This window comes from Orcinus orca, chromosome 16 (assembly GCF_937001465.1).
Source record: "Orcinus orca chromosome 16, mOrcOrc1.1, whole genome shotgun sequence".
Lineage (NCBI taxonomy): Eukaryota > Metazoa > Chordata > Mammalia > Artiodactyla > Delphinidae > Orcinus > Orcinus orca.
The window spans coordinates 22,907,211-23,014,801 of record NC_064574.1 but is presented as its reverse complement, the minus strand read 5'-3'; the positions used below and the strand labels follow the sequence as shown (position 1 = coordinate 23,014,801).

General features: G+C 44.1%; 2 protein-coding genes across 10 annotated transcripts; one reads left to right on the top strand and one right to left on the bottom strand.

The window, feature by feature from the left end:
- Window positions 1–28,762: 28,762 nt before the first annotated feature.
- RPN2 (ribophorin II) lies at window positions 28,763–83,082 on the top strand. Of its 9 annotated transcripts, XM_049699338.1 has the most exons (19): window positions 28,867–29,069; window positions 32,881–33,074; window positions 43,459–43,554; window positions 44,347–44,522; window positions 48,784–48,859; window positions 49,878–50,012; window positions 52,109–52,285; window positions 53,801–53,919; window positions 55,326–55,431; window positions 67,062–67,153; window positions 69,157–69,271; window positions 71,587–71,781; window positions 73,039–73,125; window positions 74,639–74,734; window positions 76,532–76,607; window positions 78,169–78,298; window positions 79,818–79,865; window positions 82,247–82,519; window positions 82,764–83,082. In XM_049699338.1, exons 1-18 carry the CDS (start codon window positions 29,057–29,059, stop codon window positions 82,269–82,271), a joined length of 1,956 nt encoding a protein of 651 aa, XP_049555295.1. In that variant the 5' UTR covers window positions 28,867–29,056; the 3' UTR covers window positions 82,272–82,519; window positions 82,764–83,082. The 9 variants fall into 9 exon arrangements, with proteins under 9 accessions (XP_004272869.2, XP_049555295.1, XP_033289583.2 ...); XM_033433692.2 differs by lacking the exon at window positions 82,247–82,519 and having other exon boundaries at window positions 28,868–29,069; XM_049699335.1 differs by lacking the exon at window positions 28,867–29,069 and having other exon boundaries at window positions 29,098–33,074.
- Window positions 83,083–91,343: 8,261 nt separating this feature from the next.
- Window positions 91,344–96,154, bottom strand: GHRH (growth hormone releasing hormone). The gene is made up of 4 exons (XM_033433906.2): window positions 96,074–96,154; window positions 95,672–95,776; window positions 93,534–93,653; window positions 91,344–91,559 (listed from the first exon to the last, which is right to left on the bottom strand). Exons 1-4 carry the CDS (start codon window positions 96,151–96,153, stop codon window positions 91,544–91,546), a joined length of 321 nt encoding a protein of 106 aa, XP_033289797.1. The 5' UTR covers window position 96,154; the 3' UTR covers window positions 91,344–91,543.
- Between the last annotated feature and the right edge of the window lie 11,437 nt (window positions 96,155–107,591).

Sequence of the window (107,591 nt, the reverse complement as noted above, 5' to 3'; positions counted from 1 at the left end):
ACTGTTGTGTATGGGATGCTTGCAGGCAGTTTAAAAGGAGGCTGTTGGATCCTGGAACGTAGCCCCTCTCTCCTGGGCAATTTCCCAGTCTTCTACATTCTCCACACGTGGGGAGGGGTGGGACTTGGGAACCAGTGGCAAGCTGGGTCTCAAATGAGTAAAAACTCAAACTCCCCCTAAAAATTCAGACGCAAACTGAACCGCCCATGTGGAACTTCCAACTCTGCTTTCTTCTAGCTGACTTCAGGGCCATCTCATTATTATTTTCTGAAAGGGATGTTGGCACATAGTGTCCGTACAGAGACTTACCTCCCATGAGATTTTACTTAGAGGTTATGGGCCGTTAAGGGGAGGTCTATCTCCAGTGCCAAGGGTTCTGTAACAGGGCTTATCATCCCTCCTCCTAACTTCCTTTCCTGTCAGCAAAGAAATGTCAGGATTAGTGGAGGTGAAATGGATGAAGGTCTTCCTGTACTGGCTCATTTGTTTTCTAATTAACCTACTGTGCTTCTTTAAGAGAGAGCTCCAGGAGTGGAGACAGCCTAGACATGAAGATTTGGGAATTTTCAGGCAGTACCTGAAGCTAAGGGAGCAGGTTCATATCACTCAGGGAATGTGTTGGCATGAGAAGAGACTCAGGGGTAGAACCTCTAGGAACACCAACATTTCAGGGATGGGCAAAACTTTAGGAGTGAATGAAAAAAAAAAAAAACTGTCCAGAGAGGTATAAAAACAAGGAGAAGTAATTCAGAGGCCAGGAAAGAATTACTCCATAGAGTACTACCAACACGACAGAGAACTCAGATAGGATGAGGACTTCAAAGAAGATACCTCATGTATTATCTTTCATATGTTTTCAGTGACCTTTACCAGAGACAGCTGCCTTTAGCACAGTGGGAGTGGAAGCCAGATTAATGTGATTGAGGGGCTAATGGGAGGAAGGTCAGAAAGTTGAAGTAGGAAGTAAAAACTTCTCTTTAAGTAGTCTGGTGGAGGAGAGCCAAATGGAAGGGTATTTTCTAGGACTGGGAAACGCAAGCATGCGAGTAATCAGAGACAGGCAGCAGGCAGAGATTGAAAATAAAAAAAGATCATCAATATAGTCAGGCTCCGGAGAAAGTGGCCAAGCCGGGGATCCAGAGCTGCCCTTCCTCTTCACAGCTCTTGTCTGGAAGGGGGTCACCTCACATCTAGATTAAGCACAACGGCTAGGTGCTCTGGTGAGAGCAAAATAGCAACATACAGTCGGGTGTTGAGAGTGGGAAAGGTTTGGAACAACTTGAGAAATATCACTGGCTCTGTCAAATGCAGACATCATGGTTGGAATTTTTTGAGGAAAAATGCAGTAAAAGTAAGTCTACCCCATGAGATCCTGGGTTTCGTAGCTAGTCCTGGACAAGATCACAAGAGCTGAGAAGCCTCAAGTTTTTTGCCTTTGCCATAACTAATCAATCTCTTTTTTATCCAGATCTGAACTTCAGAGGGTCATTCTGGCCTTGAAAAGAAACCAAGATAAAAGGAAACAGCTCTCAGGAATTATAAATCAAATAGAACCTGAGACTCATTGCCCCGTTTTTCATCCCTTTAGTAAGTAGTTGGGCTTTCAGTGAGTTGCAGTATACGTACTATAGCCCATTTCTTCTTTGCAGCTGGATTTGATTCTCCTGATTCTTGTCCCACTTCATGCATACTAAGTCCTGAAAGCCCTTCATTTCTTCATTCCAAAAATGTTTACTGAATGCCTGCCATGTGCAAGATACTGATTCTTCCTTTGTTGTGACTTTCAGGTCATCCAGACTTGAACTGAGGGGCATTGCTGGCTTGAAAATGATCCAAGAACAAAAGAAACACCTCTCAAAGGTCATCCACCAAACAAACAAAAACTGAGAAACACTCTCTGTTGTTTTCTCCTCAGGAGTGAATCTGGGCTCTAACTTCGGATTTTCAGTAAGTCATATCTTATCTATGTAAAGCCTTCCATTTTCCCCTCCTATGTTTTGATTCATCTGATCCGTAACCCTTTACATCCAATTAACCACTCATGTCTATGACTTTTCCGTTTGCCATGTTGTAATTCTCAGACTGTCCTGAATTGAATTATTAGGAAGTGCAGGCCTTGGAAATGAGGCCACGATAAAAGGAAAATACTCTTGAGTTCCCTTATTTCCCTTATGAAATAAAGCAAATTTAAGCAGTACTCTTTTTTTTTTTTCCTCTTTTGGATTGTAACTAAACTATATCATTGTTTTGTTTTGTTTTTTTACATCTTCATTGTAGCATAATTGCTTTACAATGTTTTGTTAGCTTCTGCTGTGTAACAAAATAAATCAGCTATATGTATACATATATCTGCAAATCCCCTCCCTCTGGGGCCTCCCTCCCACCTCCCTATCCCACCCCTCTAGGTGGACACAAAGCACTGAGCTGATCTCCCTGTGCTATGCAGCCTCTTCTCACTAGCTATCTATTTTACATTTGGTAGTGTATATAAGTCATTGCCACTCCCTCACTTCGTCCCAGCTTACCCTTCCACCTCCCCATGTCCTCAAGTCCATTCTCTATGTCTGCGTCTTTATCCCTGTGCTGCCCCTAGGTTCATCAGAACCATTTTTTTTTTTTAGATTCCATATATGTGTGTGTTTGTGTGTGTGTGTGTATTTGTTTTTCTCTTTCTGACTTACTTCACTCTGTATGACAGACTCTAGGTCCATCCACCTCACTACAAATAACGCAATTTCGTTTCTTTTTATGGCTGAGTAATATTCCATTGTATATATGTGCCACATCTTCTTTATGCATTCATCTGTCGATGGACACTTAGGTTGCTTCCAAGTCCTGGCTACTGTAAATAGTGCTGCAGTGAACATTGTGATACATGTCTCTTTTTGAATTATGGTTTTCTCAGGGTATATGCCCAGTAGTGGGATTGCTGGGTCATACGGTAGTTCTATTGTTAGTTTTTTAAGAAGCCTCCATACTGTTCTCCATAGTGGCTGTATCAATTTACATTCCCACCAACAGTGCAAGAGGGTTCCCTTTTCTCCACACCCTCTCCAGCATTTGTTGTTTGTAGATTTTTTGATGATGGCCATTCTGACTAGTGTGAGATGATACCTCATTGTGGTTTTGATTTGCATTTCTCTAATGATTAGTGATGTTGAGCATCCTTTCACGTGTTTGTTGGCAATCTGTATATCTTCTTTGGAGAAATGTCTGTTTAGGTCTTCTGGCCATTTTTGGATTCGGTTGTTTGTTTTTTTGATATTGAGCTGCATGAGCTGCTTGTATATTTTGGAGATTAATCCTTTGTCAGTTGCTTCGTTTGCAAATATTTTTTCCCATTCTGAGGGTTGTCTTTTTGTCTTGTTTATGGTTTCCTTTGCTGTGCAAAAGCTTTTAAGTTTCATTAGGTCCCATTTGTTTATTTTTGTTTTTATTTCTATTTCTCTAGGAGGTGGGTCAAAAAGGATCTTGCTGTGATGTATGTCATAGAGTGTTCTGCCTATGTTTCCCTCTAAGAGTTTTATAGTGCCTGGCCTTACATTTAGGTCTTTAATACATTTTGAGTTTATTTTTGTGTATGGTGTTAGGAAGTGTTCTAATACCATTCGTTTACATGTAGCTGTCCAGTTTTCTCAGCACCACTTATTGAAGAGGCTGTCTTTTCTCCATTGTATATTCTTGCCTCCTTTGTCAAAGGTAAGGTGACCATATGTGCATGGGTTTATCTCTGGACTTTCTACCCTGTTCCATTCATCTGTATGTCTCTTTTTGTGCCAGTACCATACCATCTTTTTTTCTTTTTTTTTTGCGGTACGCGGGCCTCTCACTGTTGTGGCGTCTCCTGTTGCGGAGCACAGGCTCCGGACGCGCAGGCTCAGCGGCCATGGCTCACAGGCCCAGCCGCTCCGCGGCATGTGGGATCTTCCCGGACCAGGGCACAAACCCGTGTCCCCTGCATCGGCAGGCGGACTCTCAACCACTGCTCCACCAGGGAAGCCCAATACCCTGGGCTTGATTACTATGGCTTTGTAGCATAGTCTGAAGTCAGGGAGCCTGATTCCTCCAGCTCCATTTATCTTTCTCCAGATTGCTTTGGCTATTTGGGGTCTTTTGTGTTTCCATATGAATTGTAAAACTTTTTGTTCTAGTTCTGTGAAAAATGCCATTGGTAGTTTGATAGGGATTGCACTGAATCTGTAGATTGCTTTGGGTAGTATACTCATTTTCACAATATTGATTCTTCCAATCCAAGAACATGGTGTATCTCTCCATCTGTTTCTATCGTCTTTGATTTCTTTCATCAGTGTCTTATAGTTTTCTGTGTACAGGTCTTTTTTCTCCTTAGGTAGGTTTATTCCTAGGTATTTTATTCTTTTTGTTGCATTGGTAAATGGGAGTGTTTCCCTAATTTCTCTTTCAGATTTTTCGTTGTTAGTGTATAGGAATGCAAGAGATTTCTGTGCATTAATTTTGTATACTGCTACTTTACCAAATTCATTGATTGGGTCTAGTAGTTTTCTGGTAGCATCTTTAGGATTCTCTATGTATAGTATCATGTCATCTGCAGTGACAGTTTTACTCCTTTTCCGATTTGTATTCCTTTTATTTCTTTTTCTTCTCTGCCATGACTAAAACTTCCAAAACTATGTTGAATAATAGTGGTGAGAGTGGGCACCTTTGTCCTGTTCCTGATCTTAGGGGAAACGGTTTCAGTTTTTCACCATTGAGAATGATGTTGGTTGTGGGTTCGTCACATATGGCCTTTATTATGTTGAGGTAGCTTCCCTCTGTGCCCACTTTCTGGAGAGTTTTTATCATAAATGGGTGTTGAATTTTGTCAAAAGCTTTTTCTGCATCTATTGAGATGATCATATGGTTTTTATCCTTCAGTTTGTTAATGTGGTGTATCACATTGATTGATTTGCATATATTGAAGAATCCTTGCATTCCTGGGATAAACCCCACTTGATCATGGTGTATGATCCTTTTAATGTGCTGTTGGATTCTGTTTGCTAGTATTTTGTTGAGGATTTTTGCATCTATGTTCATCAGTGATATTGGCCTATAGTTTTCTTTTTTTGTGACATCTTTGGTTTTGGTATCAGGGTGATGGTGGCCTTGTAGAGTGAGTTTGGGAGTGTTCTTCCCTCCGCTATTGTATCATTGGTTTTTAGTAAACAGTACTGCCAAAATCACCAAAAAGAAAACCCATCCCATGCTGTCTTCTTTGTTATCACTGACTCCCCTGCTCCTTCATCCTCTATACCTAATTACTAAGTCTTGTGGATTCCTCCTCCACCAGATTTCTAGCTGTCTTTCAACATGTTATATTTTCTCTTACAATCCATCTTATGTTTACTTACTAGTCTAGTCTTTCTCAAGCAGCATTTGTAACATGTCTCTTTCTCAGGACTCTTCAGGGCTCCCCTATTACCAGTTGAATCAATTTAGGCAGCTAAGCATTGAAGCACATCTGTCAGGTCCAGCCTCACCTGCATGCTTTTTTTTTTTTTTTTTTTCTTTTGTCGATATGCTCTCCCTACTTTTTCTCAGGGTACATGTTGGGTTTTATTTTTCATTATTATCCAATGGCCTGCCGTGTTAACACTCAACTGAGCTTTTTTGAATAGAAAATGAAGTATGGGTGGTTAGATAGATTTACTCTGCCCTTCATTTCTGATCCAGATACATCATGAAGGTTGTTTCTATTTTGATCCCACTGTGCCTCTATGATTAGCCTCCCAGTTGTGGTTTAGTATTTCATAGTTCCCCAGAGCATGTGTCGAGAGCCTGATGAAGACCTTTAGAGGCTCCAAGACTAAAAAGATGATAGTATACAGCCTTCCAAATGTAATTCAAAATATAAACAATTCCAAACCCCAAAATAAGGGTAAGAAAGTACAACAAAGTTCTGATTATTTTTCCCAGCATGAATATTTCATTTTGAAATTCTTTATTAAAATAAAAAATTTTTTTTTTCCCCATCTTTGTTCTGCCCTAAGCAACTACTTAGTCTGCACATGCCCCTCTTAGGAAAAACTACTCACCAGCTAACCTTCTAACTGTCAAAAAAAGCAGTTAATAGGGGAGGGGCAAGACCAGCCCTCATCATTCTTCTGGTTCTTGTTCCTCAAAGGAAAAACTAACGTGGTGGTCCTTAAGCTGAGTCCCTACAGAGAAAGTAGTGCCAGCCCTACTCGAAAGGATAGTTAACGATTTTTCTACCTCGCTTAGACTTTAGATAAAGAAATTAAAAACCAAAAAGCCCAATTTAACCTAATGTTAATTCTAAGGCATTTATCCATCAAAATCTATGTCCAGGGCACTCAATTTAGTCACAAGAAGATATTTCAGAATAGCGTTTTCTTTGAAGTTTTCCTCTAAGAGACTGTCCTGATACTTCATTCTACCTAGAACCAAAACTTAGGATCACTTTTTTTTTTTTTTTTTTTTTGCTTTTTTTTTGTTTTTTTTTGCTTTTTTGCTTTTTTTTGTTTTTTTTTGCTGTACGTGGGTAGGATCACTTTTGTTTCCTGAATGTATAATGTTAATCCTGCTCTGCTGTATTCCCAGAGAAGTTGGAAAAATGAACACTGGTTTAACCTACCCCCTACCGCCCCCCAGAGATAGCCTTTTAATCAGAAGGTCTTGGTGGAAAAGTCATTCATATGAGAGGGATATATGTAACACCCAAAGATAGCAACAGCAGGAACAGTCTTGGCGAGATTATCCCTGTTGCTTTTTTCCTCATTTCGATTTCCTCATTCAGTTTAGAGAAATTGGTATTTTCCTTTTCTTCTTTGAAACAACTAAAGCTATTACCTAGGGAGCTACTGAAGAAGGTACAGACAATTGGAATCATCAAGAAATTTGAGTCGGGCTTCCCTGGTGGCGCAGTGGTTGAGAGTCCGCCTGCCGATGCAGGGGACGTGGGTTCGTGCCCCGGTCCGGGAAGATCCCACATGCCGCGGAGCGGCTGGGCCCGTGAGCCATGGCCGCTGAGCCTGCACGTCCCAAGCCTGTGCTCCGCAAGGGAGAGGCCACAAGAGTGAGAGGCCCACGTACCGCAAAAAAAAAGAAAAAAAAAGAAATAGGAGGCAGATGAGGATGAGGCCAGATGGCTTAGCAACTTACAAAACGTTGTAAGGATTTTGGATTTTACTGTGTGTGAGATGGGAAGCCATTGGAGGGTTTTGAGCAGACAAAGGACACAAGTGACCTACATTTATTCAATAAATATTAAATTGAACATCTACTGAGTGGCAGATTCTGTGCTGGAATAAGTCAGGGGTGTAGAGAGGCAGGAAGAGCTAGATCACACAAGACCTTGTATTCTAAGAACAGATGGAAATCATTGGATCAAAAGAGTGACATGGGTTTTAAGAAGATAACTCTTATGGCTACATGTAGAGAAAAAATTGGAAGGAACTGAGTGGAAGACCCCATCCCAACATACTCATGCAGAAAAAAGTACTCAGAAGGAATAAATAAAAATGTTAACAGGGGCTATCTCCAGATGACAAGATAGTTTCTCTTCCTTCTAGTTTTAAAATTTTTAACTTTCTATACTGAGCCTATTTATATTCATAATATTAAAAAATCTCAAACCTTATTGAGACAGAAAAGGTTATTGGAGAATTATGTTTTTAGTCTGACCACTAAGTAGCTCTTTAGTGTTCTCTTTTTCAATTCTTTATCGTTTTAGGTTTATTTGAGAATATAAAAAGAGTAGGTGACCCAGAGAATATACATTTGTCAAAACTATATACTTGGGGCTTCCCTGGTGGCGCAGTGGTTGAGAGTCCGCCTGCCGATGCAGGAGACACGTGTTTGTGCCCCGGTCCGGGAAGATCCCACATGTCGCAGAGCGGCTGGGCCCGTGAGCCATGGCCGCTGAGCCTGCGCGTCCGGAGCCTGTGCTCCGCAAAAAACTATACACTTACATTAGGTGGATTTCATTGTACATAAATTTTAATATATAAATTATAACTCAATAAAGTCGATTTAAGAAAAACTATGGACCTTCCTCGGACTGCACCACACAAAATTCTGCATACAACTTTCTAGATGTTCACAGACCCCAATGGCACCTAAGTTAAGCACCCTTACATTAGCAATTCTCCCCAGGAAGAAAATGTTAAGGAAGATCTGCAGGGCCTAGAGAGAGATTATGTATAGGAAAGAGTCTTTTGAAACTCTTGTCTTTAATCTGCAGCCAAAATTAGAGGTTGAGGAAGAAGGAGGCATTGTTGTTAACAATAGAGTAGTCAGTGAGGACAGAATAAGGTAGTCAGTGATAGCCACAAGTCACTTGCTATCACTGACTAAACAGAGAAAAAGGGAAGTAGCATAGTTTGAGGGACTGAGCTTCAATAGGAGGTGGAAAGTTTGGATATGCTTTCAATGGGAGAAATAAGAAAGTTAGTGGAATGCTGTCCTTTTAAACATGACTGTTAGAATATTTATATCAAGGGCAAATTCTCTAAGGAATTCTGGCATAAAGACCTAGTATTCCTACCCCCCAACTTCTCTTCCAGTTCCTGGGCCTTATTATGCAGATTGGAGAAATGATGGATAGAGAACAGAAGAGGCTCCAGTGCCTAGAAGATCTGCTGGGGAAAGAAGAAAGAGATTTGCGGATGAAAAAAGGAACAGATTAGGAGGGAGGATCCTAGTTTTGGGGAATTCTTTTTGGGAGTTATGGGAGAAGATTCAGAATAAGTGAGAAGTGAGAGAGTGAAAGAGGGAAATGAGGGGATTTAAAGAGAGGTACAATAGAACCATTTTCTTTGAGGTGCTGGGAGATATTTATTTATTTATTTTAACATCTTTATTGGAGTATAATTGCTTTACAATTGTGTGTTAGTTTCTGCTTTATAACAAAGTGAATCAGCTATACGTATACATATATCTGCATATCTCCTCCCTCTTGCGTCTCCCTCCCACCCTCCCTATCCCACCCCTCCAGGTGGTCACAAAGCACTGAGCTGATCTGATGCTGGGAGATATTTAAATTGATTCACACACTTATATTTGCCTGCTGGACTTTACTACTTCAAATATAACAATGCACAGAGGGCTTCCCTGGTGGCACAGTGGTTAAGAATCCACCTGCCAATGCAGGGGACACGGGTTCAAGCCCTGGTCCGGGAAGATCCCACGTGCCGGGGAGCAACTAAGCCCGCGAGCTGCAACTACTGAGCCCACGTGCCACAACTACTGAAGCCCACGCACCTAGAGCCCATGCTCTGCAACAAGAGAAGCCACCGCAGTGAGAAGCTGTACACCTCAACGAAGAGTAGCCCCTGCTCGCCTCAACTAGAGAAAGACTGTGTACAGCAACGAGGACCCCATGCAGCCAAAAATAAATAAATAAAATAGATATATAAAAAAAAAAAAAAGCAATGCACAGAGACTAGGCCACTGAAGGCGCTCAAATATTTTCAGGTTACATTTATTTACGCATTCATATGAAAACGTATACTCTGTTGTTATGTACCAGCTCTTGTGCATCCCCATGAAGATGCAAGATTAATACACAGTAGCTGGCCTCAAGCTGTTCAGTTATGGGAGAGGAGCAGATATGTGAATAATGCTAAGGGCTATTATGTAAGCACCAAGAAGTCACCAGTTTGGGGAGTCATAAACAGGAGGGGAAATAGGCAGTAAAAGGATGGCTCTGGATCCTTCATCCTCAACTAAAGGGCTGCTTACCTTCAGGCTGAGATTTCTGGATAAACACTTCAGAACTTGAGCCATGCTGGCTGTGGCCTGTTCCTGCTCATGGTCTTTGACTGACTGTAACCAGGGGTCCATGTGCTGCGAAAAATAAAGGGAGCCTGAATGGTTTATCAGGATGATCTGGGATAACACCTATATTCTTTTGGAAGAAAGTGTGGAGGGAGAAGTCCCACATGTCACTACTATGTCTGAAAATATCTTCCTAAATGATAAACCAGTTTTGTTTGCAAATGAAAGTAGTGGGATGACAAACAAGGCACAAAGATCTAGGGCATCAGGTGGTCAGGCTTCTACAGGGGCTTATTGTCTAGACTTATTTTCCCTTCATCCACCTTTCTTCAATTATTTATTCTATTCTTCTGTATGTTTTTAGCCTTCTGAAATCTACTTTGGAAAGAAATAAAATTAATGATGTGCTATAAAGGAACTCTGAGGATGGGAAATTGCATCTGCCTGAAACAGGGAAGGATTCATGGAGGAAATAATATTCATGAGCGGGAGCTTCATAAAGAGGGTGGCATTTCAGGTAGAAGAAACGGCTTGTATTAGGCCGCCAAGACAGGAAAGTACAAGACACAAGCAGATGAAGGAGAGAAACCCAATCTGGCTGGAGTGTTGATATATAAATAGAAGAGGAATGAGAAATAACGTTAAGGTTGGTGTGGCAAAGACAAATGTCCACCTGTATAAAGGCACAAATTATTAATAATAGTTTAAAGGGTTATCCCTTTCTGGAATATTTGCATCTTAAAAAGGGCAAAGTGAGCAAGATGCTTGAACTGCAGTGAATGCACTCCAATGAATAAATCTCTATTGGTGGAATGGCAGCTACTGGAACAGGTACAGGTGAGGGCAGGTGGTTATTAACAACCTTTGAATCTCGCATGGTAGGCAGCTGCCTATTTACTCACTCACGAGGCTGACTCTGTTCTCCTGGTCACTGATTGAAACCCTTCTATAATAATAAGCAATAATAATTTAAGGAATAATTATAGCAACCACTTAAATCATTTATTGAAGGCCATTTATTCAACACTCATAGTAACTGTAATCTCCATTTAAAGGTGAAAAGACTGAGAGATTAAATTCCTTGCGAATGTATAGCCGATGAATGGCAGGGAGTCAGAATTTGAGCCCAAGTCTGACTCAAAATGGACAGCTGATACTCAACTATTACGCTGTCTCCTAAAACTTAATCCTTCCATATTTTCTTCTTCCACTTTCACCAGTTAGTAGCAATAGTTTCCTGTTCTCTCCTGATATCCTGTTTACCTTAAAAATGATGTCAAGATTTTTCAAATGTGGGTCTTTTATCACCAAACTCTGGAGCCATCTCAGAGAACGCCTGAAACGTCTGCCTGTAGAGACACTGCAAAGGCACAGGGTTAGTGAGGACCGCCCCCCACCCTGTGAAGTTCCCCAACACTGTACACTTGTAAGGCTCTCTTTGTTATCTTCGACTTTACTCAGAGGTGAAGGACTTTTGAGTACAGTACTAGCAGGCAGTGTGTGACCTGAGATGAAACAATAAATCTTCATTTCAAATGGATACCTCAGCCTTACTGGGAACACAGTTAACTGACTGTCACTACATTTGAGAAATTACTTATGGGTCATCAAAACACTTTCAAAGTTTGACTTGTGAGTCTTTCTGACACCTTGAAACCTAGGGGAACAGTCTCCTTGGGCAGTTGCTTCACCTTCCAGTTTACCAGCTGCAGAAGGAAATCCAGGCCTTTGCACTTCTTTCCTCTTCTCTCTGCCTAAAATCTTCTCTTCCAGAGATATTCACGCCCTCTCTCTGCAGCTGTCATCTCATCAGGAAGGCTTTCTCTGGCCACCTTATGTAAAAAAAAAAGCCCCTGGGCTTCCCTGGTAGTGCAGTGGTTGAGAGTCCGCCTGCCGATGCAGGAGACAAGGGTTCATGCCCCAGTCCGGGAAGATCCCACATGCCGCGGAGCGGCTGGGTCCGTGAGCCATGGCCACTGAGCCTGCACGTCCCAAGCCTATGCTCCGCAATGGGAGAGGCCACAACAGTGAGAGGCCCGCGTACCGCAAAAAAAAAAAAAAAGCCCCTGTGCCTCCCAAACACAGTACTATGTATCCTCCTCTTTCCCTGTTTTATTTTTTCATAGTATTTCTTACCACCGAATATTATATTTATTTATTAGTAGTTTGTATCTCTGCACTAGGAGGTAAGCTCCCTGATGAGACAGCGTACTGCTGTATTTCTGCTGCCTGTCATGATGCTTGGTATCAGTACATGATAACCCTATATATCTGCTAAGCATATGAACACTCCCACCTTATTTTAAATATTTATTTTTTTGGCTGCTCCGGGTCTTAGTTGCGGCATGTGGGATCTTTTAGTTGCGGCATGCAGGATCTTTAGTTGCGGCATGCGAACTCTTAGTAGTGGCATGTGGGATCTAGTTCCCTGACCAGGGATCGAACCTGGGCCCCCTGCGTTGGGAGCACGGAGTCTTAGCCACTGAACCACCTTATTATAAGTCCTTCCTACCTTATTTTAAAGCCAAAAGCAGGGAAAGAAGGAATGAAGGGAAGAAGAAAGAAGAATAAAATAAAGTGGAATAAAAAAGCTATTTAATTTAACCACTTATTTTATTCACCAGACTTGGCTTAAATGGTTTTTTGGCTAGTTCCAAAAAATCAAATGCACTTTCAAAAGGTCAGCATCAGCTGACCTTGTGGATGGCAAGTTACTAAAGCAAGGTGTGAGCTACCTCAGAGTTTTAGGACCCACCTGGCATGATTTCCTGCAGCTGGGTAAGAGTCTTTACAGAGGGCAATTACACTTTTGATGACAAGACTGAACAGGTCAGCTCGCTCTTCAGAGCCAAACAGCAAATAGACATCTTGGTAACTAAGAAAAGACAGATTGGGAATAGCAAGCTGGAGGAGTTTGGTTTGAAGTTGATAAGCAGGAATCCAAGTAACCCAAAAGGGAAGGAGAGACTGAATGGTGTATCATCCTGATGGAGGAGATAAACGGCATGTTTGTCATTCTGTATAAACCAATCTTGCAAAAGGTTAGAGGAAGAGTTTCAGGCTCAGAGCCTCCACCCTTGTCCCCTTTCCCCCACCATCCACAAGACGTCACCAGAGTGACATCTTTCAGGCTTTCCTCCAATTCAAGCACAGAGGGAAGCTGCTACAATCTGGTATAGTCAACCATGATCTTCCAAAGTGTGTTCTGCTGAATGCTTGTTAGTTTGGGTGGGCTGACCCAAGTCTCAAAACCTTTTAACTATAGGACTTCTTGGGACCTTTAGTCAGTTAATGTGCAGTACTAATCTCTAAGAGAGGTAAACAGCAGGCAGCCCTTCCAAATTTCTCAGGCCATGGGCCTCTACTGTTAGGATGCGTATATGCGAATAACTTTCCACTGAATATACTCTGGACAAAACTGAACTCCACAGAGGTTCCAGTGGGTCTTTGAGATATAGATGGTAGAACAAATGAAATCCAAGTTCTTACATAAATACATGGATTTGGCTTCCCCTACCTTATCTAAATAGTTTTCAGAAGTTAAAAATATGAAACACATCTGTTGGCTCTGGTATTGACCCTGAACGAGAAACCAGGATGCACGTGTAGGGGGCATACGGGCATTACCTGAAGTTAGTGATAGTGACAAAGATCTCCTAGTGCACAGGGCTGAAGAGAGAATGCAGGGGATCCTTCTCCACCAGCGTCTGCAATGAGAGGGAAAGAACTTTAGAGAGTCGGAAATGGGCCAAGCCATTAGGCCAGATGACAGGAGACATGGATGGCCTGCAAGAACAATGGCAGGTCCTTCGGCAGGCCCTGCTCCTGGGCTTCACAGGACTGGCAGCAGGACCGTGGCCAGGCTAGTTTAGTTCCTGGGGCCTGGCTCTGCCTCTTACTAGCTGTTTGAGCTGATACAAGTTATGTAACCTCCTTGTACCTCAGTTTCCTTACCTGTAAAACGAGATAACAGTACTACTTACCTTCATGGGTTGGTTGTGAGAACTAAATGAGCTAATTCATAATACCCAGTGGCCCACAGTAACTGTGATAGTGTCTGTTAGTCATTATTTTCATTACTAGTGATTATTCCAGTTTAGGAATCCTAACTCCTCTTTCTACTACACCAGCCATTTCTCCTCTAGTGCCTAATATTATTCTAAGTTAGTTGTCCTAGAAAAGGAACAACGTTCCAAATTCCAAACTGGCAGAGAAAAAGTAGCTTTGCATGGCTGAATAAACCTGCAGAGTGATAGGAAAAACAGAGGCTTTGGAGCTGGACACACTTGGGTTTGAGCACTGGCTCTGCCTCTCACTCTGTGTGACCCTGTGTGTAGTATTTAACTTCTCTGTGCCTGAGTTTCCTTATCTGTATGGAGGAGATGAGCTACATCTCAGGAGTTGATGTGAAGAGCAAATGTAAATGGTTGTAGTGGCCGCCTTACTGGATTGTCTACCCAGCCTCTCTGGAAACTGCCCTTGGCCATCAGGAATGGGCATCTCACAGCCACATTTCTGCTAAGTCATTGTGTCCCACTAACCACAACTCATCTGTCTAGGAGTACACACCAAGGTCCACTAGATTCTGTCTCTCAGGAATCTGGAACTGAGACAAGGAGCCTCAATCTCAGTTTGGCTGGTCTATTAAAAGGAGACAACTTAAAATTTGGGAACACTGCCCTATGGACAGGGGAACTGAGAGAACAAATTTTGGCAACAGAGAGAGAGAGAGAGAGAGAGAGAGGAAAGGAGAGAGGGAAAGGGGAGAAAGAGAGGAAAGGGGAGAAGGAGGGGAAGGGAGGGAGGGAGAGGGAGGGAGTTGGAAATGCATGCAAAGGAGCAAAGATAAGAGATGGAAAGTTCTCAATGAGCAGAAATTTTTTTTCTGGTTTCATTCCCTTCCTGGAGCAGGCTGCTCTTCCTATCACAGGATTCTAGGGAATACTCAGTTAACCTAAGAACAAATCTCCCCTTTTGTGTTTCAGCTGCCTCTAGTAGATTTCTCTTACCTGCCACCAAAAAGACCTCATTTGGAACTTAGGATGGTGCCCAGGAGGCAGTGCTCAGCAAACATTACTGGGTTTTCTTCTGAGCCCCTTTCTGAGTTTTCTCTTTCTCTCCTCACTTTCCAATTCTGGTCAGACCTTGCAGGTGGCCTGCTTGCTTTTCTTCCTTATTTCCTCATGGAGCTTACTTATTTTTATGGTTTTATAGTCTGGAAGGGATAAAGCATAAGACTCTGCCTTCAGCCTGACAGGCCTCTACTCACCCAAATTTAGTCATCTCAAGGGCATCGCCACTAAGATCACAGCTACAACCTGGCATTTTGCTGTTAAAAGGTGAGCTCATTATTGTCCCAGTCCAAAGGACATATATTCTCTGCCTTCAATTGCTGTTGATGGTGCCCTTTCCCGGGGCTCATAAGATAGATGATTTATGACTCCTTTATTTATTCCCCACATCCAATCAATCACAGTGATAGTTCCTCCCTGCTCTGCACAGATTCTGATTCTCCATTCCCGTAGCCATACTCCTCACATGTGGATGAAGGCGGTACATCTTAGCTAAACCACCAGGCCTGCAATTCTTTCTGACTTCAATCTACTTGACCACTTCTGTCAGAATAATCTTTCGTTTTCTTTTTAATTTTTATTGGAGTGTAGTTGATTTACAATGTTGTGTTAGTTTCAGGTATACAGCAAAATGAATCAGTTATACATGTACATATATCTCCTCTTTTTTAGATTCTTTTCCCATATAGGTCATTACAGAGTATTGAGTAGAGTTCCCTGTGCTATATAGTAGGTCCTTATTAGTTACCTATTTTATATATAGTAGTGTGTATATGTCAATCCCAATCTCCCAGTTTATCCCTGCCCCCCACCCCCTGGTAACCATAAGTTTGTTTTTTATATCTGTGATTCTACTTCTGTTTTGTAAATAAGTTCATTTGTACCCTTTTTTTAGATTCCACATGTAAGCGATATCATATATTTGTCTTTCTCTGACTTACTTCACTCAGTATGCCTTTTGTTTTCTTTTTTTAATCAGTTAGGTATGAATGGCTTATTAGATATTCACAATTATGCTAACTACTGTGGGGAATCAGAAGTTGAGAGGCTATTTTTTGATTGTAAAGTATTTGTGTAGCAGGGACCTCCTGGGAGGTGACTCTCCAGATCATAGCAATCAATCACCCCTTCTCTGGGAACTGCCTCTAATACACAGGGAGGGATGCCCAGAAGTCATGTCATCACTATACAGTGCTGCCCTCAGACGCGCTTGATTGATGCAGGAGTGGAGAAGAGACCCAGTCTGGGCCAATCAGACTCTCTCTCCCAGAATTTGGAATTACAGAGTGACAGACACAGACTGGGAGCTGCCAGAGGTTAGGGTCATAGTGATGGCAGATCAGCCCCTGCCTTTGAAATTCCTGGAGGTGTCCTGGAACAGACTCCTTTAGAGGCTTAATTGTTAAACATCTTCCTTAGACTCTAAGGTAGATATCCCAGCATCCTTTTGTTTCTAACTCAAGTGAGCCAGAGTTGATTTTTGTTGCTTGCCTCAAGAAGAATCTTTACCAATCAACAAAATGAGACATTTGTCTCAAAGTTCTTAATGAAAGCCATACAGATATTACTATCTCCATTTTCCGGGTGGAGCTAGAGGTTCAGAGAAGCAAAGTGATTTGTCTAAGATCACACAGGTTGTGCTTGACAGAACTAGAACTAGAAATTGTGTCTTTTGATTCCTATAGCTCCCTTTCTTCTCCATCCTTCTGCTTCAGGGAGCTCAAACTCCTTCTGCTTTAGGCCAACTGGACAGATTATTTTCATATCAGTTCAGTCCACTGTAAACTGTCTGTCCTCTGAACTCCTTCAGCATTTATTATTCGTATCACTGAAGAGTCTTCCTGAAACATCATTCTCATCCATTTCCTGCCTCAGTGCTCGAGTAACACAGTGACTCTTCAATGCTGAGTGCACCATTTAACTATTTACCAAACAACAGCATAGTGGTAGGGTTTGGTGGAGGACCTCAATGCAGAATTAGGGTGGAGCCCCAAGCTGGCAGAGGAGAATTAAGAGGCACTAAGGACAAGTCTGGCTACATTAAAATTCTGTAACAATAGTACCGGTGCCTGTGTCTGCTGTTAGCTAACAACAGCACCTAAAAACCACAGCCCCGGCCATTCTGCCATATTTCAGGATGTACAACCCTGGCCTTGCATAACCAGGTATTAATTTACCAATCAAAGCCCCTACTCACTGATTCCTTCTCTCAACCCTATTCATCACATCCTTTGAGGCTTAGATCAGAAGATCTATCTGGATTAATTTCACTCAAATCTTGTCATTACTTTATATCCCAGTTGTCATTGTAGTTCTTCTCTCTTCTGTTAAAGTTCTCAAAATACTGTTTGCATCTTTTCTGATTTTGAGGTAACAGACATATAATAAACTGTACATATTTAAAGTGTATACTTTGATGATTTTGGACATAAGTATGCACACATGAAATCATCACCACAATCAAGATATGGATCACTCCCCAAAGTTCTCTTGTGTTACCTTGTAAATTCTCCCTCCTGCCTGAACCACTCTACTCCTACCTTCAGGAAACCACTGATGTGATGTCACTATAAGCCTAAGTTTTCTAGACTTTTATATAAATGGAATCACAAAGTATATCCTCTTCTATCTGGCTTCTTTCACTCAGTATAATTATTTTGAGATTCATCCAAGTTGTACAATGTATTGATAGTTCATTCCCTTTCATTGCTGAGTAGTATTCCATTATATGGATATACCAAAATTTGTTTATCCTCTCATCTGTTCATGGACCTTTGGGCTGTTTCCAGTGTTTAGTTATTCCAAATAGAATGGCTATGAAACACTGGTGTACAGGTCTTTGCATGGACATATGCTTCATTTTACCTAGGAATGGAATTGCTGGGTCATATGGTAAGTATATATTTAACTTTGTAAGAAACTGCCAAACTATTTTCCAAAATGGTTGTGCCATTTAAATTCCTATCAGCAGTGTATGGGAGTTTTAGTTGTGCCATATCCTCCTCACCAACATTTACCTTTCTTTTTATTTTAGCCATTCTAGTGGGTGTATAGTTGAATCTCATTGTGGTTTTAATTTGCTTTTCCCTAATCATGATGATGGAGCATGTTTTCATGTGCTTATTTATATATTTATTTAGGCTGCTCCAGGTCTTAGTTGAAGCACGTGGGATCTTTGTTGAGGCATGAGGGATCTTTAGTTGTGGCATGCGAACTCTTAGTTGCGGCATGCATGCGGGATCTAGTTCCCTGACCAGGGATTGAACCCGGGCCCCCTGCGTTGGGAGCGTGGAGTCTTTCCCACTGGACCACCAGGGAAGTTCCTTCATGCGCGTATTTATAAATCTCCTTTGGTGAAGTGCTGTAACAGATTTTTCTCCCTTCCTTTCCACATTCTGTTCTCAGCTCTTTTAATGTGGATATTGAAGAGCCATGCACTGGGATGGGTCATGAGAAGACTGGCAAATGCCTTAAAATTCTTCTCTCTTTATGATGGCCCTGGCTGTCTCCTCAGCAGAACTGCCTCTCCTCTTGGTTCTTGGGAGCAGCACTCATTTAGCCCCTGCACACGGTCTTGCAGGGATGCTACAGACTTGAACAATCATGCAATGATCCATGCAATTTTCTCATGGACACCAACTATCTTTAATTCTTCTAGGCTGAACCCCTTGCCAGACCAAACTTTGGTTGATACCTGACGGTGGGTATTTTACCCGCTGGAGAGGTCCAGGTGCAGAGCATGGGGAAATTCAGTGTGCTTTCGTTGTCTGAGACTTCCTTGTGGATCTTCTGAGCTGGTTGGTTGAACCATGTGGCAACCCACTGCTGCCAATTCTTGTGGAAGTGGGACTTTGGAGTCATGCCATTTTGGCTGAGTTGTATGACTGCGTAGAATCCTCTTTCCATGGAGTAGAGCCAAGCAGAAATCTGCACTCATTCTCTAATCTGCATTATATCGTTCTGTTCTCCTTGATGTATTCTTGGAATCATTCTCAACCTATTTATCTGGTGTAGTCACTTCCAAACTAATTGTAAACTCTTGGAGGGCAAGGAATTACACTTCCAGGAAATTTGTATCCTTTTCAAAGCACCACAGTGTTCTGTGTACGGAAGGTCTTTGATACAGTCTATTGCTTAACAAACCTGTTAGCTGGTTAACCTTCAATTCTGAAAACTAATCATCAGCGTAATCAGCCTTACAGATCTGTGGGTTGAAAGTGAGCTGCTCATTTTTCTGAAGTGTATAAGAAATCTCAGATTCAGAATTTTACAGCTCTAGAGAAACTGAAGGGAACATTACACAGAAAAGAAAACCAAAGCATCAAAAAGTTAAGTGCAGGACTTCCCCGGTGGTCCAGTGGTAAAGAATCCGCCTTCCAATGCAGGGGACGCAGGTCCAATCCCTGTTCGGGGAACTAAGATCCCACATGCTGCGGGGCAACTAAGCCAGTGCACCACAACTACTGAGCCTGTGTGCCTTAACTACAGAGCCCACGCACTCTGGAGCCCGTGCGCCACAACTAGAGAGAGAAAACTCACACTCCACAATTAGAGAAGCCCGTGTGCCTCAGTGAAAGATCCCACATGCCTCAATGAAGATCCCGCGTGCTGCAACTAAGACCTGACACAGCTAATAAATAAACAAACAAATAAATAATTTAAAAAAACGATTAAAAAAAAAAAGTTAAGTGCTTGCCGAAGTGCATCACCTCATTTCTAAAGGCCTTCTGGATCCTTTGACATGGAAGTGACCACTCACATACCTATTCCTCTGTGCCCTTACTATACCTATTTAAACTTTTGTTACAGTCCCTGTGACAATTGATTGGCTGCAGGAACAGGGATTATGTCTTTGTCGCCCCAATTCCCAGGACACTGCCTGGAACTGTCAAGTGCTTAATAAGGCAATGAATGAATGAGTTAGTGGTAGAGTGTGGCTGGAGTTAAGTGCAAATAGGACAAAATACAATAATAAAAAAGATACAATCATGTTACTCAAATGCAAAATATGTGTTAGGTACCGTGTTATGTGGCTTACATTTATTTATATAATGCTCTCAACAGCTCTGTGAAGTAGATACAGCTATTCTCATTTTATAGTTGAGGAAACTGAGGCACTGAGGAGTTAAGTAATTTCCCAAATTCACACAGCTAGAAAGAGGCAGAACCGCACTTGAACCTAGGCATTTGATTAGAGTCTGCCTCAAAAGTACTGCTTGATTATGCAGCATTGTCCTTACTGAGAAATTTTTTTTTTTTTTTTTGCGGTACGCGGGCCTCTCACTGTTGTGGCCTCTCCCGTTGCGGAGCACAGGCTCTGGACGCGCAGGCTCAGCGGCCATGGCTCATGGGCCTAGCCGCTCCGCGGCATGTGGGATCTTCCCGGACTGGGGCATGAACCCGCGTCCCCTGCATCGGCAGGCGGACTCTCAACGACTGCGCCACCAGGGAAGCCCCTTACTGAGAAATTTAAATGCTGTTGCTCGCCTTTCTGCTCCTCTTTCAATTGGTTTTCAAGGGTGACTATATTTGTGGAGTACCCTGAGTATTTCTCCTCTATGCAGAGATACTGATATGAGAAGAGGTTGAGGGAATTGATAATATAGGTAAAGCCACTAAAATTTGTTAGCCAAGTCACTGAATTTGCATGGTCCCGATAATTTGTGATAAGGTCACAATACTTACATTTAGCATATGCACAATGTCTACTATGTGGCTGAGAATGAATGACTCTGTGGTTTCATCATAAGGTAAAGTTCGGCTGAGAGAAGACAAAGATCTTAGGAATGTCAGCTTCTCAGGTTCACTCTGAGTTTGTAGAAAAATGATAAAAACACAGTTATGCATTATAATCTCATTTTATAGTTGTAAAGGCTTTTGAAAAGTTTCTTGGAATGTTTTAAACAACTGACATCTCATTCAATCCAAGATTAGTTTTTTATTATAAGGAACGAATAAGTTACAGAGGATAAAATTCCTTGTCCACTGGTCGTGCCTGGGTTTGGGACCTCATTTTCCCTCTCAGCTAGATTTTACCAAGCACTCCATGATGGCTCTCCCCATCTTTAGTCTTTGCTTCCCCACCTACCCACCCTGTGTACTGCTGTCTGATTAAGGTCCTAAAGGTGACCTCTGATGCTATTACTTCCAGTTCTCCTGATGTCATTAAAGTCATTATTTTGAGTTTTTGTTTCCTATTAAAATGCAAGTCCTGATTTGAACAATAAAATCTTTTGTATTATTCTCTTTTTCTGATTATAAACACAGTATCTGTCGTAGAAACTTTGAAAAAATAAAGTATAAAGAAGAAAATAAAAGACACCAATAATTCTACATATCTTGAGAAAATTTCTTCCAGTCTTTTCTCCCCTGCATGTAGATGGTATAAACTGATAAGCTCTCTGGATAGTAAGCAGCAAATATAGCAAGAAGCTGACTTTAATGGCCTGACTCTCACCTGGATTAGTATAGCAAGCCAACATTGGGTTACACTGCTCCAGTTCTGCCCCCTTCCAATCTATTTGTCCAGCTATCATCAGTTTCATATTTATAAAATGCAAATTTGATCAGGTAACTCCCTACTGAAACTCTTTTCAACAGCACTCATGGAGGTCAAGGCCCTTCTCAATGTGATGGCAGCCAACCTCTTCAAATTCATCTTTTGCCTTGCCTGGTAGCATTCTGAGCTTTAGCCCAGTTAAGTTTCATGCTTCCCTTTCTTGCTTCTGGGCCTTTTCACCTTCTGAATTCTCTACACTTTTTGTTTACTGACTGAAATCTATATATGCTTCAAGACTTGGATCATGCATTTTCTCCTGAAGCTGGGTCAGGTATCCTTCTAAGTGTATCCATAAACCACATGTGCATATTGCTAACATGGATTTGTGATACTCTGATAAAATTACCTTCTTATTCATCTATTTCCCTGACTGGCTGTGGATTTAGGTCAAGGCACAGAATGGACTTTTTTTTTAAATTCACTGCAGCAATCCATCCCCTTTATTAATTACAAAGAAATCCTTTATAAAGCCCTGCTGACATGAAGTATAAAGAATAGTCCAAGTCAAAAATGAAGACCAACATTCTGGCTTTAAGTCTTTTTAAAAAAATTTTATTGGCATTACACATAGAGAAGATGTAAAGCTTGTTGAATTTTCACAAACCAAAAACATCTGTATATATACACTCAAGGGAAATGAAATCTGGATAAAGAGGTATCTGCACTCCCATGTTCACTGCAGCATTATTCACAGTAAATATGGAAACAACCTAAGTATCTGTTGACAAATGACAGACACCGTTGACACTGTGATTAAGATGTACCAGGCTTCTCTGAGCTCATCAGACATGCTCTGCTCCTTTCTGCCACAAGGTTGTTAAACATTTCATTTCCTATTTCTGGAACACTCCCTCCAATTCTAACTTCCCCTAGTTTCTCCTATTCATTCCTTAGATTTGAGCTCCTCAAGGGTTACTTCCTCAGAAATGCATTCCCTTATCCCTAGGTCAAGATAAATTCTTCTGTTATGTGCTCCCATAGAATGAACGAGTGTTTTACTTAAACAAGGAATGCTGTATTAAGTAGGATAATACAGATCTATAGTTACTGACCTAGAAAAATTTTTTCCTCCCACCATCTCTGACGTGTGTTTTTCTATAATTACATGCATTTGTATGCACAGAAGAAAGTCTGAAAATATATATACCAAAATGTTAACAGGAGTTATCGTAGGAGAGGGGTATTAGGGAAGATTAACCTGTAACTTTTATTACAGTTTTCTTTGTTTTTATAGGAAATTTATAATTTTTATAAACATAAGTATAAACATAATTTATAAGAATATGTAAATATATTTATTATAAATATAAAAATAAATATAAAAGTACTGTGGACAAAGAATGTCACCTGCCATTTCAGTAAACAAAGGATGCTGAAGCCATCAGCTGTCCCACATCTTCCCCTATGTAGAAAAGCACTAAAATCATAAACTTGAGATGTCTGTTTTTGAGATTAGCAGTCATCTTTTGATGTTTCACTACATGTTTGTTTGTTTTTTCCAGCAAAAACTCCTTCTTATCCTGGCTCCTCCCTTACTTCTTTGGAAGAGTCCCTCAGAGCTGTCAGAGACACTGTCATCCCAGGCTCTAGTCCTCAGTAAGGCCTCCGAAAAAACGTAACTCTTAACTTGTAGGCTGTGCATTTCTTTTTCAGTTGACAGTATAAATATAAATAAATTTTACAAATTTTTTTATAAATAACTTCTACACTATAAATTATTTATATAATAAATGTTTAAAATATGTGTTGGAACAGAAGAATAATTTGGATGACTCAGAGAATTGCTGTGCATACATTTAGTTCACCATTAAAAAACTCCAGGATGGATTGAATCAGCCTCTCAACAATTACCTCATCGAGGGGGCCCTGGTGGGTCAGGTGTCTGAAGGTGTCTGTGAGGGATTCCCAAGGGAGTCCAGGGATATCCGAGATGTCTTAGTCTGTAACACCGGAAGAAAGACATTGGATGACGCCTCTGTACTGTGTGAAGTCGTATGGTTTAGTGGGGAGAACCACTGTACATCAGGATAGACAGGTCCTGTTCTCACCTTTACTATTTCCTCTGCAACCTTGGACAAGTCCCTTCCCCTCTTGAGTCTCAGTTTTCTCAATTACAAATTCAATGTACTCTGAGGGCCTCCTAAGCTACAAAAACCTTTAAGACTGAGCAGTAGGGCTTCCCTGGTGGCGCAATGGTTGAGAGTCTGCCTGCCGATGCAGGGGACACGGGTTCGTGCCCCGGTCTGGGAAGATCCCACATGTCGCGGAGCGGCTGGGCCCGTGAGCCATGGCTGCTGAGCCTGCGCGTCTGGAGCCTGTGCTCCGCAACGGGAGAGGCCACAACAGTGAGAGGCCTGCATACCACCAAAAAAAAAAAAAAAAAAAAAGACTGAGCAGTAGCAGGCTGGTTAAGAGCATGGACTTCTCTCAGTTTGAGACTAATTTGAATCCTGGCTCTACCACTTACTAGTTATGTGACATTTATTAAATTAGTTTGCCTCTTGAAACCTTAGATTCCTCACCAATAAAACAGGGTTATTGGAAGGATTAAGTGAGATAATTAAGTGAGATAATACATACCAATAAAACAGGGTTATTGGAAGGATTAAGTGAGATAAGTGGGAAAAGACTTATCCCAATCTGTGGTCCATAGTAAGCACTTAAATTGTAGATATTATTATTCAAATTCAAGTCTTTGACCCTGTGGTGACTAGAGCTTAAACTATAGCAGCCCTTGGTGCTGATCTCTTCCCACCGGAGCAGGCTGCAGAGTAAGTGTTTGAGGTACCTCCTTCCCAACCTGGAATATACTTTGGGCACAGGCTCCAGAGTCTGCCTTGGCTCGGATCCGTGTTCTGCCTCTTTCTAGCATTCTGACCTTGTGCGACCTTACTTTCTCTGGGCCTATTTCTACATTTCCAAAATGGGGATGATAACAAAACTTTCTTCATTTGGCTGATACAGAGCCGGCTCCAGCGAAGTGTTGGCGGATATTATTCTTTTGCTCACTTAGTGACAGTGATTATGGTGGCTCTTCATGTAGCTTTACATCCTTGCCTCCTCCATTTTCTAATACCAAATTCCTTATTCCTATTGTGCCAACAGTCTTCCTAGTTTCTCCCTAACACACCTATCGTCTGAGGGTTTCTACCACTCTACTTTTGTACTCTTCTTGGTTTCCTGAATAGCCTCTTCTGCAAATTCCTCCTACTCTCTGCCACATGCCTCTCGTCCACTAGAAGCCATGTTCTCGTTCACCTCTGATCTTTGCACAGGAATTCCTTCTGCCTGCATGTTTCTTCTTCCTGTCCCCCACCTTCCCTTACCTCTCTTTGCCTAGCTAACCCCTACTTATCCATCAGAGCTCGGCTCCAGGATGCCTTTCCTGAATCCCCTCTTTGCCCATATTAGCTAAGTATCCTTCTAGCTGCTAATAAACCTTTCTCTGTCTGCTCCCTACTCCCTCCCCAACCCTTAATCATGCACATTATATTGAGTTCCAATCATTTGTTCGTAAGTACACTGTGTCTATTCTGCAGCTAGATCAGTGTTAAGATCACAGTAGGGCTTCAATAAATATTTGTTGAATGAATGTACAAGTGAATGAATGTAGTTCCTTAGACACACTGTAGTCTTTGCTGTCTCATGCACATGCTGTTCTACCCACGTGAAATGCTCTTCCCTCTACTTCTCACCTGGGTTGGGCTTTCATGGCCTTGAGGCCTCCTTTAGCTTTAAACGGCACCATCTCAGACAGGTGTTCTCTGACAACCATGGTTTAAAGTAGGTTCCCATCGCCCTTATTTTTTGTCTCACCCCTTGTTCAATTTTTTCATAGTATTTACTGTAAACTTGTAATTACTTTATTTATTGTCTGTTTACTTTTTTTGGTCCTTTTCAGCACTATAATTCTGTGAGGGCGGAGACCATGTCGGTCTTGTTCACTGTCGTATGCCCAGCAACTGGTTCTCAGTAAATGTTTGTAGAAAAAATGAAAGTTATTCTGTAGTCTCATCCAGCTTCCATCCACACCTACCATTCCCTTTTCAGAATCCTCCTAGCACTTAGACTCTGTCCAAGTCTTCAGTTATCACCTGTCTTAGGACCAAGTTTAGATTACTATATGTCTAGAATAATGCATCTTATCTCATTTTGCCAATCATATTCCAAGGTCTTAAAGTCAGGGACCAAATTCATTGTCAAAGTATAGTCAAAAACAAAAATCAAAAAAAAAAAAAAAGTATAGTCAAGAGCTAGACTTGAAAAGATTCCCTTTGCCCTGCCCCCTCCCCCTTTCTAATATTTCCCCTTTTCACCTGTAAGTTCAAGCCTACTTGGGCCTTTTTTAATATCCTCTAAGTTGCTCAGCTGCAAATCCACACTTCCTGAATCATTGTCAGAAGCACAAGGGACCACTACTTCTTCCCGACTACAGGTCCTACGGATGAAGAGGGGATTAGAAAAATTAGTTTTTCAGGACTGCTTCTGTCTCATCACTCAAGTGCAAGCTTAAATGTCTCCTTCTCAGAGAGGCATTTATTGATCACCAATTTAGATTAAGTAAGCTTCTTCCCACCCCAGCCCCACATTTATTTTTTTCATAGTATTTAACCATTACCGACAATCACCAAGTTCATTTGTGTTTGTTTACTGTAAAAATTTATTTCATTTTCTTGTTTGTATGTTTGGCTGTTTTGTTCATGAATGTATTCTAAGAGACTAGAATAGTGCCTGGCACATGGCAATGCTCAATAAATATTGATTCAGTGAATGACTGGATAGATCTATATTTGCTGAATGTCTACTATATTAGTGAATGAAAAAGCAAGTTGCCAATCTGTTTTCCAAAATGCCTGTTGCATTTTACATTTCATTTTTAAAAAATTTATTTATTTCATTTGTTTATTTTTGGCTGCGTTGGGTCTTCATTGCTGCATGTGGGCTTTCTCTAGTTGCTGCGAGTGGGGGCTACTCTTCATTGCGGTGCACGGGCTTCTCACTGCGGTGGCTTCTCTTGTTGCAGAGCACGGGCTCTAGGCGTGTGGGCTTCAGTAGTTATGGCTCTCGGGCTCTAGAGCACAGACTCAGTAGTTGTGGCGCACGGGCTTAGTTGCTCCATAGCATGTGGGATCTTCCCAGACCAGGCCTCAAACCCGTGTCTCCTATATTGGCAGGCAGATTCTTAACCACTGCGCCACCAGGGAAGCCCACGCTTTACATTTCTATCAGCAGTATATGAGAGTTTCTGTTGCTCCACATAATTGCCAATATTTGGTATTGTTGGTCGTTTTATTATCAACCGTTCCAGTGGATGTGTAGCAATATTTCACTGTGGTTTAATATGCAGTGCTGTTGGTCATCTTTTCACGTGCTTATTTGCTATTTGTATATCTTTGATGAAGTGTCTACTCAAATCTTTTGCCCATGTTTTGTTTTGTTTTTTTTTTGCGGTACACGGTCCTCTCACTGTTGTGGCCTCTCCCATTGTGGAGCACAGGCTCCGGATGCGCAGGCTCAGCGGCCATGGCTCATGGGCCTAGCCGCTCCACGGCATGTGGGATCTTCCTGGACCGGGGCACGAACCTGTGTCCCCTGCATCGGCAGGTGGACTCTCAACCACTGCGCCACCAGGGAAGCCCCCATGTTTTTTATTGGATTGCTTGCAAAAGTATGTTGGTAAATGTTTAAAAAAGACTCTCGCAGTGTAGTTCTGAAGTTTGATATTTTCATTTATATTAACGAGTAAGATGTAACTGAAACTTCAGAAGTGACTTCTTTTCTGAATGGGATAATAGTTTTCAAACAGGAGAAGAATATTTCCTCAAGTTTTTGTGCTATTGACAATGTGAAATTGATTGATGCAATATACTTTTAAGTTTAATCTCTATTAACATTTTCTCCAACATTAAGTTTACACAGTAAAAAAGCAATAAGTCAAGCTCTGGTCTGTAGCATGTGCTGACTGTATGGGGTAAATATTCTTATTGTAGCCAAAATTCAGCTATTAATGTTACTGGGAAGAGATTTGTAGTAGCACACCATGATATAAGATTTTTACTATTCAGATATTATAGATATAAGCTACCACAAAAACACAGATGATGGTAAAATACAGCAAAATAATTAGGAAATGATGACTTTGGTTTTCAATATACTTTATTTCATTGTAAGTGCATATAGTTTAACTTTTCTAAATAGCTGTATTTAACAACCAATTTGCAAAATTCCTTTTATTTATATATATGTTTATTGAAGTATAGTTAATTTACAATGTTGTGTTAGTTTCTGGTGTACAGCGAACTGATTCAGTTATACATATATACTCTTTTTCATATTCCTTTCCATTTTGTTTTATTACAGGATATTGAATACTGTTCCTTGTGCTATACAATAGGACCTTGTTGTTTATCAAAATTCCTGATAAATTTAACAGTAGACTCTCCAAGCCAGTATGAGGCTTCAGCACACCATTGGTTGTCTTATTACTGAGTTGGAAGAGTTCTTTATATATTCTAGATCAGTGCTGTCCAATAGAATTTTCTGTGGTAATGGAAATGTTCTATAGTTCTTCACGGTCCAACATGATCTCCACCAGCCACATGTGGCTACTGAGTGCTTGAGATGTGGTAAGTACAACTGACAAACTGAATTTTTAATTTTAATTAATTTAAATTCAAATTAAAATATCCACATATTTAATGGCTAGTATACCATACCCGACAGCACAGTACCAGACATAGAAAGAACTGACTCTCCCTTATTTAGGATAATAATTTCCGGGACACTAATTATAGTAAGAGTTATCGCATAGTGAATACTTTATATGTTCATAATAGTTAAAAGCACAGATTATGGAGTCAGACTGTCCGGGTTCAAATATTTCAGTTTCCTTCTCTATAAAATGGGAATACAAATAGTGCATATTTCACAGAATGGTGATGAGGAGTAAATGAAATAGTGTACATGGAGTGCTACACTGTCGGGCTATCCCGTAAACTCCCAATAATCGGAGTTAGCTATTATTGAGTTCTTAGATAAGTCACTTCCTTTTTTGAGCCTATTACTTCGTCTGTAAAATTGGGCTAATATTCTCCTGATACAAATGCTGTGCAAATCAGTTAAAAAATCACTCGTAGGTCAGTTATTAAGAACCGAAACAATCTTTGGAGAAAGTTGCCATAATTTTTAATTTTCTAACAAAACCCGAAACCCCTCGAACATTGCTGGCCCTTCCCCACCGGACCCTTCCTATTCCTTTAAAATCGGCCGGGCTGCAGAGAGACGACTGAGTGACAGCGCAATAGGCCAATCACAGGAGGACGCGTATAAGGCCCACCCCCCCCCAAGGCCTCGTCCAACCGCGTGCCGGCAGCGCCCGGAATGGGATGGTTGCGAGGCGGTCGGTTCCAAGTGGGCCAGGGTGCGGGGGGGAAGCGGGCCTGTACGCGAGGACTGCAGCGCACTCTGCGCGCGAGGACTGGAATTCCGGCCGCAGCTGCTGGGAGTGACCCGGCCCAGCGGGACGGCGGGGGACTGACCTGTGCCTAGAGCCCATCCTAGCACGCGGGGTCTGCCGCGAATCCCTGGCGTCCCCTCCGGCGCAGTCTTGGAGCCACTTTCCCGAGCGGAAGTCCGCCTGTGTCTCGGGCCCTGGTGGGACCTGCTAGGAGGAATGGCTCCGCCGGGTGAGGCGTTGCGCATGGCTCGACAACGGGGTCCCGCGGCCCGCAGGCCTTGGCGAGTGGGCCCTCGCCCGCAGGAGACTAGTGCTCGCCACGCAGGAGCTGGCTAGGCGGGATCCCCTTCCCCTGCGGGGCAGGGGCATGGGCATGGACATGGGCTCGGGCTCGGGCTTTTGGGGTCGAGGGTCTGACGAAGGGCTGGCCAGCGGGTGGGACTGCCGCGGAGGAGGGGTTGGGTACGGGTGCGGCGCGGAGCTGCGGGTCCCCCCGAGGCCCAGCCAGGGACCGCGGCCGCGGATAACGCTCGGGCTGACTTAACTCATTCATTTGACTTGCGCGGGCTTCTGGGCCAGGAGGCGTAAGAGTGAGCTTTTGGCCAAATCGTCCTGTTTTTAAAAAAATATTTATTTACTAATTTATTTGGTTGCACAAGGTCTTGGTTGCGTTAGGCAGGGTCCTCAGTTATGGCATGCGAACTCTTAGTTGTGGCATGCATGTGGGATCTAGTTCTCTGACCAGGGAGCGAACCCGGGCCCCCTGCTTTGGGAGCACAGAGTCTTAACCACTGCGCACCAGGGAAGTCCCTCGTCCTGTTTTTGGACCATGGTTTCCTTTTTAATGAAAGGGGCAAGACAGTCAGTCACCTCTCTTTGGGAGCTTAGAGCATGAGTCCTAAAGTTAGAGTCTCCGGTACAGACTTGGAGTCTGCCACGTATTCGTTAATGTGACCCTGTGCAAGTTACTTAATTTCTCTGCCGCTCAGTTTCTCATCTGTAAAATAGGTTAGTAAAGTTATCTACCTCATGAATTACAGTGAGTGTTAAATCAGATAATCTCCTTGCGTAGCATGGAACAGTGCGGCACTAAGTAAGCGCTCAGTAAGCTTAACTATATTGCTAGGTATTGAGTGGGCACTGTGCAGGATGGAACCTCATGTAGTCTCACAACAACTTGGGAAATGTGTACTGTTATTATTTCCATTTGACAGACGGAATATCAGAGAAGGGAAGTAACTTGCCCCAGGTAAAAGTGAATAAGTCAGTGAGCTCACTGCTCCATTATTTGAGAGGTTGAGGATAATAGAGCTCCTGCAGTTTGGTTCTCACCTAGTTACGTGTCTTAGGGCAGGTAACTATTTCTGAGACTCAATTTCATGGTCTGTAAACTGCACTCACTTGGATGTTGAGAGGATTTAATGACTAAATGGATGCAAACTACTTAGCATAGTGTGGGCATTACCGTACACATGTTATGTGCTCAAATTTTAGACCCCGCAGTTGCTATGATTAATATGAGGTGGGAATATCAGGATTCTGGCACAGATGCTGTGTTAGGGGAACTTACAGTCGACCTGGCAAAAGCTAGTCATAGTTACTCACTAGATCTTAAGGTATTGAGTGCGTGCATAGGGGCCTCTCACTGTTGTGGCTTCTCCCGTTGCGGAGCACAGGCTCTGGACGCGCAGGCCCAGCGGCCATGGCTCACGGGCCTAGCCGCTCCGCGGCATGTGGGATCTTCCCGGACCGGGGCACGAACCACGTCCCTTGCGTCGGCAGGCAGACTCTCAACCACTGCGCCACCAGGGAAGCCCAGCATAAGTATCTTGATTCCTCTTTTACATCTTTCAATCCATTATCAATTCTGGCTTTAACTTTGAATTCTAGCCAGACTTCAACCACTTCTCAGTACCTCCATTGCTGTCACCCTGGGTTCGACCACCAGCATCTTTTTTCCTGGGTTATGGCAGTAGTCTTCTATCCTTACTTCTCTATAATCTCAACACAGTATTGTTTATTCTTAACACAAAGTTCCTGTTAAAATGTATGTCGAGTCACTCCTCTGCTCAAGATTTTCCCGTGGCTCCCATCTCACTTTATAAAAGCCAAAGTCCCTATAATGCCCTCTGGATTTGGCCTCTGCTACGTCTGTTACCTTGTCCCTACTTCTCAACCCTTGCTTAATCCTGTCCAGCCATATTGTTCTCTTTGCTAATGTGAAAAACACCATCTGCACTCCTGATTCAGGGTATTTGCCCTTGCTTTTCTTGGGATAGTTTCCCTCCAAATTTCTTTATGACTTGCTCCTTTTCCTTCAGGTTTACACACAATATCTTTATTTCTTAGGGCTTCACAGGCTACCATATTTAAAATTACAGCTCTTCCTGATATTCCTTCTGTGCTTTATTTTTCTCCATAGCACTTTTCACCTTCTAAGATGATAAATAATGTTTCATAATTATTTTGTGTAACGTCTTTCTTTTCCAACTAGAATGTAAGCTCCATGAGGTTAGGGGTTTTTGTTCTGTTTCCTGTTGTATTTTTAATACCAAAAATAGTGCTTGGTACATAGTAGTTACTTAATAAATATTTGATGAATGATGATCCACATTATAGATCTCTTTCTAGTTTTTTTCAAGAGCTTTTGCATTCTTTAGGTTATTTAACACACACGAGGACTTAAATAACACTAACACTCATGCCCCTAGTGTAGGCATCCCTTCTACAACATTCTCTAAAAAATAGTGGAGTGAGAACTCCATAGATAGACCTGGGTTTGAGTCCAAGATTGGCTGTCTCCAAGCTGTTCTGGTCCTCGGTTTTCTTATTTGTAAAATACCTTTTTTAAGGTATTTAAGGTATTTCTAGTTCAAACTGAATTTGACGCTATAGGCAAAGGAGCAGTAATCATTAATGTTAACCTTGTGATTACTGTTACTTGGAAGGCAGACTGTTCATGAAGCTGCCCATCTGAATGTGTTTTTTTCCAAATGAAAAGTAGAAATGTTCCACTTCTGTGATTTCTCTCTGTCCCCTGGGGCATAATGGATGAGGATTGATTTTTCTTTCCATTCAGCAAATATTAATTCAGTACTGCTATGTGCCAAGGAATGTGCAAGATCTGGAATTACTGGGATGAATAAAAGCAACGGTCTCTGTCCTCATGAAGCTTACAGTCTAGCAGAGGAATAAGACATTACACTACTAATTTTAGTTGTGAAAAATTCTGCATAGAAGTGCAGGTTGCTGTGAGCAGATATAGGAACAACAACAACAATAATGTAATAGAAGGAGTAGCTAACATTTATATAGCACTTACCTATATATGTGCCAGTCACTAACATTTTCTGTATTAACGCATGTAATCCTAACAACCCTGAGGTAGATACTGTTATTATCCCACTTTACACTTGAGAAAACTGAGACACAGCTGGTCACATTGTAACTGCCATGGCCACCTTGCTAAGAAGTGACGGAGCTAGGATTTAAACCTGGCCCCAGAAACCTCGTTGTTTGCTACTTTATAGTACTGGGACCTCATCCAAAGGAGGGCTGTTGGGAGGCTTCTTAAGGAAGAGATACTTGACATCTGAAAGTTGAAATTAAGCAGGAGAAGGCATGCAAAAGAGCTGGGTGGGAAAGAACACGACTACTTAGAGGAGCAGAGAGGAGGGCAGAGAGCAACAGATGAAAGAGTGGGGGAGGAGATCTGGTTGGGACGGGCAAGGCCACGGGGAAGGACTCAGGATCGGGTTTGTCCTACGAGGCATACGAGTTACAAATGTACTCGAGGTGGGAATGGCATGATGAGTCCCTTGCTTTAGAGGCACCGAAGCTGCTGGGAGGACTGTCGTTCAGAGAGTTGAAGACCATGCCCACCACTTCCCCAAGGCGTGTCTCCAGGTTGAACCTCCCAGTTCCCTCACCTTCCTCACATGATTTGGTTCCCAGACCTTGGTGTGCCTCATCATTGGAACTTTGTGTAGAACTTTGGAATAGTGTGGAGTGTATTTATTTAATAGTCGTTTCCCCCCAAGGTTCAAGCACTGTCTTCCTGTTGGCCCTGACAATCATAGCCAGCGCCCATGCTCTGACGCCCACTCACTACCTCACTAGGCATGATGTGGAGAGACTGAAAGCCTCGCTGGATCGCCCTTTCACAAGTTTGGAATCTGCTTTCTACTCCATCGTGGGACTCAGCAGCCTTGGTGCCCAGGTGCCAGATGTAAAGGTAAAGACCACTTTTGTCTTGGTGGCCTCATGCCTTCACTGGGTTCCTTTTGTGTACTTCAAAACTAACCCTTGCTCATTTGAGGATAACCAAGGCAGACCCAATATAATAACTATTTATATCAGTCTGACAGATCCTTTTTTTTTGTTGTTTTTTGAATGCCCAATATACGTTAGGACCATGCCAGGTGTTTTAGTAGAATATAAAGGAGAGCAAGTCATAGATTCTTTAGAAACTTTTTTTTTTTTTTTTTTGTGGTACGCGGGCCTCTCACTGTTGTGGCCTCTCCCGCTGCGGAGCACAGGCTCCAGGCGCGCAGGCTCAGTAATTGTGGCTCACGGGCCCAGTCGCTCCGCAGCATGTGGGATCCTCCCAGACCAGGGCTCGAACCCGCGTCCCCTGCATTGGCAGGCGGACTCTCAACCACTGCGCCACCAGGCAAGCCCCTCATGCTGTTTTTGAACATATTTCCTTATCTCTTTAATTCCTATAAACTGATAGTTAGCTCTTGAGGCTTAATTATAATCAGGGTCAGTTTTCTTGGCAGAAATAGTTCATAGGCAGTGCTGTGTGCTTCCTATCAGTGGATGCATAATATCTGATTGTTTCATTTTTAGTTATGATAAAGTTGAATCAGTGGATTCAGGTGTTGTCATACTAATCTATCTCCTGTACACAGTATATAGTAGGGACTTGTTTTTTATCCATTCTGGCAATCTCTGTCTTTTAATTGGAGATTTAGTTCATTTATATTTTTTTGTAACTATACTGTTGGGTTTAAGTTTACCATCTTGTTTTCTATTTATCCATTTTTTTCCTCGTCCTTTCCTGTCTTAGATTGAATCTTTTTTTTTTTAATATTCCAGTTTATCTCTTATATTGGCTTTTTAGCTTATTTTTTTAGAGGTTGCGCTAGAGATTGTAATATGCATCTTAACTTATCACAGTATACTTTGAATTATTATTTTGCCACATCACGAATAAGGAAGGAACCTTATAACAATATATTTCTCTTTAAACTCCCATCATTTGTACTATTGTCATACTGCTTACATTCTTTCAAGGGTCATGGCCTTGTCCTGTCTGTTGTCCAGCATCTCAGCTTCATCTATTTTGTTCAGTTTTACAGTTATTTATGACAGGCTGGTAAATTCAGTACGTTTATTTCTGTCCTGGTCAGAACTGGTAGTCTCTGTTGATGTCTTGCAATCCATTGCAATTGTTATTGTTTTTGATGCTCAAAATGTCCCGTTTTTGCCAGTGGGCCAGAATGTCTCTCTATGTGTGTTTTGTTTGTTTCTATGTAATCCAGTAGTCTTTGAGAGTTTCTGATGTCCTTGGCTTAAATATTTTCTGGCCGAGACTAGAATCAGTAATTGTTATTATTTATTTATTTATTTATTTTATTTTATTGCGGTACGTGGGCCTTTCACTGCCACAGCCCCTCCCGTTGCGGAGCACAGGCTCCAGACCCGCAGGCCCAGCAGTCATGGCCCACAGGCCTAGCCGCTCTGCGGCATGTGGGATCCTCCCGGACCGGGGCACGAACCCGTGTCCCCTGCATCGGCAGGTGGACTCTCAACCACTGTGCCACCAGGGAAGCCCCTGTTATTATTTATTGAATGTCTCATGTGCCAGGTACCCTGGATATGTTATCTTGAGTTGTCTTCATTCTATATGGTCAGAAATATTATCCTGTATTAGAGGAGGAAACGCAAGCTCAGAAAGGTTAAGAAAATTGTCCAGTGTCTGCCAACCATCATCTGCATAATGGCCCCCAGGGTCAAATCCAGCTTGAAGCCTGTTTTTGTAAATAAAAGTTTACTGGAACACGGCCACGCCCCTCACTCACATATTGCTATGGCTGCTTTTGCACTTTAACAGTAGAGTTCAGTAATTACGGAAGAGACTTATCTGGCCCCCAAAGCCTAATATTTACTCTCTGGCCCTTTACAGAAAGTTTGCTAATCCCTGCTATGTGAGAGCTGTGCTTATTCAGATTTCTTCCTGACAGCTATCTCTTGTTGCTGCCCAATATTTCCTTCCTGTGTGTGACTGTTAATGAAACAGACTTCCCTCATGTTGTTTTAAACCCTCCAGGTCAATATACCTCCTAATAAAATTAGTTTTGTTCAAGAGAAAAGAGTACAGGCAGCAGAGTCGCTAGTCCAAGTTTTTAATTCTGGCTCCATCTCTCTGTAAAATGGGAGTTGTGATGCCTTCCTCATGGGATCATTGTAAAGATAAAGTGAAATCATATTATGCCTAGTAAGTGACTGGCCCACGAAAGGCCCTTTGAATGGTAGCTATTATTATAATTATATAATATTATATTATAATTATTTAATAATTGTTATATTATAATTTTAAAAGTTTTGCTTCTATTTATAATTTATTCAGGTGAGTTCAGACAATGCTGGTGCAGATACTGTATGGAAGGCCCACAGTGTCTGTAAAGGGCTTGGGAAAGAGAGAGAACAGACAATTGGGAGACATAGGGTGGAGCAGTCTTGACCAGTAGAGGTTTTGTATCGTAAGGTGTAGGAGAGAAAATTGGAATATTAGGCTAATGTTAAATTTTGGCGGATCTGAATGCAGGATGAGAGTTTTCTGCTGGTCTGTTTGAAAATTCTGTGGGACCATAGGATTCCGTCTAGGGGCCTCCTGGAGGAGTGAGGAGTGAGGCGCTCTCACTCTAACTGAAATGATACTTTTTAAAATTAATTTATCAATCAATTAATTAATTAATTTTTGGCTGCGCTGGGTCTTCGTTGCTGCATGCGGGCTTTCTCTAGTTGCGGCGAGCGGGGGCTACTCTCTGTTGCGGTGCATGGGCTTCTCATTGCAGTGGCTTCTCTTGTTGCAGAGCATGGGCTCTAGGCGCATGGGCTTCAGTAGTTGTGGTACTCGGGCTCAGTAGTTGCGGCTCGCTGGCTCTAGAGCACAGGCTCAGTAGTTGTGGTGCACGGGCTTAGTTGCTTCGCAGTGTGTGGGATCTTCCCGGACCAGGGCTTAAACCCGTGTCCCCTGCATTGGCAGGCTGATTCTTAATCACTGTGCCACCAGGGAAGCCTCAAATGATGCATTTTTATCTGTCTCATGATTTAGAGCTGCACGTGGATTTAGGTTGAACTCATGCCCCTATAGGTTTTCTCTGCTGATGTAATGGGTTTGAGGGCACGTTGGTCAGGGCTGAAGACATAGGCTGAAGCCATCCAGACAGCTGCAGTGCAGTGTGATTTGGGGGTAATTGCATGATTAGCTGTGGGCTTTTTATTCATAATACAGACTGTAAAGTCACATTGGTTGGCTTCAAGATCTTGACTTCACAACTACACCACTGAGTAACCTGTGCAGCTTACCGAACCTTTCAGAATCTTTATTTTTCATCTGCAAGATGGAGATGGTTTTAGTACTCAGCTCACAAGTGATGGATGTAGGTTGGTTGGCATGGTGATGGCATGTAGTAATGGGTGTAATCAGTATTAGCTCTTAGTAGTACTATTACATGGTAGTAGCGGTAAATGTATGTTGATTGACATTTTATTTTTTCTCCTACTGTCATCCCCATTGCTTAATGCCTAATGAAGAAGGTGTTCCACAAATATTTGTTGAATTGTAAACTTTAGCTTAATAGAAATGAAAGCTCTCTAAATGTGCCTCTTAATTGGAAAATAAATGGGTTAATCACATACTTCATTTTAATCACTTATGAAATGTGCTGTGGTGATGGTGTGATGTGTACATTGTAAGCAGTGGAAGGAAGGGAGTTGTATGGATATTTTGGAGTTGGTGAATTTCCTTATTAGAGGTGTACACTAAAGAAATCCATTGAGAGAGAGTCTCTGTTACTGTCACTTCCATGTAGTGGGATGTGTCCTGCTCAGCTGTTGTTGCTTTCAGCTGAGTAGAGAGAACTCCCTCAGTTCTGCTAGATGCACTGAGTTGGTTGTTCTCACAGATAGATCATTAGGGGAGATTTTGGTTATTTTGTCGAAAGAGATTCAGCAGCAGAACTGAGAGGAATGGGGTTTAATAAGAATATGAGAGTAGAGCGCAGCTCTGGGAACAGTGGAGTGTGGAATGAGAGTTGATTTTAGGTGTTATGAAGACTGAACATCTTTCATTTTGGTATCAAGTACTGTGTATGTATATTTTAAAAACATAAGCACATGAGAACGGCGATTTTATAGATTTTTTTTAAAAAATAAATTTATTTTATTTATTTATTATTTGGCTGTGTTGGGTCTTTGCTGCTGCATGCGGGCCCTCTCTAGCTGCTGTGAGTGGGGGCCACTCTTCGTTGCGGTGTGCTGGCCTCTCATTGCGGCGGCCTCCGCTGTTGTGCAGCATGGCCTCCAGGCACACGGCTTCAGCAGCTGTGGCACATAGGCCCAGCAGTTGTGGCTCTCGGGCTCTAGAGTGCAGGCTCAGTAGGTGTGGTGCACGGGCTTAGTTGCTCCGTGGCATGTGGGATCTTCCCAGACCAGGGATCAAACCTATGTTACCTTGTGGGGTTAAGAATCCCCACACGCCGGGCTTCCCTGGTGGCGCAGTGGTTGAGAGTCCTCCTGCCGATGCAGGGGACGCGGGTTCGTGTCCCGGTCTGGGAGGATCCCACATGCCGCGGAGCGGCTGCGCCTGTGGGCCATGGCCGCTGAGCCTACGCGTCCGGAGCCTGTTGCTCTGCAACGGGAGAGGCCGGGAGAGGCCACAGCGTACTTCAAAAAAGAACAAAAAAACACAAAAACAAACAAACCAAAAAGAATCCCCACAGGTGGATCCTTAACCACTGTGCCACCAGGGAAGTCCCTATAGATATTATTGCTTAGCTTTTTATAAGACTTAGGAACATTGAGGGTTATTTTGTATTCGTTTTAATGAAAATATTAAGTAAATGGGAGACATACTATGCAAAAATTGTGATGGTAGATTAGATTCTAATGACTGAAATCAGGACACATTAGACAGTGTTCACAGGTTGTCAGTCAATCAGGCACTTTCCTGATCTGTGAAAGGGGATAAGAATATCTACCTTATAGAGTTGTTGTGAGAATTAAATGTGATAATAAGTGTAAAGTGCTTAGCTCAGTATCTGGCACATGGTGAGTACAAGGTAAGTATATCTGTATCCATTCAGCAAGTACTGAGTGCTTTTTGAGGGCCAGGCACTCAGCCAGTTACTGGGAATAGCAGAGAAGCAGGCACTCCTTCAGGCAGTAATCATTTTATGGAGCATCTGCTATGTGCAAGGTATTATGCTAAGTGCAGAGGAGCTCATTAACTCGTGAGAGACAGGAATCGTAACAGAGAGAGCAGGTGTGAGTACAGAGACACATGTAACATGTAGTGCATGGAAAGTGCCAGGGGAGTCCAGAAGAGGGAGCTGCTCACTCACCCGGTCTTCTGAGAACACTTACTCTTAGTTCCAACCTTGTACAGGGGGAGTTACCATCTGTGCTGGCTGCTACACGATTCCTTTAGTCATTCATCAGATGTCTAGTGAGTTTCTGCTGTGTGCTGAGCATGATGCTGGGCACCGGGGATTCAGTATTGAACAAAAAAGAGAGCGTCTGCCTTTTGGAATGTATACTCTAATAGTGGAGACAAGCATTAGTCGTGTAATAAATATATACATGAATATTTATAACAATGGTAAGTTTTATGAAGGTGAGATGTATGGTGTTATGGGTGTGAAATAGGGGACTTTGACCTGGTCAGGGAAGGCACTTCTAAAGAAATCTCTGAACTTAAATCTCACTCTATATACCCCTAAATTACAACTCCTTGAGGGCAGGAACTTTGTTGATTTTATTTGTTGTGTATTTCCAGTATCTAGAGAGCACCTGGCAGGTGGTAGTACTCAATAGCTGTTTATTAAATGAAGGAAGGTATGATGGGTCTGAATTCTAAAAGGAAAGTAGGATTTAACCAGGAGATGGGAGGGAAGAGACTTCAGCCAGAGGAAGTAGCACGTGCAAAGGACCTGTGCAGTTAGGGAGCAGATTACATTTGAGAGACTGCAAGGAGGCTGTGTAAGAACAGAGAATGCGAGAAAGCTAGAGAGGAAGGCTGGGGCTAAGCCTCCGTGCCTTGGTAGTCAGAGGGAAGATTTTGCTTTTTCTCTAAAGAGAAGTTGATTTTAAGCAGCAAGTATCAGGATCTAGTTTTCATTTTGGAAAGGTTTCTGTCCTGCCTTGTGGAGGACAGACTTTCGCAGGGGAATATGGCACAAGATTGAATGCTGGTGGGGTACAAAAGATAACACCTGGACTTCTGACTTTTGCCACATGGATGGATGGTTGGGATTCCTTAGGATAGGAATACAGGAAGAGAATTAGGTTTGTGCAGGAAAGATCATAAATTCGGTCTTAAAGATGTTGAGCTTAAAATGCCTTTGAATCATGTAAGTGGCCTTTGAGAGAAGTCTGGGCTGGGGGTACAAATCTGAGAATTATCTGCATAGCGGTTCTGGATGAAGCCATGGGCATGATTGAGATCGCCTAGGAAGAGAGGGGATGGATGAGAAGTGGGCCTAGGATTTGAAAAACTCCAGTGTTAAATGGTCAGGCAGAAGAGGATGAAACTTGAGGAGCAGCTGAGAAGGAGGAAGAGAGCCAGGGGAGGGCAGGGGAATCCCGGAAGCGAAGGGAAGGGAATGTTTTAGAACAAGGAAGGTTCTATCCAGTGTTAAGGGCATGAGCATTGGAAAATGTCCTTTGGCTTCCATAATTTGGAGGTCATTGGTGGGAAGAGAGAGAAGGTAGCAGCCGGAGGGGAGAGAAGGATCAAGGTAAGTTTTACTTTCAAATCAGTCTTAAGTTTTGTTGATACATTAGGAGTTACCAGTCGAGAGGGAGAAGCTGAACTGACGAGATGGATGGGCTTCCTGATGGAGAGAACAGCCCGTACTAAGCCTAGAGGCTTAGAAGTGCTTGTTGTGTTGTGGGGGCCGTGAGTTGGCTGGAGCAGAGGGGTGGTCAGAGAGCATGTGGAAAAAGCCGGCCCAGCTACCAAGACCTGGTGTGGATGGAGGCTGTCGCCAGCGTGTGCCGCAGTAGCCTGACACAGAGTCTGGCAAGATTACAAAGCCTAGGCTGAGAGGAGACGGGAGTTGGGGGCTGCTGCTGGAGAGGAAAGGGCAGATGAGAGAGAGATTTACTGTCTTCTTGGTTGCTGATTCAGGCTGGGGAGTTGTAGGGAAGAATGGACTGAGAAAAGCACTCATGTCCTTCACTCAGGAGGATATTTAGGTAGCTGGGCAAAGAAAGTTGGAGGGGAACAGACAGGGGATGGATGTTTAGGAGGCCATTTTCAGCCTTCACTTGTGAGGGTGAGTGTGGAACTAGGGCAGCAGGAGTTGGAGTTACAGATCCCCTGCAAGCGGCCAGCTGAAGCCTCAGATCTGGGTGGGCTTCCTGAGGGTCCAGAGTATGTTTTGTGAGGTCCCTCATTTTTGCCACTATTAAAACTAAGCTGTCAACATTTTGAGCTTTGAAGCCACAGACCCTTGGTACTGTTTACCTAGATCTGTCTGTGCAAACGAGTAGGCATGATGCTGGTTTTATTCAGGAACAGGTCGTTTTTAATAGTCCCTTGAGAGAGAGAGACAGGTTGTATAGCTCAGACTCTGGAGCCAGGCTGCCTGGGTCTGAATTCCAGCTCCTCCATTAAGAGCTGAGTGACCTTGGGCAAGTCAGTTTCCTCTCTAATGCCCCAGTTTTCTTGTCTGTAAACTTAAGGTAATAGGAGGACGTAATGCATAGATCCCCCTATTAAATGAGAAATGCGTATACAGCACTTGTCAACAGTGCTTGACACATTTTAAGTGCTCAAAAATTGATAACAATGACCGTAATCATTGTTTGGGGCCTTGGGTGTTGTTCTATTGCTAAAGCACCAGATGGCGACAAAGCACACGTCTTAAGCTTGCCCACATTCTGCTGAAAGGATTCCTTGAATAGGTTGTTTTCTTCAGATCCCTAATTTGTGCAGTATGAAGTATTTTGTTTCTTTTCTTTTTCTTTTTGGATTCTTTCAGACTTCTGGTTGAAACTCATTTGTTTGAGACTCTTATTTAAGTGTTATTCATAAAATTTAAAACAAAAGTTTTTTGGTTGAAGTAGCGTATGCATACAGTAAAATACCAGATAATACAGAACAGCTATTAGTGAAAAGCAACCATCCATCCTGTGGCCCACCTTGTCCTACTCCTGGGAAGCATCCACTTTTAACTGTGTTTATTACCATTTAATTTTGAATAGCTGAATTTTGTATTACCTCAACCAAAGTATTTAGTGCTATAACTAGCTATTAAATGTTATTTCTTAATATAGTAGGAATAGCATGGGTTTTCTTATGTGCCTACTCTGTGCCAGGCACTGTGGTGGGAATTTTTCAAAGTCTCTGCTCTCAAGTAACTAGTCCCTGGGGGGGAGGCAGTTAGTACAGTGTGGTAAGTGCTTTGGGGGAGTGCTCGGGAGGGAAGGCACCTGGCCTGTCCTGGCTGATTGTCAGGGAAGGTTCTCTGGAAAAGGTGACATCTGAGCAGAGGTGAAGATGGGACCTGGTTTGGCAGGCAAGAAGGACAAGGGAAAGGTGCTCCTGGCACGGGGTGGGGGGTAGCAGGGTCAGGAACATAAATGGTGAGAGCATGTTATGTCTGGGAAGCTGCCGTGGGGTGGAGGGTAAGATTTTGGAGTTGGAGGTGGGGCTGTGGTGAGGAAGCTGGCACAGAGAGTGAGGGTCAGTCATGAGGGCATTTTTAAAAATATATATATATTTATTTATTTATTTTTGGCTGTGTTGGGTCTTCGCTGCTGCATGCGGGCTTTTCTCTAGTTGCGGCGAGCAGGGGCTGCTCTTCATTGTGGTGCACGGGCTTCTCATTGCAGTGACTTCTCTTGTTGCAGAGCATGGGCTCTAGGCATGCGGGCTTCAGCAGTTGTGGTGTGCAGGCTCAGTAGTTGTGGTGCCTGGGCTTAGTTGCTCTGTGTCACGTGGGATCTTCCTGAACCAGGGCTCGAACCTGTGTCCCCTGCATTGGCCAGCGGATTCTCAACCACTGTGCCACCAGGAAAGTCCCAGTCATGAGGGCATTTTATGCCAGATCAGAAACTTTGAGTCTTGTTCTGAGAAGGATAAGGAACCACCCAAGGGTTTTAATAGCAGAGTAAGGTGGATACACTTGTCACCAAGACAAAGCTTGTGCTGCTGGCCGCATGACAGGCCAATAACCGAGAGATGAGGTATTGGGGCAAGGAATAAAGACTGTTCAGAAAGCCAGCAGACCGAGAAGATGGGCTCATGCCCCAAAGATCCATCTTGCCTGAGTTAGAATTCAGGCTCCTTTTATAGTAAAAAGGGTGGGACTAAAGTCAAACACTTCCCGGTTCCCATCAGCCTCCAGAGGGGTTGTGTTAATTTCTTCCTCCCTGCAGTCATTCACAGGTGGGCCTGGTCGGGATGTTTCCTGTGAGCTAAACAAAGATATTTTAGCTTAATGCTCATAACCTGGGAGGTCATTCCCAGAGTTGCGTCATCATGTATAATTTAAGCTTATAGTCAGCATCCCTTTAGTGATTAACTTGTAATAGGATACAAAAGGTTCTTCCCTATTACACTTTGGCACCTTGTAAAGATCACTCCTGAAGCAGTATGCAGAATGGATTGCATGACTTGAGACCAGTTAGGAGATGAGTGTAACAGTCTCCATGAGAAATGGCAGGGGCGTGACATAAGGCAAGAAGGGAAGCCAGAGAGTGGGGATCGGGTTTGAGAGACTCGATAGGCTTGGAGGGTGAGGGAAAAGTCGAGAATGAGTCCTAGGTTTCTGATTTAGGTAGTAGGTGCATGGTGATGCCCGTACATGAGCCAGAACGTCCAGATGAAGAAGTAGAAGGTTTCTAGCTTATGTTAGATGTGTTGAACCTGACTTAGCTTTGGAGACATCGAAGTGGAGACACTGCCATTTATTAGCTTTGTCACCTTCATTACATTACTTACCAACTCCAAGCATCAGTTTCTTATTCTGTTAAATGGGGATGATAGTATCTGCCACAGGGTCCTTATGTTCATTAAAAGGAAGAGCATCATAAACACCCCACACAGGTTATGGCCAGAGCAGGTGATCAGTGGAAGTGGTTCCTTTCTAGGTTCAGAAGGACGAGAGTGCCTTCAGGTTTGCTCTTTCTATGAAGTTAGCATTTTGGGATAATACAGTGTTCTGTGGAAAATATCTGCTTGAAAAATGAAATCTTGTGTAGCTCTCATACTTTAAGCCATCATGGATTGTTGAGAATTATATTTGTCATCCAAAAAACACATACAGTTTTCCTAATCACTGTGTATTTCACCACTTATCATTGACTTTCCCCCCGTTTAGCAAGCATGCACCTTCATTAAATCAAACCTTGATCCAAGCAACGTGGATTCCCTTTTCTATGCTGCCCAGTCCAGCCAGGCCCTCTCAGGGTGTGAGGTGAGTCCAGCTTCTTACATTTACATTTACTTTAAACTGTAAAGTGTATTTTTTTTTTTTTTTTTTTTTTTTTTGCGGTACGCGGGCCTCTCACTGTTGTGGCCTCTCCCGTTGTGGAGCACAGGCTCAGGACGCGCAGGCTCAGCGGCCATGGCTCACGGGCCCAGCCGCTCCGCGGCATGTGGGATCTTCCCGGACCGGGGCACGAACCCGTGTCCCCTGCATCGGCAGGCGGACTCTCAACCACTGCGCCACCAGGGAAGCCCTGTAAAGTGTATTTTTAAAAAGGGAAAGTCATGTCAGAATATTTTTTTTTTTAGCAGTGAGACCCCATTGTGGGTGGGAATTCCATTCTTGTGATTTTTTTTTTCTTAAAGAAATAGACTTTTTATTTTTCCCAAGTTTTCACTTTTCATGAATTTTAAATAACTTTTTCCTATAGTTGCCTCTCTTCTGGGAAGTCTTATTTTTTTTCTTTCAGTCTCCCTTTAACATTTAAAAATGTTTAAAGCAAAAGAAGAATGCCCCCACGCCAGATTTCTAGAAATCCATTTTTTTGAACACAGGAGAAGAGCCATATCAGTAGACAAGTGACTTGCCAGAATCTTTTCAGAAGTGTTATGCTGAGGTTTTACAGATATTTAATTCTGGCATCTGAGATGTCGAAGAGGGGTGATCACAGCCCAGGCGGGTGGTGTGACCTCGGCAGTTGCTCTGCCTGCCATCTTTGGTGTGCCTACCACAGGCTGGCAGCACCTGTTCTAAACTCTGTGTCTACCCATCCTTTCTTAGATCTCTATTTCAAATGAGACCAAAGATCTGCTTCTGGCAGCTGTCAGTGAAGACTCCTCCGTGGCCCAGATCTACCACGCAGTTGCAGCCCTAAGTGGCTTTGGCCTTCCTCTGGCTTCCCAAGAAGTGCTCGGTGCCCTTACCTCTCGCCTCAGCAAGGAGGAGACCGTGCTCGCGTAAGTCACCATCTTGAGCGCTTCTCAGGCCACTATCCTGAGAGGCTTCATCCACTGGTTCCACAACTATTGTCTGGGCACCTGCTATGTGCCAGGTGCTCTGCTGGCACTGCAGATGTCGTATTGTGCTAAGGCAGGTAAGGTCCGTGTCCTCGTGCAGCTCACCAAGACACAGTCTCCCTCAAGCTGCTCCAGCAGAGGCAGATACTGAGTCCGAGCATAAACACACTGCCACAGAGACACGACTGCCTTTGAGGTTAGGGGCTGAAGCAAGGGTAGGGGTGACCGAGGGAGAGTGGGGCCAGAGAGCCATGTGCATCTCTTACTGCAGCTTGGCCAGGCCATGGTGAGATGTTGGCATTGGAGGCTCCGCCCTGGAGGAGGGCTCACGGGGTCCCTTGGAGAGGTGGGGGAAGTAGGGCCTCAGAGGGGGGAGTATTCTAGGGATCGGACCCTGCTCCTCTGCAAAAGGCTCAGGCGAAGGAGAAACACCTTATAGGAAGGAACTATACGTTTAAATGTTGCAACTGACTCAAGGATGTTTACTAAAGTTAAAAGTAATAGTATACGTAGTTTTTTTTTCCCCTTCGACACTGAAACTCCTCATTTAACACAGTATATGTATTTTTCGTTTTCTATGTGTCCCCCATTTAATTGCAACCCTGAGACAGATTGGAGCACCTGGACTCCTATTCATTGTTCAGCAAGATGTTAGTGACACCAGTTCCCTACTGCAGAATAGTCCAGTTGTTTCCCAGGGTTTTTTTTTTTTTTTTTTTGCTGAGAACCAAAATGTTTCTAAACTTGAAGCTTTGTTAAGGGCAGGGCTCACAGTCAGTTGACGTTCTCCCTGTCACTCTCACGCCCTATTCATATTCACGTGGTCAGTAATCAGTGACTTTGGGGCTGGTACGTTTCTCAGGAATGACATTTTCCGCACCCTTTGCCCAATGCTTGGCCCTTGTGGTCCTCCTGTTTCAGGTTACATTACTTTGATCTCGTCCCATAATCCCTTGTGGAATGCCTCTGCAATCACCACCATATCTCCTGTCATGAGATAACTGTCAGTGCCTTACTCTGATGCCACCTTCTACAGAAAAATCTTTCCCTTTCCCTCTGAGCAAAAAGGAAAATCTCCCTCCTCTAAACCCCAGAACAGAAAGAAGTACAAAGAAAGTACATCCATTTTGGAGTCAGTTAGACTTGGGTTTGAACACCAGCTTTGTTTCTTCCTTGCTGTGTGACTTTGGGCAAGTTAGTAACCTCTCTGAGCCTCATCTGTAAAATATTACCAATAATCCTTACATCATAGAACAAATGTCAAGATTAAGTAAGATAATACATGTGATGAGCCTAGTGCAGTGCCTGGTCTTAATGGGCATGGGACAAATGGAGTTTGTGCTCTCTAGAGCATTTCCTTCTTAGGTCCCTTTCTTAGGGAGCTGGTTACTTCCTTGGTTGTATTGTTTTTTCTGTATTAGATTTTAAGCTTCTTTACTTATAGTGCTCAGAGAGCCTGGCACATGGCAGATGCCCAAGAAAGAGTTAATAAAGGCTGAAACTATACTTTTGTGTTTCTATTCTATCCTCTTGCAAAAAGCTTCAGGTAGAAAGACCACACACTTGGGGTGAGAGAGAACTGTGTCCAGACTCTTCTACTTAATACCTCTGTGGCCATGAGCAGGGTGTTTAACCTCCCTAAACCTCAGTGTTTCCATATGTAAAACAGGGAGAATGATATCTGTCTCATAGGGTTATTGTGAAGATCAAACTGGCAGCATGCCTTATATAATATTACTACTAATTTACCCTATTTAAGCAAATCTGATATAGATTAGGACTCTTCTAAATGGGCCTTCTACATTTAACTGGACTTATTCTAGGAAACGAATGTTCATAAACTTGTCTAGAATGGTAAAAAACATTAGTAACTTTGAATGAACAATTTGAAAAGATGCTATTGTGGTCTCTCATAACCCAATTTCTTTGAATCATCTGCTGTTTATTAGCAAGACAGGATCTGCTTTCTTAGCGTTTGAATATAGTGCTCCAGAGGGAGAGAAATTGCTGGAGTATAAGTAATTAAAGCCAATGACAAAACTTTTCAAAAGCTAAGTGGATTAATTTCATTCTAAAAACTTCTGAGGTTGTTACCAGCATGACGCTTATTCGTTCCAAAGAAGAGAAAAATGATATCTTAATTGAAAAGTTCTTTCTAGGCTCTCCTAGCAGCCTTTTCTGGGCTCAGCATTTATCACGGGCAGATGTGGGATTTTTATCTTGTTTGGAAATTCAGGTTTCATTTTCTCAAGTCTGTTCTAACAACAAGCATCCCAGAGGGGTCATTGAACACTCTGGGGCTTCCCTCTCTGTGAATTGTGACTCCTCTGTTTTCCAGCTTACCATCTTAATGGAATTCGTTTTCCATGGAGGGAATCTAAATTGTTACGATTGTGATGAAAGCGGACAGATTCTCGCTCTACATTCCCCAACACGCTGACTTGATAAATGGTGGTTTTACACAAAGGCCCGGTCATCCCTTGGGAATTTGGGAACCTTTCTGGGGTGGACCAGCAGTTGGCTTAACCACCAGGGGTCCTCAGATTTCTCTTTTCCACCCCGAGAAGCACCATTTGTATTTTTCAAGTTATCCACATTAAGATAATAGAACGTAATAAAAAATCTTACGTGGACATACTTACTACATTCTGCCTTAAAAAGTTTATCTTACAGAAATACACTCATAAGTGGATAAAAATATATGAATACACCATAAAAAAGAATGAGGTACTGATACATGTTACAGAATGGCGAGCCTTGAAAATGTTACGCTAAGTGAAAGAAGCTAGACACAAAGGGTCACATTTGTATGATTCCATTTATATGAAATGTCCAGAGTAGGTAAATCCAGAGAGACAGAACACAGGTTGCCAGGGGCTGGCGGGGAGGGGACAGGGCAGGGGATGGGAAATGGAGTGAAGCTGTTTAATGGGTATGGGGTTTTATTTTGGACTGATGGAAATGCTTTAGGGCTAGATAGAGGTGGTGATTGCACAGCGTTGTGAAATATACTAAACGCCACTGAACTGTTCACTTTCAAATGGCTAACTTTATGTGAATTCACTTCAATAAATTAAAAGGTGTATATACACATACAGCCATGAATAAGGGTTCACAGTTACAGCATTGAACAGTTACAGTTCATCTAAGCAATGCAATGCTATGTCGTTGTTAATAAGGATGAAATATATTTATATGTCCTCACGGAAAGATCTGTACAATCTAAATAAATTGCAGGACAGTTATCTTTTAGGGGTAGGCATTACAGGAATTTTAACTTTCTCCTTTAGTAATGTATTTGAAGTTTTGACAAATAGGTACTTTTATAATCAGGAGTAAATAGTAGGAAAAGAAAAAAAGAATAGACGCTGGTTTGAGAACCAGATCTTCTATTTCTTTCATCTTATTTAATGCCTAAAGGACGGGTGGCTTTCAGGTCTCCGAGCAGGATGGTGACAGCACAAGCGTTAGCTGAGTGTTTACCGAATGCTTCCTGTTTATATTGCATTAATCTGGTTTCAGAAAAGTTGCTCCAAATTCTACCCAACAACCTACATATGTAGATTCCACAGTGCTTCTTTGGTTTTCGAGTAGGAAAAGTAGAAAAGAGGCAGCCAACCTCTGCCCAGCACAGTTCCTCTTACAACATGGGGATGTCAAATATACCTTCATTCGATGAATTGGCTCCTCTTCTCCCTCTAAGTATATCTCTTCTAAATCTGATTAAGTCTTAGTCTGGTGTTCTATATGTGATGCCATTAGGAGCCAAACAGATTTTCAGAGGGCGGTGACCTGGTGCACCCTCTCTTCTCTCTGCCCTCAGTACTTATGTGGATCCTGCTGCCCAGATTGCCTTCTCTCTAGCTGTAGTGAACTTTGTAATGTAATGGTCTTTTTTTTGGTGGGGAGTGGGGTGGGCGCTGCATCACGTGGCTTATAAAATGTTAGCTGCCCGACCAGGGATCGAACCTGGGGCCCTGGCAATGAGAGTGCAGAGTCCTAACCACTGGACCACCAGGGAATTCCCTGTAATGTAATGATCTTTGTTACATCTTTCCCTAGACTGTAAACAAGCTCCTTTGGGGCCGAGGCTGTCTTATAGTTCTAAAGAACAAGAGCAGGATATATGTGTAGGTATACCAATACAGGAAGGGGAAATGGAGACTTGCCATTCATTGGGGTTCTATTCTCTACCTTTCAGAACAGTCCAGGCTCTACAGACGGCATCCTACCTGTCCCAGCAGGCTGACCTGAGAAGCATCGTGGAGGAGATTGAGGTACAAATTTATTTTGGCAAGTGAATTTCCCAGCTTCTGTCTTTGAAACCCTTTAGAAGAGTCTTGCAGATAGACATGAATGATTTGTTGTGGCCAGTTACCTTTCTTTTCATATCCGTGGCACACTTTTGTTCTTTGTATCAGAGCAATATTTCCTAGGGAATATTTGTTAGGCTCGTATAGTTACACCATCAGTTAGCAACAAACTACTTCAGTGTTTTGTAGGTACAGTCTCATAGTCTACAGATTTTAGAGCCTAACAAACCTGAACTTCAGATTTTTTTCTACTTCTTATTACTTTGTAATCTCAGGCAAATTATTAATGTCTGAGCCTCAGTTTCCTTACGTGGTGGTGGTTAGGAACAAGCGAAGTTCTAAAGTGCCTAGTACAGAATTGGTGCTCAGCAAGTGGTCACTGTGGTTTTTGTTATTCCACTACCCTTTCCACTGCCCACGACCTCCTGCTGCTCAGAGACTGCTTCCACGGACCGCAGAGCCAGGGATGACGGGCACTCTGACAGTGTCATCGCTGGATGCCCCACAGGCACATTAGCTGCCTCGTCACGTTGCCCAGGAGAGCAGTATGTCTCTCTTCATCCTTTAGAGCATTGAATAAGAAAGAGAAATGCTCTGCTCTGGAGGTTGTTTCCAAATGGATGGCCATCGAATCCATCTGTGTCACGATGCTTCCAGGGTGAACTGTGGCTGGGCCCACTGGCCTTCTGCCCAGAGCAGTTGGTGCCTTCAGTGCCATGACTCCTGGGCTTGGGCTTGAGTCGAAGGGGTCAGGGAAGGAGCACTCCGAGAGCTGCAGAAGATACTGTTCTCTTCAAATGCCTATATGATATACGTTACTCTCTGCCTAAGCACCTTTTTTGAGAAAGCACTAAGTGACTGAGGTGGTCTGCAGACTTAGAGTGAGATTTCTCAAAACCGTCTGCACTGGGGTAACAGTGGTTTGTACGTCTCATCTCTGTTATCACTTGACTTCCATTCTGCCTCTGTTTTGTTGTGACAGGACCTTGTTGCTCGCCTGGATGAACTGGGAGGTGTGTATCTTCAGTTTGAAGAGGGACTGGAAACAACGGCATTGTTTTTGGCTGCCACCTACAAGCTCATGGACCACGTGGGCACCGAGCCATCCATTAAGGAGGTGCCTGTCTATATAACAGTTCTTGGGCGTGAAAACCAAAGGCGTTGTTGGCTTTATCTGCTAAGGGAAGCTTTTTTCAGAGAGGACAATTCAGTTAGCTTTGGGGTGTCTTGGGTTAGGCATTGAGAATGAGAAACAGAAAAATGTAAAGCCTGTTCCTGAGAAACTGGTTGTCAGTGGGATAGACATGTAAAGAAATTGTTATACTTGCTTTAAATGGCGTACGGACACATCATGAGGTAGAGACAAGAAGGCCAAGTGTATTACTCTCAATCCACCTCCCATTCCTTCCTGATGCTCCTTACTGCTTGTCTCATGAATGCTTTCCATGCTGGTGGCCTGTGCAAATCCTCTTTCTCTTGAGAAGTGCCCTGTACTTCAAAATTGCCTGTTCTGCTGTCTCCCCACTGACCCTCAGCAGTGCCTAAGTCTGAGCTAATCTGTGCTGATTGACATAGTTCACTGAGAGGCATGTGTGTCTACCAGACATCCACCAAGAGTTAATTCTTTTCTTTCTTTCAAGAGGAACTTGTTAACCTGAAAGAACCTTTAGTTGGAATGTGTGTGGGAAGTCTTGTGAGTAGGACCCTCTTTGTACCACTTGTTTGTAAGGTTACCAACCCTTGATCTAAAGGACTTAAAATACAAGCTGCTGCTGTTTTAATTTTAGGAGGAAAGATTTGGGTTCCAAGTCAGAACTTCCACTTCTTTTGTGAATTATGAATGCATTGTGAGTTCTGTGCTGAGTTTCAAGTAAACAGCAAATAATTACCTGTCTTGAGTAATTTGAATTAATTTTGTATTTTCTCTGGAGGATATGATCTAATAATTTATTCATGTATTGGCCTTTTTATGTTGTCTTTTCCTTCATCCTAAGTTTAGGAGACCTAGAGATACCACACTCTATTTAAATTTCTGTTACGGGTGAAAGTGCAAGAATGTGGGTCTTATAGTACAAATCATTTCGGAATTCTCCTATACACAGTACAGTACATGAATTGGCGATATTCTACATAAAACAACTTAAACTTTTTCTTGCTTTATTCCCAAACTGCTACTAACCAGGTATTTGGCTGGGATAATTTTGCTGTCACTGCTTTTGACATAACAATTCTGGTGAACACTCCCCCATTTTAACATGTCAACAGCTTACTGATGGAAAATGTAATTGGTACAATTAAAGAAAATTATTTCATGTCGACTGTGAATAACACTTTCGGGAACAGGGAACTCTTTTGTTAGACGGTAGATTTTAAAAAACGAAACTGATTGAAGTGGAAAATGTTTCCTCTTAAGCAAACAACCTCTAGAATTTTAATAATGCCTTTTAGGTTCTACTTTTTTAAAAAATTGCTTTCCGTTTTCCCCTCTAAGCAGCCCATTAGTTCTTAATGGAGAGTTATTTTAGTTTCTTTCTAATGTTCACTTTGGCTGTGAAGTTTGGTCTTGTAAACACCAACTTAGCCCCAGCATACTGCTTAGAGGTGGGTTGGCAAGGAAGGGAGCTTGGGTGGGAGGGTGAGGAAAATCAAGAAAGGACATATTTTATTGTGGAAGGACTTTGGAGACAAACAGACCTACATGTGAATTTGGGTCCTGCTTTTTTTCTTTCCATCGTAACTTGTAGGAGTAACTTAACTTCCTTTAGCCTCAGTTTCCTTATTTGGAAAGGATTGATATCAGTCTTTTCAGGATTTTTGTCAAGATTTGAGTTAATGCTTGTAAAGCACCTGTCACAGTGCCTGGCACATATAGGTATGGAACAAATGGGTACTGCTATAGGTGTTTTATAATATAGTTTCATATCTCAGTAGTTACCTAGAAGTACCTTGCATTTGTATAGTAAGCATCCATAAATGGTTGACAAATAAATGCATTAATTTCAGTCTGTACTAGAAGATGGAAAAAAACAACCAAATTCAAGTTTTACGCTTAAATGCAGAATATGTGCTTCCCCCACCCCTACCAATTTGGGTTACTGGCTAAAAGACCTTCCAAGTGAACGCCTAGAAAAAGATAAGGAATGACTTGAGCCAGGTGGGGAGGGAGGGGTGGCTGGCCACCTGTCTGACTGCTGCATTTCCCTTTTCTTTCAGGATCAGGTCATCCAGCTAATGAATGCCATCTTCAGCAAGAAGAACTTTGAGTCACTCTCAGAAGCCTTCAGTGTGGCCTCTGCTGCCGCTGCACTCTCCCAGAATCGCTTCCATGTACCTGTTGTGGTTGTGCCTGAGGGCTCTCCTTCCTACACTCAGGAACAGGCTGTCCTACGGGTATGACTTCCATGCCCCACATGCGCTGCTCCGATTGCTGTTTCCAGTGTAAGCCTTCCAGAAATCCAAAGACTGGTACACAGCTGATTGTAACCCCCGTGAGGACAGACCCCTTAAATGAAGAGCAAATGGGGATGGCCACTGGGTGAACTAGTCACAGAATCCTTCAAGCAAAAGTGTGGAGTTCTAACCTCCGGACGGCCAGGGAATTACCGTCAGAGTGTTTTAAATAGTATAGCTTTCACTAAACTAAGTGCTAGAAAATTGCATTTCTGGATTTGTAAGTCCAGATGTATAGAGAAGTCTTACTTCTAAAATGTATTTTCCAGTACCCAGACTTTCTAAATATATTATTTTAAGACAGCGTTTTAAATTCCCAGGTAATTCTGGTACTTATAGTTGTTAAAATCAATATCAGGTCTCTTCTTCCTTGGAGCCGACAGTGTATCTTTCTGCCTCTTCAGAACATAGCCATCCCTCTCACTCAGCAGTAAGCACGGACTGTTTTGGTGTGTTAACTCTCTGAATAGAGCAAAATGCACACGTTTAGAGTTTTCCATTCGTCATAATGAGGCATTTGTTGCTATTGTTTGGAAACCAGGAATAAGCTAAAATCTTTATAAAAAATTAGCATTTTATTTATGTCTAAACACACGGGTTCCACATAGGACAGTTCCATAAGTTCTTCTGCTTCAGAGGACCCTACAGATACTCTCCTGAAGAAGTGCCCCGTATTCCAAAGTTGCCTCTTCTCTCCCTACCTACAAGTCACATCCCCTCAGCAAAGACTGGGGTGAGAACTAACCTGATTAACATAGTTCACCATGAGTTAGGGGGAGCTAAGAGAGCAAAGTAGAAAAAAATACTGGCTTTTGAAGCTAGGTAGGCTGGGGTTTGAGTCCTTAGCCATGTGGCCTTTGGCAGTCTTGTAACCTCTTTGTGGCCTCAGTTTCTTCATCTGTAAAATAAAGATAGATTCTGCTATGTCTCAGATGATCGGTGGGAGGATATATATAAGAGCCTAGCCTGGTATCTGGCAAATAGTCGACTTTCAACAAATGAGTGTTATTACTGTGTTATCCATATTACTTCAGTTTTCCCATTGCCCATACCTTCCTATTTTTCTTGCTAATAATTTTGTTTTTTAAAGATACTGTAGTAGTGAAGTAGAGTGGGTAGATCAGGGGATCATTAACTGTGTGATCTGGAGCCAGTCCTTATGTTTCCCTGGGCTCTGGTTTCCTCATCTGAGAAATGAGATCATTGGGTAAGATCATCTTTAAGATCTTCCCCCACCTCTAACATTCTGTAATCTGTCCCATTCCCAAACTAATTGTGTTTTCCTGTATTTGATTTCCCATAGATAGTAGACCAAAGGTCAGTGATGGTTTTCTAAAACAAGATGGTTCTTTCCTGGCAGAGCTTGCTCCCTGTGGATGAAGCACCCACCCTAGAAGCAAAATCTGTACTCCCTCAGCTTTTGTTGCTACAGACAATTTTAAAATTTATTTCCAGTTGCAGGTCACCAATGTTCTGTCCCAGCCTCTGACTCAGGCCACTGTTAAACTAGAACACGCTAAATCCGTTGCCTCCAGAGCCACAGTCCTCCAGAAGACATCGTTCACCCCTGTGGGGTAAGAACTGAGCACATCTCTGTAGGGTGCCAATATACTTGTTTTGGAAAGTTAGCCTGCAGCCAGTATAACCCAGATTTATGTGGTTATTACCAAGATCATAAAACCAAATTTACCTAAATTTAGGATTATGCTTTATTTATAATACTATGTCATGAACATTTCCCCCATAGGATTAATATTCTTCTATAGTCTTATCTTCAGTGGCTGTGTTATTGTTATGTAAATTTTTTAAAAAATTAAGGGTCAATTTTTTTTTTTTTTTTTTTTGCGATACGCGGGCCTGTCACTGCTGCGGCCTCTCCCGTTGCGGAGCACAGTCTCCGGACGCGCAGGCTTAGCGGCCATGGCCCACGGGCCCAGCCGCTCCGCGGCACGTGGGATCCTCCCAGACTGGGGCACGAACCCGTGTCCCCTGCATTGGCAGGCGGACCCCCAACCACTGCGCCACCAGGGAAGCCCAGGGTCAGTTTTTATATGAAACTTCGTTAAGTATTAAATTAGTAAGTTAATCAGATTGGGAACTGAGTTTTAGAGAGAAAATGCATTTCTTACACAGTTGTAAAGATACATAGGCAATATGTGAAATTAAAAAGCAAAATCATTTTTTTTAAACATCTTTATTGGGGTATAATTGGTTTACAATGGTGTGTTAGTTTCTGCTTTATAACAAAGTGAATCAGTTATACATATACATATGTTCCCATATCTCTTCCCTCTTGCGTCTCCCTCCCTCCCACCCTCCCTATCCCACCCCTCCAGGCGGTCACAAAGCACTGAGCTGATATCCCTGTGCTATGCGGCTGAAAAGCAAAATCATTTTTACGAATGATCAGTAGAATGGTAAATGACATTGAGGATTTTGCCATGTAGTTAGAGTTAAGAATTCTCTACCTTTTTTTCCCCTTTAAAATAAAAATTAATATTTTAAAATTAAATTAAAAATAAGATGTATCCTTTTTAGGAAATTCACAAAGCACAGGAAAGTAGAAATAATGCAGAAAGTTACCTACAATTATACTACCCTACACCAACCTCTTTGAACATTTCTACTTTTTTTTGTTTTTTTTAACGTAATTGGTATCCTATTGTAGACTTAGCTGTTTTGCATTTAGTTGTGGAAGACTTACCCGAAGGAGGTGGGATTTTTAGGAGCTGAGAGGGGGAAAAATGAAAAGAAGACTTTCGAGACTTGAAAAAGGAGGTCATTTTAGATCGTTTTGAAGTTTGCCCCTCATTATAATCTGTAACTGAGCAGGAGGTGGCCCAGGCGGGTGGGAAGTTGAAAAGTGAAGAAGTGGTGCAGCCCTGGACCATCTCAAGGAATGCCTCACTTTGTAGGCCGTTTGTTATATTTGTGACTTTCCTATGTGAGTTCTTGCTAACCCCACTGTCATTCTTAACAGGGATGTTTTTGAGCTAAACTTTGTGAATGTCAAATTTTCCAGTGGCTATTATGACTTCTCTGTCAAAGTTGAAGGTGACAACCGTTATATTGCAAATACTGTAGAGGTAAGTGCTTTTCTTGTTGTCCCCATCTCCATGTTAATATACATAAGGAAATGACCAAACAGGCACATAGCATTAACCATCTGGTATATTGACTTCACTTATGACCAAGTTAACGTGAATATGTTGAGAGGGATAGGTTTGAACTGTGCTGTTTGACAGACTTAGCCAAGAACTTGATCATAGCAAGTTTTCTTTTATTTGTAAATTGTTCATTTTCCATTATAATTTAGCATTACTATCTTACATAAAATTTAGGAAATAGAAAAAATTAAAATCACCCATAATTCCACTGAGGTATAAATATTCTTGAGATGTTTTCTGTGGTTGGCCTTGATAGATTTATTTATTTATTTTTAATTAAAAAATTTTTTTTTGTTTTATTCCCCATGATAGATTTAGAAAAGTGCTTGATGCTAATTAGGGGATCAAAAGCATCAAGTGACCTGTAGCACCATAGTGAGTCTGTCTGGGTAAAGTACAAAAGAAAATTGGTAATCCTTCATAATGAACTATGTTTCAGATGTTTAGCTGACTCTAGTTTTGTTGAAGATCCACGTGGTTTTTTAAATTTTATTTATTTTATTTATTTATTTTTGGCTGTGTTGGGTCTTCGCTGCTGCGCGTGGGCTTTTTCTAGTTGTGGTGAGCGAGGGCTACTCTTAGTTGCAGTGTGCGGCCTTCTCATTGCAGTGGCTTCTCTCGTTGCAGAGCACGGGCTCTAGGCGCGTGGCCTTCAGTAGTTGCGGCACGTGGGCTCAGTAGTTTTGACTCACGGGATCTAGAGCACAGGCTCAGTAGTTGTGGCGTACGGGCTTAGTTGCTCCACGGCATGTGGGATCTTCCCGGACCAGGGCTCGAACCCGTGTCCCCTGCATTGGCAGGCAGATTCTCAACCACTGCGCCACCAGGGAAGCCCCAATCCACGTGGCTTTAAGGATGGAAAGCTATGCCTCACTTATCTGATGCTTTGTGGGAATGTGGTATTTCACATTAGTGGTTTTCCTAGCTAATTGAAGTTTGCCCCTTCAGGCACTGTAGCTTTCATTTTAACCTTTTTGGGTAGAAGTTTATTTAAGATGAATTACATATTTTCCTACTTTTTAAACTATGGGATATGGTTTAACCTCTTCTTATTCTGGCTTAGGATCATAAGTATGAACCCTTCATTGAAAGCCTGTGACACGAACAGTACAGTTCTATGTGCTTTTGCTTATTTTATTCTTACAACAATCCTAGCAGATGCGTGGAGTCCTCTTCATTTCACAGACGAGACCCAGAGGGGTAGAGTAACTTGTCCAAAACCTCCAGCTTGTCTGTGCTTGGGTGGATCCCCTGCACAGTACTGGTTTAGTCACTGTGCCCTAGTGAATATTGAGCTAGCTTAGAGGCTGCAGAGCTGTGTGCAGCTCCAGCTGCTGGCCTATTTATAATATTACTTTGTCCTTACTGCTGTCATTTCTTAATGTTTCTGCCACCGTGTCTTTGTTGCACCTACTTGACCACATTGTCATGCATTCTGTTGGGTCAGGGGAACTTGAAGTAGTACAGTGCCTTTCCCGAATAGTTAAATATATGCTGTTTGTGACAGCTATTTTCTTCACTATTCAAATGTCATTTTCCACTCACTTTTCTTTTTTAATGAAACTTTTTCATTTTGAAACAATTTCAATCTTAAGTTGTAAAAATAATATGAAGAATTCCTGTATACCCTTTACCCAGCTTCCCCAAATGTTAACATCTTATGTAACTGTAATATTATTGTCAATACAAGGAAATTAATAATGATATAATACTATTAATCTATATAGTCTTCATTCAAATTCCACTAGGTATCTTACTGATGTCCCTTTTCTGGTCCCAGATTCAACCTGGGATCACATATTCCTTTAGTTGTCATGCCCTTTTACTCTCCTCCAATTTAGGATAGTTTGTCTTTTGTGACCTTGACACTTTTGAAGAGTACTGGCCAGTTACTTTGTAGAATGTCCCTCACTTTGGGTTTGTCTGATGTTTCCTCATAATTAAATTCAGGTCATGCATTTTTGGCACGAATACACCAAAAGTGATGCTCCTTCTCAGTGTATCCTATGAGGCAGTATATGCTGTTGATATGTCTCATTGCTGGTGATGGTAACCTTGATCACTTGGTTAAGGTGGTGTCTGCTAGGTTTCTCCATTGTAAAGTTGCTGTTTTTCTGCTTTATAATTAAGTGTCTGGTGGAGTGATATTTTGAGATTCTGCAAATATCCTGATGATCTTGCCTGTAAGAGTTATTAATGTGGTGTTTGCCAAGAGGTGATTTTCTCTTTCATTCTTTCTACATTTATTAATTGGAATTCTACTGTAAGAAAAAGCTGTCCCCCTTTCCCTGCATTTAGTTATTCAGTTACGTATAATACTTTGGATTCATGGATACTTATTTTACTCTGTAGGTTATAATCCATTACTGTCATCTTTTATTTTTTTTGCTCATATTATCCCAAATTTGGCCTTTGGAGAGCTCCTCAGGTTGGCCCCTGTGTCACTTTCTTTTACTGAAAGGGCAAGGCAGCTAGAAAGTTTGACCTTTTCAAAAGTGGGGCATTACTTAACATAGTTAGATTAAACATTTATATTAAAAGTTTGGCAGAAAGGATATTTTCTGGAACTCTAGTCTCTCTGCCTTTTCTCTACCTCATGTCTGACCTTTTTGGGCAGGAGACATCTGATCCTACTCCATTCACTAACACAAGATTTGGATAGAAATTATTGTAGTGTGTACCTTGAACCTTGAAAATCCAGATTCTTTCAATTTTAGTTTCCTGCGTTAAGGGGCCTTATTTGCAACTGAGCACATTGAAAGGCAAACTTTTTTTTTTTTTTTTTTGGCCTGAAACCTCCTTCCTTCTACCTATACAATCTTGATAACAACATATCCAATATAAGTGCCATACCCATACATCACAGCCATTCTTAACCCTTCCTTTCTTTCCACTTCTGGTCAGTCGCCATGTCGATTCCACCTTTAAGTGTCTTTTGCATGATTCCTTTGTTCTTCAGCCCCAGTTTTCCTACTTGGGTAGATCCCAAGTAGGTAGATATGTAGTTTCCAGCCAGTTTCACTGTCTTCAGTCTCTGCCCCTTCCATTTAATAAGCACCGTAAACACCACTAGAATTATAAAATCACAGTGTTCCCCTAGTTAAACATTTCTTTGGTTCTCTATTGCCTGTGAATAAGGTCTAGACTCCTCATTGTGGCTTTAGAAGGTCCTCCACAGAGCACATGTGCATCCTTCATTGTGGCTGCATCCCCATCCCCTCAGCTCTAGCTGCTCTTGACCACATACTCATCCTCATATACATTTTATGTGCCCAATACACGTAAAGCCTTTGGACTTCTCTTGTTTCTTCCATGGGGAATGTTCTTCCCCTCCCTTGCTGAACTACTCATTCTGTAAGGTCTAGTTCAAATATTGCTCCTTCATCTGTGCTCCCATAGGATTTTAATTTAATTTAATTTTTTATTTTGGACTATTTAAAAGATACAGAAAAGAACAAAGAATAATATAATGATTGTCATATACCTACTGGCCACTCATCTCCCTCAAGCCCTAACATTTTGCTATGTTTTTCTCCTTTGTTTTATTTTGGTAAGAAATAAAGCCCTATAGATTGAATTTAAGCTCTCTGTGTATTCCTCACTTTTTCTTCCTCTTTCCCCAGATTTGAGGTGTATGTTCCAATGCCAGTTTTTATATTTCTGCTACATATGTATTTTTAAGCAATTTATTGCATTGATTTCCATCTTACCAGAATATATATGCTTCATTATACTATATGTATCCTCTCGCAATTTGCTTGTTTTCACTCAATATTAAAGACAACTAGCCATATTTATGCACGTAGAACTAGAGCTATATGGATAAATATGAATAATTTTCATAAAATTGTCTTCCTTTTATGAATGCATCAGATTTATTAATTCATTTTCTGTTGGACATTTAGACTTTCACTGTTAACAGACAATGCTGCTGTGAATATCCTAGTACGTTTGCTTATGCACATTTTGTTTATCTAGAATGAAGTTGTGGGATCGTAGGGTATGTTCATCTTCCAGCTTTATTAGGTTTTGCCAAATTGCTCTTTTCTTCATATTTGTACCAGTATTTGCTATTATGAGTTTGGATAATCTGATGGATAGGAAATGGTTATCTTGTTGTTTCAATGTTTTTCTTTGGTTTCTAGTGAGATAGAGCATCTTTTCTTGTGTCTATGGGCCATTTAGGTTTCTTCTTCTGTGAATTGTCGTGTATCTTTTGTCTTTTTCTTTTGGTTTGTTAGTCTTTTAATTATTGATTTTTAGGAGCTACATATATTCTGGAGCTATATATATTAGTAAACCCCTAGTTATAAGCATCAGACATTGTCCCTCAGTGTTGCTTTATGGCATCTTTCGATGCACTGAAGTTCATTTCAATGAAGCCTAATTTAAAAGTCTTTTTTTCCCTAGATTTTACTTTTTGTGTCTTTAAAAAATTCTACGCTGCTCCAAGATAAAAAAGATAGTCTCTAATATTGTCTTCTAACAGTTTTAACGTTTTTTTCCCCGTATATTTAGGGCTTGTCTACTTGGTTTATTTTTGTTGCTGTAGTATTTTACACCCTGTCCATAATTGTTCTTGCTGCATTGTATTACTATTGTTTGCTTATAAGTGTTGCTCTTTCACTGGGCTGGGTGCTCCCTATGGGCAGAGACCAAATCTTATTTTTTCAGTGCTTAGCTTCCATCTCAGACCACTTAAAAGAAGAAAAGGATGGAGTGGTCTAAACATTAAAGATGTTTCCCCACATTCCAAGGCCCTTAGAACTATGGTAATTCATCTTCTAGGGGTGAGCCTTTTACCCTACACAAAGTAGCTTCCTTTTTTCTTTCAAATAACAGCTTTACTGAGGATATATGTAATTCACATACCATAAAATTACCCAGTAAAAGTATATAATTCAACATATTTAGTATATTTAGATGAGAGTTGTGCAACCACTACCACCATCTAATTCCAGAGCATTTTTACCACCGCCAAAAAGCAACCCTGTGTCTATTTGTAGACACTCCTTATGCTATAGGAATATATCCTCCTCCCAGTCCTGGCAACTACTAACCTACTTTTTGTCTCTATGGTTTGCCTATTTGGGACATTTCATGTAACTGGAATAATAAAATATGTAGCCTTTTGTGTTTTTAACTTAGCATAATATTTTTAAGGTTCATTCATGCTGTAGCATTTATCAGTACTTTATTCCTTTTTATGGCTAAATAATTTAGTATTCCATTGTGTGGATATACCTCATTTTGTTTATTCATTCATCACTTGATGGACATTTGGGATATTTCCATGTTTTGGGTATTATAAATAATGCTGTTATTTACATTCATGTACAGGTTTTTGTTTGAACACCTGTTTTCAGTTCTTTCAGGTTTATGCCTAGGAGTGGAATTGCTGAGTCATATGATAACTCTATGTTTAACTTTCTGAGGAACTGGCAAACTCTTTCTCAAAGAAGCTGCACCATTTTACATCCCCACCAGCAATGTGTGAGGGTTCCAATTTCTCTATATCCTTACCAACTCTTGTTATTTATTATCTGTCTGTTTCATTTTGGCCATCCTAGATGGGTGTGAAATGGTATCTCATTGTGATTTGATTTGCATTTCTCTGATGGCTAATGATATTGAGCATCTTTTTATGTGCTATTTGGTCATTTATATATCTTTTTTGGAGAAATATCTATTTAGGTCTTTTCCCCATTAAAAATATTTTATTTTTTCTCTTTATTTCTTCCTTCCTAATCTATATACTTCTTTTTTCCTTTTCTTATTGCATTGTTTGTCTTTTTATGTTCTTGAGTTATAAGAGTTCTGTATATATTCTTTTTTTTTGTATATATTCTTAATACAAGTTCTTTATCAGATATATGATTCACAGATATTTTCTGACCGTCTGTAGCTTGTCTTTTCCCTTTCTTGATGTTGTCTTCTGACGCACAAAAGGTTTTAATTTTGATGAAGTCCAATATCTTTATTATTCTTTCATTAATTGTGATTTAAGTGCCGTATCTAATAAACCGTTGCCTAATCTGAGAGCATGAAGATTTACTCTTATGTTTTCTTATAAGAATTTTGTAATTTTAGCTCTTACATTTAGGTTTCTGATCAATTTTAAGTTAATTTTTGTATGTGGTGTGAGGTAGGGGTTCATCTTCTTCCTTTTACATGTGGATGTGCAGTTGTCCCAGCACCATTTGTCAAAAAGACTGTTCTTTCCCTATTGACTTGTTTTGGCACCCCAGGTACTGTCTGACAGCTCCCCATTTGCTCTATTTCCTGAAGAGAATAGGGCAGAGTCCCCACATTCCAGCCCTTTCCCCCCGATCCCTTTCCCTTTCCGGGGCTCCCCCAATAAACTATTTTCGTGCCAGCTACCAAAAAAAAAAAAAAATCATCAGTGTGACCATAAATGGTTGCAGTTATATTCCATTAATCTATATTTTTATCCTTATACCAGTACTATGTTGTCTTGATTATTGTTACAGCTTGGCTTTTTGTTACATCAAATCTGGTGTTTGCACAAGTGTTTCTATGGTCGTTGGAAAAATTAAATAAGTACAAAGTAACAGAAATGGCTAATAGCTGTTACTCATGCAATGATAGTAAGCTCCCATAGAGGCCATTGCTGTCCTTTTCCTTCCCAGTGATGGAGTAAGCGTTAAAGATCTCTCCTCATTATGTTAAGCTTTATGTGTGTGTGTGCATGTGTTTGTGTGTGTGTGCCTGCCTATGTGCACGTGCATGCTCTGACCTCTGTCACATATGCAACTTTACTTTGTAATTTCAGTAATAGTCATGCTTAGAGCCTCAGAGAGGGTCAGCAGGTCCTGTTTACTCTCCTGGGAGATGCTTGACATTGGTCAGAGTGCATTAATGGTGGTTTGGTGTGGAGGGCCTGTAATAGCACTCATTGACATTGGACTTGCTGTCAGGGGAAGCATGGGTTTTAGAAGCTGTCATTAGCATTAATTGCCCCTAATGCACCATCATTTTTGACAGTAATGAGCTAAACAGGGAGGTTATTACTCTCAGCAGAAAGACTGCATTTCCTGGCGTTAAAACATTTTTTGAGATGTCTGTGGCGTGCAGTACAGGCAAAAGAAGGACTAGTTGATTCACTGTAAAGCAGGCTTAGCTGCATTTAAAGTGGCTAAACAAGTCCCTTTCTTATTATAAAAACTAATCCTGCAGTGTTAGTTTAAAGGAAGAAGCAGCTAACCAACAGGGATCCTACTCTGAACTCTTTACAACAGGGTTTTGAAAAAACCTCAATTTAAGAGAGTAGCATAAAAATACTTTTCTTTTCAGTGTTTCCAGAGACCCATTTGTGATAAGATTTTAGGAGTGGAAGGACTTGTTTTAAATGGTTACTTATTTAAGAACAGCCCTACGGTGTTTCTGTGCAACACAGAAAGCTGTAACTTAGGAGGCCTTTTAAAATTAGGGCTGAGAGCAAACCCAAAATGACTTGAGTTCACTGCAGTTTGCCCTTTCATTATTCCATGTGTCTGTACTGTGAATGCTTATAATGTCTTCAGAACAAACATACAGTTGAATCTTGATTAGCAGACTTTAGTGACCGTGTTATTATTGTAAGTTTATAGTCAGGATTCTAAGTAAAAACCCACAAGTTGATGGCTTCCTTATCACTATAATTAGGATACACTGAGGAGCCTTACACAAGCCTTTTAACATGTTTGTGTTTATTCATCTGTTGAAAGGGAGAGTGATTGTCTTTTAAATCATATTTATTGGGTGGTACTTTTTTTTTTTTTGGCCGTACTGCATGGCATGTGGGATCTTAGTTCCCTCACCGGGGATCGAACCTGTGTCCCCAGCATTGGAAGCCTAGAGTCTCAACCGCTGGACCACAAGGGAAGTCCCTGAGTGGTACTTTTTAATACAGAATCGTTTATAAAGAAGAAAGTATTTGTCACACAATGCCAATGCTCAGATAATCCCTATTTTATTTTTTTTTATTTATTTATTATTATTTTTTGGCTGTGTTGGGTCTTCACTGCTGTGCACAGGCTTTCTCTAGTTGCGGCAAGCAGGGGCTACTCTTTGTTGCAGTGTGCGGGCTTCTCATTGCAGTGGCTTCTCTTGTTGTGGAGCATGGGCTCTAGGCGCTCGGGCTTCAGTAGTTTTGACACACGGACTCTAGAGTACAGGCTCAGTAGTTGTGGCGCATGGGCTTAGTTGCTCCGTGGCATGTGGGATCTTCCCGGACCAGGGCTTGAACCTGTGTCCCCTGCATTGGCAGGCAGATTCTTAACCACTGTGCCACCTGGGAAGTCCCAATCCCTATTTAAAAAAAAATAGGAGTAAAATATGCATGTAGTTAAAAAAATTCAAACTACAAAAAGGTATATAATGAAACATTAGAGCCTTCTCTCATCCCTTCAGTCCAGTCCCTCTCCTTTGAGCAGGGGTCCCCAGCCGCCAGTACCACTCCACGGCCTGTTAGGAGCCAGGCCGCACAGCAGGAGGTGAGCGGCTGACCAGCAAGCAAGCCAGGCTTCATCTGCCGCTCCCCATCGTTCACATTACTGCCTGAGCCACGCCATCCACCCGCCCACTCCCCCACCCCCACCCCCACCCCCATCCGTGGAAAAATTGTCTTCCATGAAACTGGTCCCTGGTGCCAAATGGTTGGGGACCCGCTGCCTTAGAGGAATCCATTAGTAACAGTTAACTGTATATACTTTGAAAAAGAAGGATGCCCATATCATTGAATGTATGCATATCCTTTCTTATTTACACAAAAGTAATCATTCTATGAACAGTTGTATTCTTTGCTTTTGTTACAAAGTAGAGGTTCCCAGCTTTCCCCTTGGGGTCTATTCAACTTGATGGCCTCCCCCCACCCCTCACCCCCCCACTCCCCTGCCATAATTCACCCAGTTGCCTGGACTCAGTGACAGGCGATGTTAAATATAATTCTGCGAATAGATGGCTGTGTATTCAAAAGTAGGAGGTGGTCTCCATAGACACCTACGTTGTTCTTTTTAATTGCTCCATAGCAGTTCAAAGTGTATGTGTGTATATCATTATTTCTCTAACTAGTCTCCTCTTTATGGACATTTAGGTGGGATGATGATTTTAAAATCACACTTACAAATTAAATGAGTGAGTCCTTAAGAGAATGAGTCGCAGAAGTGAAGAGGGAATTACCTAGTTAATGGTGATGAAGATTGCAGAGTAATTACCCGTGAAAACAGATTATTTTTATAGCATGGAGTATTGCTAAACTCATGCTTCTCCTGAAACCGGAGGACTGCCTAAGCCCTCCTGCTACACATTTCCCACTCCCCAAACAAGGGCTGCCTGAGGCCGACTTGGGTCACAGTTCCTTCTGCTGTGCTTCCATAGCACTTTGTCCATCCCTGCATTAAAGCAGCAGCCTGGTCTGTTATAATTTAGCTTTGCCTTTATGCTTCCCTTTAGGACAGGAAGTGCATCTTGCCATCTCTGTCTGTCCCTGCACCTAGGTGTTCCAGATGCTCTAGGGGGATATAGGGAAGTGGTCTCAGTGGGGTGTCTTGCTAAAAATCAAAGCTCTTTGGCTACTTCTTTGCTTGAGCCTTCCATTCCAGTTTTTCTTCAAATGGAAGTGCTGTTAGTGCCTCTCTGGGTTGAGCTTTATAACAGCAAAGTTGGCTCTGGTTCCAAGCCCTGTATGAGTTGTGAAGCTCTTTGTTCAGCAGAGCGCCCAAGAGCCAAAGTGGAGGATACCAGCTCTCTCCTTGGTGGTTTATTCAACTTGAAGGCCATTTGTTCCCCCTCCCTCCCCCACCCCCCACCGTAGTTCACCCAGTTGCCTAGATTCAGTGACAAGCTATGATGCTAAATATAATTCTGCCAATAGGCAGCTGTGTATTCAAAAGTAGGAGGTAATAATATGCTTATAGCCTTTGGTAATCTTTTACATTTAGGGTTTTTGTTTTTTTTTTTTAAGCAAAACAGAACACCCCTATTCAACCTGATAATTGAGGTTGTTGTCACAAAATAGTTATTATGGAGGCTGTTAAAAGGAATTACTTGATCGCTATCTTTATCTCTTTTAAATTTTTCTTCTTTGCCCTTGATTTGAGGTTCTCACACCTTGATAGTGCACTTCAGAAAAATGCTGAAGCTCTCCTTCAATTATTTGCCCAGCCTTCTGTCTCTATTCCTTGATCCTAACTTAGACTGTAAACCAGTGTATGTGGCAAGGATCTCTTTAAGCATTACATTCAAGCTTATCAAATATTTGGAAGTCTCACAGATATGTTTACACATTAAAAGTGCCTTGGGATTGCATAATTTGCACATTCAAACTTAGATTTTAAATAAAAAATTTAAATAAAAAAATAAAAAATTTCCCTTGAGGTAGACTTTTAGCATGTTTTCTGTCTCTTTTGGAATTTTATGTTTATTTTAATCTAATTTTTAAAAATTTCTTGTTTACTAGCATTGGCTGGCCCCTCTTTGTGAAAATGTTTATAGGGAACGTATAGAATTTAAGCAACCTAAGAGTTAAGATGGACTGGTTTGTGCTTGTAGCAAACTCCAAATCTCAGGGGCTTAAAACAAGTTTCTTTTTTGCCCATGCAAGGTATCTTTAATGTGTCAGCTGGAGACTCTGCTTCACGTTGCCCTTACTCCAGGACCCAGGCTGAAGTAGCAAGCTCCTTTGTAGGTCGTCTATGTCCATGTCAGAGGAGAAGAGAATCACAAACCGACTCTTAAGCTTCCACTTGGAAGTGACACGCTTCTGGCCAGAGCCAGTCACATGGCCATACCTGACTCCAGGAGGGCAGGGAAGTACATTTCTGCCACATGCTCAGAAGGAGAAGCAGAAGTACTTGGTGGATGGCAGAGATGACTGCCATAGCTTCTTAAATCTTCTTGGGCAGACCTATAGTCTGCTTGGCACAAACTTAAGTGTTGGCTGGGAAGTTGGACAGGAAGGTGCCTAAGAACGTGGACTCTAAGTCAGGATGCCTGAGCCTGAACCCTGGCTCTGCCTTACTAGCTATCTGAACTTGAGTGAATGGCTTCATTGCTCTAATCTTCAATTTCCTCATCTGAAATAGCACTACCTTAGAGTTGTGGTGAGGATTAAATGCGATAATCTTTAGAAGGCCAGTGTCTTTCACATAGTAAACACTCAATAAACATTAGCTGTCATTAGAATTGAGTACTTGTTGATTTAAATTATTTGAAGTTTACTACTGAAGGAGTTTCTCCCTTATTTATTTTAAAGTACACATGAAGATACCTACTTTTTTTCTTTTTGTTTCTTTTTTAATATATACCATTCAGTCAAGGCCAGAGAAAGGAAGAAGGGATAAGAATCAAGGAGTTACTTTTAGGCCTCAAGATGGAAGAGGTGGAAATACTACTGGGATGGGTCAGTTTTACTAAAATCATTGAAGACTCCTGTCCTAGGATTATTTTCATGCCTTTACTCACAAGTAAGAGAAAAATTTGGATATGTATATTAATTCCTGGTATACTCACCAGCTGACTTGGCGATTTTCTTCTGTGTTTCACCCTAGCTCAGAGTCAAGATTTCCACTGAAGTTGGCATCACAAATGTCGATCTCTCCACTGTGGATAAGGATCAGAGCATTGCACCCAAAACCACGCGGTAGGTGGGATGCCTCCTGGGTACAGGGAGAATCCAGGCTTGAGCTGGGAGGAGCATGCCTAGGCACCGAGCCCCTTCAGATGTCATTTCTGTGTCAGCAGTGACCCAGCTTGTACTCCAGATGAAAGAGGCTGTCATTCCTCTGGCACTGCATCAGGGGTGCTGCTTGGCATCCAGACAAATTTGGGGGTTGTCTATATCAGTGATCAGTCCCTGAGCAAGCTGTTTATTAACAGTCCACAGCGAGGCAAGGAGCTTACCTCAGAATGTAAGTCTGCGTCAGTCAGCTGTGCTACCAAGCACATTATTTAGTTCAGATGTCGCTTCTTTTTAAAACAAGACTTTCTTTGGGGTTTTTTTTTTTTTTTTTGGCCGCATTGCATGGCTTGTGGGATCTTAGGTCCCCAACCAGGGATCTAACCCTTACCTTTGATAATGAAAGTGCAGAGTCTTAACCACTGGATCACCGGGGAATTCCCTAAAACAAGACTTTCTTAATGGAGGAAGCAGTGTATTAACTTATTTTCTGATGTCATCTCTTTATCTTCACAGTCTTGAACTTGCTTTTAGGGGCCTCACGTCAACTCTCTTTGGCCCACAGTGAGCCTGAAATCAGTTGTACGTCTCGCAGGTCCTTAGAAGTGAGATGGCAGTTACCCAGTGCTAGGGCTGTGAGTCCCTTTCTCAAGTCCATGGAGGGCATCACTGATCAGTCACAGCATTTGTTCCTGCTGAACTCAGAATCTTTTTTTTTTTTTTTTTTGGCCGCGCCATGTGGCGCGTGGGATCTTAGTTCCCTGACCAGGGATCGAACCCGTGCCCCTTGCATTGGGAGCACAGAGTCTTAACCACTGGACTTCCAGGGAAGTATTTCAGAATGTTTTTTAACACAGACTTCTAGGTAACCATTAGTAATTGATCGGAGTTGGGCCAGAACATTGTACGAAGCCATTTCTCAGCTCTCTCCCAGATCCTCATTGGGTGCGGGGGGAGGGGGCATCTAGACATCTGGGTGTAGTTCAGACCCCAAATTTACTCAACTGGGGTGGCTATAGATGCCAAAGAAAGTAGGGGAACCTTCGAGGCTGTTTTGAAGATGGGATATTAGCCAGAGACTAGAAGCTAAGCATTCATTCATTCCTTTTAAGTCACGTGGAAGGGCTAGGCTTTCTGCCTCTGGCTTGGATATTTTTATAGTGACATTGGAAATGAGAGCACTGTTGAGAATCCACTGAAATAATGTCTGTAAGAGTGCTTTGCAAAGTTTAATACTCTACATAGATAAAGAGTTGGCATTACTCATAAGTAAATATAAAGCCTAAATATGAAACGTGGCCCTTGTGAGCTCTGTAATCACTTGGCTTGTTTTTTATCCCCTGGCCATCTTAATCTAAAGTCCCAGGAGATAGCTGTGAAAAGAACAGTTTTCTCATCAAGCCTGCCTTTTGAGAGAATGACTTTTTAAAGCTCAATTTCAGGCAGAAAAATAAATTGAAACGGTGTCCAGGAAAAAAAATGCAGCATTAAAAAAAAGAAAAAACTGTACATACCCTTCTGTCCTTTGCGTCTCCTACCTCCTAGTCTCCCGACCCTGCTCACATATGCTGCTAACGTCGATCCTGTGATTTTTTTTTTCTCCTTGTGGTTTTGCCAGAGCCCTCCAGTCCGCCTGTGAGCTTGCATGGGGACATGTGAGCCCCATTGGTGCCTGACTTGGTTGAGTTGATATCCTTAGGTCCTTGAAGTGAAAGCCTGGAGCATCTGCGCATAGCATTTTCCCCAGACCCTGATGAAAGTTTATTCTGTGATTTTCTCAGTCCTGGCTTATCAATCCAATTTGCCCTCAGGCCACAGACAATTCTCCACTCTGTCCACAACAGAAAAGTGTTACAATTGGGAGAGGGAGGATTAGGCAGTGAAGTGAAGTTTGTATTCTTCTCTCTTGTCTCAGAGATCTGCAGATCCTCCTCTCTGAAAACTTACCTTATAAATGTCTCTTTCAGGGTGACCTACCCAGCCAAAGCCAAGGGCACATTCATCGCAGACAGCCACCAGAACTTTGCTTTATTCTTCCAGCTGGTAGATGTGAACACTGGTGCTGAACTCACCCCTCACCAGGTCAGGAAAGAGCGCAGACGGTTCTCTTGGCCTGAAACATTGATGTACACGATAGTTGTTGCCGTGATATATAACACTGAGTCGAGAAAATTCCGAATTCCTGCTTTCAGATCTTCACTCTGAACCCTGACAATCCCTCGGGTTCTCCCACATGACACTCTGCCCCTCTTATACTGGTTGTAACCCTGAACCTGGAATGCACTCTTCTTTTAAAGAGATTAGCTGGCATAGAAAAGATATATTTAAGGAAGATTAGCACTTAATTGAGGCTTTTTACTTTCTGACTAAAAAACATATATTAAAATAATTTTGAAAAAAGGAAAACCTAGGAAGTGAGCCCAAAGTATGCTTTTGTTCTGGCCAAAGCAGATTTTGTAGGAATCTGAAAACTAGCACTTTTTAACTTGTGCCTCCCTCGTGTTATGAAACCAATAGGCTTCATTTCTGTTTTCCATATATAACATAATGATGATTATTATTTAAAAGATTTTCAAACCGTATCTTTTCCCCAGAGAGTCTGATATGGCCCTTGTCCTCTCAGACACCTCCTTTCCTGCCTCTGTCATCCCACTTGATTGAGAATAACTGCTCTGAGCCCTGCCCCATCCACGGTTGTATGGTAAAGGGAAGTTCAGAGAAGTACTTTGAATGTGGAAAGATAGGAAAGAACGTGGGACCTAGTGGCCTTGGTTTAGGTGCTTTGTAGCAGTACTTTAGCAAGAGCTAGTGGACTTGTGTCCATGCTGAGGGGCAGCTTCAAAACAGACCATGGAGGTGAGTGGACTCAACTTGGAAACCTTTTTGCTTTCTGTTTCTTGTAGCTGCAGCTACTGTGCTTGTGCCCAGGCCCAGAGTGGCTGCCGCCAGCACCGCCGTCCTGGCCCTTCTCTGCTTCTCCTCCCTCCACACCCAAGCTCCAGAGAGCTCGGTCAGGCCACTTAGCCACGACTAACTTTTCAGCCCCTTAGCACTTCCCAGCTCCTTCTCAGAATGACATCTGCCAGTGAAACAGCACAAGGGAAGACAGAATATGAAGAGAAGTAATTACAAGACAAAATTGGTGGGATTAGGGTTAGGGCAGGAAGAGTTAGTGAGGAAGTATAACTTTTAACTGAATACTCCTCATCTCATCCAAGATTCTGTTTTGGAAACCCTGGCTTACAGACCTCCTAGGTAGAGATGACATTTTGTAGATGAGCCTGGCTGCTGCCTGTGCTTGACTGTGACAGGAGGAATATCAGGCATCCAGGCTTCTAAATGCCATTCTTGGCCAAGACTGCTGGAGTCAGGAGGCTTCACAGCTCTGGGCCTCTTTCCCTAAATACTTTGATGGTGGTTCTTTGTTGCCCAGGTGTAAAGTAACAAATGAGATTTATGTTTTTTCTGTGGATCCAGCACTAGCTCTGTGACCATGGCAACTCATTTAAACTCCGTGCCTCATGATCTGTGAAATGGAACCGATCTACCTGCTTTGTTGAATTCTTTATTTTGAAGCACTTGAAAGAAAAGCTGAGTGGATATTAAGTTTTGCTGCAGTTCTAATTTGCAGAAACCTTAGTTTCTTAGGCCATTGGGGGGATAAGGTGATTAGACTCATACCATCATTGATAAATGTTTGTTGACTAGCTAGTATATAGTGGGTCCTACGCTAAATGCTTTGCCTACATTATTGTGACTCTTGACATAGATATACCACATGTAGAAGTTAATCTTTCTATCTTAAAGATGCAGAAATCAAGGCTCAAGGAGGTTAAGTAACCTGCTCAGCCAATTAGTAGTGTAACCAAATCTGTTTGTCTTCAAGCTAGGCTCTCTCTGACACTGGGCTGCTTTGCTCGATTAGAACTCTGCCTTGCTATCAATCCCCAAGCCTTCTCTCCTAAATCTTCAGCTGGAGGCACTAGGAAATTGAAAATGAGCTTCTTAAAGTTCCACCTCATTTCCCTTCTTTTCACCCTCTGGTGAAGAAGTTAATTGGGCAGCAAAGTGGCCAAAAGGCTGGCAGAAAGAAGAAATTACAGCAACAGCAAAGGGCTTAAATCATCCACAAACTGGGCATTCGGCCTACAAGTCGTTGAGAATTGGCTGGACCCCTAAGTTAAATTTCTTATACTAGCAAAAAGTGATCTCTGATCTCTGAGCTAGTAAGCAGGGTGGGACGGCCACTCCTCCTGCTTTCTCAGGCAGGCCTGGCAGATCCCAGAGCTCCCACTGCGATGAAAGAACTGACAGCCTGCTGCCTTGTTGATTTGATGTTGGGCCCGGAGGGAGTTTTGAAATTATCAGATGAAGGGTTGCGTTATTGTTCTATCCAGACATTTGTCCGACTCCATAACCAGAAGACTGGCCAGGAGGTGGTATTTGTTGCGGAGCCGGACAGCAAGAACGTGTACAAGTTTGAACTGGATACCTCTGAGAGAAAGCTCGAATTTGACTCTGCGTCCGGCACCTACACTCTCTACTTGATCATCGGAGATGCTACTTTGAAGAACCCAATCCTGTGGAATGTGGTATGTGCCTCCATGTATCTTGACCCAGGCAAGAGTGGCTGTGCTGCAGTCAGACACAGACAGCTCCTCTCCAGGGCATGGGCTCCCTACCCTGGCCTCGCCCTGCCACCCAGGGCGCACGCATTGTGAGGTGAGGGGCTGTGTGCTGTCCCCATTAGTAGTCTTAGGGGCATGCACATGGCCTGGCACGTCTTAGGGGTTTAATAAATAGTGATTGAGGGAATGATTGATGCATAGATTTGCCCTCATGGGTTCTAGCAAATTTCTATAAAAGTTGTAGTAGAAGAAGGTTTTCATAATACAGCAAAGCACTATGGGGGGGGTACATAGATATGAGATAAAGGCTTTGAGATATGGCTTGGCCTCACAGTGTGGGCCAGGGAGGGGCCTAAGATTTGAAATCCAATTCCAATTCAGGATGGTGTGGGACAGTGAATTGTGGGATATGCAAAATGCTAATTAACTAATAACCAACAACTACAAGGTGTATTAATAGTTTACATAGTGTGTTTCACTTACATAACTCACTTTTGACTGGTGTGTTAAGAGAAAGCTTGAAAGACATGGCATTTGAACTAGGGAAGAATTGCAGGCGTTTATCAGAATAGTATCTGGGGGACTATAGATTGATTGCTGGGGGAACAGCCTCCAGAAAAGCTTGAGGTGCTTTCAGTGAGATATGAGTTGGGTCCATTTTGCTGGAGCACCTGAATCTGGTCCAGAGCAGTAGGCGGTGAGGTTGGAAAGGTAGCAGAGGCCAAACTGCAGGCCTTGAGTGGTTGGCTCCCTTTGCAAGACAAAGGGGCAGCTGCATTTTCTTATGTTGTATTCAAAGCTCCTTTTCTTCTCTTGGACTTTGGGCTGCTTTTTGTATGAGAGCACATTTTCATTTCTTTTTTTTGGGGGGGGGGGCGTCTGAGACTAAATTACACTTCCTAGGGACATGGAGCAGTTTCTGATTGCAACTGTAACAGCCTGAGTACCAGCTGGGATTTTTGTATTAGGCAGCTCTGTGGGGCTCACCAGACCAGTAGAAAATTGGAACTCTTGGTCTAAAAAGGATTTTCAACAAATACTTATTTTGTTCTTGAAATTTTTACTGCCTCAGTTTGTCGGCTAATGGATCAGAAGTGATTGGACTGCTTGGAGCTTTTTTCAGTTATGCTCCTGGACGTGAGTTAGGAGATACTGTCCTGCTGATGAGTTTCGCCTCCTTCTCTGCCCCTGTGCCTTTAATGGCTGCATTTATTTTTTTAGGCTGATGTGGTCATCAGGTTCCCTGAAGAAGATGCTCCGTCGACTGTCCTGTCCAAGAACCTTTTCACCCCCAAACAGGAAATTCAGGTAGATCCCAAAAGAGTTCTTCACTAAACATTGAAGAGAAATGTGAAGTGGACACAGTGAGAGAGGGCAGCAGACCCCTGGACACTGGCTCTGGTCCCTTCTTTAACCTGTTTATATGATGTTTTATAGTTTGGTCTTTGCCATCTTGTGGATCAGTCAGGGCAAATATCAGCCCCATCCTAGTGCTGAAAAAACAGGCTCAAGCTGCCCACTGACCAGCTCCCAGAAAACAGATAGTTGGAGACAAAATCAGAACCTGAATCTGTTTTTCCTAAACATGCAGGAGGTTTAGCCCTCAGATCACTGCTTGATACTACAGCACACATGGATTTGGCTTTGTTCCTCTCTGCTCCTGCATAGACCAGGGGCCCACAGGTGGACAACTCAACTGGAGAACAGGGCTTTTCTCCCCTAGGCAAGCCCTTCCTCTCTCCTGGAACTCACTTTCTTTGCATACAAATATTAGCAATCCCTGCCCAGCCCAGCCCATAGGACTGTTGTGAGGATCAAAATAGTTCACAGATAAGAAAAGAAAAGCTTTGAAAAGTTTCTGAAGCAGTTCACAAAATAAACAATAATTATTAAACAGTTTGAGCACTGGTTAAAGAAACTGAGGTAGAGCCACTCGGTGGACTGTTTGCAATCGTGAGACGTGATCATACTGCAGTAACAGGGAAATCCCCATTTGAATTAATGTTGAAGTGTTCCAAGCAGACCACTTACTCTTATTTCACTGTTAGAAAAAGGACAAGGGCCCAAAAGCTAGAGTAGTAGGATTTCTTTTTTAAAATCCTCCTAATGTTGCTATAGCATCGTTTAAGAATGTCAAATGCAGTTAAATAGTGGAAGGTATAAGCATGATGACAGAGGGTGCTGACTGATTTATAGGGTTGGAGTAGGCAGCAGTGACTGCCACAGGCAATGTTAGAAGTCCCTTCATGACAGTGGCAGCAAAGAGGAGCTGAGGTTAAAAAGTTGGGAACAGGAGTCTCAGGTGGAGGAGCTGCCTTGTTATGGAGCTGGGTTGGCTGGACACTGGCAAGCAAGAAAATTTTAAATTATTATACGCCAGTTAGCTAATTTAAGTTGGTTAGCAAAATATGATAGTGCTATCCTAGGAACCCAGAAGCATTATGAAATCCAGAGTCCTGCCTTGGGTGTGTCACCCCAGCCATCCAGATACCCGGGCACCATCTTCGATACTAGGCAAATGCTGCTTGATAGGTTGCATTCTCCAACCTCTAAATGGCAATATGTCTTGGAGGGAAAAAGAGGGTTGGTCAGGAGTAGTGAACTGGTGTAGTGTCTTTGGAAGCAGGCCTCTGGAAGCAGAAGCCCCTGTTGAGAAGAGGCGAAAGGCTAAGTGGCCACTCACGGCCAGGAAGTTTCAGCCTCTGGGAGGCATTTCCTCTTCTTGACTGTCATTGGCGTTTGGTTCCTAGTACATATACATGGCAGCCCCCGCTGGGAAGAGCACGTTTTAAAATATTCCTGGCCTGTCTTCTTTTGGCAGCACCTGTTCCGCGAGCCGGAGAAGAGGCCCCCCACAGTGGTGTCCAATACATTCACCGCCCTGATCCTCTCGCCCTTGCTCCTGCTCTTTGCTCTGGTGAGTAGCTGTAATTAGCATGGGCAGCGTGTGTCTGGCGCCAGACTCAGCAGATGTAGCTGTTCCAAAGGAGGCTTTGTGCTCTGGCCTCAGCACAGCTCCAGAGGGGTCCAGCAGCTGTGACCCAAACCGATGGTCAAAAAATTTTAGAATAACTAAAATTCCCCATTATGGGGGAGCAGCCAGAAAAACTGATCCATTATCAAGGGGCATGAGAAAGTACCCAGTAGCCGTTAAAAATGGTAAAAGTGTATAGACGGGGATGCTCTGTAGGAACGTTCAGATGAGGTCAAGTGTGCAAAAAGCGAGACCGGATGCTAACAGCTATAGACAAAGTGAGAGCAGAGGCTGTGCATTTCAGCACTGTTTGGAGCACAAAACTATAAACAACGTAAAGTCCTCATAAAAGCAAGCGTTAAATAAATTATGTACAGCCATACAAGGGAATAATATGCAGCTCATTAAAAGAATGGATAGGGCTTCCCTGGTGGCGCAGTGGTTGAGAGTCCGCCTGCTGATGCAGGGGACACGGGTTCGTGCCCCGGTCCGGGAAGATCCCACATGCCGCGGAGCGGCTGGGCCCGTGAGCCATGGCCGCTGGGCCTGCGCATCCGGAGCCTGTGCTCTGCAACGGGAGAGGCCACGACAGGGAGAGGCCCGCGTACCGCAAAAAAAAAAAAAAAGAATGGATAGATTTATGTACTTGTCAACTGATATGACGAGGTTGCCAAGATGTTCTATTGAGTGAAGAAGGCAAGGGGTAGGATAGTATGTTTAGTACAGTGCTCTTTGTTTAAAAACCTTAAAAAGGCATCATCTATTAGTGTTGGTCGCCTCTAAGGAGGGGGCCTTTTAGGGAGTATAGAAGAAGGACATTTTTACCTCTTATACTTTAATGTACAGTTTGAATTTTTCTTTTTTTTTTTTTTTTTGCGGTACGTGGGCCTCTCACTGTTGTGGCCTCTCCCATTGCGGAGCACAGGCTCCGGACGCACAGGCTCAGTGGCCATGGCTCACGGGCCCAGCCGCTCTGCGGCACGTGGGATCCTCCCGGACCGGGGCACGAACCCGCGTCCCCTGCATCGGCAGGCGGACTCTCAACCACTGCGCCACCAGGGAAGCCCTCCCTTGTCTCTTTTTAAAAAATTATAAACATAGATGTAAATCCTCAAAGTTCAGAGAATTTTGAGAACTGTATGGAAAACTCATTGGATCTTACTTTTGGAAAGTTGCTTGTGTTCATAATTCATTCATTGATTTTAATAAAAGAATTATTGGTCAATCTAAATCTGGAAGGCATGCCACAAGCTTTCAGAAACCAGACCTAGGATATGGGCACCTGTTCTTTTGAGTGATCAGAATTTCAAAAAGCATGGAACCCACAGCAAGAGCGTGTGCATCCTCCCAACTGCTGGTGGGTTTATCTCACCAATACTTAGAGAAATTAGCAGGGGTGCCAGTTACTTCATCACAAATACAGGTTCTGACCTTTCAGCCTCATGGTTTCACCTGTTTTAAAATAGAAAAGTTTGCTGTCATTAAAAATGATGTTCAGGTTTGAGTTACCCAAGCGCATTTGAGAGCAGGTGTTGGAATGCCTTTCTAAAGAAAAAAGAGAACAGTTTTTTCTGAGGACTTATAATAGGGTGGTCGTCACTTGGAAAAATTCTCTGTTCTTCAGGTACGCATGAACTTGTAAGCCCTTAGGGCTGTTTATTGGATTAGCATTGGCATGGCATGTGTTGCCTCCCTTTCGAGTTCTAATGTCTTTTTAATTTATTTCTCCCCATCGTTCAGTGGATCCGGATTGGTGCCAATGTCTCCAACTTCACTTTTGCTCCTAGCACGATTATCTTTCACCTGGGACATGCTGGTAAGCGCCCCAGGCTGCTAATTCCATTTAACCTCCTTTGACATTTTGTCTGCCCACGCAAAAGCCCTGTTAAGTAGACCCACAGCCTATTAACTATAATGACTTAATAGCATAACATTTCCCTCTTCCTTGTGGCCTTTTACGACAGTTAATATGATGATAAACCTGTTTGGCCCATCAACTTAGAACAGCTGTCATTATATTGGGTTTCATTGTACTAGGCTGCCGTTGGTAGGCCGTTTTACCTTCATTTAATAGCTCTGTTCATTTCCAGAGATTACTCACTTATTGTATCTTTACATTGAGCCATCTTCCTGAGTGAACAGCATTAATGCAGTTTCCAACGGTTATCTTCCCCCAACGTATTGATCTTCACATTTGCTAGCGGCTGTGTCTGGACTGTAGTAGAAAACAGTCCCTTCCACAGTCAGACATGCTGTCCTGCATTGTTCTCTTGAAAACTTAGGACCTAACTGTTACAAGACAGTAAATTCACAAATCAGTTAGGCGTTTCAGAAACTTTCGATACTATTGAATTGGTGACCCTTGCATTTCACTGAGACATTAATATTCTTTTCTGATTTCTTTGACTCTTTCAGGAGTCACCCTCTTTGTGTCCATAGTGTGCTGATTCTGTAGGGGTCCACGGACGAATCCCTTGAAACTCTAGGCAAATTTGTATCTCTGTTTTCCTGGGGAAAGAGAGAGTCTGTAACTTTGATCAAAAGTCTGACAGTGGTCCATGACCTCAGAAAGGGCTAAGAACCCCTGCTGTAGTTCATCTGTCATCCTTCTGGGCAGAATTGACAGGAAGACCTTTCTCTCCAGCCCAGTTAACTGAATTTGAGTGATGGCCCTCCCAGGTCAGGCTGAGAACAAAACCTGAATATAAATTTGTTTAGAGCCATGACTTTTTTTGCCAGAGTGCTTTTTGTGTACATTCCCTCATTTGATTCTCATCACAACCCTGATGGGGGTGACCAGGGTAGGAATTATGCTCCTTGTTTGATGGGTGAGAGAATTTAGGCTCAGAGAAATTAAGTGGCTGTGAAGGGCAGAGCCTGGGCCAGAACCCAGGGTCCTCAGTGCCCAGACCTGAGCCCTATTGACTAAACCTTCCTCCTCTGTCCTCCTTGCTTCCTTCCTAGTCACAGTGGCAAATTAGCCCTAAAAATTTTTTTAATGAAAAGAAAAATGATTCATTTCTTTAATCCTATGGGCTTTCATCCAGAATTTAAAAAATCAACTGAATCCCAAATATAACATGACATAACTTAAAAAACAAACAACAACAAAACCTGCGTTAAAGAACAAAGATGCGAGCTGGAATATGGAACCAAGTTGCTGAGATCTGGTTTTTACCTGTGGATTTCTTGGTAGCCAGGGCTGAGAAGCAAGTATATTGAGCTGTTTATTTTCTGGCATCAGATAAAGGGAATAAAACATGCTGTCTATAAATACAGACCTCTTAGGATCTGCAGTTACTGGCTTCTAACTGTCCTCTGCCCAGGGCAATGTCACTGTTTGACTTAATTGGCTATCATGACGCCTGTTCTCGTAGCTATGCTGGGGCTCATGTATGTCTACTGGACGCAACTCAACATGTTCCAGACCCTGAAGTACCTGGCCATCTTGGGCAGTGTGACGTTTCTGGCTGGCAATCGTATGCTGGCCCAGCAGGCAATCAAGAGGTAAGGTTGGGGGCGGGCCAGGGACCCAGAGTGGGATTAGAAATACTGTTGTCAGCTCTGTCCACCCAGCTCTTTGAACAGCGGTATGTGGCAAAATGATTCATGTCCTTAGGGGCCAGTGTGACACCTTAATCCAGCCCGATACAGAAGCCTTTTAAATCAGAAAAGAGCCTTGGTGATAAGTTTTAAATACGTTAAAACCACAACAGTTTATGCCCTGGCACATTGAAACAAGAGAAGAAAATAATTGCTTTATGAAGATTAAAATGGGTTAGGACAGGTGGCAGAAGGTTGTTGTTAGTGTGCTGGCTGTATAACAGTTTTCTCCTCTGCTGCCGCAGAAAACCCTTTTCTGCCCTCCTCCCGCACCCCCGAGGAGGACTCTTCTGTAACCACCACAGCCTCCTGGAGCTCTTCCTCCTAAGTATGAGGTCCATGATCTTCCCCCCAGAAACCACGTCGGGCTTTACAGAGGCCCCCAGCAGGGAGCACTGCTCAGTGGCCCGCATCACGTCCCCAAGAACCAGACAAACTTAGGTTCACACAAATGGTCAGGTCCCCCCGCAATGGCAGCTTGCTGGCAGCTTGACTTTAGAACCTGGCTTAGAAGCAAATTTAAATGTCACGTAGGTATTTCTCATTGATTTAACTTTATTAGAACTTGGGTGATTTCAGCCACATAAAGGTCAATAAGAAAAGGTCAGAATTGCTTTCACCTTTGGAAGTTCACAATTTCAGACGTGCCCTACTTTCTCCTCTCCAGGACTTTTGGTGGAAGAATGTAACACAATAGTGTTAGCCCCCACCGTGCGGCTGCCAGTTAAGTTGGTCAGATCAGAGAGAGACTTGCTCAGAGACTGTTATGGGCGGGAGAGTCCCACGTCTCCTCCCTGCCTGAGACTCCATAGAGCTCTCTGAGTGCCTCACCGTGGATACCGGCCCCAGCATGCTCCCTGCCCCGCCTGTGGCCGTCCAGATTCCGCTAGAGCTTCCCTTAGCACCAGCAGTGGCCACTGGCTCACTTCTCTGCCCCTCCAGCAGCCTGAACTTGGTGGCTCTGCACTGCATCTGAGAAAGAGCCAGGACTCAGCTGTTTTCTCTGAGCAGAGCCCTGTTCCCTCAGAGCAGCCCGTCCAGGCCCCAGGGAGCCAAAAGGCTGTCCTCTGCTGAGTTCACTCTTTTCTGGAAGTTGCCCACACAAGATGAACAAGATTAAGGAGAGATGGGAGTGGAAACCGTTTGATTTAGGTCCTGCTCAGCGGGAGTTCCTAGTCTGGAAGGCTAACATTGTGTACACTTTCTGGGGAGGAAGACCATGGTTCTCATCCCACCCTCCATTCTATATAGAAAGTCACAGCCCACTCTGTTGCCGTCTTCCTGAGTCCTAGAGCAAGCTCTGCCCCTGGGGAAAACGATGACTCTAACAGAAGCTCTGGTCGGGTGTTTGCCATTTCTTTCCTCAGCTTATTTCTCTTCTTACTGTCCTTTCTTGACTCTCAAACCCTCTTTCCTTTGGCAGGATCGCTGCAGAGCAGAGCAGTAGATTGGCAAAATATAGGACACTACGGTAAAGATGAAGGGCGACTCATCCCAGGAGCAGGGCCCCTTTCCATCTTGCCCACCTCATGCATGTCAGTTATTTATCTGATTTTCAGCACACTTGTTCCTCCCCATCCCTCCCTAAGCCGAAGCTGAATTCTGAGGCCATTTCCCCACTTCCTGGACCAAGCTGTAACTGGACCAGGGCAAAAGCCAAAGCCCCCTGAGTTAGCCCAGCTGATGGTAATTGCAGCAGAGCAGCTCTGACCTGGCTTCGACTGTAAGGCTCCATCCTCCCGTGTGTCCCACGGGGTACTTTATAGACACAGCCCCTCTCTGTGTTCAGAGGAGAACAGAGTTGAGGATAGACAGATTCAACCTTGGACTTCTTAAAAGGGGACACCCCCCCCCCATTCAGGACATCTAAATTCATTAAATGATGGTCCCATGGCAAATCCTGGCACACCTTGTCACTGTTCTAGGCCTTTTTGTAATATTAACCTCTGATTGGGCCAAACAGTGTGGTTTGGTGAGACGCTAAATTTTGAAGACTGATGGCCACATATCAAAGCCAGCATCATCAAAACCCAGGTTCCTAGAGCTCAGGATATATGGTTCAGGGCAGCTCCCTGTGTGACTAAAATGTCAAGTGAAATATCACCCGTTCTCCATTGTGTCAGTCCTAGGATGAGGATGGGAGTGGAGGAAGGTGAAGGGAGGGAAGGAGAAGAGAGTGTCTGATGCTTCACTGATCAGCTCCTTTAGACCAAGGATTGGCAGAAGTTTTCTAGAAAGAGCCAGATAGTACTTAGGCTTTGCAGGCCATACGGTCTCTGTTACAACTACTCAACTCTGCCACTATAATGTGAGAGCAGCCATAGACCACGTAAACAAACCCGCATGGCCATGTTCCAATGAAACTTTGTTTACAGAAGCAGGTGGTGGGCTGCATCTGGCCCGTGGGGCACAGTTTGTTGACCCCTGTACTAGACCAACAAAGAGGAGGGAGGTATTTGAGTTTTCAAGTCATGTTCCCTCTCGTCCTTTGCCATGGAAATGGCTTTCCCTGCCAAAGCAACAAAGCCGTCTAATTTTCACTCCTCTGAAAATAGGAGAAATCAACAAAAGCATAGAATGTAGAGCCTTTTTCACTGATGTGTGAACATAAGCTGGAACATCTAGTTCTCAACACAGGCTTGCTCAGAGACGACTTGCTCAGAAAGCGACTACATTTGTTTTGGTTTTGTTTTTTCAGGATTAATTCATATACAGTAAAATTCACCCTTGTTAGTGTACAATTCTGTGAATCTTGAAAGATGTAGTAGACACTACCTCAGCCAAGGTACAAACTTATTTCCACACTCCAGTGAGCTCCTATGTCTCTTTGTGGTCTGTCCCTTCTCCCCACCCGCCATTCCTTAGCCTTATCCATTTGGTTTTGTCCTGAATTACAGTTGCTCTCGCTGAGATTTGTTTTCAGAACTAGTCCTTTCTGCTAAGTATTGAGCTCTTTAATTCTTTAAAACTAACTGGATTCGTTTTGTTTTTCTTGATTTTTAGATAGTCTGCCCCCCCGCTACCCCCAAACCATACTGCTTGAGAAAGAGGAAAGTCACTTGATCATTTGGACATTTGGGACTTCCTGAGGTTGGGACCTTGTCTTTTAGAGGAAAGTCCCTAGTAGCCAAGTGTTTTTGATCTGAGAACAGGTATTGATTTGATCAGGCGTAACAGAGGGCTAATTTCTTAGCTAAGATGGAGGCTTGTGGGTCACCACCCTTTCTGCTGTTCTTATTTCATAATTAACGCTGTCCTCTCTGCATGAACGTTTCGAAACACACATACTTTTTTTTTCTATTTTGGCCGCCCCACGTGGCTTGTGGGATCTTAGTTCCCCGACCAGGGATCGAACCTGTGCCCCCTGCAGTGGAAGCTCGGAGTCCTAACTACTGGACCGCCAGGGAATTCCTGGAACACACACCTGGGAACCTCTGAACGCTGGCAGAGAATTAGGGGCACTCACTTTGGCCCTCAGGATGAGTTCCATGCCTGTGCATGCGTGCCCCTTGGAACTGTTGATTAATTGGTTTGGAGCCTGCCATTCTGCAAGACCGCCTTGTCATCACATCAGCCCTCACCACTGGGGACAGCTGCCTGCTGAGGACGGCCTGTGTGTGAGCACCTTGCTTCTGCTCACCAGAACCATCTGAATCACTTACTTGGTGCTGTCATCCTCTGGCTGCACAGTGTCTGTCCAGACAGTCACTTCCCTTCTTGTGTTTCCCCGTCACTTCCTGGAGTCTAGGGGGGGCAGCTGTGGAGAAAGAAGGAATAAAGAGAGTTAGTGTTTATCCCCTCAAACTTTTTCTGTGAGCTGAGTCCAGTTTCTGAGAATCATTCTTTCTTAAGTTTAGACATCGAGTCTGATCACTGACAAGAACATGACCACACGATAGGAATATGGTGCAGATTTCTGTACCGAAAGGTCAGAATGTCATCTTCCAAGCTACGTGAGGGCATGTGTTGTTTGGCAGACCTGGAGTCCGGGAAATTGAAGACGAGCGTTCTTCTATTCATCTAGTTGAAATGTACAGTGTCTTTTTGGCCTTGTACTGTGAGAGGTGTGCCTGGAATTACCTCATCTTGTGTTTTCACATACCACACTTACTTAGGTATCATCAGGTGTGTTTCATTGTTTATTTAAGATGTTGTCAGCTTCAGTTCGAGCTATCTTATATTCTTTTGTGAAATGAGATGGGGCATAAATAAATAGAATTAATAGATGAATGAAAAAAAATAGATGAATGATTGTTCCCTTATAAATGGGATCTCCTAGTACCTTGGTCTCTCTGTTGTCACCAGTTAGGAGCTGCAACACTGAATTGAAATATTCAATAATTTTGTGTTTGTCTCCATTTTCTTTCAGAACAGCACATTAGTTCCAGGAAAAAGAAGGAGATTCTGAAAGCTTAAGTGAATATCAAGAGAAGGAGTCAAGAATAATTCATAGTTTGAGAAGAGGAATGAAAAAAACCCTTTATTTAAAAAGAAAAAAGTCAAAATCGTTTTGCTTGTTTTTCTATTTCCCCAACACAGAGCAGGTACCTGTGAGCCCAGATACTCTGTTTCTGTGGCATGGTGCCCTAGCAAGATGCTGTGAATATTCTAACTTACCCACATGTTGCATTGAAAAGTTGAAATCTGTAATTAATCTGTTACGGAATAAAGAGAATAATAGGAATGAAGACCTGAGAGTTTCTTCCGGTACTTTGGGGCTGATTGGATTCCCAGGGCACATAACATGAGGCCTTCGTTGGGAAGTATGCTTGACACAGTGGCCGGGGTGTTTCTCCAGGACGTTTTACGTTGGTCCTTCTCACCTCTTTCTTTCTTTCTTTTTTTTTTTTTTTTGCCGCATAGCATAGCATGTGGGAGCTTAGTTCCCCGACCAGGGATCGGACTCATGCCCCCTGTCACCTCTTTCTTAGCAGAGCTGAGGATTACCTGGAAAAGCCAGCATCCTTTCTTCCTCTCCAGCACTGGGTACCAACTATGTCCTGTCGATATCTGAAGACCCCCCTGCTTTTGCCTTGAAAGTTTGGTCTTGGTGTGCAGTGGGGAAGGGAAGGGATTATCTTAAAAGAAGGCTGAGCCCATGAGCTATCTTAGGTTCTTAGAGGGACACATGCATCTCAAGAATGCCCCTTTGGAAGTTGTGCCCGGGATGACCATTACGTGGAGGTTATACGATATCACTTAGAGAAGTAATATTGAGCAGTGTGTTTATGTGTGCAGACTTCAGTGTTGGGCAAGCCTACTGTTACCACTTACACGCTGAAGGACTTTGGGCAAGTGGCTTAATGTCTCTAAGCCTCCTTTTTTTTCTTCCGTAGAAGATAATACAGTGCCTCCTCATATGGCTGAAAGAGTTTCATGAATCTGAAGTGCTTGGCTCAGTGCTTGGCATCTGTCCTAATTGGCCCATAGTTATGTACTTTGGCTCATTGCCTCTACTTCTATTAATTGAAACATAATAGTAGATAACTTTTGAAATGCAGGTAATCCTAGGAGTATTTATTGAGTTTGGGGGGTAGAAATTATTTTAATCAGATTGCTTTCCAGCGTAGCTGGACTTGCCCCTTCAAAATGGGGATTTTAACTGGGGAAAGAGGAAAGGAGATTCTGGAACTTTGGCTGGTTCTGAATGGGACTCTGCAGGGGAGCGGTTGATACGGGCAATAACAGGGGTGCCTCTAAGATAGGAAGGAGACCTCACCTTTCCCAGAGGTTGCAAACCGGTGGCCCATGTTTTGTTTGATCCATAGTGTTCTTTGGTTTTTTTTAATTGAGTTAGTTGCTAACATTTACAAATTGAGAAAATTCATATAAAAATCGAATTTGGGGACTTCCCTGGTGGCACAGTGGTTAAGAATCCGCCTGCCAGTGCAGGGGACACGGGTTTGAGCCCTGGTCCGGGAGGATCCCACATGCCACGGAGCAGCTAAGCCCGCGAGCCACAACTACTGAGCCCGCAGGCCACAACCACTGAATCCCGCACACCTAGAGCCCATGCTCCTCAACAAGAGAAGCCACCGCAATGAGTAGCCCACGCACTGCAGCAAAGATTAGCCCCCGCTCGTCGCAACTAGAGAAAGCCTGTGTGCAGCCACGAAGACCCAGTGCAGCCAAAGATAAATAAATTTATAAAAATAAGTAAAATAAATAAATTTATTTTAAAAAAATCCAATTGGGGGTTTGGGATTCTCTGGAAAAAGAAAATCAGAGCCGGCAACATTGGGCCTGATTCCTGTATGACAACAATCAGCTGAAGCTGAATAGCATCTGCTGCCTTTGGGTTGGGCCTGCACTCTCCAGTCTGCCACAGTCCTGCCCCCACGGGTTCCGCCTACTCTGGCATCGGTCCTCCCACCAACTTCGCGCGATTGGTACCTGCCTGGCTCCTGTAGACGTATGACTGAAAGCCTTGCTTTTAAATTTTAGCTTCTTATCCCGCCCTGATGGGAAAAGGTGATGTTGGTCTCCAACTGCTGTTGGGTGGCTCCTAGTGTCCCTGCTTATGGGTGCTGGGACCTCAGCAGCTCAGAGTAGTGGGGAAGGGAGGAGAACAGGAGACCCACCCACCTGGTACTGTCGCACCTGTAACCAGACCTGTATAGTTCTGGAAGACAGATTGGTTGAGGCCTGCTGGACAGAGGTGTAGAGAAGGGACAGTAGGGCCTGAGCATAGAAGTGCAGTGGCTGGAGGGCAGGAGATCAGGAAACAGCTTCCTAGAGCAGGGGCTGGCAGGGCTCGGGGCGCCATGGCTGGTTCAGGGCTGGCCTGCAGACCTAGAGGAGCTGGAGAATAAAGCACAGCAGACGTTTGCTACATGCCAGGCTCTGTGCTTGGTCCAGCTGTGGCAGTGAGCAAGACAGATTGTTCCCTGCCCTTGGTTCACTTATATCCCAGAGGGGACAAGGGAAAGGGAGCAGAGTAATCACAAATCTGAAAAGGAATATTTATCTAGAGGGGTTGGGAAGGCTAAGCTGACAATCGAAGGAAAAGAGGCAGTCTTTGCAGAGCTGGGGAAGAACATTCTAGGCAGTGCAGCAACATACGCAAAGGTTCTTGAGGCAAGAGCTTGGCGTATCTGAACTGAAAGCAGGCCAGAGTAACTAGGGCGGAGCTAGCAAGGAAGAGAGTATCCTTGGAAGCCATAACAAATATGGATTTTAAGGGCCGTGGTAAAGGGGATAGATTTTATTTTCAGACTGACAGCAAATTAAGGGAACTTGAATTTTATGCTGAGATACAGCAGAGGCAGAAACAGCTCGTATGCTGTCTTTCTGGCCCTACCCACTGGGAGAAGCCTCTTGAAGGCTGCGGGAGAGAGTCCGCCTGCTTGTAGCCTCGTGGTAGGTCTGGGGAGGCTGTAGTTGAGAACAGGCCTAATGAAATCCACTGGATTTGTTGCTCAAATTATTTGCTACTAGCAAAGATCCTTTGCTTGACCAAACTTTAGTCAGGATCCTGAAATTTCTCCTACGCCCATCTGTACTCTTTCTTTTAAAATCTAGTTTTAGCAAGAACCCTGCTAAGCAGTTTAACCAGACCCTCCCACCTCCATGTCTGATCACCCTGATATGTGGTCAGATTCCTCACCCTCCACCATCTCCCAGGTGATGTCTGATCTTCCTGGCCTATCTTCAGCCAGAATCCTGTTAGGTCAGCTTAACTAGAATCCCCTTACCCCTGATGTATCTTCTTGGTAAGTTTCCATCCACTGTTCCCCACCCTGCTCCTTGGCTATCAGTTCCCACTAGACCATGCTGTATTCAGAATTGAGCCCACTTCTATATGAGGTCTCTTTCCCCCTATTGCAGAAGTCCTGAATAAAATCTCTTTTTACCTCTTTAACTGCTGTGCAGCTCTGGTTTTCATTTGACACCACAGTAGTGCCTGGGCCTTGCTTTCTCTATAAAGAGTACTCAGCACAGCAGGTCAGAGTCCAACTGACCTTTCTTCAACCCCCTGAGCCTTAGTTTCTTATCGGTAAAAATGGGATAATACCTCTGAGGGCTTTATAAGGATTAAATGAGGTCACATCCAAAACACAGACTACAGTGCCTGGCACTGACATTGACTCAGAGTTTTCTTGGATTAGTATAGATATTACCATTGTTATTTCCTGTGTGTCGTTGGCAGGAGCCCAGTAAGCAGTTTGTACCAGGTCCACGTTTCTTTGTTGGTCGAATTCACTTGCTTCCCCAGCTGTCATTTCCTGGAGGGCCTGGAGGCTTGAAACAATACAGGAGCACTGTCCTGGAATCAGGAGTCTGTTATGAGCTTTGCCCCCTCCGGGCTGTAGGACCTCTTACCTCTGCTCTGCCCTCCCCCAAGGGCTGTGGTAGGGAGCACATGAAGCAATGGATGGGAAACCCCTTTGTGAATTTTAATATAAACATAAGGGATTATCATAAGCAACAAGTTCCCCATTGATTAGAGCATTTCTTTAGGGGAAAAAAAATAATAGCACTCCATCTTAAGTGGGACCCCCCAAAGGAATGGGAAGCTCCCAGTCCCTCTGTGGGGAGGGTTTAAGTCCTGTAAACTGCCATTAGTGTCATACTTAATGGAGATAAAGCATCGGAATTGTTGCCATCACGGTCTTTTCCTTTATAACGGCATTCACCTCGAAAACCACAAGTAGCAGCGGGGCCCAGTGCTCGTTATTTCATTTGAAAAACTCATTGGAAGTTGAGAGAGCCCTCAGTCTTTGCTTTTGTTGGGACAGGCGGAGGAAAGAGATGAGCAGGTGGGTCTGGGGGAAGGAAGGGGGGGCTCAGGCTGGCCTGGCGAAACCACCATTCAGCAGCCTCCTCCTTTGTTCTCCTTCCTTGGCAGGTTCTCGGCCAGCCCGCTCAGCTTGGTTGAAGTGGACCGCGGCCCTCAAAGGCCAGCCTTCTCTTCTGAAGGGGGCTTTTGTTGCCCATTGTTGGTATTGTCTCCTCCACGGAGCCATGGTGGCCCCCCGCAGAGCGTTTCCCACGCTTCACATTCTTTCTTGGAGGGCAAACTGGGGGCTCCCAGAGAGAGCAGGTGGTCTGAACCGGGTGAAGCCCCGAGCTGGCTTTACAGCCCTGGTGTGGGAGACGGGCCCACGGGATGCGGGTCCAGCACTGTGTGTGCCAGGTCGGAAAAGGCCGGAGATGGGACTGCTCACCTCTGAGTCCCCATCAACTCTGAGATGCTACAGATCTTCTCGTACTTTTAATCCAAACACACATCCCATCATCCAGACGTTTCACTTTTTTTTCTTTTTTTAGATTTAATCTACTTATAGTAAGATGCACAAATCTTAAGTGTATAGCTCAATGAAATTTTACATCTAACTACGCTAGTGTAACCATTACCCAAGTCAAAATATGGAATGTTTTGATCCCCTCTCGGAAAGTTCAGAGTCTAAGAAGAGGCTATGTGTGGGGTGCTGTGTGGTGGTGTAGGTGATGTGTGTGGGTATCTGGCCCAGGTAAAACTGTTCATGAATAGAAAAAGTTGGGTAATCACTGACATAGGTACATCTGGTCAGTGGCTTCAGCTCTCTGCTTCCCTTTATAGCAAAACTTCTTCAAAGAATTGTCTCTACCAGTGCTGTCCAATAGAAATGTAATGCAAGCCCCATAGGTGATTTAGAATTTTCTAGTAACCATAACAAATAAGTAAGAAACAGGTGAAATTCAATTTTAATATATTTTATTTAACCCAATCTATTCAAAATATTATTTTAACATGTAATCAATACAAAAAACATTGCTGAGATATTTTGTATTCTTTTTTCATACTGTCTTTGAAATCCACTTAAAGCACATCTCAGTTGATATTAGCCACCTTTCAAGTGTTCAGCAGCCATATGTGTTCAGTGGCCACCATATTGGGCAGCCAGGTCTATACTCACCAGCTCTGACTCCTCTCCCGCCATTTTCTCTCTTTTTTTTTTTTTTTAAGATTTTTTGGATGTGAACCATTTTTTCAAAGTCTTTATTGAATTTGTTACAATAGTGCTTCTGTTTTATGTTTTGGCTTTTTGGCCATGAGGCACATGTGGGATCTTAGCTCTCCGACCAGGGATCAAACCTGCACCCCCTGCATTGGAAGGCGAAGTCTTAACCACTGGACCACCAGGGAATTCCCCTACCATTTGCTCTTGAACCCACTCGAGTCAGACTTTTGCCTCCACCATCGACCCAATTTGTTCTTGCCAAGGTCATCAGTGGTTTCCATGGTCACTTTCATGTTCAGTTCTCAACTGACCTGACCCATCAGCAGCATTTGGTACCGTAGATCATTCCCTTCTCAAAACGCTTTCTCCGGTTGGCTTCTGGAATTTCTCTCTTGTAGTTTTCCTGTCATCTCACTGCCTGTTCCTTCTCAGTCTCCTTTGCTGGTTCCTCATCTTTCCTCCAAGCTTTAAATGTGGGGTGCCCCTGGGTAGTCCTTGGACATCTGCTCTTTCTGTTCCTCTTCCTTAGTGATCTAACCCACTCTCCTCACTTTAATGACCATCTAAAGGGTGACAGCTACCAAACCAAACCGGCTGACCAGACCTCTCTCCTGGCTCCAGACTTGTACACCCACGTGCCTACTCAACATCCTCACTGGAGCCTTTAAGGGGCGTCTCAGACTCAGTATGTCTAAACCCAAACTCCTAATACCCGCGCCCCCCACCGCCAAAGCTCGTAAATGGCAACTCCATCCCTCCAGTTGCTCAGGCCAAAAACTTTGGAGTCATTCTTGACTCCTCTCCAATACCCATACCGTAACCATCAGCAAATGAGTTCTACCCTAAGAATGTATCCAGAATCTGACCCTTTCTCAGAGTGACATTAAATACAAGTCAGGGGCTTCCCTGGTGGCGCAGTGGTTGAGAGTCCGCCTGCCGATGCAGGGGACGCGGGTTCGTGCCCCGGTCTGGGAAGATCCCACATGCCGCGGAGCGGCTGGGCCCGTGAGCCATGGCCGCTGAGGCTGTGCGTCCGGAGCCTGTGCTCTGCAACGGGAGAGGCCACAACAGTGAGAGGCCCGCGTACCGCAAAAAAAAAAAAAAAAAAAAAAAAAAAAAAAGTTACCATTAAATACAAGTCAGATCACGTCGTTCTGCTTAAACTCTGCGATGGCTCCCATCTCACCAAGGGTGAGATTTTTAAGTCCTTACCATGGCCTCCAAGGGTCAGATGAGCTGGCTTCCCGCTCCCTCTTGGCCTCCTTTCCTTCACCCACAGCCTCGCTGTGCTCTAGCCGCACTGACCTTCTGCTCCTCCTCCCTCCACACTCTTGCCTCAGGGCCTTTGTGTTGGGTTTTCGCTCTGCTTGGAATGTTCTTCACCCACATATTGTCAAGGCCAACTCTTGAGGGACTTTACTCAAATGTCCCTCATCAGAGAGGCCTTCCCTAACCACCACACCGCATATTCACTAGAGATAAAATAATCCCCTCCCACACTCCCATCCCATTAATTTTTTCCCTTTGCAATCGCCACCACCTTACATATTCTATACATACGAACCTTCAAGTCGTGAGCTTTCAAAGATGTGAACATGCGTTTGTATGTCCAGTCACGTAAGCTAGTTCGTGTCTGGCGTACATTGTCACATGTGTGCATCCTCTATAAGTGGTTGCTTTTTTTTTTTTTTTTTTTGCGGTACACGGGCCTCTCACTGTTGTGGCCTCTCCCGTTGCGGAGCACAGGCTCCGGATGCGCAGGCTCAGCGGCCATGGCTCACGGGCCTAGCCACTCCGCGGCATGTGGGATCTTCCCGGACCGGGACACGAACCTGTGTCCCCTGCATCGGCAGGCGGCCTCTCAACCACTGCGCCACCAGGAAAGTCCAGTTGTGCTTTTGTGTACTTTGCTGTGCAGTACTGTATAGAGTACAGTAGTTCAGTATCTTTATTTCAAACGCAGGATGTCCGGAAGCAAGCGTAAAAGCAGCGGTGATGTAGCGGGTACGGCTAAGAAGCACCAGCTGTGGTACTGTACTACTGTACTTTTCAAGGTATTGTACTGTAAAATTTAAAATGTTTTCTTTATTTTTTTGTGTTTGTTTGTTCTTTACGTATTATTTGTGTGAAAAGTATTATAAACCTATTACAGTATAGTACTCTATAGCTCTATAGGCTAACTTTGTTGGACATAAACGAACAAATTGGGCTTACGAATGCGCTCTCAGAACGGAACTCTTTCGTATGCAGGGAACTTACTGTATTTACTTGTTTTTATTATACTTTCCCTTTTTTTTTTAACATCTTTATTGGAGTATAATTGCTTTACAATATTGTGTTAGTTTCTGCTTTATAACAGAGTGAATCAGCTATACATATACATATATCCCCATATCCCCTCCCTCTTGCATCTCTTTCCCACCCTCCCTATCCCAACCCTCTAGGTGGTCACAAAGCACCGAGCTGATCTCCCTGTGCTATGCGGCTGCTTCCCACTAGCTGTCTATTTTACATTTGGTAGTGTATATATGTCAGTGCTACTCTCTCACTTCGTCCCAGCTTACCCTTCCCCCTCCCTGTGTTCTAGAATATAAGCTCTATGAGGTCAGGGACTTTGTTTGCTCACAACTGTATTCCCAGTGCCTAGAACAGCACTTGGCACATAGTGGGAGCTCTAGAAATATTTGTTGAATGAATCAGTGGTATTGCTCATAGGTGAACAAAGTCACCAGTGGATGAAGGATGACTTTCGCCCAGAGTAGACAAATATGGCTAAGAGCCCGGTTCTGGGCTGGACCCCCCTGGGTTTGAATCCCAGCTCTCTCCTTGCCAGCGGTGACCGTGGCAATTCAGTTCACCCTTCTGTGCCTCAGTTCCTCGTCTGTGAGATGCAAAGGATGCCAATACCTCCCATTAGGCTGTGTGAGGAGCACATGGGATTCTACACGTGAAGCTGCCCGGCTGACACTGAGTGTTTGGTAAGTGTTAGCTTTTTTTTTTTTAATATCTTGTAATACCACTTTGGGAAATGTAACTAGGTAAAACATGAAAAATTAGGTTGAAGATAAAAGAAAAATGGAAATGCAGACCAGTATGGGGGAATTTTATTGTATTTATAAAGGAAAAGGTAGGTCAGAAATTAAATAGGATTAATCGGATGCTGTTGTGTCTCAGCTGCAGGGAGCAGGAAACATACGCAGAACCTTCATCCTTGGGAATTCCTGTCGCAGAAAGGAAGATAAATCTCAGTCTCGGGGCACTGGACTAAAGGCAAGACGGGACAGGACACCTGGAATAAGGGTGATGGAGACTCTGGTGTTAAGACTGACTATCTGGGTCCCAAAAGGACCTCAGTCTTAGCCCCAGTTCTCCCAACCTACTCCCAGTGAGATCCTGGGCAGTCACTTGCCTGTGTAGAAGCTGCTTCTAATCCCCAGACAGGGTTAGATTAGGTTATTCTTTCCAGCATACACATTCACCATACCCTTTACATCTCTTACCATTTATCACACATTAAATAATCCACCGTACAAGTAATTAATTTCTGTCTGCCTCAGTGTGTTATAAATTCCATGTGAGCAGAGACCACAGCTGTCTCATCCACTGCTGTCCCCCCAGCCCAGACCTGGCCATCTTTGGATGATTTTTAAGGGATGGGAAGATGGATAAATCTGAACTTGTTTCCTTATAGGACTGTTACGTGGACACAAAGTGTGGTGAGTGCAAAAGGATGCCATCTGCCAAATCATTCTACTCTGCACTCTTAGGGTGTAAGAACTCATTCTGCTGTTATGTTTTCTCAGGCCCACTGTGATGTCCTGGTATTTGCAGCAGTTGAGCTGGAGGGGGAACAATGGCTGGAGCAGCCCCCAGGCCCCTTCCTGCTGCTCTATGACTTCGAGCTCTGTGAAGCCTCTGGCTTTTAACCTGCAGGAACAAAGCCTGCATTCTTAGGACTTGGCCCTCCTTAGGGCCACTCTGCCCCACTGGGGCCTGGTGGGAGTCATAAAGCAGGTGAATGATGACCTAATCCCAGCGTGAGAGGCACAGGGGAGGCATTATTCTTAGGGGCATTTTTTAAAAGAATTCTAGCCTTCGGGACCTTGGCGGTGATTGGAGCGAACCCACTCCCTTCACAGAGGAGGGAACTGGGAAGCTGACTTGCTCTGTGCGGAGAGTTGGCTGCAGAACCAGACCTGGGACTCAGGTGTCCATCCTGCCTCCCAGGCTGGTTATTGCCCCTCCTGCACTCTTCCTGTCACCCTGCTGCTGCTTGCATCTCCCCAGGACTGTACTTGGTGAGATCTCTGAGCTCTTGGTGTTTAATTAGGCTGGGAAGAAGGTGAGGGGGCAAACGGAGAGCTCTGCTGGGAACTGAATTTGCTTAATAGTTTGGTCCAGAAGTGCCTGGCGGAGTCGTGCTGGGACACGTTTGTGCTCACAGTTCAAAGTCAGGCTCTAAAATATAGCAGTTTCTCCAAACAGTAGTGTCATCTGGGGAAACTGTCTGCGAAGTGGAGTTCATGTGAAGCGCTCCAGGGAAGCAAGGCAGGTCTTGGGCCTGCCTGGTCCCTGACTTGGGGCCAGATGCTGCCCCTTCTTTGCCTCAGTTTTCCTCCTCTGTAAAATGGGAAAACTCATTCCTGATCTCTCCTGACTCCTACTGGGATTGTGGGGGTCAGGGAGAGGGGAACTGACTGTCACTCCCGTCTCTCCCTCTCACGAGCGCTGCTCACACTTGTCCACCCGAGGGTGTTGGGAGGGGCTGGTCTTCCTTTGGCTTTACAGTTTTATGAACTTGGTAAGGGATCCAGGGCACGCCTCCTACTACATCAGCATCAGAGTCCCCTGGGACCCTTGTTAAGATGATTTAGATTCCTGGATCCTATCCCAGAACTGTTGAGTAACATTTCTGGACACAGACACCGAACCTGGCCTCTGGCTACACACTGGAGATACAGCAGTGGACAAGACCAGTCTCTGTCGCACATTTTCTCCCCTTCTTCCGGTTCTTGATGTGTGGAAGGAGGGACCCCATTCCCAGTTTGCTTGGTAGAGCCCCACACCTTTGGAGATGAAGAGTTTCTTTCCTTTTCCAGCCCACGCTCTGGGAAAGAAACCTCTGAGGTCCCTAAACACACACACACACACATGCACATGCACGCATACACACACACATACACACGTATTCCCACCTGTTCTCCTGCAGCAGGGTCACCAGGATGTTCTCCAATGCCATCTGCTTTTGGTCTGCCCACATGCTGTCCACCTGACGGCCAAGCCGTACCTTTGCTCCTTGCTCTTGGTTTCTCTCTCTATTCGATTAGAAAAAGAGAAAAAACTGAGGTTGCTACTTGAATAGGACGCAGAGAGGCCTGCGAAAGGCCAGGGCAAAGTTAACAGAGCAGGGTGCGTCCCTCTGCCTATTCCAATATCTGGCATAGACTCTTGCACCCAACTGAATTAGACTCAGTGACATTTAAGAAGACAGTATCTATAGGAGTGAAGACGATAGAGTATGAAACACATATCTTCCTACAGACGACTTATTAATTACAAAGGAGAAAATGTTAACTTTACAGAGGAGAAACCTGGCAGACATCATGCTAACCAAGTGATCAAAGTTACCATCACCAATGGGACAAATTGACATCATGTGCCTCCTGATAGGATGCACTGAGAAGGATGTAACATCACTTCTTTTGCATAACATGAATGTAATCATGAGAAAGCACCAGGCAAGTCCAATATGAGGGACATTGTATAAAGAACTGGCCTTTACTAATCAAAAATGTCAATGTCACAAAAGACTGAAGAACTGGTCCAGATTAAAAGAAACTAAAGAGACATGACAACTATGATGCCACCTGTGATGCTGGATTGGGTCCTGGATGAGGAACATCTAGTTGGGGACAACTGGTGACATTTGAATATGGACTCTAAGTGATAATTATACTGTGATTATGTAAGAGAGTGTCCTTTAATTAGATACCAGGAGACACACAGAAGTAGTTAAGGATAAAGGGTCATGATGACTGCAATCCACTCTCAAATGGCTCAGCAAAATAATAATAATATGTACATGGGTTTGTGTGTGTATGTCTAGATACAAAGTAAGCAAAGATAATAAAAATATTAGGAACTGTTGACTAGAGGGAAGGGAATGTGAAAGCCCTTTGTACTATTGCTTCAACTTCTCTGTAAGTTTGGAATTTTTTCAAAATAAAAATTAAAAAGTGGGGCTTCCCTGGTGGCGCAGTGGTTAAGAATCCGCCTGCCAATGCAGGGAACATGGGTTTGAGTCCTGGTCCGAGAAGATCCCACATGCCGCGGAGCAACTAAGCCCATGCGCCACAGCTACTGAGCCTGCGCTTTAGAGCCCGCGAGCCACAACTACTGAAGCCCGTGCACCTAGAGCCCATGCTCTGCAACAAGAGAAGCCACCACAGTGAGAAGCCCATGCACCGCAACGAAGAGTAGCCCCCACTCGTCACAACTAGAGGAAGCCCACGCGCAGCAATGAAGACCCAACGCAGCCAAAAATAAATAAATTAATAAAAATTTTAAAAACAAACAAAAAACTAAAAAGTGTTCAGGTTGTAGAGTCAGGCTGTTTGAATGCTAACTCTGCCACTCTTTGGTGTGTGTCCTTTAGAAGCTATTAATGTAGCTTCTGTACGATGGGGGTAAGAGAACCTGCTTTGTAGAGTTGTTGGAAAGAGCACATAAGAAGCTAAGAATAGGGACTTCCCTGGTGGTCCAGTGGTTAAGACTTCGCGCTCCTAATGCAGGGGGCCCTGAGTTCGATCCCTGGTCAGGGAACTAGATCCCGCATGCTGCAACTATAAGATCCCACATGCTGCAAGTAAAAGATTCCCACATAACGCAACTAAGGGTTTTCTTGCCACAGCTAAAGATCTCGTGTGTTGCAACTGAGACCCGGCACAGCCAAATAAATAAATAAATACTAAAAGAAAAATAAAAAGAAACTAAGAATAATGGCTAACACTACCAAGGGCTTACTCTGTGCCCAGCACTGTGCTGGGTGTGTGTAAATGTCCCAGGGTAAAGTCTTTGTTTCTGGCAGAGCCACAGTCAAGTGGTGACTACCACTGGTGTTGTCACTGTTGGAGCCCATCACAGGGACAAGCACATAGTGGGTGCTCAGTGATCATTTATTAGTTAAGCGTAAGCTGAGGTTTGACATTGGAGCCCTTCTGCTATGGCGAGTCCAGAAATGACAGATGCCGTGCAAGGGGAGAGACCAAACTTGGTCCCTCCAAACCGCGACGCACTCAGGGTATGGGAAGAAGTCACGAGAACGTCAGCTCACCCCTGCTGCCTGCTCATGATGTCCTGGAGAAGCTTGCGGGCAGACAGCTGGGCCAGCACCTTCCGGTAGCTGTTGGTGAAGATGGCGTCTGCGTACCTTGGCATCCTAGTGGAAGGAGTCAGAGGTCAAAAGGCAGGGTGGGAGGCCCGGGAGGGCTGTGCTCACGGGGTCTCTATAAGGTCCTTCTGTGGCCTGTCCCCAGAGAGAGCTGGAACCTGGGCTGAGTGACCTCTCTGGGGCTCAGAGTCTGCCTCCCTCCCAGAGATGAGTAGTGGAGGCTGCCCGAGGAGATAGCTGGGGACCAGCTGGTGGCTTGATTCTGCACCCCCTATGTAGCAACCCTGGCAGAGCTGGCTTTGGGGTGGCAGGAATACAGCAGGCCCTGTTGTCAGGACTGCTTACCTGAGGGGCTGGGAGGGCGGGGAGCCGTGGGAGCCGCTGCTGAGGGTGAGTGTCACGAGGAAGAACACCCAGAGCAGCATCCTTCACCCCTGTGCTGGCACCTGGGAAGTGACAGACAGGAAGAAAAGGTCAGGTGAAGCCATAGCCACTGGGATGTCTTTTGCTGGGTGGGCCCAGCCCTGGGCTTGGCTCCACGCAAGTTTAGCCCTTGTCTTTTGGAAGCTGTTGGGTAGGAAAAGGAACCCAGACACACCTGGGTTCAAGTTCTGCCTCTGACAGTCACAAGCTCTGACCTCATTTTTTCCATCTGTAAAATGGGCATGATAAGACTACTCTGCTGACCTCACAGGGTTGAACATAAAATGAATGATAATGGTGAAACTGCCCCTCCTTGTAAGGCCTTATACATGGGATTCAGGCCTCAGCAAGGAATAGGGGAGGAGCAAGCACCTTCCCCTAGTCACCTAAGTCACCCACCAGCCCAGTGTGGCACTGACGGTATTGAACAGGGCTAACAGCTCAGGCTCTGAGTCAGGCAAATCTGAGTTCACATCTGGGCTCTGCCATCAGTAGCTGTGCATCCAGGACTAGTGGCTTCTCCTTTCTGGACCTCAGTTTCTCTATCCATAAAATGGAGTCAATAACTACACCTACAGCATAGGGTCCTTGTGAGTATGAGGTGAGATGAGGCACCTGAAGTGAGCGCTTGGCACGTGGGCAATTCTCCACACACCTCTGCTCCGACGACCTAATGCTCAGGGAGCAGGCTGTCCTGATTTTGTGAGGAGTCGGAGGAAAGGGAGGAAGGCTATACATCTTGCTCCAGATGCTTAGATTTTGCCCTGGAAGAGACCAGGGAGCCTGGGGAGCCCGTGAGGCAGAATCATCTCATAGATCACGTAATTGTTCTTCATTGGGGCCTGCTGACACCGTGCTCGGCAATTAGGGGAAGAACAGTCTACAGGGAGAGAGCTGCCTCGGCTGGGGCGGTGCCCCTACTGTCAGACCACAGTGTGGAAATGGCTGGCCTCGGAGTGACTCAGCCATCTCAGATTTGGGTCTTCTCATCTCCCAGGGGCACCCCCTCTCAGCAGGATGTGCACTCCATGGGGATACAGACCCCTCCGGAGGCTCAGCCAGCCCCTGGGAGGGCAGGACCCCTCATGTTCCACCATCTCCCCGCATCACTCCATGTCCAGCTGGTCCTGCTGAGGAGGGGTTTCCGGCAGGCAGGGCTAGCCCTGAGGGAATCCACTTCCTTTCCCGGGCTCACTTGCCCTCTCAGGGCATCACCCCTCTTCTCCCAGACACTGGGGTCTCGACTAACCCAGGGATGCCCTGAGACTCCAGGAAGCACCTTGGGGACTGCTCAATGCTGCCCGAGACCCCTGCACCTCCAGAGCTGGAGGGAGCAGCCAGCCAGGCCTCAATCATCAGCCCCTCTTTGACGTGCACCCCTTCATCCTCCCCGTCCAAAGACAATCCTCCAGTTTCAGCTCAAACACTTGCTGCTGCTGAGTGACAGGGAGCTCACTACTCTAAGCCAGTCTGTCTTATTTCCAGGCAGCTTTTCCTTTTAGGAAGTTTTTCTCGTTGCACCAAGTCCAAGTCCCCTTATCCTGCAAATACTTGTTAAGCGTTTACTATTCTGCTAAGGATTGGGGCTAGAGAAAAGGTGAGACCGCGGTGTCGGCCCCACGGGCTGCCCCTTTGACATCCACCTGCCGTGCCTCCCAGGCCTTCTGCGCCTTCATCAACACGACAAGCCCTTTAGGTGCGTTTTGCATCTGACTTAGAACTTGACCCCCCAGACCAAGGATTTTCAGTCTTCTGTCCTCATCACACACTATCACACCTGGCCCCCCTTTCCCGACCTGGTCCACTGCTGGAGTTTCCTAAGTAAGGAGATCTTTGGAGGCAAAGGGGTCTCCTTGACATGACCACTGTTCTTCTGTCTCCCAGCTGCATCCTGGGATTTCTCGTGTTCTTTCCTGCTGATCTTGTAATGACCTGAGCACATCCAGGCCCCCAGTTACCTCACTCACCCCTCCGAAGCCCGTGACACCTCACCCCCTCCAGAGCGAAGCCCTAACCCCTGTTTTTGGCCTAAGCTCCACGTCAGCCTCCCCACCCGCTGCCCCTTCTCCCGGGGCTGGCACAAGTGATTCCCAGCCCCTGTGCCCAGCCGGCCCGCACAGCCCACCCTCACACTCGCCCTCGGGAGCAGGTATCACGACCTCCAATTTTACAGCCAAGGAAATGAGCCCAGAGAGGAGAAGGGCCTTTCTCCATGGTCCTCCATCAAATTAGTTTCGGACTGGGCACTTCAGAACGGGCCTCCTGATCCGCACGGCGGCCTCTCAGAAACAAGCCCTTATTCACAAGACTCCCTATTCATGGGGTGCTTCAGAATTCATCACCTGCACATGGGAAACGGTTCTGAGAAGACTGAAAGCTTTTGCTCTTTGTTACTGGTCTCTGGGGAAGAAACAAGGGGGACAAACAGGAACACCTGCTTGGTTGGCGTGTCCCTGTGCACATCCGATGGTTTTAGGGAGTTGAAAATAACCCGATAGTGGCAGACTTTGGGGGGCAAGTCATAGTAAATCCAGTAACCCGTGGTCATGCAGAAGGAGACTGGGCAACCGCATAATCTGGTCAACCAAGAGGCACAAGATTTGCCATAAACGGCTTGCCCCAGGGATGGGTCAAGCCACCACTGTAACCTCTGGGGTATGAGAACCTAATCCATGGAGTGGCAAAATCCCATTAGACAAAGAGGGAAAGCAACAAGAATTATCCAGTTTCTGGTATGATGAGAATAGAGGTTGTGTCACTAGGACTAAAATAGCTGTTGGCAGGCATCTTCCACCTGGCCAGTCTAAGGAGCTAGAATTCACTGAATTAAATCGAGCATGAGTCCGAGAGCACCACTGACACCCCCTTGATGGCTCCAAAGGCATTTTAGGGTTTATCATCTATCATGATGAGTATCAGTTAGCTCTGCGCAGTGCTTACAAACTAATTCTGTGATGAGATATATTTGAGGTCGTCTGGACTCAGGATAAATGGGCATTTGATTTACATCAGTTGACACTTCTTGCCAGACTTCATGCCAGGATTGCTAAAGGAATTCTGCAGATGAACCTTCAGCTAACAGCAGAGGTCAGGTCTCAAGTGCCAAATTAGCAAGGCCATGTTTGAGCTCCTGGAAAAAAATCTTTTACCTTTCTTAAATATTCTGCTGTGTAATTTAAGAACCCCAAAGCATTGGCGTCCTGATTCAGTTTATAAACTGTTTCACCGATAGGGTTCCGAGTCGAAGGAGATCTAAGTTTTTCATGAGGAAGCATCTTGAATGGTCATTCAAAAGAGTGACACCCCATCTCCTTCCAGAAAGGGTTTGAGATGGTTTATGGTAAAAGTTACAAGTACTTCAGGACCATTAAAGCCCGGGTCGAGAGACGAGCGTGGGGGTAATGGAGTGCTCCAAGGGTAGATAATTGTGTCTAAAACCTAGAGTAAGGAGCGCGGCTGCAATTGAGCAAGAAAGCAAAACGTTATCAATTTCCAGGCAATTATGCTGAATCGGTTCTGAGCGATCGGTACGCGGTATTGATTTGCACAGCCACTTGGTTCCTTTATGGTCCATGGCAGAATCCCGTGCTTGACAGGAGAATCTAGCCAGGTGATGTCTTGCCCCAGAAGCCCACCTGCACACCCTCGAAGGAGCACTGCACTGAGACCTCATCTGCCCCAGACAGACACCTGGCACGTGTCTGCTGCCACCTCTGCAGGGACTGAGGTCCACGCATTCGAGATAACCTCAAAATGACACCCACCGTCAAAAGCATATTCCAGAGCCCCTAGCGAGGGGCCTAAAATGTACTCACCAGTCCACGGGCAAAGAGGATGGCAGTGGCCTCTTGGATGTGGTGTCTCTGAGTTGCTCTCAACTTTCGCACCCCCATCCAGCCCAGCCCCCGGGCCGCCCCCCTCTCACCTCCTAGGTGGTGGGTCTCCCTCTGCTCTGAGACGTTGCTCCAGCTCCACGGGTCCCCGCGCTCGGCGTTTGCTCCAGCGGCTGCGTGGCGCTCCCATCATTTATACCTTCATTTTCCCCAGCGTTGTCAGCGTCAGAGAATCAATTACTCACAAGTCCACCAAAGGATCATTTTTAGCATCACACTGACGAACCCTAATAGGGGAAAGAGGTTTTGCCCCTTGCAAATTAAGGCTTGTAATGAACTTTCCCTTTATCTTTGATAGAACAGACAGAGCGGAAAGTTATATTATTCCAAGAGGAACAGAGAGTCTAATACTGCTCCTCTAATAATTGGAGTACTCCTCACAGTGAAACACCAAGGGTTCATTTACTCTCTGAGATAAATGAGCCTTTTTAAAAGTTCATATAACCTTGTTTTGTCCGTGTGCAACTTTATTTCACTTCAGGGCAGTCAACTTTACAGACTAAGTGTTTTGTGTTTTTCTCCCCTTAGTGAGGAGAGTTGTTTGCAATTTCCCTTATCCAATTATCAGGATTTTCCTCTATTTGACTTAACCCACTGTGGTCACAGACTGGTGTAGGCAGCTAGCCCGGGGGGCATGCATAGTCGCGTGTCGGAGCAGCCAGACGCAGATAGTTGCCTCAGAGGTGTGTGAAGTGAGAGGGAAGAGATGGAAATCTTGGGACAGCGGTGTTTCCAGATTTCTCTAGCCTATAGCTAAAGACTCTTCAAGAACGGCATGAAAGTGCGCGAGGCAGAAGCTCTGGTTTCCCATACTGCTGTTGTCGAGGAGTGGAAATAGCCCTAAGGTAAGAGTCCAGACACCTGCTGTCCCTCCTATGCCTGTCCATCACGACCTCGGTGACACTCAGCAAGCTACTTCTACCCTCCTTCTACCCTCCCTTCTACCCTTCTAGCCTCAGCTTCTATACCGTCAATTCCCACTTGCACCCCCAGCAAAACAGCAGAGAGCAGTAGCTTTCAAACTTTTAAAAGAGTTTGAAACATGGATTTTCTTCGGAAATCTTCTATGAAAGTGCAGTATATAAAACAGATTTTTTTTTAAACGGGGCTGCTCTGGTCGAAGAATGGAGACTGGAGACTGTCTTTGCGTGCCCCTGGGCAACTCTACGGTTCACATTTAGATCCAGTAATGTCTGAAGGAACCTCCTAGCAGTGACATTTGTGATCCAGTTTCTTAGCTTGCACTGAGCCATGTTCTTGACAAACATGGGTTGTTCCCCAGAGAAGCAGGGACTGAGTGTCATGTCGCCCTGAAGGCCTGGACACAAAGTGGTCAGGTCAGGCCAGATCCCCAGGGACTAAGAATAGGCTGACAGGTCACAGCAGCAGGTGGTAGATGGAGGAGTTGGGAGCCCCCAGGGCAATGGGCTCTCATACAGTCAGAAGGTGTGGGGTTATCTCAGCCAGCACAAAGTGGGGACCACAGAGAGCTGGGTGCCCAGAATGGACACAAGGCCAGGGGACAGATATAGGACACACAGAATTGGCTGAAGAAACCATGGGACTCAGAATTCAACCCCAGCTGAAGTTCTGCGCCAGAGATTGAGCTAAAGACTTCATGCTTGATCTCAGTTTCCTAATCTGTAAAGTGGGAGTGAAGCTCATGAGGCTGTTGGGTGAGGATTAAATGTGACAGTGGATAAGGTACAGGCCTGGAATAGAGTAAGTCTCATAAATTAGCTCTTACCACTGCTGTCGTTGTTGTTGTTATAAATGAGGAAACAGGCACAAAGAAGCTGCCCACTTTCCCACAGTCACACAGCTGGGCAGTGGTAGAGCCAGGACTCAAAGATTTCTGACTTGCAAATTCAGTGCTCTACAACAAGCTAATGTTTCATGGTCCACCAATTCTTATTTTCCTACTTTTTTGTTTTTTTAAAGAACTTTAATGGTTTTATTGAAGTACAATTCACACATCATAAAAGTCATCTGTTTGAAGTCTATGGTTCAATGAGTTTTCATAAGTTTATCCAGTTGTGCCACCATCTCCTCAGGCAGGTAGACCTAGAGAGGGACACACTAAGTGTTTAATTGCTCTGAGCCTCAGTTACCACATCTGTACAATGGGCACCATAATACCTGCCTCCCCAGGTTGTTGTGAGGATCAGAAATATGCTTGTAAAGTGTCTGGTACACTTGGCCAGTGTCAGCTGTTACTGTAGTTCTTATGATCAGAGCTGAGCTCTGAAAGCCGGGCAGGGAGAGCTGGGAGCCATCCTGGGTGATGAGCTTAACTTGCTGTAAATTCTTAAACCCATCAAGGAAGAGGCTGAAGGGAGGAAGCCAGGACGAGCCTTGAGACTGAGAGCCCAGCTCCCTCCACCAGTTCCGTCCTCATCCTCCGAGAGGGGTGGGAACAGCTCGCTCACCACCCGGCTCTCTTCCCAGGACGGGTTTTCATCCAGCGTTAATTAGCGAGATCGGGCCTGTGTGTAAGGGTTGGGGGCTTGAGCTGTGGAAAGAAAGCGCCCCAGAGAAAGGCTGGCTTTAAAAGGCTCCAAAAGGCTGGGGCAGTGAGGCTCCACTGAGAGACAAGCCGTGCATTTGTGTTGCAAATTTGCAGTGTGCTGGAGCCAGCCATTCAAAGAGGGTGATGCTGAAGGCGAGGGGCTTGGGGGTGGGGAGGACAGAGGAAGTCGACAAAGGGGGCCTGTCCGAGGGCCTCAGACCCTGTTTTGTAAAAGCTGCTTTCATTGCCCTCCCTGGATGATGGCAGCGTTCCCAGCCCGAGGCCACCGTGCAGGGACGGAAGGCCTGGACCCCAGACTCCCAGATTCCCTTGACGCCCCCTGCCCCCCACTCCGCGCCTTCTGGGACTGTTTTTATGGAGTCAGCGGCAGCAGATGGCACAGGAGTGCTCATGAATGCTGTGTCAGAGTGAGGGGCTAGTGGTTGGCCTTGCTGGGTGGCCTCAGGCAACGTGACGCAACTTCCCTGAGCCTCAGTTTCCCCTTCTGTGAAACAGGGCCAGTGGGGTCCTTTCTCCTACTTCACGTCCTACCCAAGCAGAAGGGCCTGTGATTGGAGGGTGATCCAATCACCGTTAGAAGTTCATCTCTTTCTGGAAAAGTCTGCATTTGGGAAGGTCATTAGAAGAGTTCTTTTTAAGAGGTAAAGTCGATTATACTTAGCAAATCAGTTAAGTGACTCTGGGTTGCTCAGAAATGTTACTCGCATGAGTATTTTAAACAGTCACCTTGCTTGGAATCTTGGGGCCTGCCCCAAGTCAGTTATTATGGCTGTTAGTCAGGTTGTTTTTCTGGGTTGGTAGACACAGTGCAGGTGCCAGGCATGAGGCACAGGAAGGCTGTTCCCAGCTGATCCTTCAGGCAAACTCTCCTTGGTGAAGATCTATGTGACCACCCTTCAAAGCACCCTTTGGATCCCGCCTCTGCAAGAAGCATTCCCTACTGGTCTTGCCTTGTGATTCATAGATTTTTTATGTGGTAAAGCAACTCCTTCTCTGAGACCCTTGGGATGTCTGGGACCAGATCTGATTCATATCTGAACCCCCCAAAGCTTTTAATTTCTTCCAGCTTTATTGAGATATAGTTGACATATATAAAACTTTCTAATCAAAGTGCCGTCCCTAGACCAGGGGTATCAGCAGCTTGTTAGAAATGCAGAATCTTAGGCTCCACCCTAGACGACTGAATCAGAGGCCAAATTCCCTTTTGTTCCAGGATTCTAAAGGCATCGGGCACCTAAGATGGTCTCGGAACGCCCTGGGGTTCTCCAACCAGGGAGGAGGGCCATGGCCGCAGGCAACCAGGAGATGTCGCTCTTCCCTAGTCATTGGCCGTGTCGGGCTTTGCGAAGAAAGCCAGAGGCCCCAAAGCCAGGGCTTTGTCCGTTTTAAAAGCCTGGGAGCACCGAGGGGTCCAGGTCAATTACATCCACCAGGCCATCCTCTCCTCAGCCACCCAGGCTCCCCATCTTTCTCTGCCCAGTTCCTGCCCTGGGTTCTCACTTGTGTTTCCAGTTAGGAGAGGCTGTGTGATCCCCAAGCCCAGCCCCTGCCCCAGGATCCCCAGGAGGAAGCCCAAAGGAGAAAACTCAGCCCTTGGAGCCTCCCTAGGGCCTGGCTCATCAGGCAAGAACGTGGCCGGGTGAGGACGAAGACATCTTTTGGGAGGCCCCTTCTCACTTGGAGTCTGAGTTGTTGCATCTCAGTGACAACAGGACTTGCAGACACAGAGACAGAAAGTCGAGTGTCTATAGGAAAAACCCAAGGCCCGCCTGGCACTCTAGTTTCCAGTTTCCCATCTGAAATCGGTGCCCAGTACCAGGGGCGGGGTTATGGCTTCACTTCCCCTCTGTGGTTATAGTGCAGTTAAGGGAGCTCCATTAGCCGTGGATGCAGCAAACCTGGCCAAAGAGCCCTTACTCCAGACTGGAAGCAGAATTGCTGGGTTTCCCTCTGGGGCCAAAGCTCCCCATCTGGCCATATCCTCCTGGCCTTCCCTCACCCTGCATCATTTTTCTCTGAGCATCCAGGCTACAGAGCAGAAGGAAGATCTGTATCCATACTCAGCATCACCCTTGGAGCTGGAATTCTCCTCTAACCTGGGAATCCATCCCTAATGGATGGTGGAGACTTGGCTTCCTAACGCCTGTCATTCCAGCCTGTGGGTCAGCCCCACTCAGCGCCACCCAATCGTTTACAGGAATCTAGTTGTCCTGGGTCACAGCAGCATAGGAGTATCATCTCTTGATGCTTACTATGTGCTAGTCATGTAACATACGTGATCTTCAATAACCTTAAGGGTTAGGAAGATAAAGTGATCTCATTTTATGGTGGAAGAAGCCATTGGGCTTGGAGCCATTGGGTAAATTGTCCAACCTCACACAGACAGTAAATGAGGAAGCCAGGGCTAGAAGCGGCACCCGTCTCCCTCCAGACAAGCCTTACCGCCCTCGCTCCAGCAGTGCTACCGGCTACCCCAGCCTCAGCATTTTTTTGGGACCATGCTGTGTGGCTTGTGGGAATCTTAGTTCCCCAACCAGGGATCGAACCCGGGTCCTCGGCAGTGAAAATGCAGAGTCCTAACCACTGGACCTCCAGGGAATTTTCCAGACTCAGCATCTGAAGGCTGATTTCTGCCAGCTCCTCGTGACAGATATCAGATTTCCTTTGAGCAGTATCAGTAGGCTCTCTGTGGACCCTGTGACGTGGAATGATAAGTGTGATAAGTGAGGATTTCCTATGGCTGATGCCAGGGAAGTTGTGATGGGAGATGGCCCTGTACTTTTCACATGGCACTCATCATGGTGACAGTGACATTTCTGATTAATATCAGAACTTTGGTGATTTCAGCAGTGAACCTGGAACCAAAAGTCCTGGGCTCACATCGGACCCGATTCACACGTCCTTTAGGTTAGAGATGGTCTCAGGCACACACAGGCTTTCCAGAATACTAATCAACGATGAAAATTCATCATTAGTTTATTTACATATTTCATCATTCATTTCAGGCTCTCATCTTTCCTTTGATAATTCATCCATCAGACATCATTGTAGTAAAACCTTGCCGGGAGCTAAGCATTATGTTTGAGATCCAGGAGCCAAGAAATAGTAAGATACAATTTAAATTAATTAATATTTATCAAGTGCCTGCTGGGTGCCATTCACTGTGTCGGGGGCTCCAGGCATTCTGGGGACTTGCTTTGGTGGAGATTTCATTCTAGCTGGGAAGGCAGGCAGGCAGCAAACACGTAATTACATACAGTGTGATACACACGGTCTACAATAGAGGTGTGTGCCTGGTGCTATAGGAGCAGAGTGGGTGGGGAATTCACTCTGCTGGGGAGGAGGAGAGGCTTTGCAGAGGAGCTGACATTTAGGCTAGGCCTTGGAGAGACGGGAAGCATTGATACAGCATGAACAGAGGCCTGGAGGCACGATCCAGGCAAGCAGCTTGCTGTAGCTAGAGTGGGGATGCTCAGCTTTTGTGTGCTTTGGGCCTAGACCCCCCGATGCAGTCGTCTGGGGTAGGGCCCAGGGTTCTGCATTTTCCACCAAGGCCCCAGATGATTATGGTGCAGAGGTGAGAGATGGCAGTCTGAGAAACCCAGGCCTAGTGCTTCCTCTGCAGGGAATGCAGAGGACGATTCTGGAACCATAAGTGGAGGCCAAGCTGTGCAGGGTGTCAAATACCTTGCTAAGGAATTTGGGCCTTTTCTCTTCTCAGCGGAGAGAGGCCATGGGAGGCCTTCAAGCCCAAGAGTGGTGGTTTTGGAAGGAGCATCTTGCCAGCAGCCTGGATGGGGGACTGAAAGCAGAGAGGCCCCGGGGAAGGAGCCCGGGTAGGAAGCTTTTAGAGCTGGCCAGGTCTGCGGGCCTGAGGGCCTGAGCCAAGGCCCACCGAGGAGGTGGGTGGGGCACCTGAGGTGGATTTGAGAGGGCTCTCTGGAAGATGGGACCACGGGCCTGAGGTAGACGGGATGAGGGAGGGGGAGGAGGGGGAGGGGCTGGGGCCCTTGAGGGCTGATCGGATGCTTTGGGGGGCAGATTGGGAGGAAGAGCAATGAGTTCCAATTTACAAATGTTGAGTTTTTCCGGACGCAAGGCGCCTCCAGGAGGAAGTGGGTAACAGGCTCTTGGATCCAGTCTGGAGCTCCATCTGGGCTGGGGGTGCGGGGAGCCAGCACAGAGGAGGCAGTGGGGGTGGTGGGAGGAACCGCTAAGCACCAAGGGGGGTTCCTGGAGAGAAGACACATTTTCAGGGCAGGTGGAGGCAGAATTGGAAAAAGTGGAGGAAAAGAACAAATTAGAAAAGTAGGCTCTTTGTTGTCAATGTATTATCTCCACTTTGCAGATGGAAAAACTAGAACTAAGACAGACACTTAAATGCCTTGTCCTTGGTCCCTGTGCTCATCAGGGTGGGGCTGGGATTTGAATCTAAGCCTCTTTGGCTCCAGCACCTATATATTCTCTTCTCTGCTGCGACCCCAGGAGGCAAATCCCATCCCCAGATATGAGATAAACAGATTCATAGATTGGGGGAGGGGCAGATGCAGCAAAAAACCAACTTGCGAGAGAAAGGCAGTGGAGAACAGTGTATTAAGGGAGCGTGTTTTTCTTGACCTCTCCCCACAAGAGTATTTTGAAGCAAATCCCAGACTTCATATCACGTAATCCATAAATATTGCAGTCTGTATCTCAACAAGATAAGGGCTCTTTCTTTAACAGCGTCACAGTACCATTATCACACTTAAAGAAAAATCCAACGGTAATTCCTATTAAGTGAACCTACTGAGGGCAATTTGACAAGACCTCAGAATGTGCTTATCCTGAGCCAGTATTGTCACAAAGCCACGATAAGGAATTTAAATTTTCCCAAGATAATTACAGTGAGGGCTGAACAGGGGATTGGAAATGCAGGAGATCTGAGAAGCTTTGGGGGCCCTGGAAAGGAAATGTTATAAAGGAAAAAAAAAAAAAAGTCTGGAAAGGTTTGCAGAATACAAACGAAAAGAATCTTCTT

Bases quoted from the DNA above. Each gene is read 5' to 3' on its own strand.
- GHRH (XM_033433906.2), bottom strand. From the start codon at position 96,153: ATGCTGCTCTGGGTGTTCTTCCTCGTGACACTCACCCTCAGCAGCGGC. The intron at 95,777-96,073 runs GTAAGCAGTCCT...TCCTTCCACTAG, and splicing joins CCGCCCTCCCAGCCCCTCAG to GATGCCAAGGTACGCAGACG. The intron at 93,654-95,671 runs GTGAGCTGACGT...CTAATCGAATAG, and splicing joins ATCATGAGCAGGCAGCAGGG to AGAGAGAAACCAAGAGCAAG.
- RPN2 (XM_049699335.1), top strand. From the start codon at position 32,625: ATGTACTCGAGGTGGGAATGGCATGATGAGTCCCTTGCTTTAGAGGCA. The intron at 50,013-52,108 runs GTGCCTGTCTAT...CTTTTCTTTCAG, and splicing joins CCGAGCCATCCATTAAGGAG to GATCAGGTCATCCAGCTAAT. The intron at 74,735-76,531 runs GTGAGTAGCTGT...CCCATCGTTCAG, and splicing joins TGCTCCTGCTCTTTGCTCTG to TGGATCCGGATTGGTGCCAA.